Consider the following 103,604-nt stretch of genomic DNA (forward strand, 5'->3'; position numbering starts at 1 on the left):
AAACCCCCTCAAATAAACAGAGAAAGTGAGACCTAGTTAGGGTGAGACTGGTCCTCGCGTCTTAAGAGGTTTTCTAATTCCCAAAGCGGATTAACGGCCAAGGCTTTGAGTGCGCCCTCGCGACTCAAGTCTCTACGTGTCTCTAACCCTGAGTCTTACCCTCAGGGTCTTCTTTCGCTTTTGGTAGGCTCTGCTGTGATTTCAGGTTCCGAAGCTCCAGGTTGCAAGAAACCCTTCAAGCGCTAGAAGAGCGACTTGGTTACGTCACTGTCGGCTCCTCCCATTGGTCCGGGCGGGTGGGGCGCAACGCCGTTACGTCAGACGCCAAAAGGGGGCGGAGCGCCGAAGGGAAAGGAGGTGGGAAGTAGGCCTTCAACATGGCGGCTGTGGTACTGGCGGCAGCTACGGTGACAGTCCGGCCCGGGGCGGGTAGAGTTGGAAGAGGTGGTGTTCGCTCTCCCTAGGGGCATCGGGGAGCCCAGCGGAGACCGAGCCCGGGAGGCCGGGCGGCGCCAGCAGCTTTCAGCGTCCGGGACGACCGCGGCATTCAGGTGAGGGGGCCTGTCTCGGGGGGAGGGGGAGCGAGGGGCGGAGTTGGGGGAAGGGGCCGGGACGGGGCGACCGGGGAGGAGGGAAGCTGGGGACCGGGCGCCTGGGGTGGGTGGGGTGCGGTGGGGGAGGCCGCAGGGATGAAGGCCTGGAGTAATGGGGCGGGATGGAGACAGCCAGGCGGCGGCCAACGACCTGGGGCGGATTCTGGGCGAAGGGTCAGAGTGACGGGACCCGAGTTGAAGGGGCGGAGGGCGGACGGGCTGCGGGCGGATGAGCTCGGATTAAGGGGACTGAGTCTCCTGTGGCCGGCCGGCTGGGCCGCCGGTCGCTCCGGCTGAAGTGGGGGCTCGGAGGAGGAGAGGAACCCAGGCTTAGTACAGAAGGTAAGAGTGCTGCTGGGGAGTTGAGGGCGAGCTTGGCATGTTTGAGGGTTTAGTTATTTGGGAGATGGAGAGATGAAGGGGGTGAGGGCTTTTGGGGGATAGCTTTGGCGTTGTCTACTCTTCTCTGGCTATAGCTCCTCTAGGTTTTCCCTTTTATCTTTTTATTTTTGGTTTGTCTTCTGGGTGGAGATTACCTGGACTATGTAGCTAGGTCTCAGAAACAACCCCAAGTTTTTCTTTAGGAGCCGAGCGATTGGTTCTTTACCAGCGATCCCTGACCTTTGTGTAATTGCTTTCAGACTTGAGAGTTATAAATATGATTATTTAAACATTTTGTGTGTGTGTGTGTGTGTGTTGAACTGGAGTAAGACTTTTGATACTTTGTCGACATCATAGAGTGCTCAAAAAACCCTAATTGATCGTGTGTTGCATATTCCTGTTCTGGTTTTATTGTGTGTTTTCAGTTCTTCTAATTGTTAGTATTTGGGAATTTGAATAAATATGGTGGGCGTTTCTGTTTTTTTTTTTTCAGATTAGATGATAAAACAAGCCATTTCGTTTTCACTGATTAATAGCTATCCTGGGACTCGGTCTGCAGACCAGGCTGGCCTCAAACTCAGAGTTCTGCCTCCCTCCTTCCTCAGTGCTGGGATTAAAGGCGTGCCCCAGCTTCATAGCAGATAACTAACCTGCTTGCCTCACAGTGAAAAAAGTATTAATTTCCAGTATTAAAGTGCTAAAGATTGTGAATATAAAACTTCCTGAAGTTTTACTTTTTAAACTTTTTAATACTTAAAAAGAAATACTCTTACTTCACCATGGCAATTTGTGTGTGTGTGTCCTGAGAGACAGGGTTTCTCTTTGTGGCCTTGGCTGCCCTGAACTGAGCGCGATCCTCCTGCCTTTGCTTCCCGGTGTTGGGATCACAGCCCGCCTGCTACCTCGCCCAGCTCATTTTATGTGTCTTTGTTTCTTTCTTTCATTTTATTTATTTGTATGTGTGAGAGTGTCTTGCATGCATGTATGTCTGTGGATAGAAGAGGGTGTCTTAGAACTGGAGTTGCACAGTGTAAGCTACTGTGTGGGTGCTGGGACTTGAACTTGGGACCTTGGAAGAAGAGATAGGGCTATTAACCCCTGAGCTATCTGTCCAGCACCCTTCAACCTTTTTTTTTTTTGAGACAGCATCCCAGTGTGTGTAGTCCTCGCTGACCAGACTGGCTGCACACTTAGATCCTCTTGTCTCTGCCACAGCTGGCTGGTTTTACTTTTCATTTTGATTTTGAGAAGACATTAGCAGTGCCCTAATGAGATACATTACTTAGGTGTCATCAGTGACTATCAGTGCACACTTTTCTGACAGATGTCACTTCGTGTGTGTTTAACCTACTTTTAATTTTTAAACTGAGAGGGCTCGTGTGTGAAGGTCGAAACAGCCTGCTGGAGTTGGTTCTGCCCTCCACCATGTGGGCCCCAGGGTCAGAGGCGAGTTGTAGGCTGTGCTCCTCTTCCCACTGGTGTCTAAAGTCTGTCAGGAGTGGCATCACATTGCTGTAGTCTCAGCACCTCTGAGGCTGAAGCAGAAGTGTAAGCACAGGACCCATTTGGACTACATAGAGAGGCTTTATCTCCCCTACTGTCCAAGAGAGCTGAGGGTTCCTGAAATTTAATTGGTGATAAAAAGTTTTGAATATTTTCAACATTATTAATATATTATAACCAGGACAGCCAGAGCTGTTACAGAGAAACCCTGTCTCACCCCCCCCCCCAAATTATTGTTTCTGTGCACAGACACTGAAATTTTCCCCATTATATTATTGAATATATTAAGTTCCTCTCTGTAGGACTGGCTATCCTGGAACTCGATCTGTAGACCAGGTTGGCATGGAACAATGAGATGCCTTTGCCTCCTGAGAGCTGGGCTTAAAGGTGGGTGGGCACCATCACCGCTCAGTAGTGGGTTTTAAGTGCAGCCTGCCAGAAGGCTCAGGCTGTGAGATACTAACCTCTCAAGCATGAGAACCTGAACTTTGGATGCCCATGTTAAAAAGCCAGGCTTGCAGCTGGCACACACCTTTAATCTTGGTCTACAAAGACTCCAAAAAAAAAAAAAAAAAAAAAAGCTAGGTGTTGCGGTGGTGTGCCCTTAGAATCTCAGCACTAGGGAGTGCAGACAGGAGGGTATCTAGGGCTCAGATAATCCAGCCAAATCCTTGAGCCCTGGTTCAGTGAGAGACTGTTTTTTTTTTTTTTTTTTTTTTTTTTTTTAAGATTTATTTATTATTATGAATACAGTGCTCTGTCTGCATGTACACCTACAGACCAGAAGAGGGCATCAGATCCATTGTAGATGGTTGTGAGCCACCATGTAGTGGCTGGGAATTGAACTCAGGACCTCTGGAAGAGCAGTCAGTGCTCTTAACTGCTGAGCCATGTCTCCAGCCTGAGCCTGTAGCCTTAGCTGTCTTGGCCTTGATTTGTAGACTAGGCTGGCCCCAAACTCCCAGTGATCCTCCTGCCTCTGCCTCTTGAGAGGCCCTGTCTTAAATGCAGTTCCCTTTAAGACAAACTTTTTTCCTTCAGATTGTTTCAGAAGAAAACAATCATTTGTTTATCATTAATCAGGTGGATTTCTTTTTATTTTTTGAGACAAGGTTTCTCTGTGTAACAGCTGTGGTTGTCCTGGAACTTGCTCTGTAGACCAGGCTGACCTCGAACTCACAGAGATTCACCTGCCTCTGCCTCTCAAGTGCTGGGATTAAAGGTGCTCGCCACCACTGCCCAGCTTAGGTGGTTTTCTTTAGATAGCATTTCTTTAAATGTTTATTACATTTATTTATTTGCTTATTTAGTATGAACTGGGTGTGTGTGTGGAGATCAGCGGGCAGCTTGCAGGAGTTTGCTCTTTCCTTCAAGGTTTTGGGGGATTGTGCTTGGCTTGGCAGCAAGTGCCTATACCTGCTGAGCTGTTGGTAGCGCTCATGGTAGGCTTTTCTTTTTCTTTTTCTTTTCTCTTTTAAAATTATATGTAGGGGTGTGTGTGTGTGTGTGTGTGTGTGTGTGTGTGTGTTTTCGTCCGTTTGAGGGACATGCACACATGAAGCAGTGCCTTCAGAAGTCAGAAGTTGTGTGTGTGTGTGTGTGTGTGTGTGTGTGTGTGTGTGTTTTCGTCCGTCCGAGAGACATGCACACATGAAGCAGTGCCTTCAGAAGTCGGAAGGGTTGGATCTCTTGGGACTGGAGTTTGATAGTCTTTCTTTTCTTAAAGACTTATTTTGACCTTTTTTTGTATGTATTTATGGGTATTTTGCCTGTATGTAGTTCTGTGCATGCACCATGGGCTTGACTGGTGCCTGGAGAAGCTGGAAAAGGGCATCAGATCTTCTGGAACAGACAGTTGTTCCTTTCCACAGGGGTGCAGGGAATCGAGCCTGGGTCTCCTGGAAAGGCAGTCGGTATTTTGTATGGGAACTGCTGCTGTGCTGGTACTGACCATTACTTGTTTTTGTCTAAGGTTGAAACATTGTGCTCCATTGGTTGCCTTCACTTACTTGTTTTAAGTCTCATCATTTGGCCCTTGGTTTGCTTCTTCTTGGAGACTTTCCACAGTGCTGTTTGGTGTTTCTCCAGTGCTGGTCCTATATAAGCAGCTCTGTTACTCCCAATAAATGGCATTCTCTTAGCACGAATGACCCATTGTTGTGTCGACTTTTCAAACCGCAGACCCTCGCTGTAGCCTAGACTAGTAGCGTGGGCACTACAATGTTGTTTGCTTGCTTTGTTATTGAATATTTATTTATTTATTTTATTTTATGTGCTTTGGTGGATTACCTGAATGTATGTGAAGGTGCGAGACTCCCTGGCATTGGAGCTACAGATACACAGTGTGAGCTGCCATGTGGGTGCTGGGAATTGAACCCAGGTCCTTGGGAAGCGCCAGCAGCCAGTGCTCTTAAACTGCGGAGCCATCTCTCCAGCCCTAGAGCAGCTAGTGTTTCAATTGCCATTAGTCCAAGGCTGCCCTAGTAGTTTTAAGAAACGTATTTTTCTATTTCTCTACCAAATGCTTTCTTTCCTTTGTATCCTTTTGCTTTTCAAAACAGGGTTTCTCTGTGTAGCTCCTGGCTGTCCTGGAACTTGTGCTGTGTGTAGACCAGGCTGTCCTTGAACTCAGAGATCTGCTTACCACTGTCTGGCTCCAAATGCTTGTTTAAAACATATAATAGATTTTTAAAAAACATTTATTTATTTATTTATTTATTATGTATACAGTATTCTGCCTGCATGTCTACCTGCAGGCCAGAAGAGGGCACCAGATCACATTATAGATGGCTGTGAGCCACCATGTGGTTGCTGGGAATTGAACTCAGGACCTTTGGAAGAGCAGACCATGCTCTTAACCACTGAGCCATCTCTCCAGCCCACATATAATAGATTTTATTTTACTTATATTTTTAAATTAAATTAAATTAAATTATTTGTGAGACTAGGTATTCAAGACTGGCCTTGAACTTTTTTTTTTTTAACCCAAGATAGCATTTCTCTGTGTAGCCCTGGCTGTTTTGGAACTCGCTTTGTAGACCAGGCTGGCCTGGAACTCAGAGATCAGCCTGCCTCTGCCTCTCAAGTGCTGGGATTAAAGGTGTGTGATGTCACACTCGCTCAGATTACAGGTTTTTTTTGGGGGGGGGGTGGTTTCTTGAGGCAGGGTTTCTCTGTACAGTCCTGCCTGTCCTGGACTTGCTCTGTAGACCAGGCTGGCCTCGAACTCACAGCGATCTATCTACCTCTGCCTCCCAAGTGCTGGGATTAGGCGTGCACCACCACGCCCAGCTCAGATTACAGTTTTAAGTGGAGAACTTGAGTCTGAATTTGAATCTGTTCAGTGTGGTGCTATTTCTGTGTGTGAATCCATTTTGTCCCTCTTAGGTAGTCACAGGACTGTTTCACTTTCCATAAAGTTTAAGCACTAGTTTTAAAGTCATGTCATGTAAAACTATTTGTTCATATTGAAATAGAGTAATGAATGAAAATTGTTTTCTTAGAATTCTAGTCAAGTATGATGCCATCAGTATGCTAGGAGGAAACAAACACCTGATTTTTGTACCACACCTCAAACCAAAACAGGATACACGGGATAAGTTTTCTTGCTTGTCTTGTTTTGTTAAATTGTATCCAAGGGCCAGAATTGGTATTTGGGAATAATTTGCATGTATTCTTGGAACTATACTGGTTATTACCAGTTTCTGTGTAGCCCTTGGCTGTCCTGGGCTCCCTGTGTAGACCAGGCTCTGCTCAGACTTCCAGCTGTCCTGCCTCTGCTCTGGGTCACAGGGCTGTGTCATTGGGCTTTGCTCATTATCAGTCACTTCCAGTGTTTGAGTCACTGCACTGGCTCATGGTAAAATCTTGTGATGGCTGAGTCAAGAGGCTACCAGTGTGTGTTTTGGTTGCTTCATTTTCCTCTTCAGCACTTGATATTGTGAGATTTCTAGTTTCTACTTTGGAGAGTTTAAAATGCTATCTGTTGTATAATTTTTAAGTTGGCATTTCTTAGAGTTGAGCTTTGTTTTCATGTATTTGTTGGCAGCGTGTGCTTTTGGGAGGTTTTTTTTGTTTGTTTGTTTTTTCGAGACAGGGTCTCTCTGTGTTAGCCTTGGCTGTCCTGTACTCGCTTTGTAGACCAGGCTGGTCTCGAACTCACAGCGATCCGCTGTGCCTCTGCCTCCTGAGTGCTGGGATTAAAGGCGTGCGCCACCACGCCTGGCTTTTGGGAGGTTTTTGAGGAGCAGTAAGTGCTCTTAATCTCTGAGCCATCTCTCCAGCCTGAGGTTTGTATTTTTTATTTCTTGTTGTTGTTTTGGATTGTTTATCTTCCTTGTTGAGTAAGATTTCTTTATTCTGGTTATCTTTTGAGACTGGGTCTTGATGTAGCCCAGGCTGGCCTTTAACTCTTGATCTGTCTGCCTCCACTTCGCAGGCACTGGGATCACAGCTGTAAACCACTACATTCAGCTTAATTACTTTTTAACTTATGGCTTATGAACATCCTCCTGTGTTCTATGAGTTTATCATTTTTTCATCTGTTTATGCCTTCTGGTGAGACTATTATCTTTTTTTGTGTTGTTGATTTCTTAAAAATTACACAACAAACACACATTTGGAGGTCAGCGGGCAAGTCATGGGAGTCAGTTGTCTTCCATGAGGATCCTGGGATGACTTCTGGTCATCAGGCTTGGTGACAGCCGCTGAGCCATCAAGATGGGGTGTGACTACATAGCTTTGGCTGGCCTGGGCTTTAGTCATTGTACTTTTCTCTGCCTCCCAAGTGCTGGGACTACAGGTGTATGCCATCACATCTTGTAAAAACTCATTTTAATGAACTAGCTTTTCAGTCTTTTATAACCTTTTAAAAAGTTAAATTTAGTAAATTCTTTGTTGTCAGGCATGCTATTTTAAACTTTTTTTTTTTCCGAGACAAGGTTTCTCTGTGTAGCCTTGGTTGTCCTGGACTACCTTTGTAGACTAGTCTGGCCTCGAACTCACAGCTATCCACCTGCCTCTGCCTCCTAAGTGCTGGGATTCCAGGCGTGCGTCATCACACTCGGCCGTTTGTTTTTAATACAAGATCGTATGTATACCATGCTAGCTTGGGTACTCTGCATTGTAGAGAATGACCTTGACTCTCTGATCTTCTTGCATTCACCTGAGTCCTGCGATTGCAGGTGTGTGCTGCCTTGCCTGGTTTTATGAGGAGATGGGTTGGAGTTGAGGTCTTTGCACTTGGCTGTGTAAGCACCCTGCAGATTGAGCTGCACTCCTAACGAAAACCAGACAGTTTAAAAAACAGCTTAATTATGCCTTACACACATTATCCAAGACTGAGATACCAATAAAGTTATGAATGACATGTACATTTAAATGTTAATGTGAGTTGACAATCAGATTTTCTTTATGGGCAGTATTTGACAACATTGAAAGTGAATTGCACCGGGCGGTGGTGGCACACGCCTTTAACCCCAGCACTTGGGAGGCAGAGGCAGGTGGATCACTGTGAGTTCGAGGCCAGCCTGGTCTACAAAGCCAGTCCAGGGCAGTCAAGAATACACAAAGAGACCTTGTCTCGAAAAAAAGAGATTGAAAGTGAATTGTTCAGTGTAAACTGCTAGCCCGTCTACTTGAGACAGCTTGGATTCTCTGCAAATGGAATTACAGAAGTTTGTGAGCCACCATGTGGGTGCTGGGAACTGAACCCAGGTACTTTACAAGAGCAACAGGTGCTCTTATTGGCTGCTCATTTGGCAGGTACTTGCTGTGCAGTCCTGCGGACTTAGTTTAAATGCCCAGTGTCTTGGGAAAAGGTTGGCATGGTGGTTTGCACTGGGTGGTGCACACTCGTAATCGTGGAAGCCTGAGACCCCTATAACGGTGAGGACAGGCAGATACCAGCAGTTGCTGCTTCTTCCTTCTAATTGGTGAACCCAGAGGCCTAATTAGAGACTTTGGCTCAAAAAGCAAGGAGGATGTCACCTAAGGAGTGCTAGTGGAGGTTGGTCTCTGGTCTTCACAGGCACATGCATCCTCCCATGCACACATACAAGTGCTACCCCACCTCATCCCCAGTCTTTCTGTAATCCTGTGCTCAGTAGGCTGAGGCCTGAGCGTATGATCCTGGCTCAGAAACAATCCCTCTCCCCACAACATTCCCAAGAAATAACCAATCCGTTTTCCCCCCCAAAAGACTAGGGATTATTATTATTGTACTAGTTAGCGTCTCATCGCTGTGACAGTCACCTGGCATAAACAGCAGGAAGGATGTTCTTAGGGATTTTGTCTATCAGGTGTAGAACTTATGGTTGAACAGTTTACAGCTTGACAGGGAAAGCTGAGGGGGATTGATGCTTAATTAGGCTTTCTGCCCAACTTTAGGTTGGGTCTTTATAGACACACCCTGTGTGCTTCTCCCCGGGTGCTGTGAAGATTAACCATCCTAGTTACTTTGAAACTAGGACTTGTTCTTCTGTTGAGTTGAATGCTTGGTCTTGGCAGGATCCTTGTTTGTTACTGTTTTGGGGAAAGGCATGAACTAGAAATACCTCCACCCAAATCTGCGACCCACAGCTAAGTTAGTTGAACCAGTGAGGGCTTGTTGGTTTTTGCTGTTTGAGACGGGGTTTCTCTGTGTAGCCCTTGCCTCTCCTGGAACCCAGAGATTTGCCTGCCTCTGTCTGCATAGTGCTGGGTGGGATTAAAGGTGTGCTCCAGTACTGCTGCACCTAAGTTTTTTGTTTTTGTTTTGTTTTTAAAAAGTTGCTTACAGCTTAAAAGGCAGCTGTAGTCCTTCCCAGTTTGAGTGACAACTCAGAAAGCACCTCCCTGGTACTTTGCAGGGACCCAGAGTCTCTTCCGCCTAGTAGTTGTAACTGCTTATATAAGCTTGTGAGAGGCCTTGTGCCTTGTGAATCTTGTGACTTTCTGAATCTCTTTTGAAGTTTCATGAGCCTCTGACAGTGAGGGCCTCCAGAAGGGTAGTATACTGTTGGGACCTTTCAGCATCAATTTGAGCTGAATTTTACCTTCCTTTAAAAAAAAAAAAGTGTTTCGTTGTGTTGCTTATGTTGAACCCATGAGCTCAAATGCTTCTCTTAGCAATCCTAGGGGCTAGGACTGCAATGTTCATTTCCATGTCCAGCTTTTATGTATCACCCAGCCTCAGATTATAGCAGGAAAAAAGCCAACCAAGAAAATGGTTAAAGCTGGGTGTTCCAGTTATCTGTGCTGTGATAAAACTGACCAAAAGCAATTTGGGAGGAAAGAGTTTATTTCAATCTTACAACTCCCAAGTCACAGTGCATAATGGAGGGAAGCCAGGGCAGCAACTTGAGGCAGGAACCGAAACAGAGCACGGAGGAGGAATGTTGCTTACTGCCTTACTCACAATGTCTACTTCAGCCTGCTTTCTTATATAACCCAAGTGGTACTGTCCTTTAGGCCATACCACACCAATAGCCATCAAGAAAATTACCAATAGATGTGCCAGCAGGCCCATCTGTCTGATGGAGCTAACTCCTCCTGTGTGGGGCTCTCTTCCCAAGTGACTAAAAACTAACCAGCACACTGGGTGAGCTGACACAAGCCCGCAGCACATGGAGGGAGAGTCAGGAGAATTACTGCAAATTCTACACAGCAAGTTCCCTGCCAGTCAGTGTAGTGAGTCTGTCTCAAAAGAAAGTGAAAGCAGGGGCTGGAGAGATGGCACAGCAGTGGGCGAGCACTGCTCCTTCAGAGGCCCCAAGTTCAGTCCTCAGCACCCACACTGGGCTGTTCACAGCTGTCTATAACTTCAGCTCCACAGAATCCAACATGCACACATAAGCTCAAATACACAAAATTAAAACCAATAAAAAGTAAATTCTAAGGAAGGAAAGCAAGCAAGCAGAAGGGCTAGGTAAATAGCACAGAGCAGCTAAATGGCTGGTTATCTGAATGCTAATCTGAGTGTTCATCTATCCTTAACTCTTTGTTGCTACTTTGCTGGCCTGACCTCATCCTCTCCTTAACATCCTGCTGGGATACACTCGCCACCTACATGGCTTTGCCTGTCTTTGTGGGGCAACAGCATCTTAATTACCCTAACCTTAATTATTTTTGAGACCTGTTCTTGTTTATATGTATGTACCCTGGCTGGCTTGTTACTTGATATGTATGTAGTGTAGGCTGATTTCTTTTTTTTTTTTTTTTTTTTTTTTTTTGAGACAGGGTTTCTCTGTGTAGCTCTGGCTGCAGGCTGATCTTGAACAGCTCTCCTGCCTCAGTCTTTAAAGTGCTATGTAAATGTATATATATTTATATATCCCCCAGACAGGGTTTCTCTTTGTAGCCATGGCTGTCCTGCAACTCACTCTGTAGACCAGGCTGGCCTCAAACTCAGAGAAATCTGCCTTTCTTTGCCTCCTGCGTGCTGGGATTAAAGGTGTGGGCCACCGCCACCAGGCTGTCTGAATATTTTATACTTTATATGATATATATTGCTTATTGATTCTTCTCTTTGATGAAGTCTTCTGTTGAGGCTGCTTCTTTATTTCAGGTATTGTGTTCTTTACCTTCAGAATGTTTGTGGGTTTTTTTTGTTTTTTGTTTTGTTTTGTTTTGTTTTGTTATGAGATAGAGTTTCTCTGTGTAGCTCTGGCTGTCCTAGACTGTAGACCAGGCTGGCCTAGAACTCACAGAGATCTGCCTGCCTTTGTCTCCTAAGTTCTGGGACTAAAGGTGTGTGCTATCATGCTTGGCCCAGATTTTTTTTTTTAAGATTTACTTTATTTTTAAATTATTTTTGTACAAGTGTTTGGCTGCTTGTATGTCCATGTACCACGTGGGTGCAGTGCCCATGGAGGACAAAAGAGGGTTTTGGATGTCTTGGAGCTTGAGTTACAGATGGTTGTGAGACACCGTGTGGATGTTGGGAACCAAATCCAGGTCCTCTTGCGAGAACATAAAGAGCTGTTTAACTGCTGAGCCATTGTTTCAGCCCCTTTATCATAAATATATATTGTTGTTTGTTTTGCTTTGTTTTTCGAGACAGGGTTTCTTTGTGTAGCTCTGGCTGTCCTGGAACTCACTCTGTAGACCAGGCTGGCCTTGAACTCAGAGAGATTCCCCTGCCTCTGCCTCCTAAGTGCTGGGATTAAAGGTGTGCGCCACCATTGCTTGGCCATATACATATTTTTAAAGATTTATTATTTTATTTTATGTGCACGAGTATTTTGCCTGCATGTATCTATGTATGTGCCTAGTACCCATGGAGTGAGCCACCCTGCGAACCTCCTACTGGAGACAGGGTTTCACTGTGTAGACCAGACTGTCTTCTAAAATCATAGGTAGCCTGCTTTTCCTCCTGAGTACTGGTTTTAAAGGCATGTGGCACCATTACCTGGCTCTTATTTTTGTTTGTGAGTTTATAAAGATTTATACTGGGCATAGTGGTGCACGCCTTTAATCCCAGCCCTTGGGAGGCAGAGGCAGGTGGATCTCTGGGAGTTCCAGGACAGTCAGAGCTACATCATGAGCCTGGTTTTGGGGAGGGGCACTTGATGTTAAACCACCCACCTATTGTATTATTTAACTATTGTGTATGGGTGTGCTTGTGCCATGGTGTAGGCTTGGAAGTTAGAGAACAGCTTCTGAGGGGCGATTCCTTCGTTGACCATGGGTTCTGGGGATGGCACTGAAGTCTTCTAGAGGGGTTTCTACATGTATTTATTTTTTACAGCTTGCTGCCTGAGATTTGGTGGAAACGCTGTGTGTACTTTGAGACCAAGTAGCGCTTTTGGTGGTCCCTTGCCTGGGCTTCAAGGTTAGGAGATGCTACTGGCTGAGTTTTGTGATTCGGGAGGACTGTGAGCGGGCTCTGTAATGTTTGGGTAGACTGGGTGCAGGTTGAGTGTCATGGTTGAGCTGGCTGTAAACTGGGCTCTGCAATCATGTGAACTGGATGTTGTGCCCTGTGATTGGGTGGTGTCACTTGGCTGCAGTCCCTCTGGGTAGGGCTGTTGGCAGTGTTCCAAAGTTTGGTGGGGTTGCTGCCTCTCCTGGTCCAGTGTGTCTGAGCCTGGGCTTTGATTGGATGGGATTGCATAGCTATTTACCCATGTGCCATCTCCCTAACTCTGACCCTGGGCTTCAAGAGACTAGTTAAAATTTTAGGTATAGGTCCAGGTGGGGTGCTTGCCTAGCATGTGCAAGGCCTTGGATTAAATTCTAGGGATCCTCCTGACCCCTTCCTAAGAAAAAAAGGAAAGCAAAGGACACATTCCTGTAGAAGCACTTTTTATTCCTGAAGTCTTGACTCTGCTACTTCTTTAGTCTTGCTAAGTTTACAAGACTGCCTCTGAACTTGATCATGTTGCCTCCACCTCCTGATAAACTCAGACCACAGCTTTATGTACATGCTAACTTCTGTGATACTTCTGTTTGGGGGAAATTTATTTCCTTTTCTTTGTTCAGTAGAGTTTACTCAGGTTTTTAAATTTTTATTTTACTTATTTATTTTTTGAGACAGAGTTTCTCTGTGTAGCTTTGGCTGTCCTGGATTCACTTTGTAGACCAGGTTGGTTTTGAACTCACAGCAATCCACCTGCCTCTGCCAAACTGAGTGCTGGGATTACAGGTGTGCACCACCGGGCCCAGTTTACTTGAGTTTTGTAAAGTGTTGTTTGGGTATTTCACTAGGCACCTGGGGGCTAGAGAGATGCCTCTGTGGTTTAAGAGCATATGTTACGGGCTGGAGAGATGGCTCAGAGATTAAAAGCACTTGACTGCTCCTCCAGAGGTCCTGAGTTCAGGTGTACATGCAGACAGAGCACTATATACATAATAATAAATAAACAAATCTTAAAAAAACAACAAAAATAGGAGAGAGAGCATTTGTTGCTCTTCCAGAGGACCCAGGTCCAGTTCCCAGTATCCAAGCAGGTGGCTCTTGGATCTCCCAGGAACTCAAACTTCAGGGGATGCGACACACTCTTCAGGGCTCTGTGTGCATCTGTACACGTGTGGCACACACACACACACATACATATACACACACACACACACAGACATACAGATTTTAAAATAAAAATGGTATTCTGATAGGGCGTGGAGGTTTTCACCTCTTAACTAATTTCATCACTTTGGAATCAGAGCATTTGAGCTAGCATGGAGTACTAGCACAAACTAGCCAGAGAGACCTTACCTCAAAATCAAGCAAAAGCTGGAGACAGAGTTCAGTGGAATATGTTCCTAGTTCCTGTCTGTAGCAGTTCATGAGTGTGGGCAGCTCATAGGTGAGCTCTTCATGGGCTATGCCCTGTGGAGTTCATAAATACCTGTTACATCTCACCCCTGAGCCTGTGGGTGTTTTTACTGGACCAGAAGTCACTGGGTTCTTCTTCATTCGTTTTTCTTGCTCTGAAGTGAAAATATTTGGTTACTTAGATATCACTGTGTTTCTTTTTAGTTTTTATACATGGGTGAAATGATTGATACATGTAGAGATATACACTCAATACAGAAAACCTAGGAAACAATGGTACAAAACAAAGCCAAAAGCCTGAAGCATGGCCATAACCCAGCACCTGGTGTTAGAAGAATGCCTTGTCTTCTTTGTTTCCATAGCATATTGGTCTTTTCCAAAATGATGCTTAGGAAAGATCTGAACAGTCAGTATTCTGCATGAATTGAAAGAATAAAGTGATAAACAAAGAGCTTGTGCGGCCACTAAAATGCTCCCCAGCATGAATCAGCATACTGTGCTGACCTCGTTTGTTGGCTTTCTGTCTTCAGCCAGATATGCTGATGTGCACAGCCTTTAATAATGAGGCTTGGTTATTTATTTATTTTTATGTACACAGTGCTCTGCCTGCATGTACACCAGCAGGCCAGAAGAGGGCATCAGATCACATCATAGATGGTCGTGAGCAACCATGTGGTTTCTGGGAATTGAACTCAGGACCTCTGGAGGAGCAGTCAGTGCTCTTAACCTCTGAGCCATCTCTCCAGCCCCAAGACCTAGTTTTTTTGTTTTTTAAATACAGAGCATGTGGACAGTGATAGATTATGGAAGTAGTGTCTGGCTAATTATTACACTTAAACAGACTAAAATCAGACCTGATAAGCTTAGTCTTCAAAGACATGTTTTTAACTTACAAAATCAAGATTCTAATATTGTCACATTCAGCTAAAAATGTACAGTTTGTGGTAAAGGTAGACCAGTTTAGTGCTCAGCAGAGCGCTTAAAGATGTTTCTTTTTGCAAATTAACTTCAATCCAACTTTTTGTAAGATAAGATAATTGTTTAAGGTCTGGGAATGTGCCTTAGTTGGCTGCCTAGCAGACATGAAGCTCTGGCTTTGACCCCATCATCCCGGAAACTTGGCATGGTCACACATCTGTCACCCAGCACTGAAGTGGAGGCAGCAGGATCAGGGTTTCAGGGTCATCCTCAGCTGTGTATGTGTTTGAGGCCAGCCTGGTCTACAGAGTGACTACAAGCAGCCAAAGCTACATAGTTAGACTGCCTCAAAAATAAACAGTCTCATCTGAGCTGTGTGTGGTGTGTGTGACAGAGGGAAATAACTTTCTGTCTTCTGAGTTTCAGGGTTAGTGATATGAAAAAGTAAGCAAGTGAACAAAATTACATTAGTAGTGGTTGTCAGCTTCTTTATTAGTAAAGGTTCCTGTTTTCTTTCCTTTTACCTCCGTTTCTTCTTTCTTTCCCCCTCTTCTCTGTCTCCCTCCCTCTCTCCCTCTATCTGATCATGTCAGGTAGTTCAGGTTGGCTTCTAAATTGTCCTCCTGCCTTGGCCCCCAAGTGACAGGGTTCTGGGCATTCCTCATCACCACAGCTTAGGTGACGACATTTCTCTGTGTAACTTGATAGGCAGACAGTGTCACGTACGGTGATCATTTAATTTTAACTTGGAAATAACAATGTTTTTCCTTTATCCTCTCATTCACATGCTGTAAAAGGTCATAAGGTGTACATTCCTCATTCCAGAGATTTATATAAAGTCAAACGAATTTCTTACTCGGGGTTGAACATTTGCCGTTGCTGTCAGGGGAATCAGATTATTAATTGTTTTCTTTTGTGACAAGCATATTGATGGCTGGTGCTGACAGTGTGTCATTTTTCCAGTATTTCCTCAGAACCTGCAGATTCAGGGAACATTTAAATTTCCTTTTAGAATTTTTTGTTTTTGAGACAGAGACTCTTGTCTAAGTTAGCCTGAAACTCACTGTGTAGTCCAGGCTGGCCTCAAACTCTCTGTGGTTCTCTTGTCTCCCAAGTAAGTGCTAGTAATACATGTCTGAGCTGTCCTGCCTAGCTTGATGTTTCCTTTGCAAAACCTGTTTTTGGGCCAGCTAGATGGCTTGCCAGGTAGAGGCGCTTGCTGCTGAGCTTGACAGCCTGGGTTTGACCCCTAACACCCACATGATGCAAGAGATGTTGTGCTCTGACCTCCAGATAAGATTGTAGGTAACACATGGGTATTCAACACACATAGTAGTAAAATGTAACTTAAAAAATGACTTTCTCCTATATTGGGCCTTCATCATCATTATTATTATTATCATTATTATTATTATTATTATGCCTTCTTTTGGAGGACTTTGGGAGTGAGATGTGAAGAAACATTTAGTATTCTATTTGGTGTGGTTTTTTTTTTCCTTCTTCTCTCTATTGTTTATATTGTCTCAAGACATAGTGCCTAAGAAACTTTTCCTTCTTTTTTAGGTTCTAAATGGCTTCTAAGAAGTTGGGTACAGATTTTCATGGTAAGTGTTAAATATTATGGTTTAACCTATGATTTGATCAAAGACTTTAGTTTAGTATTTTTGTTGTTTCTTTATACCAAACAGCCTGAGTAAAACAAAGTGGTAGAAAACACAGCTTATGCATCTCAAGGACTTCAGTAATTTAAAAATATTTCTTCAAAGGGCTAAACTGTGGTCTTTAGAGTCTTTCTGGGTTTGTGCCGAATTGCCAGAGCCACACATGGGCTTGCCTCTTGCTCTTCAGCATTTTTCTTTTTTCGTGTTTGTGGTTGTAGCTTTCCCATCTGTGTGGATGGACATTCTAAGCCTTTAGTTAATGGTGTGTGTTTTGGTTCCGTAACACCCCTCCCCACCCCCCAAAAACAGATTTTTGTGAATCAGTCCAAGTATTACAGAGGTATCAGTAACAATTACAGTATCACTGATCTTCCCCCTCCCTCTCTTATCGTTCGTGTGTGTGTGTGTGTGTGTGTGTGTGTGTGTGTGTGTGTGTGTTTTCCTGGTATTTACCCAGGGTCTTTTTTTTTTTAATGATTTATTTCATGTACATTGGTGTTTTGTCTGCATGTATGTCTGTGTGAGGGTATTGAATTCCCTGGTAATTATTTATACTCCTTTAAAAGCAAATACAATTGCTGGGTGGAGATGGTGGCATACGCCTTTAATCCCAGCACTCGGGAGGCAGATTTCCAGGCCACCCTGGTGCAGGGCTATACACAGAAACACTGTCATTTTCTCAGACACACTAAAAATGCATACGTACGTAAATACGAACATCATACATATATTCACACACACACGTAATACATATATCATGTGTCATATGTACACACATACATAATGCATACATGCACATATCATTCATACATCATACATACATACATCATTCATACATGAAACACACACACACACACACACACACACACACACACACAATCAGAATGTCAAGATGGAAACTGTAACTCCAGCTACTCCGATGCTGAGGTCAGAGTATCTTAAGTTAGTAGCTAGTCTGAGCAACTTTGTGACTCTCAAATTTTTTTAAAAATTAAAAATAAACATAAAGCCGGGCAGTGGTGGTGCACACCTTTAATCCCAGCACTCGGGAGACAGAGGCAGGTGGATCTCTGTGAGTTCGAGGCCAGCCTGGTCTACAGAGTCCAGGACAGCCAAGGCTACACAGAGAAACCCTGTCTGTCATGTCCTGGGCCTTCTGTGCTGTGACGACAGGCAGAGCACCTTTGCCTTAAGCTGTCCATGGCCCATGTTGTCAGCTCTGACCAGATTTCCATGCTCTTGTCTGATTGGCCTTATCACTGTTAAATGCTGCTACAGGTCCTTTTTTTGGGGGGTGGGGGTGGGGTTTTCGAGACAGGGTTTCTCTGTGTAGCCCTGGCTGTCCTGGACTCCCTTTGTAGACCAGGCTGGCCTCGAACTCACAGCGATCCACCTGCCTCTGCCTCCCGAGTGCTGGGACTAAATGTGTGTGTCCGGCGAGTACTTTGGATTTTGCACTCAGCATGATTGAAAACAAACCCCGATAGTGAAGTGGACTGAGTAGGACTCTTCCTGAATGGCTGGGGTCGGGATCAGGTAAGCTGTTGGGAAGGGTAGCATAAACGAAGGATGTGTGTCCACTAAGCCCAAGATTGTAGCAAGTACACATTCAGGTTATTGGCTGATGTTTTCTACTGTTTTATTATAGGGACTTTCAGCTACCTTGATGACGTCCCATTTAAGATAGGAGACAAGTTCAAAACACCAGCTAAAGTGGGTCTACCAATCGGCTTCTCCTTGCCTGACTGCTTACAGGTTGTGAGAGAGGTGCAGGTAAGTGGTGAGCTCTAGTTCATGTTCAGTGCATTAAAGACTTGATAAAGTTCTTCCTACATCTGTGAGTTTTATCCTGTCCTTCCTGTTAACGCCAGCTTTAAAGTAGTACCCACACCTCCATCTGTGTGTTTTACACATGCATAGGTTTTGCTTAACCTGTTTGATTATGTATTTCTAGGTTTCTGAGCCTTGCACAAAACAAATCCCTATTTTCCATCTTTCTTACTCACTTCTTCCTTTGTTAATGTCTGCATTGTCGTCTCAGTCAGTGATAATTACATGATATTTTTCTTTTCCTATGCCTCACATTGTATGCATTTCATCCCTATCTTAGTTTTCACACAGGCTATTATAGTAGCTGGTGCTGCTTCTGCTGCTTCTGCTTCTTCTTCTTAAGATTATTATTATTAAGTAATTTATTTTCATTTTATTATTTTTTATTTTTTGGTTTTGTGAGACACGGTTTCTGTGTGTAGCCTTGGCTGTCCTGGACTCTCTTTGTAGTCCAGGCTGGCCTCGATATAGTAGTCTCTTTAATTGGCTCTGCTTGTAGTGTTTTCCACGCCATTTTTAGAATAATGAATTTTTTTTTGGAGAGGTGGTGGTGATTTGAGGCATGGTTTCCCTGTGTAACAGCGCTGGCTGTCCTGGACTCTTTGTAGACCAGCCTCAAACTCACAGAGATCTGCCCTCCTCCCCCCATGCTGGGATTAAAGGCCAGTTGAAGAGAGGAATGGGGAGAAGACAGGAATGGAATGTATTTTGGGCGCTTGGGGAAAATGCTGCCCCAGAGGCTGATAGCCGTCCTGATTGCAGGGTGCACTGCGCCCTGGTGCGGCTCAGCAGTATTTCAGCTCAGGCCTTGTGTTGAGAAGGAGGTTGCTGCTGGGCATATACAGCACGCCTCTCCTTCTGAGTGCCTCTTCTTCTCCTGACGCAGTATCTTTAGCAAAATATTCATCCCTGCTGAGAGATAGAAAGAAAAGTTGCTGCTGCCTGGAATAGCAGTTTCAACCTTTGGAACAAGATGCTTATATATTAGATTTCTTGTTCTGGGATCCAAGTGAGTGTAAGAGAGAATGCTTCTGAAAAGGACCAGTTCACATTTGCTTTGCTTTTAGTTACTTGTCATACCTACAGGCTCAAATGAAGAGTCAGTGCTTTTAATAAAACCAGCCTCTAAGTCCCTGTTATATTTCATTAGAATAGTGAGCAATTACTGTGGGCCAAATAGTATTTCTCTTGTGTATTCATCAAAGGTAGACATTTTGGTACCTTCTACTCTCTTGACTTTTAGACCAATGTTGCTGCGAAGATTCATGTGAAGGCTTTCCCCATGGTTTTCATTCTTTCAGGGGTATGTACAAAGGTAGAGTCACCGCGCCTTACATGACTGCATTTAGAGGAACACATGATATTCCAAAGTGATGCGCAGTGTAATTTGTGTTCCCACTAGCACTGCAGATTTACTCCAGTTTCTGTACATCCTGCCATCCTGTGGTATTAACTGTCCTTTTCATTATGTACTTCATTGTACATAGTGAGAAGTTATGTCTTGTGGCTTTGCTTTGCATATTCCTAATGATGCTAAGCATCTTAAGTAGTTTTGAATACTAGATTGATACTCTTTTTTTTTTTTAAAGTGGAGACTTTATTGGGCTAGAAGGTAGATTTTTACCTTATATACTTTCCTTGCTCCATTAAAAAAACAAAAGATTGAGCTGAGCGTGGTGGTGCACGCATTTAATCCCAGCTCTCAGGAAGCAGAGGCAGGTGGATTGCTCTGAGTTCGAGGCCAGCCTGGTCTACAAAGCGAGTCTACACAGAGCTACACAGAGAAACTCTGTCTCAAAAAACCAAAACAACAACAACAAAGATTTACTTATTATTTATACACAGTGTTGTGCCTACATGTACACCTGCACACCAGAAGGGGGCATCAGATCTCACAGATGGTTGTGAGCCACCATGTGGTTGCTGGGAATTGAACTCAGGACCTCTGGAAGAGCAGCCAGTGCTCTTAACCTCTGAGCCATCTCTCCAGCGCCCCCTACCTTTGTTGTTTGTTTTAATTTTTGTTTCTCGCTATGGTTGGCCTGGAATTCATTATGTAGAAGAGGCTGGCCTCAAACCTACAGAGATCTGCCTACCTCTTTCTCTCCCTTCTGACTGCTATTTTGGATTTTTTGAGACAGTATCTCATGCATCTGATTCTGTTCTCAAATTCAGTTTTGCTGAGGGCGATCAGGAGAGCTGCCTGCCACTGCTGCAATCACAGGTGCTGAGATGACAGTGCTGAGCCATTAAGTCCTGCTTTAAATGTTTTGCTTTCAAATTACTAACTAACCAGTAGGCCTTTAATCCCAGCACTCAGGAGGCAGAGGCAGGTGGATCTCTGTGAGTTTGAGACTAGTCTGGTTTAGATAGTGAGTTCCAAGACAGCCAGGGCTACATAATAGAGAGACAAAATTCCCTCAGTGAGAGTCAGTACACATACATAGCATCTAGGGTCCAGGAAGCTTTACTTGGATGTTGTGGCCATGGTCGTGTGGGGTAGTTTTTAGTATCTGTGGTTCTAACAGACTCTGTTCTGGTTCTTACACAGGCAGACATACAATAGCCATAGAGATGTTTAAGTTCCCAAGGCTCCAGTTCTGCAACTGTAAAATGGGGATAATTGGTTTTTGAGGTTGTTACAAAGATCAAATAAAGTACTTACTGCCTTAATTTGTGTCTCTTTATTTAACAAAACACACAAAGCTGTGTGCTTTACACAGAAAGGAGTTTCATTGTGCTCACAGTTTTGGAAGTTGAAGACCTTAGACTGGGTAGTGCCATGATCAGAACACGTCCTTGTGGAGAAGTGAGAAGGAACACGTGTGCCCGCAAGGAGAGAGCACATGCTCAAGCAGGGGACAGTGACTTTGGAATAGGTTCAGCTCCCCTCCCCACCCCCCCTCTTCTGAGACAGGGTTTCTCTGTGTAGCCTTGGCTGTCCTGAACTCGCTCTGTAGACCAGTCTGGCCTCGAACTCACAGAGATCCACCTGCCTCTGCCTCCTGAGTGCTGTGATTAAAGATGTGCACTACCACACACAGCCTGATTTTATTTCCTTAATCGTTTCTCTGGAAATTCTGAAAGATTGAGAAATGCTTCTTATAGGAGATGCGCTACTTATTCCCTTCCAGTAGGCTTACTTCTCAGCATCCTCCTACCTCAACACTGTCACATTGGGGATCAGTAATCCTAGGGACCTGACCACACCCAACCCATAGCACCCCACCCCCACCCCCAACTATCTGTGGGATGTGTTCTACAGCCTCTAGAGGATGCCTAAAACCCCAGGAAGCTATCAAGCTCCATATATAAGCATGGTGGTGCTGCAGCAGTTGAGCTAACTGCTGGGTGTCACACACAGTGTGGTTATGCTGAGTGTCTCTGGCAGGACTGAGTATGAATAGATGCCAGGCTTTTATCACACTATTCAGAATGGCATAGAATCTTAACGATGTTTTTTTTTTTCCATTTTAGATTATTTTTATACACACACACACACATGTGTATATATATTTGGTTGCATGTATATGTCACATATGTATGTATATATATATACACACACATCTACACACACATACACACATTATGTATGAGTGTGTATGTGTATATATATATATTTGCTTGCATGTATATGTCACATATATGCTTGTTACAGAGGTCAGAAGAGGGTGCCAGATCTCTTAGAACTAGAGTTAAGGATGGTTTCTGGGTTTGGTGGCGCACGCCTTTAATCTAAGCATCCAGGAGGCAGAGGCAGGCAATTCTCTGAGTTTGAGGCCAGCCTGGTCTACACAGTAAGTTCCAGGACAGCCAGGGATACACAGAAACCTATTCTTAAAGAACCAAAGAAAAAAGGATAGTTGTGAGCCACCATGTGGTGCTGAGAGCAGAGTTTGGGTCCTCTGCAAGAGCAACAAAAGCTGCCTTCTAGCCCCAAATTAAGATTTGTAGATGAAACTGTGAAGAAGAAGCTGTGGTTAAGGAGAAGCCTTTAGTGAGTTGGCCGTGCTTGCTGGCTGCTGCATGTTGTGCCTTGTGTCTGTTCTCTTTGCTTGAGACAGGGTCTCCACCCCAGACTGTCCTCCAGCTTCCTGTGTAGGAGAGGCTGACGTTGACTTTCTCTTCCTGCCTCCACCATCCAGCGCTGGGATTACAGGCATGTACCCCATGACTGGATTATGTAGTGCTGGGGGTCAGATCTAGTGCCTAGTTTGTGAGAGAGAACCTCCTACCCTGACCTGCAGCAGCAGCATTTCACTCTCAAAATACATGCTTACTTTAAAAAAACTTTTCTCTATTTTTCACATATTCTACATTACTTTGATAACAAAAAAACAACAAAACAATGCCGGGCATGGTGGCGCGCGCCTTTAATCCCAGCACTCGGGAGGCAGAGGCAGGCGGATCGCTGTAAGTTCGAGGCCAGCCTGGTCTACAAAGTGAGTCCAGGATGGCCAAGGCTACATAGAGAAACTCTGTCTCGAAAAACCAAACCAAACCAAAAACAAAAACAAAAACAAAAACCAAAACAAAACAACAAAACAAAACAAAACCAAAACCAAACAAACAACCCAGCATTTGGCTCAGTTGTAGAGTGTTTGCCTAGTGTTTGTGAAGCCTTGGGTTTGGCCATATGAACTGAGTGTGACGGCACACACCGTAATCTCAGAACTGGGGAGATGAAGGCAGGAGGATCTTGCTGATTTTTTGTGAGGTTGAGCCTAGCCCCCAAACCAAACCAAACCAACAAAACCCCTAGAATTTTAGTAAGTGTGTCCTGGGAAATGGAAGATATTTCTAATTCTTAGAGTGAAAATTTGAGAGGCTTGTGTTTGTAGGCAGAGGAAAGTTGGCTATTAGGGGTTGGTTTCCTCAGTGAGTGAGGTGCACACCTGTAGTCTCAGCACTGAGAAGGCAAGGCTGAGACCGAGCTACACAGTGAGTTCTCATAGGCCACTCAGTGGGCTTTATGTGTGACTTGTCATTAGTAATCGTCACAGGCCCTAGAATCACTGAAGAGACATGTCTGTGAGGGATTCTTAAGTTAACTAAAGGGGGAAGATCTGCCTGGGTGTGTGGTCCGTACCTCATGTGCTGGGTCCTGGATATATGGTCCGTACCCCATGTGCTGGGTCCTGGATGTGCGGTCCGTACCCCATGTGCTGGGTCCTGGATGTGCGGTCCGTACCCCATGTGCTGAGTCCTGGATGTGCGGTCCGTACCCCATGTGCTGGGTCCTGGATGTGCGGTCCGTACCCCATGTGCTGGGTCCTGGATGTGCGGTCCGTACCCCATGTGCTGGGTCCTGGATGTGCGGTCCCTACCCCATGTGCTGGGTCCTGGATGTGCGGTCCGTACCCCATGTGCTGGGTCCTGGATGTGCGGTCCGTACCCCATGTGCTGGGTCCTGGATGTGCGGTCCGTACCCCATGTGCTGGGTCCTGGATGTGCGGTCCGTACCCCATGTGCTGGGTCCTGGATGTGCGGTCCCTACCCCATGTGCTGGGTCCTGGGTGTGTGGTCAGTACCCCATGTGCTGGGTCCTGGGTGTGTGGTCAGTACCCCATGTGCTGGGTCCTGGATGTGTGGTCCGTACCCCATGTGCTGGGTCCTGGGTGTGTGGTCAGTACCCCATGTGCTGGGTCCTGGGTGTGTGGTCCTTACCCCATGTGCTGGGTCCTGGGTGTGTGGTCAGTACCCCATGTGCTGGGTCCTGGATGTGTGGTCCGTACCCCATGTGCTGGGTCCTGGATGTGTGGTCCATACCCCATGTGCTGAGTCCTGGTTGTGTGGTCCGTACCCCATGTGCTGGGTCCTGGATGTGTGGTCCGTACCCCATGTGCTGAGTCCTGGATGTGTGGTCCGTACCCCATGTGCTGGGTCCTGGACTGAATAGAAAAGGTACAGTTAGCAGAGTGCGGGTGTTGGTCTCTGTCTGATCACTGCAGGTGCAGTGAGACGAGCTGCCAGAAGCTCCTGTCATTGTGTCCTCAAGCTGTGAGCGCAAACTAACTTCTCTCCTTAAGTAGCCTCTGTTGGGTATTTGTACAGCAATGAGAAAAGAACGTTACACCATCAAAAAATTACAAGACAACAGTTGGGTTTCTGCAGTTAGAAGCTCTGTGGAGCCTTTGCCCATGGCTGTTTCCTCCTTTTTGTTCATGGTAAGCAGAGCACACAGTGCCTCCCCCAGCCCCCACTCCTACCTCTGCAGATGCATAGCCACTGGAGCAGGGAGACGAAGTCTTAGTGGCTGTGTGTTTTGGTTTTGTTTTCTCGCTTTCTATTCTAGAATGATCTCTCAGACTTCTCCCTGTCTTTACCTTGCCTCCGTCTTGAACACTTACGCATGCACTGTTACGCTCTGGTGCATTGTGGTGAATGCCAGTGACTTTGCCTTCTTCTTTGCTATGGGAGTTTTGCTAGATAATGCTTTACGTATGCCAGGGAGAGTTTTGTAAGTTGGGTGCATTTTCAGGTCTATTGGGGGCTATGAAGTTTATTTCAGGGAGGGTTTCATAGAGCTCATTGCCCTTGAACTCTTGACCCTCCTGCTTCCGTTTACTAAATGCTGGGCTACTGTTGATAAAGTCTTAGAGTGCAGAGAGCCACCTCCCCTGGGCCTTCATCTCCTGACCCTAACCCTCACCCGAGCCCATATCGAGATTTTCTTCGCTTAATGTCTGGTAGTCCAGTCTGGTCTAAACCGTGGTCTTCCTGCCTCTGCCGTCCACATGGGCCATCATGTTTGGCTTCTGCCTCCCCACCTCCCCCCAGCCCCTTTTCCGTTTTGGAAGCAGAGCAAGGAGACTTACTGAGTATACCTCGGAAAGAGGAACAGAAGCAGACAAAAAGGCTTATCTGGAAAGTACAAACTGCTTCCTAGGTTAGTGTGTCCTCCTTGTGCAGGGCTATGCTCACCTTATTCCAAGTTTAGCATGTGTACTGCTGAACTACGCACCAGGTTGATTAAGTCCCCTTGCACCTTGACTGCAGTATACTCATCAGAGTCTAATAGTGGATTAAGAGCATAGAATCTGGCCAGACTGCCTGGCTTCAGATCCAGGTCCAGTACTTCCTGGCCTTATGACTGGGCAATTTACTAAGGGGTTTTAGCTAATCTAGAGAGTTAACCTGAAAGGTGCTCAAGGCTCATGGTAGAGCACTTACTGTCCATGTGCAAGGCCCTGGGTTTGGGCCCCCAGTTCTGCTAACAAAGCAAACCAGTGAGTTCTTTCATGGTCCCTCCAAGCTCATACCTTAGTGTTAGATGCTGTCATTATTGAGCACAGGATCTCTGTAAGATACTGTGCTATATAATAGAGACCCAAAGATGGCCATTGGGGTTGCTGCGAATAGGAGGAAGTACACGCCCTTACATGTATGCATGCAACAGTAGATGACTGATAGAGGTGAGTGTCTACAGTTCTAGAAGATAGATGAGTGGGCCATCAGGACAGTTCCTGGCTTACTCTTCCCCTAACCAAGTGGAATTAGGGGAAGAGAAGCAAAGGTTGTGGCGAGTTCCCTTTGGTCTGGTGCGCAGGGTTGGTCTATAGCTGTCATCTGGGAGCACGGTGTGGACACTGGAAGCCTTGGTGCTCCTCAGTGAGGTGCAGCCATGTGCTCGAGTGCTGCCTGCTGTTCTTCACTGCACAGGACTGAGTTGGGTAGGGGAGAGCAGCCCCTGGGCTCACACCTCCTCTCTCTGCTGTATCTCTGCAGTATGACTTCTCCTTGGAAAAGAAAACCATTGAATGGGCTGAAGATATTAAGCTAATCCAAGAAGCTCAGCGAGAAGCAGAGCGGAAGGCTGAGGACGCGGAAGCTAAAGTGAATTCTAAGAGTGGTCCAGAGGGTGACAGCAAAATGAGCTTCTCCAAGTCTCACAGCACAGCCACAATGCCGCCTCCTATTAACCCCATCCTGGCCAGCTTACAGCACAACAGCATCCTCACTCCAACTCGGGTCAGCAGCAGTGCCACAAAGCAGAAAGTTCTCAGCCCACCCCACACAAAGGCAGATTTCAACCCTGCTGACTTTGAGTGTGAAGAAGACCCATTTGATAATCTGGAGTTAAAAACCATTGATGAGAAGGAAGAGCTGAGAAACATTCTGGTAGGAAGCACTGGACCCATAATGGCTCAGCTGCTGGACAGTAACTCACCCCGAGGAAGCTCAGGGTCTGTGTTACAGGATGAGGAGGTCTTGGCGTCCTTGGAGCAGGCAACCTTAGACTTCAAGCCTCTTCATAAACCTAATGGCTTTATAACCTTACCACAGTTGGGCAACTGTGAAAAGATGTCGCTGTCTTCCAAAGTGCCCCTTCCCCCCATCCCTACCGTAAGCAATATCAAATCACTGTCCTTCCCCAAACTTGACTCTGATGACAGCAATCAGAAGACAGTCAAACTTGCGAGCACTTTCCACAGCACATCCTGCCTCCGAAGTGGTGTTTCCCGGAATTTCCTCAAGCCTTCCACCCAAAGCAGTGCCAGTGAGCTCAATGGGGACCACGCTCTTGGGCTCTCAGCTTTGAACTTGAACAGTGGCACAGAGGAGCCACCCCTGACATCCTCTCAGAGGCCTTCCCTGTCTAGCTTGTCTGTGTGTACAGAAGAGTCATCACCTCCAAATACATGTCCCACAGTAAGTGTCCAGTCCTGACTTACATTCCAGAGGTGTCTCAGTGGTCCCTTTTAGCAGCAGCCCCTCCTCCCACAAGGCTTAGTGTTTGATGGGGCACTGGAGAGTGGTTTGGTTATCTGATGGATGACCTTTGCATTGTAGCCAAGCACTGTGCCCCTGCACTACATCCCCAGCCAAACTTTGGTTAATGTTTATCTATGTATATATAGGGATAACACAACCCTTGTGAATGGTATTTCTCTGTCAAATCTTGGTTCTTTTTAGTGCTATTATGTCAGAATAGGCTTTTTGTCTTGGTGGTGGTTTTAGTTGACAGTCTTGCTATGTGGCTTAGATCTCCTACCTCCACCTCTTGAGTGCTGGGGTTACAGATGTGCACCCCTGTGCTTGGCTGTTCTGCAGTCTCTCTAGCACCCATTTTCTTTCTAAGCTTGCAGATGCTCCTTTCCTTTCCTAGCTTCTCCATTCTTTTTTTTTTTTTTTAAAGACAGAGTTTCTCTGTGTAGCCTTGACTGTTCTGGACTCGCTTTGTAGACCAGGCTGGCCTCGAACTCATAGCAATCCGCCTGCCTCTGCCTCCCGAGTGCTGGGATTAAAGGTGGGTGCCACCATGCCTGACTCTCATTTTACCCTGCTTTGTTTGATCATAATACGGATATTTTGGATTTACATTTCTTCAGACCACATGGTTCCTAGTAAGTGGTAGAAAGCTGTTAAAGTTTAGATTGTAGTTGTGTGATTGTTTTTTAGTATGCATTGGCAGTCTTAAAAAGGTCAAGGGAAGGCTGTACTGAGAAGTCACAGTGTATTAGGATTGATTGATAAGATTACAGCTCTCTTTATCCTAAAGAAAATCAAGTGTTGCTACACAAAATGTTGGTAAAACATGGCAGCTTCTTTGTCACATAGTATAAACTTGGTTCCTGATAGGGTGTTGCAGCCCCAGAAAACATATTTTTGCATCCAGAGGTTCTTGCTACACTAGCTCATAGATGGGTTTAAATGACAGTGCATGAAGAGACTGTGAAGAGCCAGGAAGGAATGTAGTTGTATTGATAGAAGAGGACAGCAAGCGTTGTTAGCCAGCAGAAAGACAGCCCTGCCCGCCTTAATCGCGCACCATCGTGCCAGCAGCGCTGTGCTGAGTGACTTCACTGTCCCGAGCGCTCCTGGCCTGTAAACATGCAGGGCGCAGGTAACCTGACAGACTGCTGACCGTCATCTTCTCCTTGGAGTGGGCTGCATCTCAGTTCTGGTCAGATGCTGGGCTCTGGTCAGCACTGCCCTCCCTTTCCATCAGGTGCTTCAGGTAAATGAAAAGCACCCTGGAAAGATGGGGGTTGCTCGGCCAGGGCCTAGCCTCATTTAGATGGACTTCTAGACACCAAAACCAGAGGAATAAGTGGCTGAGCTCTTCCTCAACCAGACCATTGCTTATCCAGCCTGAGGATGGTGTCATCTCAGGGCCAGAAGAGGTCTGTGTGTTGGTGGACTCACTGCTCTCAGCTCACGGCTATGAACAGCTGGAGTTGTGGTGTCCTTTAAGGAAGTCATGATCCTCTTCCTTGGGAAGAAAGCCTGGTTCGCATCTAGGCCTTCATAGTACGAGGCTTGGGAGCCCTCAGTGAGAAAAGCACTTCTCTCCAGGGTCATAGTGCCCAAGGCGGGGAACAGTGGGGCTGTCAGCAGAACTATGCCTGCAGTCAGGCTCTTACTGTCTTTAGATGGCCTTTTTACATTTTATTTTTTGTTTCTTTATTTTTAGAAGATTATTTATTATGTATAGTGTTTTGCCTACAGGCCAGAAGACGGCACCAGATCTTATAGGTGGTTATGAGTCACCATGTGGTTGCTGGGAATTGAACTCAGGACCTTTGGAAGAACAGACAGTGCTCTTAACCTCTGAGCCATCTTTCCAGTCACCTTTTTTGTTTTATTTTGAGACAGGATTTCTCTGTCTCTGTCTCTCTCTCTCTCTTTTTATTTTTATTTTTTTAAAGACAGGGTGGTTTCTCTGTATAGCCTTGGCTGTCTTGGAACTCACTCTGTAGACCAGGCTGGGCTGGACCTCACCGAGATCTACTTCCCTCTGCCTCCTGATTGCACGACCACTGGGATAGGTGGCTGTTGAGTCTTATTATTCAGGCTTTGATGTCATGGTTTACTGCTTATATTAAATAACATTAGAAGTTGAGGATCTCATTGGCCCTTTTTTCTTAGGCTAGTGTAGAACTGCCTCTCAGTCCTTCAGGGCCTCTGCCTCCCTGAGTGCTGGGCTTAAAAGGTGTGCACCACCAGGCCTGGCTTTTCCTTCCTCCCCCCCCCCCCCTGCGTATCCCTGACTTTCCTGAAACTTGTTTTGTAGACCAGGCTAGCCTAGAACCCACAGAAATCTGCCTGCTTCTGCTTTCTGAGTGCTGGGATTAAAAGTGTGCCACCACTGCCTGGCTTCTTTTTTTCTTTTTAAAGACAGAGACTTATATGTAGTACTGGCTGGCTTAAAACTCACAATGTAGATCAGGCTGGCCTAGATTTCACTGAGACCCACCTTCTGCTGCCTTCCCAGTGCTAGGATTAAAAGTGTGTGCTACCGAACTGTGAGCCCATGAGTGTGAGATCAGTGTGGGCAAAATGTCAAGGGGCCGTTCTGTCTCTTAAAGAATTAAAACCACCCTACTAACCAAAGGTTTATGTTACAAAAAAGCGCTTTCCCTCTCCTTGTTCTCCAGCTTGGTTTCCATTAGTTGTGTGTTTTGAACTCTTTGAAGCTCTCTCTCTCCTCCTGTCATTCCTTCCCATGGGATGGAGGAGAAGCTGGTTTCACTATGCTAGCCGCGTTCCCCTTGGATTCCAGTTCTCTCCATGCCTTCACTTCCCCAGTCAATGGACTGTGGGTTTCTACACCATTTTGTCTGCTTCTTTAATAAACCACTGCTGCTGGCATTTCTCTCTATTCTCTATAGCTGGTGTGTGTGTGTGTGTGTTAGGGCTTCATTGTGTAGCTTAGTCTACTCACTATAGCTCAGGCTGTCTACCCTTTATCTTTGCATGTGTACATGAGCTTTCGTGGAGGACAGTTGGTGTTGGTTACCATCTTCAGTCACTGTGTACTGTATCTGAAGGTTGCTGAGGGGGATAGGCACTGGCCAGCAAGCCAAGAGACCCTCCTGTCCGTGCCTCCCCAGCCCTGGAACTGCAGCCATGCAGCACTGTGGATGTAAGGAAGCCCTTCAGCAGTTTTGCCGTCTCTGCAGCCCTGTCCTTGATCTGCCTCAGCTCTTAGTGCTGGGATTACAGAACTTCTGGGGATCCAGCCCAGGGTTGCTAATTTAGCTACAACCACAACCTTGTATAATTTCTTGTATTTTTTAAACATTAAAAAAGTCAATCGCATTTATTTTGTGTGTGTGGCTATAGCACACAGGTAGGGGTCAGAAGACAGCTTGTGGGAGCTGGTTCTGTCCTTCCACAGTATAGTTTCTGGGGTCAAAGGTGGTCAGGCTTTGTGGCCAATACCCAAGTCTGAGCTATCTCCAGACCCCCTTCTTTTTAAAAGATGCTTTCCTTTTCTTCTTTCTTTCTCTCTCTCTCTCTCTCTCTCTCTTTTTTTTTTTTTTTTTTTTTTTTTTGGTATTACAAGACAATACCCTGTGTAGCCCTGGCTGTCCTGGACTCACTTTGTAGATTAGTCAGCGTGGCACTCAGCAGCGATCTGCCTGCCTCTTCCTCCCAAGTGCTGGCATTAAAGGCATGTGACATTGTTCCTGGCTCAAGAGTGCTTTATTTTTATGAGTGTGTCTGTGTCTGTATGCCATGTGTTTGCCTGGTGCCTAAGGAAGTCAAGAGTATGTTGGATTCCAAGGAACCAGTTACAGATTGTTGTGAACTGCCATGTGCGTGCTGGGAAGCAAACTTGGATCCTCTGAGCTGCTGAGCTGTCCACAGCCTCTTAAGTCCCACTGACTAGCATCGCAGAGGCTCACCTGCAAGTCTACCTGTAGAAGCTTTTGCAGCCCTCCATTGGAGTTTACTAGTCATGCCTTATTGTTTTGGCCCCTGGAATCTCTACAAAGTAAGGGTTAACCCAGTTTTTAGTCATTGAATATAAGAATTCCATTTTATGATTGTAAATAACTACATTTTATCTTTTTGTTGAAAAAATTCCTAATGACATAGGACTGACAGAATGCAATAATTGTGTTGTATCTGGGTCAGGATGTAGCACGTGCATACGCACATGCGCACACACACACACACACACACAGAGCCATATTAATCATAATCATGGATTATAACCTCAATGAATGACTCTATTAGTTCTATTAGTAGTATTTTTTTTTTTTTGAGACAGGATTTCTCTGTGTAGCCTTGGCTATCCTGAACTCACTTTATAGACCAGGCTAGCCTCAAACTCCCAGTGATCTGCCTGCCTCTGCCTCCTGAGTGCTGGGATTTATTATTAGTAATTTTGACAAGGGATCCTTTTTCATTTTTTTGGAGATAGTCTTGCCATGTAGCCCAGGTTGTCCCTAACTTAAGGATCCTCCTCTTTCCTAAGCCCCAGTAATAAGACATGCTTTTAAACACTGTCCATTTGGGGCCTCCTTAATTAACGATGCCTGTTTAATACAGCATTATATGAAGGAGTCATTCATTTGTCTCTGCTTAAGCAAAGTACTCTTGTTAATAACATTTAAAAAGAAAAGGATAGTTTGCTCAGCTCTATTATTTAAAATCCTATGCATTGAGTTGGAGAGAGGTTCCAGTGGTTAAGAGAACTTGCTGCTCTTACAGAGGACCCAGGTTTGGTTCCTTGTCCCTACATAATGGCTAATAACCATATGTGACTCCAGTTCCTAAGCTCATGACCTCTTCTGGGTCCTGCAGTCACCAGGCATGCACGTGGTATACCTAGATAGATTCAGGCAAACATACACATAAAAATAAATCTAAATATCTTCTGGGCTGAGGTGGTATATGCCTTTAAACTAAGCATACTGGAAGCAGAGGTAGGCAAGTCTCCCTGAGTTTGAAACCAGATTGGTCTATGTAGAGAATTCTAGGCCTACATAGTGAGAACCCTCTCTTTAAAATAAAAACTACCTACTAGTCATAATAAGACTTTTATTATTATAATACCCTGTTGTTGCTAATGTTTATTATAAATGATGTTGAAATGAATATATGTTATATATATATACATGTGTGTGTATATACACAAGCCTTTTAATAGATGTATTTTATGTATATGAGTGGTTTGCCTATATATATATATTTGTATACCACATGCCTGCCTGAAATCTGTGGAGTTCTGAAGTTGTTAGACTGCCTGGGTCTGGAGTTACGGATAGTTGTGAACTATCATGTGGATGCTGGGAACTGAACTCAGGTCTTTTGCAAGAGCAACTAGTGCTCCTAACTGCTGAGCCTTCTCGCCAGCCTTTAGGTTTGCATTTTAGTCCCTAGATCAAAGAATTTTATCAGGCTTTCCATGCCATGGAGTCACACTTACCTGAAGGGCACAGAGAACATTCCCAATAGCCCAGCTGTTAGAGGACTGCACATCAGGGGCCTTCTTAAAGGGACAGGCACAAACAGTGGAAGAATAGACCTGGCTTCTTGGCTGGGCTCACCTGAGAGCTGCTGTTACTTTTTCAGAAGCTGCTGTGTCCACACAGAGCCTACTCCTGAGGAGTAGTATAATCCTGAGTCTACAAGTGGTGGAGATGGCTTTGTGAAGGGCTCTCCTGTGGCTGTGTAGCCTGCTGAAGCCCCTGGGGACGGACTGCTTAGAGTATGCTGTAGGTGATAGTTGAGTGTGGAAGCTGCCAGTGTACAGGCCTGTTGTCTTTTTTGCTTTTCTCAGCCAAGTTTGAGAACATCTAGTTTTAGCAGAACTTGTTATAAAGACACAGGACTGCCTGCTTACTGCCTTACTTTACCCAATAGAAAAAGAAAAAAGAAAACAAAGATACAAAATGCTTGCTTTGGTTCTTGGGAGCTCAGCCACTTTGAGCAGCTTGTGGTTTTGTTCTTGTGGTGACTGGGTCCTTTGTCCTGGGAATGCTTTTGTGTCTTAGGCTTCATTAACCAGTAAGATGAGAACTAGGGAGGTCCAGTGTCCGCGGAGCAAGTGACTTGTAGCCCGTGCAGTGGACTGGCCAGGAGTCCAGCTTAGTGTAGCTGACAATCCTTCTGTCTTGCCTGAAGAGAGCAGCAACTTTAGCAGGGAATGAAATAGGGTATGTGGTGTGGGCCAAAGATAAGCGCTCTCAAAGTCCTGAGGCCCTGAGCTAGCCATGCCTGGGAAGCCCAGAGCAGTGAGAGGCAGGAATGAAACTAGGACACAGTCAGTTCTAGAGTGGTAAAGTCCGAAGTGAACGAATCCAGGACTCTGAGTTAATGAGAGGGCAAATGGGATGCACAGCCAGCTGCAACATTAGTCCTGCAGGTGGAGTCACACTTGGAACTGATTTTTCCGTCATGGGGATCAGGGGATGGAGCAGTATGTGCTGTCTGAGAATGCAAGGACTGGGTGAGAGTCCAAGGGTGGCAGGTATTTCCCAGTTTCCCCTGGGTTGGTGCTTGGTACCGCTCTTCTCTTCTCCCCACATTGCATGGCCAGCAACCTGGACCTAGCTCATCTTGCTTTGGTTTTGTTTTTCTATTGCCAGGTAACCCCTCTAAATTTCTCAGTGTCACAAGTGCCCAACATGCCTAGCTGTCCCCAGGCCTATTTGGAACTGCAGGCACTGTCTCCGAGTGAGCGGCAATGTGTAGAGACAGTAGTCAACATGGGCTACTCATATGACTGTGTCCTGAGAGCCATGAAGAAGAAAGGAGAGAACATTGAGCAGGTGAGGTGCTAGTCTGTAAGGTGTGGGTAGAGGAGCATGGTGGCCTCAAGTCGGTTGTGTTCTGCCAGCCCTAGAGTGCTGCAACTGCAGCCTACTTCCCTGTGGGCTTGTGGGGACTTGGTGTATTACTGGGGAAGCTAGAAGTTCAGCTGTAGTAGTCTTTGAGGTGGGGGTGGGGTGATACTAGAGCTGTTCTGCCATCAGCCAACCCTTTGTACCTCCAGAGAGGACAAAACTGAGCACATGGTTAATATCTCAATCAGGGCTTCTTTGATAGGGTCTTGCATAGCTTAGGCTGCATGCAAGTGAGGTAGCTGAGACTGGCACCGGACTCATGATCCTTCTGAGCCCTAGCAGTACAGGTGTAATCTAGTACTCCTGGTTTACCTCCAGAAACGTTTGTCATGGCTCTTCAGGAAGTTCTGAATAGCATACTGTTGTCTTCTGCATCGGGGATGTTTTCTGACATGCGCTGTATTTTTATTTTTTTATTTTGATTTTTTAAGAGAGCTATCATCCTGCCCTGGCTGTTGTATTGATGTTCTAAGAGTTGAGTCAGCTATGACAGCACCTTCTTTGTAAAGTGGCTGTTTATTTCTAGAAGGGCGTGCCAGTCTGTTTACCAAGTAATTGCTCAGATTATGCTCTGCTAGACACATTCAAGGCAGAGTCTAGGCCTGTCCAGGATCTGATGACTGGGGAGGGCCAGTAGGAGCTGAAACCACGTTTCTTTTCTTAGATTCTCGACTATCTGTTTGCACATGGACAGTTTTGTGAGAAGGGCTTTGACCCTCTTTTAGTGGAAGAGGCTCTGGAAATGCACCAGTGTTCAGAAGAAAAGGTAGGAACCTTTATGCATTCACAGGAGCAGAATTGTCTGCCCTGGTGTTCTCCCCAGGCCCTGTACCTCCTCCTCCTCCCCTTAACCAATGACTGCAGGCAGAGGCAGTCAAAGACAGAGGCTCCCATGTCCAGATGAGCCCTGTATTTGTATAAATCAAGTCTGGAGCTGAATCTCATTGATAGGAAGGGGGAATTGAGTTGGGATAAAAGCCAGGTTTTTGGATGGTTGGGTCATCAAGTGAGTTGGGGCTGGGCTTCACAGCCCACCTCCACTTGCTAGGGAACCTTAGAGACCCATGAGACTCTGGTTGAAGGATACGATCCTCCCTGAAGTAGACATTCAGCTGGTCTGTGTGCGCGGACACTTGTTTTTTCATTTTTGTTCTCCTTTATCCCACAGATGTTGGAGTTTCTTCAGTTAATGAGCAAATTTAAGGAAATGGGCTTTGAACTGAAAGACATTAAGGAAGTTTTACTCTTACACAACAACGACCAGGACAGTGCTCTGGAAGACCTCATGGCCCGGGCTGGAGCCAGCTGAGACCAGGCCTCGCCATGGCCATGCCACGGCCCTGCCATCCCCTGGAGGCCCTGCACAGCTCACGTGTGGGGAAGAAAGGACCTGCTTCCAGGCTGTCTTTGGCGGCTAGATGGTCAGGTGTGGAGATGACACTTGTAGTCTCTGTGAGCCAGGCTCGAGCTGTGGGGAAGGGGGCAGATTTGGGCAGGCAAATGCCCTATTGGCTCCTTCAATATTAAACATACCTGTATTTTGACAAGTGCCCTTCCCACCTTGGCCATCCAGAAAGAATGCTGGATTTTTCTGGGGTCGCTTGTGACCTGGCTTCCAAGAGGAGTGGGAAGAAGAGGAGGGACTGACTGCTGCTGCTTTGGGGCTAGATGCTTTCCTCTCTGCTGCACCACCGGCAGCCTGGGTCTAACCCAAGTGGAATGCAAGTGAGGCTCTTCTGGGGCTGCTCCCCGCAGCCCTTAGTGTTACACTGGTTCTGGAGTGTCTCTGCGGTACAAAAGATGCACTTTTCCTTACAGGGCAAAGTCTGCCTCTTCTGCCAGGCAGATCCCGTTGCCCCTGTTCAGACTGTTTTGGCTTAGACCATAATCCTCTGCTGCCCAGGGCATCGGAGCCCCTGTGCTAGGAAGCTGTTGTCAGTTTGAGGAATCATTGCCCCTTCCCAGCACACTGGTGAGGAAACAGGCCACGACTTGTCACTCAGCACTAGCCCCCAGTTAGTGAACAGCCTTCTCCAGCCCTACTTTAGAATGACACAACGAGTAACACCTAGGATAGAAACTAGACTCTTCGGTTTGTTTGTATTATGTTCTACACCATTAAAGATCTAAATACAAAGGATATAATACAGTCCTGAATCTAAAGTAATTTGCTAACTATTTTGATTCCTCAGAGAACTACTAATAAAAACCTAAACGGCATGTCGTGCTGCTTTAAACCTCTTTATTTTAAAGGTGGCTAACGGTGGCTTGGCTCAGGGCAGGGGGAGGTAGCACAATCACTCCTGGCCTAGAAGAGAACCTAGTCTTCCCACTGGAGGCCGGTGGGACGTGGAAGTTGGCGGCGCTGTCTTCTGTTTCTTTAACCCTGATCTAGGGCAGGCTCTGGACCACGGGTCTGCATTCTCGCCAAAGTGGGGAGGCTTCAAGGTGTCCTCTAAAGATGAAAAGCCCCTATGCATGAGTGCCGCCATGGCTGCAGTCACAGGCAAGGCTAGAGCACTCCCTCAGCTCTCACTGCTGCTGCTATAGCAGACAACTCACCCTAAAGATTCTAGTCCTTTCCCCCAGCAGAATCCCACACACGTCCTTTTGATGCTCTTGGCTGGGTATGTTCTCTTGTTTTTAGTGGCCACGCGGGAGATGCTATGCAGCCTTAAGCTAGGAACAGGCTGCCCTCTGCTGGCTAGCTCAAGCACTGCCTGTAGAGCCTTTCAGTCCTTTTGAATTAGCCTCTGGCCTTTTAAGTAGAGCATCTTACTACAGCCCAGGTTAGCTCTGAATTCATCTTCCTCTGCATCCCTAATGTTGGGATTACATGCCACACCTGGCTTATGTTGGCCTTTTGGACATACGTCATAAAACCATAGAAAGTTCTTGAATTCATGTGGTAATGGCTTCAGGGCCCAGACTGTGACACAGGAATCTCAGGTTAGCGCAGGTAAACCTACAAACCAATGGACTCTTGGAGGCTCTTTTGTTTCCCTTGGGGGTCTTTCTGCTAAAAAGGTGAAACAGGAGACAGGAGGATGGTTCAGTCAGTGAAGTACTTTGTGGAAGACTGAGGTTGCATATCTAGCACCAGTGCAGAAAGCTAGAGCCGGCTGAACGAAGTTTGTGAGTAGGGGGAAGTAGAGATACTTATTTCAAAAATGTTTAAGGGTACCTTAAAACACCTGACCTCCACAGTCCTACAGCAAGAACTCATTTTAAGCGTTGTGTGTTTATTGCTGTTAGAAGGTTCAGACTGTTGACTATAGACTCAGTGAGTTGTCGCTGGCCAGTGTGCCCTGGAAGATTGAAGCCTAGGCAAAGGACTTGCCTGAGCTGTCGTCAGCCTGCCTGGTGATTCAGAGGCACTGGGAGTGAGGAGTCACAGACAGGCATAGGATCGGCCACAAGAACTGAGGGCACTGTCCATAGGCCTGCTGTTTTAGCAAAAAGTAAATAAAAATGTGCTGCCATCATCCCCACCAAGCTGGACTGCAGAGAAGGGAGCTGGAAGCATAAAGCCTACCTCACGCCCCAGTTACTCTTAAGATGTCAAGAGTATTTTCCAAAACTACATCTCCACTCTGCTGGGGAGGAGCTCACCTGAAGACAGAAAGGCACAGATGCCAGCTATAAGTCTGGTGGCTCAGCCTGTGGCCCCTCATCTCTGATCTCCAGCTTACCCCCATTTCACCCTCACACTTAGACACCAGATATGTTCCTACAGACACAATAAAAGAGGAGCTGACAGTCTTCAGCCCGGTCCCCACATGTGACCTGTCGGCCCTGAGATAAGGTGAGGTCTATCCCTGAGCAGTGGGACCATCCAAGGCCATAGACGGCTAGGGTGAGACTAGGGGCATGGCGGAGTGGTGGTGTGCAGGAAGGCCCTGGCAGAACCTCTTCAGCCCCAGAGAGCATGGCAGTGTCCACCCAGGTGAGCCCTTCCTCTAAGATACCACGGTTTTCTCCGGGGCTGCAGCTGGCCTCTGGTTGGTGAGGTAGAGCTGTAACTTGCTTCTTAGACTCTGGATGCACTTGGACTTCAAAGCCATGATTTCATCCAGCTGGGTCACAAAGTCTTCAAAATCCTGAGAAGAAACAAGACAACTGAAGTGGTTTTTTTGTTTTTTGTTTTTTTCTCTTGATGACCCTCTGCCAGATCTTCTTTTCTAGCCTTTTTGCTTTTTTTTTCAAGTATCTATTTTGTATACAGTGCTCTGCTTGCATGTAATGCCTGCAGGCCAGAAGAGAGCACTAGATCTCATTATAGACGGCCACGAGCCATCGTGTGGCTGCTGGGAATTGAACTCAGGACCTCTGGAAGAGCAGACTGTGCTCTTAACCTTTGAGCCATCTCTTCATCCCTTTTTGGCTTTTGTTTCATTTTAATGTATATGGATGTTTTGCCTATGTACCACTTGTGTGCCTGGTGCTACCCATGGAATTTGGAAGAGACTATCAGATCACCTGAGGTTCTAGATGGTTGACGCCATGTGGTGCTAGGAACCAAACCTGGGTCCTCTACAAGAGCAACAAGTGCTTTCAACTACTGAGCCTTCTCCAACCCCCTAGTCCACCCTGGGGGAACATCTCAGAATCCAAGTCCCTCTTCCCAGGGGAAACACTCAGACGTTTCTATGGCTTTGGGTAGGGCCCCTTTTTTTGCATTTGACACACTTCATATGGGGAGGCTGTATTCTGAAAAGGGGTGGTTTCAAGAAATGCTTTGGCAAGATGGTCACTGCTACAGTAATCATATGGAGGGGCCCAACAAACCTTTAGGAAGGTAGACTGCCTAAGGACAGGCTGGAAACCATCTAGTTTGGGAGTGAGCAGTGCAGTGCCATCTCTTAGCTCTACCCAGACCTTCTGAGGGCTCCAAGGCCTCAGAATTAGTGCACAACAGCAGAATGTTATGCTATACATACATACCATAGCCAACAGATGACCACCGAGCAACCACGATAATTGTTGCTAGCCCACATGTTAGTCCAGTGCTACTTACATTAGAATCCATCTGGGTCATTAAGGTCTCTTCCTTGAAATCCAGTTCAGCCATTTCATCCAGCTGTTCCTGGTGTGCACAGATGATCACCTGCCTGGGAACATGTGGAACAAAGTGACTCTTCTGGTTCCCACACGCAGGGACAGCATTTGCAATCTCTCCTACTAGGAGCTGCTGCTTCCCCATGTGTGAGGCCAGCTGGCTACTCTTTGCTCTCTCCTCTGTTGTGTTCTCAGAGCTAGTCCCTAGGGAGTATCCACAGGTCCCAGACAGGCAGACAGACTTCTCAGGCTGTCCCTGTGTCCCCAGCGGCTTCACAGGGGCTGTTTCCCACGGCTTCCTTGAGAAAGGGTGTAAAGCAGTGACAACTGGCATATTTGGTACAAGGTCTGCTCTTCTACTTGACCAAAGCAGGTCAGGGCTAAAAGCTAAGAGTTCGGGTCAGACTACTGATTGATTATTAGAGAACCTAACACGGAGCAGCCAAGTGCCCACTGGTGAGGCAAGCTCCTTTCTGTTATGTATTAAAATGGAAAGGGTGTGGGGTGCTGAAGGGGCTCGAGTCTTTGTTTTTGTTTTTGATTTTTCCGAGACAGGGTTTCTCGGTGTAACAGCTCTAGCTGTCCTGAACTTGCTCTGTAGACCAGGCTGGCCTCGAACTCACAGAGATCCGCCCGCCTCTGCCTCCCTAGTGCTGGGATTAAAGGTGTGCACCACCACCACCCGCCTGGGGGTCAAATATTAAGATCAAAGTTAAACTTACTGTGCCTGCTCTGGTGTAAGTGGACAGAGTGACCCCGAGGTCTTGAGAGAGCAGCTGGGGACTACAGGAGAGTCTGAGTCTAAGCACCTTGAGATTGGCCTACGTGTGAGCCATGAGATGTCCTCACTGTAACAGGGCTTGATGGGGTCTGTGGAGGAAACAAGGTCTGGCCAGCTAATTCCTGTAGGACGTTTTCTCTCTTGGGCCCAGGGATGGTCAACTCCATCACTACTTCCTGTACATGAGGTGAGCACAGGTGTAGCATGGGGACTCCCAGCATGTAGGATGGAGAAGGGCTTTCTTGGGAATGCCAAGGAGCCTCCCAGCTCAGTCTCTTCAGCATCGTCGTCATAGGGCTCATCGCCCACATGATTCTGGGGCAGAAGTGCAGGCCTTCTGCTCGGGCAGGCCTCCCTACTGGGTACTTTGTCAGGGGGATGCTGATGGATGGGTGATGGAGACAGAGGTGGAAGATCACCACTAGGCCGATGGTCAGGGGGAGATGAGGATAGCCATAGACATGCAGTTGTTGAGGACACGGGCAAGGCGGCCTCTTGATCAAAGGATGATACTGTGTGTCCCACTGCTGGCCCTCCTATGACCTCAGCCATGAGACCAGGACTAGCTGTATCCTGTGCAGTGTGCTCCACGTCAGAAGGGTCCTCATGACTGGGGGTCTCCAGGAGGGACATAGTGAGAGGAGCCATGAGTCCAGAAGCATTTGCAGAGCAGGTCAGTAACTGCTCACTAGCGTCTTCTTGGATGAGAGCACTGCTGTTTACTGTTCCTGGCGTCTGAGTCACTCTGTCTTCACTGACATCTCTCGATGGCATAGAAACTCTGTGTCTTTGGTCTGGAGAGCCAGAAACTGCCACGTGGGATAGTGGGAAAGACAGCCTGTTCTGTGGAGAGGGAAAGCTGCCCTCAGCCTGCACAGGAACCTCGCTTCTGAAGGCCTCCAGTCTGATGGCAAATGTTTGAGCTCCACTGGTTTCTAGGTGATGCACAAAATCTACCTGCGCAGAGGAGGGTTTCTGGGCCCACCTGTCCTTGGGAGAAGGCCCTGTGGAAGCACAGTCTGAGCACACCATACTTGGGCTATGGCTTTGACTGAGTGTTCCTCTTCTGTGGTTGATGATGGGGTCCCTGGAACACACGGAGCTGTCAGCTGGCCTCTTCTTATCACCACCCGTCTCAGAGCTGAAAAGCAGACGTTGCTGCCTTTCTGCCATCTGTTCCTCAGGGCTGCACTTCCTGTCTTGATGGAGGAAGAAGGAGCTTCGGCTCTCCACGTTGCTTCTCTGCTTTGTGGTTGACTGACTGGAGACATGTGAGAAAGAATCCTCACTGAAATCACTGTCATCGGGATCCTCAGCCTGGGCGCCATCATGGCTTTCAGGGTTAGAGTGGAGGGGAGAAACAGTTTCATTTTGGAGCCGACCCTCTGAGGGTCTCCGCTGGCATAAAAGCCTCTCCAGTGGTTGGTATTTTAGCTTTTGCTTGAGGAGGGGTGGCTGCTGGAACTGCTGGTGGTAAAATCGCAAATGTTCCTCCCTTTCCTTCTGCTGGGAAAGGGGGTCTGTCCAAGCCTCAGGGGCAGTAGTGCCCACCTTGCTGTCCTGACTGGCTTCTAAGTGGCAGCTGTTGCTAAGGAGCCAAGCGCGGGGCAGCAGCTGCTTCTGCACTGGCTGCACCTTCTTCCCTTTGGCAGGCAGCCTGGCGCGCAGCAGGCCTTCTCTTGGACCTGAGGCCCTGCCTTCCCACGCAACAGCAGTCTTGTTGTCAATCTGACTTTTCTCAGAGCACGGTGGTGTTGACTCTGCTCCCTTTTTGATCGAATGGCCAGATCTCATGGTTCCTTTGCAAGGGCTAGTCTGCCTGTCCTGGTCTAGGGCAAGACTTCCTTGGGAGCTACTCCTTTTCCCAGGGGTTTTAGGCCCAGAGGCAAAGGGGATGTTGGGAGCATGGCTGCTCAAAGGGTGGGCTTTAACTCTTGTGGGGCCTGGGGCCACAGCGAGTGACTGCTGAAGCCCCAGTTTAACTTTTTTGGGGGAACACTTGTCTCCTGGCAGAGTGACAGGGGAGCTCTGAATTCGTTTTGGAGAGGAGTTTCCAGATGTCTGATTCTGACTGGCAGCTGAAGCACAACACTTAATGCCTTTCTTTAGTTCCTTCACCCTGCAAAAACCATTTGGCGTTAAGTGTATATCCGTCTGTATCTGTGACTCCTTTCCTATAGCTTCCAGGGGATTAAACAACAACAAACAAAGAAAGTATGACAAGGATTTCGTTCTTACTCTGGTAGAGAACAAAAAGGAAAGAAAGTCATGTTCTCCTTTAACACAAGTACTACCGTTGAGCGTGAACTAAAAGAGCATCTCCTAAGATACACGCATGCACACAACAACATACGACTGAAGAGTCTGCAAATCACGACAGTCGCACTTAAGGGATAAGCTAGGAGTCAAACCTTGCTACGACCATGCCGAGCCTGCCTGGCTCCTGAAAATGGGCCAACTCAGGAATTCACCACTCTTCACCCACAGTCCACTACTGTCCTACTGTCCTGCACACAACACCTGGCCAGGCTTCTCTGGGAAGGTGAATTCCTCTACATCTTCTGGGCAGTTCAGAAAGCAAAACAAAAAAGGAACAGACTGTGCTGGTCCCACTGAGGGAAAGATGTGTTTCTACCACCCCCTGACTTAGCACTACTGACATTCTGTACTGGGTGAAATTCTTTATTATAGAGGCTCTGTGTATTGGAGATGTTTAGTAACATCTGTGGTTTTTACCCACTAGGTGCCAGTAGCACCTTTCCCCAGTCATGGCAATCAAAAATGCTTGTTCTTTTGGGGGCCGGAGAGATGGCTCAGAGGTTAAGAGCACTGGCTGCTTTTGCAGAAGACCCACCAGAACCCATATTGTGGCTCACAGCCCTCTGTAACTTGTTTCAGGGAATTTGATGCCTTCTGACTCTTGGCACCAGGCACACATGGGGAGCACACACATGTGCATACTGGCCAAACACATACATAAGATAATCTAAAACATTTTTTGAATGTCCTCACTTCTGTAAGAGACTAACTGTAAGTAGAAATGGGGGTGATGCTGACACATACCAAAGTCTCTTCAGAGAGTAGCTTGACCAAGCAATTAATGGACACTAGTTTTAAGACCAGCGAGATGGCTCAGCACTTGCTGGCCGAGTATGACGATCTGAGTTTGACACAAGATTCATATGGTGGAGGGTACTGACTACCAGAAGATGTCCTCTGACATCCACATATCCCTGCGATTTTTCTTAAAGAGATGCTATCTCTGCCACCAACTTTTAATACGCTGTTGGAAAGTTCCTACTCTTTGGGCCTTTACCTTTTTTTGACATGTCCAGATTGGTCCTTTCTGGACCTACATGCTCCTATAAACAATGCTGAAGTCAGCAGAAAGAGACGCTTTCTGAGCCTGACACACATTTCGTAGTAGACACAAAAAGCTACACTGATGGAGATCAGTTCTTGAATAGGGACACGTGGCGTCTGTCTTCTGGCACACATGCAAAAGGATGGTTCATTAGGCCATTCTTTTCAAAATGCTAGGACAGTATCTCCAAGAAGGGTGCAGAGTTCAATGTCAGATCACTAAGTATCTGAGAGGGATGTGCACAAACACATGTGACCTATACACACAACCTAACATCCTTATTTACTTATTTGTTTGTAGAACAGGCTGGCCTTGAACTCAGAGATCCGTCTGCCTCTGCCATCACTGCCTAAGCACAACCTGATGTCCTTGAGCCAACTTACCGGTCAGCATAGCGCAAGGTGTTCAATGTGTGCTCCGTGGCTATGTGGCTTGGTGAGATGTTGGCGATCATGCAAGTTTTGGCATTGCCAATGAAAGAGTCCTTCAGGACCTGTCCAAAGCAGGAGACAGGGCAACGAACAGTGAACTACTTATGTGTAAAGATGCTTGCCATCGCTTGCTCTATTCACAAAAGACATTTTAAAAAGAAGAAATACATTAGACTGAAAAGATGGCTCAGTGGTTAAGAGCACTGGCTGCTCTTCCATAGGTCCTGAGTTCAATTCCCACTTGTAACCATTCATAATGAGATCTAGTGCCCTCTTCTGGCCTGCAGGAGTTACATGTAGGCAGAGCACTGTATACATAATAAATAAACGAGAGGGGGAGGAGAGAGAGAGAGAGACAGAGAGAGACAGAGACAGAGAGACAGAGAGACAGAGAGACAGAGATGGAGTGACAGATCAGGATCCCTGAGGTCTTCTGGCCTCTGTGTGAACATGAGTGAATATACTCATGAGCACAACTCATGCTCATATACAATCCCTGCATACAAATAAATATTAAGTAAAAATAGACTTAAAAAGAGGGCATTTTTGTATGTAAGATTAAGAAGTCTAGTGAAGCTTTGCCCAGGTGAAGGTCCAGAAGTGGGAGCTTCTCTACACTACTGTGACTGTAACTTCCATTGTCAACTGATTAGGTGTGTGGGCACACTTTACCCTCCACTGCACTTTTTTCTAGGTGGAGATAAGGTTTCACTATGTCGCTCTGGCTTGCCTGAAACTCACTACTAGGCTGGCCTCAGACTCACAGAAGTCTGTTTGCCTCTGCCTCTCAAGTACTTGGATTAAAGGTGTGTGCTACCATGTCTGGCTCTACTTTATATGTAGAGTTGAAATTATTCTTTTTAAAAGTAGAAGCATATTTTCTGGAGATGAGAACTTATTTTAAAACAAAAATTCAGTGGCAGAGTCAGGAATAGTGCCCTGTGTCTCTGGCTGAAATCATGTTTGAGCAGGAACACTCAGGGGTTGGAAAGATGGCTCAGTTGATTAAGAGTGCTTCTGGCTCTTCCAAAGGATGCAAGTTCAGTTCATAGTAAGTGGGTCATAACTGTCTGTAACTCCAGTGACGAGGATCAGACACCCTCTTCTAGACTCTGCAGTACCTGCACTCACTCTAGTACATTCCCGTGTGTACATGTACACATACACGTAACTGAACAGAAGTCACATTTAGTCCAGAGATCACCGATTGTGACTAAGGTGGGGCTACAGGTTCCATCCACGTTATTCCTCCTGGCCTCCTGAGTCCCAGTCTACCTTCCACTGTGTACAGGCCCAGTACTGAAAGAAGCTCAAAACAATACAACTACCTTCACGTCTCTTTCTTCCTAGGCAAATCCCTCATAGAACTGATTTATAATCATTTTTCAGACAACAGAAAGCAAAAGGTTCCTATATTTCTATTACTCAGAATAAACACGACAGCCTGGTAGTACAGGCTTATAAGCCTAGATGCTCAAAAGACTGAGGCAGGAAGATACCAAGTTCAAGACTTGTCTGCATTACAAAGTGAATTCAAGGCCAAGTTGTACAACTTAAGGAGATGTGTATCTCAAAACAAAAATGTAAACTGGGGCTATGGCTCAGTGGTATGGCACGTGCCTAGAATGTGAGGGCTCAGTCCTTAGTCCCTGCCCCCAGAACAATCACAGCTAATACCTGTGCTATTTTTCTAGGTGGGGTTGCTGTTGTTGAGGTGGGTGGGGTCCTGATATATTGTCCAGGTTGAACTCAAACCCCTGGCTCAAGCAGTGCTCCTGTTTTACTCTCCTGAGTAGCCAGGCTGACAGACATACACAACCATGTCAACTTCCTCCCCACACTCTACATGGTATAGTTTTAAAACTATAAAAATAGTAAATGATTAACTCATATATACTCTCATAATATAGAAAGTTAATTCATTGTTGTATTCACAGTTATTCATAATTGTATATAATATTTACCTTTTTTTCCCCCCAAGATAGGGTCTCTCTGTGTAGCCTTGGCTGTCCTGGACTCACTTTGTAGACCAGGCTGGCCTTGAACTCACAGTGGATCTGCCTGCCTCTGCCTCCTGAGTGCTGGGATTAAAGGCGGGCACCACCACACCAAGCTAGCCTCAGGCTTGTTAGTAGTGGATGCCTGACTAAATTAACAAAGTAACGGAGGAAGAATGAATGAACCAAAACAAACTCAAGGCTTCTGTTTAACTTTACCTGAGTCAATTTGCTCTGCCTGAAAGGTGTGTGGGTATGTTCCTGGTCCAGTGCTCGGATACATTCTTTCAGCTGTAAAGTGGGAGAGTAAAAGGCCCATCAATAGGACACTAAAATGAGGTACAGTCAGATGTTACATCCATAACAAGTTTCTTTAAAGTTTCTTTTTCTTCGTTGTATGTAAGTGTTTTGCCTACATGTATGCTGGTGTGGGGCTAGTCCAGAGCGAGACGTGTCCAAACCCGTGAGACTGGCAAGCGTAGGGTAGCTTTTTTCCTCCTCTGGGCCTCTGTCCCAGTGCACATCCCCCACCTCAGCCACCCTTGAGGTAGCCAGGTTTCAGGTTAAACTTCCTCTCTCCTGATAAGGGTATGTCCAGCAAGCACTTGGAGTTCCTCTCCATCCAAATGAAGCATTCCCAGCAGCTCAGCCCCAGCCAGGGATGTACACTCACCCGAAAATCCTGCCCACTCCCCAAGGTTTATACAGCCCCTATTCACCTTCAATACAGAGAGCTGTTTCATGGAGAACCATCTCCAGAGAAGACTGGTTCTCCCTCACTCAAAGTCGACCGAGACCCTGTCTAACCTACCCACCCCAGCTAAGCTTCATTCCTTCCAGTTCAGCCTGGACACTGCGGGGGGAGAAACAGGCCTGGGGCAGCATGCTGGTGCATTGGATCCCCTGGGGCTGGAGGCATAGATGGCCACCATGGTATATATAAGCCACCATGTGGGTGCTGGGAATTGAATCCAGGTTCTCTGCAAGAGCAGCCAGTGCTCTTAACCTCTGAGCTATCTCTCCGGGCCTAGAAGCTTAGTTTTCTTAAATAAAGCAGAGTCAGCAGTTAGGAGTGGTGGCTGCTTTTCCAGAGGGCAGGGTTGGTTCCTAGCACTGACACCGGGCAGTTCACAACAACTTGTGAGCACCATCGAGCTCCAGGAGATCTAACGCCCAAGCATATGTGTCATACACACATCACACATACAGATAAATAAAAAAATAAAAACAAACCTCAAGACTCTGTAAAGGCAAACAGCCAAATCACACTCAGGCAAGAATGGATAAACACCATCCTGCACTATCTTGCTAAGGACCCCAAACTCCAAGGCTGCAATCCTAGACTAACTCTGACTCCACAGTGAGGCTGAGGAACCCAGGAAGCCACCTCCGGCCCTGAGGCCAAGCTTAGGCAGTGGTAATCCTGGCTTACCTGTTCTTTGTCTCTTCACAACTATGGCTGTGCTCAGGGAGAGAACACACCTAAGCTACTTCCCTCTCCCCCTCATCCATGTACACCTATAGGTATAAATTCAAGATTTGGATAGGAACTGACTGGGGAAGGAGAAATCGGAGCATCAGAGGAAGAAAGGTACTATCCTGTTAGGTTTTTGTCAACTTAACATAACCTAGACTCTAGCTCTAGCTGCTACAGCTACTTGGGAAGAGGAACCTCAACTGAGAAAATTATTCCAACAGATTGGCCTAGAGACAAGCTTTAGGGCACTTTCTTGATTAATGACTGCTGTGGGAGGGCCCAGAGCACAGTGGCTGGTGCCACTGCAGGCTGGCAGGCCTGGGCTGTGGAAGGAAGACTGAGAAAACTAGGGGGAGCAAGCCTCTGGTTATGGAGTCAGCAACAGAAACCTATGACACGTACTGAACAATTACTTCACACTACCATCTCCTTTCCCTTTTAATACTATTATTGTTAGTGTATGTGCACATACATACATGCTTGTACATATGGTATTTATGTGTGGTGCACATGTGAAGGCCAGAGAACAACTTTGTGCAGTCAGTTCTTTTCTTGCACATGCTGTCAAGGCTTTTGTGGCAAGTGTGGGCCATCTCAATAGCCCTTACCATCGCCTTTTAAAGAGGAGGGACTGTAGCGAGGGAGGTTATCTGACTCCGGTGGACTATGCTTGACCGTTATCTGAGTCACACACTTTTGGTTAGAGACTGTGGGCACTTGACCAGTTCATTCAACCCATCTGCACCTGCATCCTCATCCTCATCTGCAAGTCAGAGTACTTGCTAAAGTTGCCATGCGGAGTTGAGAAAGCCAAACTGACTGGCAATACAGGAACACTAAAAGTACACTCCATGGCTGGTGGAATAAATGATAATTACATCCTTATTTAACTATTTTCTTTAAAGTACTACTTTGCAATATAATAAATATATTACTGAGATATTTTATATGTTTTTTTGATAACAAAATTTCAAAATCCTGTATTTTACTTTAGAGACATCTTAAGACTAGCTACACTGGGGGCTGGAGAGATGGCTCAGCTGTTAAGAGCACTGGCGTGTGGTTATAGGTGTGCACAACCGTGCTAGGCTGTTAAGAGCGCTGGCGTGTGGTTAAAGGTGTGCACAACCATGCTAGGCTGTTAAGAGCACTGGTGTATGGTTATAGGTGTGCATAACCGTGCTAGGCTGTTAAGAGCGCTGGCGTGTGGTTATAGGTGTGCACAACCATGCTCAGCAAGATCCTTCGTCATGATACATCAGTCCCAGATGATATTCTGTGTGCTTTGTTTGGATAACAATGATCCAGGGTAGCTCACAACTATCTGTAGCTCCAGTCCTAGGGGACACAATGCCTTCCGGCCTCCGCCTGCACACACTGTACACACACATGGTACACATAGGCGAGACACCCGTATACAATCAGTCACACCTAGACATATGGAACAGCAAATCTTAACCACTTTGTAGGAAATCTAGATAATAGACTAACACATTAAACATCAAAATGGGATGTAGTTATCCATGTCTAAGATGTGGGAGGACTTACAGGTGTGTGATCCCTCCCCTTAAAAAGTATGTGCTGATACAGGAAAACAAAGCAGCTCAGGGGAAAGTGACAGAGGGTAGTGAAGTCTTCATCTTCAGTAAGTCAGTTGTGAAAAGACAGTTATGGGATAATGAGACTTAAAAATACTTATTAAGTAAGGGGTAACATTAAAAGTATGATATTTTATTATAGATACATTAAAAAAATAAAGAGTCCCTTTGAGATATATGGAGTACTTATAAAATGGCTTGATGAATAGGGTTTCCTTTAATCCAACCAGGAGTTGCCAGGATGGCTCATTGGGCACAAGCTCCTGCCAACACAAGCCTGACCACCTCCCAAAAGCTCTCCACTGACCTGCACACAGTACTCACACAGTGATCCAGCTATGGGAAGGGCAGGGCTGCTTACAGTCTTAGGTTTTTATGTTTGTTCTGGGTGTGCATGTGTGTGGTGGTGCACGATGTGGACTGAGAGGACACCTTTGTGTGAGTTGTTGTCTTTCTGGCATGTGGATCCTGGAGACTGGACCCAAGACGTCAGGCTGGGCAGCAAGGACCTGTACCTGCTAAGCCACCTTCCTGGCCCTGGCTAAGTTTTCCAATTGCTGATAACCACTGAAACTGAGTGACAGGTATCTAAGAGATATACTACTTTCCACATTTATACCCTTGAGGTACAGTTCAAATTTTAGGGAATAGGAAAAAGCTTTCTCAAGAGGCCACCTGGACATGTAGTCCAGCTCAGGGCATCCAATGTCAATGTCAAACGAGAGAGTGCGTGCTGCCCCTCTGATTCTACCCAGCATTACCAACTGGTTTCATGTTAGGGCAAAATCTCTTTAAAAAGGGATTTTTAGATTCCGAGCCACTCACAGCCAGAAGACTCTGGTTTATTTCTGCGCCTTCCATCTTTGTCTGCCGGTCTGAGTCTCTGGCATCTGCTGCTCTCTCACTCCCAGCCAAATCAATGAAAGAGATCCTAGAAAAAAGGCACAGCAGAAATGACTTCTTTAGGGCTTTGGTTTATTTCCATATTAGCTGACATTTTGTAACCTCAGGAAGATGGAGCACAGCTCATCCTCAGGAAAGAAAAGACACTATTGTTAGCTTTCCAACAACATCACAAGACCCTGATGTGTCAGCTGGAGCTGGCACTGTTTACTTAGACACTTCCATTGGCTTTACTCATTGGTGAGGAAGTATGACTGAAATTAATAAAGCATTTCCCCACAAGGCCTGGTAACCGACCATAATGCAGATCACTTAGGTGACTACTTAGATAATTAAATAGAAAGTTTTATTGGCTGTTTTCTAACAAGAAAGGATGAAAAAGAAGAGGACGACTCATTACTCAGAGGTGGGACAGGCTCATCCATCAGCACGGCAGAGTTTGCTAAGATAGCACCAGGAAGCAATGAATGCATCCAATTGTCTTATGTCTTCTTTCAAGAAGAATGGATTCTCCCACCCCCATTTATGGCCTGCAATCTCTCCAAGATGCATTCCTTGCTGTTTCTCTGCTGATACTGTGTTTCACGTTAGAAGCAATCAATGTCCCTTTTAATAACTTGGGGTTGGCCAACAATAGGCCATTACTTCATGATTAATCAACTGATGGCACTTTATACAATGATTTATTTCAGGGCTAACAACACTACTCTTTATTCCTGCAGTAAGAACCAAGGTGGCAGGGTGTCCCATGTTGAGCATGTATACCTCAAAGTCACAGATGGAAAAACAGACAATGTAATTCTCCACATAGTTCCAGCTCACCTGCCAAATGTCCTCTTGGCTGCATCTTTGATCTGAATTTGGATGACAGCATGGGAGCGGGAGGAGTCTGCATTGACACCAGTGGCCCCAGTGCTGCGTTCCTTGCTGCCCTTTGAGATCACCTGAAAATAAAATCCATAGAATGACCTCCCTGGGGGAAAGCAAAGTCCGCTGGCTCCAGAGAGTTGGCTAAGTAAGCAGCAGAGACCAGGCATGTAATTTTGTTAGCATACTGCAGTTTTTGATGTCCAGGTGGAAGGCTGCCCAGACACTAAATCATACAGAGTAAGTACCAACAGCAGCGAGAACAATGTAGAATACTAAGCTTGTGCGAGAGCATTCGATGGCTCAAGAGCTAATTTATTTCTTCATCTTATGCACTCTCTTTAATATCTTTGATGGATCTAGCCTAACTAAGATCCCCAGGGTAAAACTTGGCTCCAAAGCAAGGTCTCAGCATTCATCTATCTTAGTGACTGAAGCAAAGGACAGAAATGACAGTCCCAGAATGACGCATCACATCCACCTGCTCTACCAGGGTGCAGCATGAAGGAGCCAAGCCTGATATTCAGGGCAGGGAAGGGGGTTATTTCATATCCCTCTAACTTCTCTTGACTCCAGGACTCCTTTACCTCTGTCTGGGAGTCAAGACTAACTGGGATCTTTCGGCCACAAAGAAGTGGAGGAGGGGAGGAGAAGCCTCAGGCCCCAGCCTCCAAGCAATGAAAATATAGTCCTATATGAACATATCACCCCACAGTCTCCTAGAATTTTAATTTGTATATTGGACATAGTCAAGTTTTCCAAATTAAGAGTCCAAATACAGACATTAACTCAACGACAAACTGCAAAATACTCTGTCAAGTAGGGGCAGGTGCTTTAATTAAAAAACAAAAACAAAAACAAAAAACCAACTAATTAAAGATAAGTTCTGGCTAAGTGTGGTAGTGCACGCCTTTAGTTCCAGCACTAGGAAGGCAGAGGCAGGTGGATTGCTGTGAGGTCCAGGGCAGCCTGGTCTACAGAGAAAAGTCCAGGACAGCCAGGGCTACATGAAGAAACCTTGTCTCAAAACAAAACAAAACAAAACAAAACAAAAAACCAAAAAACAAAAAAACCAAAAGAACAAAACAAAACAAAGCAAAACAGTCTGGGCTGGGAATATAGTTCAATTGGTAGGGTTGGTGGAGTGCCTGCCCACATGTATAAAGTCCGCGTTTTAGTGGCGCACATCTGTAATTCCAGCACTTGGAGAGGCAGAGGCAGGCTGATCTCCGTGAGTTCCAGGATAGCCAAGACTATACAGAAAAACCCTGTCTCCTGAAAAAGAAAACAAACAACTCCCCTAAACAAAACAACAACAAACCCCAAACCACCGTGGTTTTGATCCCAACACTGCACACACCTGTCGTCCTATCCCATAGGAGGTGAAAGTAGGAGGATCAGGAGTTTAAGGCCACATGGCAAGCTCAATCGAAACCAGCCTGGTATACTTGACGCCCTGTCTCAGAAACAAAAACAGAAAGAATTTCTCACTCTTTGCACCGCCCCCTACCCCCACCCCCGACAGGGTTTCTCTGTATAAGAGCCCTGACTGTCCTGGAACTCTCTTTGTAGACCAGGCTGGCCTTGAACTCACAGCGATCCACCTGCCTCTGTCTCCCAAGTGTTGGGATTAAAGAGTACAGTGCTCTGCTTGATGTACACCTGCAGGCCAGAAGAGGGCATCAGATCACATTACAGATGGCTGTGAACCACCATGTGGTTGCTGGGAATTGAACTCAGGATCTCTGGAAGAGCAGTCAGTGCTTTTAAGCTCTGAGCCATCTCTCCAGCCTGAATTTCTCACTAATTAATACCAGCCAGCATTTGGAAGGCAAAGAAAGGCAGATCACTGTGAGTTCAAGGCCAGCCTGGTCTACATAGTGAGTGCCAGACTAGCCACGGCTACATAGTGAGACCCTGCCTTAAAAAAAAAAAAAGGAGATGAATGGGACAAAGTCCTAGAACGCTGTAGCAGAGAACTTACAGCACGATTCTGGGAGTTCAGAGGGACAGAAATCTGAAAGGAGTGCAGGCAGTAAAGACTGTTGCATGCATTTCAGATGAGGACAAAGACACTACTGGAATTAGGACTAGAACCAGAAGCCATTCATGTTACATTCTGGTAAGAATTTGTCTATATTTTGTTGATGCCCAGAAACCTGGCAAGAGGACAAACTTAAAGGTGACTTAAATTGACAGGGATGTTCAAGAAAGCACAGTTAGCCGGGCATGGCATCCAGGATAGCCAGGGCTGCACAGAGAAACTCTGTCTTGAAAAAAAGAAAAGAAAAAAAAGAAAGCACAGTATTCAGGCTGTAGCAGTTTTCAGCTAGATTTATAGTAACAACCAGGAACAAAAAGCAGAGAAGGAGTTTAAAAACATGTATTTTGGCTGGACTAGAGGAGTGAGCTGAAAGCTGTGAGTAAGGAGGGTGGGGTTATTAAACAAATTAGTGCCGTTAAAAAGAACCGAGGGCTGGGAAGATGACCCATTTGGTAAAGTATCTGTCATGCAAGCTTGAGTTTGAGTCATAAAGCCTGTATTAAAAAGCCAGGTGTTTGCTGAGGAAAGGTGCAGGAAAAGAGCAAAGCCAGCTTTTGGAAAAGGCCATGTGGAGCCTGTAATCCCAGCACTCAGGGAGGCTGAGGCAGGCGGATCATTGTGAGTTCGAGGCCAGCCTGGTTTGTACAGTGAGTCCAGGACAGCCAAGGCTACACAGAGAAACCCTGTCTCGGAAAACAAAAATGAAAAAAAAAAAAAAAAAAAAAAAAAAACCAAAAAACCAAAAAACCAAAAAAACTGGGGGATCTAGCAGTGCCTGCCTTTAATTCCAGCACAGAGAAACCCTGTGTTGAAAAAAAAGGCGGGGGGGGGGGGGGGAGGAGATTTGGGGATCTACTGGAGAGATAAAATAAAAACATCTGTATTATGAAACAGCCACAGCCTTTGGAGCAGAATGTTATGATTTGAATAGGAGATATCCCCGATATGCTCATGACCTGGACACTTAGTCCCCAGGTGGTAGAGTTATTTTGGGAACTTATGGAAACTTCAGGAGGTGGGGCCTGGCGAGAGGAAGCAGGTCACTGGGAGTGTGTCCTTTGAGTCTATTATTTCTGGCCACTTCCTGTCTCTACTTCTGGTTTCTCTCCTCAGTGGCATGAACCTGTTCTTTGCTGCACCTTCTGTTTTCCCCCCAAGTTTATGGGGGTAAGTAACCACAATCTGAACCCTATAAAACCTTGAGCTGAAAGATATTTTGTCACAGAAATGAGATAAATAACTAAGATAGTATTTAAATCACCCAGTTTATAAGATAGCTTGCTAAAATGTATTTTTCTATTTTTCTTTCTTTAAGGTTGTATGTGTGTGTTAGTGATAAGCATGTAGAAGTGTGCTTGCCCACGCAAGTGTGCATGGAAGTCAGATGCTGACATCAGGATGTCTTTCTTCATATACTTTCCTATTTACTTCTTAGTTATTTATTTGAGAAAGGTCTCACTGTGTAGTCCTAGCTGACCTGGAAATTGTTTTGTAAACCAGCCTGGCCTTGAACTCACAAAGATCTGCCTGCCTTTGCCTTATTGCTAGGATTAAAGGTGTGTGTTCCCATGACTGATTATCTGTTTTTGTTATCACTGTTTGTTTAAAGATCTTGCTATGGGAGGCTGGAGAGATGGCTTATTAAGAACTCTGTCTACTCTTCCAGAGGACCAAGGTTCAATTCCCAGCCACCCACATGGCAGCTCACAACTGTCTCTAACTCTACCCAGTTCCAGAGGATCCATGGACACTCTCACATGGACATATATACAGGCAAAACACCAATGAACATAAAATAAAAATTAAAAAGGGCAGGGGCTGGAGATATGGCTCAGCGGTTAAGAGCACTGTCTTTTCTTGCAGAGGTCCTGAGTTCAATTCCCAGCAATCATGTAGTGGCCCACAACCATCTATAATGAAATTTGGTGTTCTCTTCTGGTGTGCAGGCATACATGTGGGCAGAAAACTGTATAAATAAATAATAAATAAATAAATAAATAAATCTTAAAAAAAAAAAAGAGCTTGCTATGTAGCCCAGTGTCATCTAGAACCTGCCCAAGCCAACACCAAACTCATAAACTCATATTCCTTCTACCTCAGCACTACCACACTGCTACAGATTACATGAGAGTTGGACAGGGTGCTATTCATTGTAGCACACTTGCCCAGCATGCACACGATCCTAGGTTCAGTCTCCAGTATTGGGAGCAGGGGAGCACCATGCATGGTGCCAGATGCCTCTAACGCCAACACTGCAGAGGCATGTAGGAGGACTGCCAAAAGTAACAACCTGGTCAGCATGTTGAATTCCCAATCAGCCAAGGCTATATAGTAAGACATTGTTTAAAACCAAGTTATGAGAACTAAAAAGATGGATATGTAGAGCACACAGTATGACCAGAACATGGTAAGATCACAATAGCAATTTTCCAAAGACAGAAAGACCTGACATCTGTATGTAAATTTCTAAAACAAACTGTTGTCTTCATCAGAATATGGGAATATAGTTTTGTAAATCATCAGAGATGCCACAGGTTCCTCAGTACACATCTAAAAAGAAAAGAAGGAAACGGGGGAATGGGAAGGAGAGCCAGAACCTCCATCTTTATCTGGCCATGAGACATTAACCACTGAGGTTTCCTGAGCCAGAGCACTGCAAGCACTGTAATGGCCACGTTGTGAAACCCCCGAAGACCACCAGGAATCAGCCGGATGTAAATTACCCAGTCAGTTCAGAGCCTGAGCCGGCAGCACCCTGTGAGGACGGAAGATGGCTGCCCCTAGGGCTAGGGGAAGGGAGTTTTTAAAGGAAAAAGCTGCAGGGTTTGTGTGTGTGTGTGTGTGTGTGTGTGTGTGTGTGTGTGTGTGTGTGTGTGTGTGTGTGTCCCCGTGTCCAAGCCTTGCTGTTACATGATAGGTTAGAAGGGTACAAGAAAGCTTCCCTTTAAGCGGATTGGCTGGGGAACCAGGGCCAGACCGCAGGAGGGAATTTTTCATTTGTTTTGGTCACTGTGACCTGTAGCTCTGATTGGTTGGCTCCGGGTTCAAGCTCCTAGGAATGGTTACTAGCTGTATGTTTGCAGCTCTCCCTAGGGCAGAAGGGGTGGTCAGTGCTCAGGCCCTGAACACAAAATGGCGTTGGTTTGGTCTCTACAGCACTTGAGTGGCTAGTGCTGCGCATGCTGTCCTTGACCTGAGAAGCAGTGGCACTGTGTACAGACAGTCCCCAAGAGGACATGATGCTCTTGAAGAGAAGCAAGTGTGGTTCCCAGCCACTAAACCATGGGTGAGGTGGGGACTTACAACCCCCAGTAACTTCAGCTCCAGGGTACCTGACAATTTCTGGGCTCTGTGGGCACCTGCACTGAGATGGTATTCATGCACACAAACACACATAAAAATAAAATTTTAAAATCTGTTGGAATGATTTAAATTAAGAAATCTCTGACTGACCAACCAACCAACCAACCAACCAACCAACCAAAACAAAAATAAAAACTTGAGGGGGCTGGAGAGATGGCCCAGTACTTGTTCCTCTTATATAGGATCCAGTCTCAGTTCCCATCATATATATACATGGAGGCAAAACACTCACACATAAAATTTTTAAAAAATCTTGAATCCAAATCTGAGCAATATGTTGAGGCAGTTAGTTTTCCATAAAGGCAGGTAGTCAGACAGTCCTAGGAGGACAAATTTCTATAAGAAAGGGAAATCCTGTTTGAAAAAACTGAAGCTGGCGTGGTGGTGCACGCCTTTAATCCCAGCACTTGGGAGGCAGGGGCAGGTAGATCGCTGTGAGTTTGAGGCCAGCCTGGCCTATAAGGGGAGTCCAGGACAGCCAAAGCTATCACAGAGAAACCTTGTCTCGAAAAACAAAAAACAAAACTAACAAACAAAGAAAAAATAGAAAGAAAGAAAAAGAAAAACAAAGCTGGCAGTTGGGCAGGCAATATCAGGTGGCCATGCTGGAGTGAGCCTGAGGGTAACACTTGACGACGACACTTTAACAAGCACATAGGTGATACCTAGGTGGGCATGAACACCGACATCTGAGAAAGTGTAGGTGTGACATTTAAGTAAGCAAGTGCTGTTGTCTCAAGTCAATAAATGTGTATGAGAGTAACCACATCAGGTATCCATTGTTTATATTGACTTTCCTCCTTGATCTCTCCTGCCTTCCTGATTGTAGTTTGTAGACAATAACAAGCTAACAAATGAAAACCTTCACACTTTCTAAAGGAACAATACTTTAGCATAAGACAATGCCATATACTTTCCCAAGAGAGGTTCATATGACCCAGACTGCCCTTTAAGCAGTTGTGGGACTGGTGGTGTGGCTCAGTGGACAGTGCTTGCTTAGCATGTGGGAGGCCCTGGTTTTGGTCCCCAGCACCACAAGAAGGAAGCAGCACAGTTGTGGCTCCAAGGAAAAGGGATTTCCCCATAGTGTCTGTTCCTTTCTGATTTAAGAATCCCAAGGACTAGATCATCTCAAACTCCTAAACAAATGAAAGAAGGCCTGGAGGAGGCAGGGCCAGGAAGACTGCAGTGAATACATCTGTGGGAAACATTTTCTTTCTGACTGTAGCAGAGACTCTGGGCAGCTTGAGAATGCTCAGAGCCCCCACCCTCTGTGTTTTGTCTTTGCCTTTGTAATCACTAGAAAGGGACTCTTAGGTGATCTGCTACAAAGGCCACACAGTTGCTTACTTCAAATTTTAGATCCCAAGACACTTGGCACACAAATATGTAATCTCAGCCCTCACAGATAAGCCAAATCTACCTATCTATCTTGGGAAAAACAAACTCAGAAACTAAGATATTACTAGTTATTAGTCACCTTACCATTTCACACACTGTATTTTTAAGATTTATTTTTATTTTTAGTTATGTGTATCTGTGTGGGTGTGTGCACTTGAGAACAGGTGCCCAGGGAGGCCAGAGGTGTGGGATCCTCACAAACTGGAGCTACACATGGTTGTGGGCTGTCTAAATGGGTACTCTTAACTGTTGAACCATCTCTCCAGCTCCAATACAACCAAGTTTCCCCCTCAACTACCCTCTCCTTGTTTCACTCTATAGCACAGATGGCCTGGCTTATGATCCTCCTGTCTCAGCTTCCCAAATGCTATGTTTATAAGAATGAGCCACCATTACTGGCAATTCTATTTTTTTCCAAGACTTATTTAGTTATTATGTATACAGTGCTCTGCCTGCATGTGTGACTGCCCACCAGAAGAGAGCATCAGATCTCATCATTACAGACGGCTGTGAGCCACCAAGTGGTTGCTGGGAATTGAACTCAGGACCTCTGGAAGAGCAGACAAGTGCTCTTAACATCTGAGCCATCTCTCCAGCCCCCTACTGGCAATTCTTAATACTTGTTTTGAAAAAGCAGTAACAAAATTAACCAAATACCCTATTATGTGAGTAAACACAGCTCTGTAAGTAGTCAATTTTAAGCAAACAATCCAGAAGATATACCATAAACATATTAATCCAGTGAGTGTTGTTTTTACTTTCTTAAGAAAAACTGATCCCTAAAAATTTTGTACTTACTATAAATAGTACAGTACAGTGAAAAGGGTGTTGCTACAGAGTTGGTAACTCGGGGCTGGAAGCTGGCCCTTAGCTTTAGTTTGCTCATCTGGAAGATGAGCTTTATAATATGTATCTTACTTAAATCACAAGGTATTTGGAAAAAAAACTCCAGCCAAATGTTAGACAGCTAAATGTTCAGGAGACATTTGTAGTTAACATTAAAACATAACGAAAGCTGAGTGAGGCAGAACACACACTCAATGCCAACGTTTAGCAGACAGAGGGAGGCAGATAAGAGGTCAGCCTGATCTACACAGTGAGCTCCAGGACAGCCAGGGATAACATCAGAGACCCTGCTTCAAAAATAAATAAATAAATAAATAAATAAATAAATAAAAAAAAAACAAAAAAAAACAAAGAACTCTGTATGGTGGCTCCTTCATATATTCATTTCCCTTGAGGCGGAAGTGAGAAGTTCAAGGTCACCCTGAACAGTAGGTTAGAACATAAGTTGGAGGCCAGCCTGAACTATGCAAGACCTTATCTTGGAAAAAAAAAGTTAAGCTACTTTTTTAAGTGAAGAAAAGGGTCCATGACTGATCTAATATAAAGCCGGGGGTTGAGCTCAGCAGCAGAGTACTTGCTCAGTGTGTATAAGACAAGGGTCTGATCCCCAGCATCTTCCTCCCCAAGAAAGCCAGGCTAAGGGTCACTAGAAGAAGGCTCACTAGAAAGATGTTTGTACATAAATCAATAAATGACTTCTGAACAAGCAAAGAACAACTACCAATCACAGAGTCAGTGTTTGTGTATGCTGCGGATAGTAAAAGGGCTCTTATTTTTTGTTCATATACTTCTGTAGTGCTTAACAGTGAGCAAATACTGCTTTTGTTATAACAAATGGATAGCTTTTAAGAAAGAAGCAGACTTCAAAATTTCTTAGAAGCATACATAAAAACTAATAAAATTAGTTGCCTTGGGAAAGGGAATTTCCCATTTCTTTGGATTCTGAGAGCATGTGAGAGCACTGCTTAATAAGTTTTTATTTAACGTAAGAGCCCTTGCCTTTAGCAGCTTTCTCCTGAACCCACTGGCACAGAGAATATCATCAGAGTCTTCGAAGCTGGCCATGAGCATCTTTGTCATGCTTGCTTTTGTGCCACATGCCCTGCCTATCACTCTATGGCACTGTGGAGAAATAAGCTATCCTCATAAGGTGGCTCACACGTCACAAGTGTGAAGTGGTGTCTTCGCCCTCTACTTTGATCTGAACCATCACACCTGCTAGGAAGCAAAATGGACTGTTTCCCCTGGGCTGAGGCTGCTCTGTGGGTGAGGACGGGGAGGAATTACCTGTAAGAGGAGCTCCACGCTGTCCACTTGCAGTTCTCGAAGGCCGGCTATCTGCACCACATGCTTGCTGTCTTCTCTAGCAAAGAGCCTGCAGATACAAGACCGTAGTTGACATGATGCCGGTGTGTCTAGCTGGCACGACGCTGGGCGTGTCCACCGCTCTCCCATCACATAGGGGTTCTGTCATTTGGACAGTGTGGCTCTGCTTTCCCCTCCCCAGCTTCAGACTACTGAGGTGGTTCTGCCGTGTAAACAATTCAGTATCTTTGACTAAGACCAAAAGAACGAACGTAAAATGTGGGTATATCCCAACCCCTGGATGGCAGCATCCTGGCTAATAACTAGTGCAGTGGTGGATACGGGATCTTTGCTAAACTTAAGTTGTGGTCTCCTTGTTAGATGCTGTCTTGACGAGAAAGCATGAGGTCCAGGGAGCCACCGCCGCCATTTTGTACCTAAAAGGAACTAGCTTCAAGAAGAAGCTAACAAGTCACAGAGAGATGCAGAGTAGCCACATCGTTATCCCCGAGCGATGGAGCAGAATATCCATGAAGCCGTCCTAGCCTTCCAAGTTATCTGAGCCAATGGTTTCCCTAAACAAGGACAGTAGGAGTGGGGTTTTGTTTTTATAATTTGTAACAGGAGTGCTGATACATATTTTTGTTTTGTTTGAGACAGGGTCTCACTATGTAATTCAAGTTGGCCTCCAACTTGTGATCCTCCTGCCTCAGCCTCCTAAGTCTCACTCCGGTAATTCTTCTAAGAAGGTAAGGGAGGGGATGCTGCATCTGAACACTCAGATCTGAAACAGGGTGACAAATGACTACAGACTGCCACCAACATTAAATCAGGTATACCAAAAGTAGGTATTAAATCTGCTCAATATTTCAAAATTATTTTTACCCTTTAGTAAGATACTGACTAAGGCTATGAATGAAATTCTATTCTGTATTAGAGAGAAAGAGAGATATAGAAAAAGACTGAATTACTTTCTCAAAAAAAAAAGTGTGTGTGTGTGTGTGTGTATGTGTGTGTGTGTGTGTATTTCTGTGAATTCAAGGCCTGCTTGGTCTACATAGTGTATTCTAGGCCACCAAGAGATACATAGTGAGACACTGTCTGAAAAACAAGACAAACAAAAAATATTTTTTCTCAATCTAAGCTTCATTGCAAGTTTCCAAACTTTACAGAATAGTAAGAGGAAAACCATCTTGCCTGTGCCCATGCTCTCAGAAAACATACCAAAATGCTCACACTTCTAAAACAAAAGACAAAACCAACCCCCTCATATTGCTCCTCAACATGTCACCTGGATTCGGACTCTGAGCTGTTCACCCCAGGAAGGTTCATAACAGACAGCCAGCCTAGTATGCTCACACAGATACACATGCATCAAGATGGAGATGGCTCAGTGGTTAAGAGCACTTGCTGATCTTCCAGAGTTCCCGAGTTTGAATCTCAGGACCCATGTTGGGTGATTCACAACTACCTGTAACTTCAGTGCCAGAGGATCCAGCATCCTCTTCTACTCTCTGTGAGCTCCTTCACATATACGACACACACACACACACACATACACACACACACACACACACACACACACACACACACACTTTTAGGTGGCATATGCCTTTAATCCCAGCACTTGGGAGGCAGAAGCAGGTGGATCCTGTGAGTTCAGAGGCCAGCCTGGTTTACAAAGTGAGTTCAGGACAGCCAAGGCTACACAGAGAAACCCTGTCTTAGGGGAAAGGGGCAGGGGAAACCTATATATATGTATCTGTGTGTGTGTCCCTTTTAAGGTAAATCTATGAAAACAACATATTTTCTGAATTTAGCAGAATTTACTTAACAACCCTTAGACTTTATTTACTAGTTTAAGAAGCAAATTAAAGCTGGGCATAGTGGCACATGCCTTTAGTCCTAGCACTTGGGAGGCAGGGAGATCTCTAAGTTTGAGACTAACCTGGCCTACAAAATGAGTTCTAGGACAACCAGGACCACACAGAAAAACTGTCTGGAATCACCCTCCCCCCCAAATCAGCAGTAGCAAATTTAGCATATCAGGCTTAGAAGGCCCTGCTTCTATATCATGTGGGCTGCAGGGATCAAATCCAGACTGTCAGGCTTGGTAGCGGGCACCTTCACCAACTAAGCCATCTCACTCATCTTTTTAGTTTAGGGGTTTTTTGTTGTTGTTGTTTTTAAAAACAAAACAAAACAAAAACAAAAAAACACAAAGTCTTAGTCCAGCGCCCAGTCAAGCTTGGAACTCACTATACAGACCAAGATAGCCTCAAACATGCAGTGGCCCTCATGCCTCTGCCTTCCAAGTTCTGGGAAGAGAGATATGTGCTGCTGTACCTGGCTTACAAAATATCTTATTTAAAAACATCAAAATAGCTGGGTGCGGTGGCACAACCTTTAGTCCTAGCACTCAGGGAGGCAGAGGCAGGTGAGTCTCTGTGAGTTCGAGGCCAGCGTGGTCTACAAAGTGAGTCCAGGACAGTCAAGGCTAACACAGAGAAACCCCATCTTGAAAAACAAAATAAAACAAAACAACAACAACAACAACAACAAAAAGCTGAAGGTAGGTCAGTGGGATGGCGACCAAGCCTGATCATCTGAGTTCCATCCCTTAGACCAGTGGTCCTCAACCTGTGAGGCTGCAACCCTTTTGCAGGTGTGTGTGTGTGTGTGAGAAATCACCCTTTCACAGCAAAGGCCATGGGAAAACATATTTACATTATGATTCATAACAGTGACAAAATTACAGTTATGAAATAGCAACAAAAATAATTTTGTGATTGGAGTCACCACATCCTGAGGAACTGCATTAAAGGGTCGCAGCATCAGGAAGGTTGAGAACCACATGGTGGAAAAATGACTCCTACAAGTTGTCCTCTACACACACACACACACACACACACACACACACACACACACACACAGCTAACAACTGTCTGTAACTCCAGCTCCAGGGATTCTGATGGCTGCTTCTGGCCTCCATCGGTACCAGGCTTCACATACACGACATACATGCAGGCAAAACACCCACATACACACAATAAAAATAAATGAATATTTTTATAAAGTTGGATGTGAAGAAAAAAGGCTTTTTTGGGGGGCAATTTTAGAAAACTGTCATTAAGTTTAAACTAACATTATTTAAAAGGAAAATATTTAAGTAAATGTTGCTTTTTTTACTTTCTGAAATTATAATCTTTTTCAAAGAAAAAAAGGGAGGAGTCTTGAGTGATACTAAGATAGCGTTTTGTTGTTGTTTTATAGATTAGTGAGAACTGAAAATATGGACTTCCAGTGGCAGAATGACTGTAAAGCATGTATCAGGCTCTAGATTCAATCCCACACTGCAAAGATATTCATGGATGGCCAATTTACAATTTCCTCTAGCTGAATGAACCGTTTAAACAATATGCATTCAGGCTAAGCACAGTGGCAAGGTCTTTAATTCTATCACTTGGGAAGCTGAGTCAGGATGATGACAAGGTCAAGGCTCCCAGGCAAAGCAGCAAGTTCTGTACCAGACAGGACTGGACGGCCAGATGATCTCAAAACAGAAAAAGGAAGAGAAGGTTAGGGAACATGCAAGAGTCTGCCATTTCACAAAAGTGCCTCTCATTAAAGTTATGTGATCCAAATAACCCTGTGGCACCCTGGTCAGTGATGTGCAGTCCAACTGCTTCTCACTATTATTTGGTACCTTTTCCGTCTATTGAGGAGGTCATAAAGTTGTCCGCAGTAGATCTCATAGAAGCTGATCCACACAAAGAGGCTCCTCCTTGACTGGGGGACTTTCAGCTGCCTGAAGATATCTCTGGCAGCCAGAGCATACAATCCTGGGTTTTGATGAGTTCCTATCATGGTATAGGTTTTCCCAGCACCTGTTTGTCCATATGCAAAGCAAGTGGCATTGCCTCTGGGGGAAGAATACATAGAATTATTTATAAATTTTAAAGAAAGGATAATTTATACAGAGATATTTAATGACAAGTCAGGAAGAAAAGGAATCTTTGAAGAAATTAAGCATATAATTCTTTAAGGAGAGGAAGGCTTTACATTATGAACACACAAAAAGTAAAGACATCCTCAAACAAGATATGTTTTCTTAAAGGAATTATTTTATAGAACTGATAATACTACACACATCAACTGTTGAACACTAGGAAATAAGGACTCTGAAGACCACTTGAGCTAGAGATATAGCTCAGTTGGTAGAGTGTCTGCCTTGTACACAGGAGGCGATGAGTTCAATTCCCAGCACACACACACTGAGCAACAAGCACTTACCAAGTCTCTATCCCACATAAGATGCTTAGATGGATCTTAGAGACTTTGTCCCTCTGTCCTTTTCCACTCTGTGTTTTGCGTTTGTTGTTTTCTGACACCTCTCACTGTAATCCCGGCTGCTCCATGTAGACCAGGCTGACCTTGAACTTGTGTCTATTTTCTCACCTCAGTCTCCCAAGTGCTTTGATAGTCCAAAGGTCAAGTTAAATATAACCACTTACATCTTTTATTCTGAAGATACTGACAAAATTAAACTATTGAGAGCTTTTACTTTCCCAGGAAACAGAGAAACAGTATCTCCAGTGTACGAAGAAATTTTGTTGCAAATTTCTCAATGTTTGGTATATCCTATGAATCTAGAGAAGTCTAATTAAGTTTATTAGGTTACAACACAATTCATATTTAATTCAAAAGAACTAAGATAGCATCCATGTATTAATAAAGAAACACAGCTCATGGAGTATAGAAATTAAAGTAAGAGAAGCAACCAGTTTGTCTCACCCGTTGAAAATATGCTGAATGAGAGGGTGAGCAGTCTTCAGGTATACATCTTGATTGCTGCATGCCTCACCAAAGACTTCATCAAAATAAAAAACATGCTGAAAAATAAACTTGATTTTTATAGAAACACATTTGCATTTTCACCACCACTGTTCTATTAGCACATGGAAAAAAGCTAAACACATTTCTTTCTTTCTTTCTCTATTTTTATTTTGTGTGCATTGGTGTTTTGCCTGCATGTATGTGTGAGAGTGTCCGATCTTGGAGTCACAGACAGTTGTAAGCTGCCATGTGGGTGCTGGGAATTGAACCTGGGTCCTTTGGGAGGCAGAGGCAGGCAGATCTCTGTGAGTTTGAGGACAAACTGGTCTACAAAGCAAGTCCAGAACAGCCAAGGCTACACAGAGAAACTGTCATGAAAAACCAAAAAGAGAAAATAAAAAAAGATAGGGTATTTAATTATGTATACGAATTCTCTGTTTTACTCCCTGAGCAAGTTTTAAAATTAAACCTAAAGAACCAGGATCACTTTCCTTTAGCATCAAGTTCGATACAGGCTTTTTAAGGAGGGGCAAAGAGAAGGTAAGTCCTTCCACTATTTTTATATCATAGCGTTGTCAGGTAAGGACTCTGACCTATGAGAGCAGAGGTCCAAAGTTCAACAGAAAATGCCACAGAATCTATGGGTATTCAATAACTATTGATCAATGGCAATGACAAAGGAGTAAGGTTATTGTGTTTGGGGATAATGGAAAAACACAAAAGATAATATGGTGCCTCTGCAGGGAATTACTGTGACTAAAGCGTCATTAAGGAAGCCTTGGACAGATGGTGATTGGACAGAGCTATCACCAGGGCTATAGTACCCACGAAACTAACTAGCCTTACTACTAATTGGTCATTTAGACTATCTTCAAAGTAAGTATCTTCCACTGAAACCTAATAGATTGTGTATTGATCAACAATCGATGGAGCTGTTAAAATGACTGGGTTGGCTGTACAGTGCCCTAGTAATTTATTGCCCATAGGAGGACTATTGGATTACTCTAAATGCCACTGTGAAACTCAATTTTTGGAAGAACAATGTAAGTTTGACTTCAGTGTGAAAGGATTTACTGAGATAGAATAATATCGCAGCTGACTAAGGTGAACTGCTAGCACAGCCCATTAATCACCACATTTTTCTTGTTACTAGTCACTGGATTTTGTAAGAGAACAAGAGAAAGAATGAATGTCCAATATGAATATTTATGAAGGCAGATTCTTTTAAGGCACAATCAGAATAACAGAAACTCAGGGTTCCAAAATCCTTGCATGTATGTACACATGTATGTACCTATGTGTACACATGTGAAGGCAGATGCTGGGTATCTTTATCACTCTGAATCTCATTTTTTGAAACAGGATCTTTGACCTGAGGCTCAGCAATTGGCTAGACTGGCTAGAAAGCTTGTCTCTTATCTCTCTCGCCCAGTGCTGGGTCACAGCTATCTGCACAATGCGCAGCTTTTTATGTGGTGTTGGGGGCTGAACTTGGCTCCTCCTGCTTCTGCAACCATCTCCTCAGCCCCAAAGATTCCAAAAATCTCAACATACTATGGATTATATGACTTTCTCTCATTTGTGGAGTTTGTTGCTTCTTTATGAGAACTGGTGCATGGGTACCTGCTAGTCTGGAATAAGTTCAACACCAAATTTTTTCTTTCTTTTTTTTTCTTTTTTTTTTTTTCTTTTTTTTTTTTTCGAGACAGGGTTTCTCTGTGTAGCCTTGGCTGTCCAGGACTCACTTTGTAGACCAGGATGGTCTCGAACTCACAGCGATCCGCCTGCCTCCGCCTCTCGAGTGCTGGGATTTAAGGCATTCGCCACTATGCCCGGCTTCAAACTTTTTTCATAGACTGAAATTTTTTATGTGTCTGAGCAGTACTTTATTAAGTCCTTATATGTTAAATATAAAAACATATCCCTAATGACATAAAAATACATTATCCATAACTACATAAAAGACTCATAATCTGGTATATGCTTGTAACCGCACTTAGGATGCTCAATCAGAAAAGTCATGAGTTCAAGGCCAGCTTGGGGTATAGAAAAAGTTCCAAGCCATCTTGGGCTACAGAGTCATACCCTGCTGCAACAAAACTCACACCCAGAAGAATGAATGATAAGCTGTCATTGCCTGCTGTGCATGGAAAGCACATGCCAGTAATCCCAGTACTCAGGAGACAGAGGCAGAGGCAACTGTAAATTCAATCTAGCACGGCGTGCCTAGCAAATTCTAGGACAACCAGCTCCACACTGTGAGATTTTGTTTACAAAACAAACAAGAGCTTTGTTGGTACCCATCTTTAATTCCAGCGCTGGAGAGAGAGAGGCTGAAAGATCTTTGTGAGTTAAGGCCAGCTTGGGCTACACAGTGATAGTCTGCTTCAAAAAACAAACAACAAAAAGAAATAAAAAAGCACCAGGGCAGTGGTGGTGCATACCTTTAATCCCAGCATTCAGGACTCAGAGGTAGAGGCAGAGGCAGGCAAATCTCTGAGTTCAAGGCCAACCTGGTTTACAGAGTTCCAGGACAGCCAGAGCTACACAGAGAAACCCTATCTTGAAAACAACAACCACCACCAACAAAACCAAAAAGAAACCAAAAAGTTAAACAAATTAAAAAGGATTTTTGTTATCAAAACAAAGGGTTCACACCGCATGTTGCAGGGGATAAAAGGTGACCAAGCATGTGAGCATTGCTCTCACAATTGGCCAATAACTACTTATTTAAACTTTTAAAAAAATATTTATTTGTTTATTACATATACAGTGCTCTGCCTGCATGTTCATCTGCAAGCCAGAGGAGGGCATCAGATCACATTCTAGATGGTTGTGACCCACCATGCGGTTGCTGGGAATTGAACTCAGGACCTCTGGAAGAGCAGTCAGTGCTCTTTAAGCGCTGAGCCATCTCTCCAGCCCCTATTTAAACTTCTTACTCCCACGTGTGCACTCTTGATTTGCTGTGTATAGTTAAATTCACATAAACATGCTGATGAGTATATGGGAGAGTCACTGCATAATGCAGGAACTATGGATTCCCAACTGTGTACACCATACTAAAGATGCTACATCTTTAAAAAATGAAGCCCAAGCTGTCTATCAATAACTCAGAACAAACACCAAGAGCTGGGCACCGTGGCACATGCTGTGAGTCACAGCACTCAGGATGCAGAGGCAGCTGCATCTCTTTGAGTGCTAGCCATGGTGAGATCCTATCTCTAAACAAACAAACATACTAAAAAACCACCACCTGAACCACAGGCTAGATTTAAAACTCGTTAAACATAAAGCAGAAAACCAACACACTTGATAACATTAGATTGAAACACAGTAAGTGAAAGATCCCACCTGAAGAATATATTGTGTGAGGTCAACTGCTTCTTTTTTCTCATGTACAAGTAGAGTTTCTTTATCTTCTACAGTAACAATGTTAACTTCTCCACGACGCACTTCCCTTACACCTAAAGGCCGTTTTCGAACACAAACTCTGATTTTCTCCATTTCAGTCCAAGGATTCTCTGAGGTGATCTGTCTGATAAATGTTTGCAAATAGACTTTTAATTTTGTGTGTGTGTGTGTGTGTGTGTGTGTGTGTGTGTGTGTGTGTGTTTTGAGATAGGGTCTCTCTGTGTAACAGCTCTGGCTGTCCTGGAACTCTCTTTGTAGACCAGCCTGGCCTCGAACTCGGAGATCTGCCTGCCTCTGCCTCCCAAGTGCTGGGATTAAAGGTGCGCGCCACCACCGCCTGGCTCTAGACTTTAATTAAAAAAAAAAGATTTATTTATTTATTGTATATGAGTGTTTTATCTGCAGAAGAGGCATCAGATCATGTTATAGATGGTATGAGCTACCATGTGGTTGCTGGGAATTGAACTCGGGACCTCTGGAAGAGAAAGTAGTGCTCTTAACCACTGAGCCATCTCTCCAGCCCTAGACTTTAATTTTTAATAAAAGGATTCGATTACTTAAATGGTCAAAGTCAGTTCAATATTCATCAAAATTTGTCCATATTCTGCTACTAAAGACTCCAAGGCCATTCCAAAACCCAAATCCATACCTCTTGTTCCATTTCAACCCAATTTTTGCACTCTTGAACATTTTTCTTGAGCATTAATCTAAATTCTCCCCCCCCCCTCTCTCTCTCTCTCTGTGTGTGTGTGTGTGTGTGTTTTGAGACTGAGTCTCTTGTACACTAGGCTGGGGTCACAGCACACGCATATGCCAGCAGACCCAGTTTATCCGGTGCTGGGCAGTAGACCCAAGGTTTTGTGCACTCCACCAACTGAATTGCATCCCCAAACCCTACATCCCCCTCCCCACCCTTTTGCTAAGTGTCCTAAATTAGGTGGTGGGTTTCAACGTACCTTACCTCCTATTCCTCACAGTTATACTCAGCCCCTCCCTGAGTCTTGTTTGCTTTTCTTTCTGTTCTTGTGCATGGACATATGTGGAGGCCAGGAGAGACCACCTTGGGTGTGGCTTCTCGTTTTCTGAGATAGACTTTTTCACTGGGATTAGGCAAGCATCAGGGGCCCACCCGGCTCTACTTTCTCAGTGCTGAGATTACAAGCATGTACCACCACACTAGCTTCTTCATGTATGCTGGGGACTGAACTCATCCCTACGCTTTCAAGGCAAGCATTTTATCAACAGACCTACCTCTCCAGCCCCGCTTCCTTCTTTTTTGCCCTGCCCTAATATGAATTTATTCACTTGTTAGAAAATAACCATGTATTTCTCCTCAGAACAATTTTATAACTGGTTCTGTCCACTACTAACTCAATCTCCTATTCAATGCATTCTTTCTTTCACTGCATCTGAGGTTAGGGATACAAAATTCACAAGGTTTATTTGCTGAGTCTCATGTGATATGTGTATCTAAGAGTCAATCACTTATATAGAAACATCTCTAAAGCTAGGTTATAAAAAAATAAGATCCATTTTCCTTCTGAAAATAAGATTTTTGAAAGCAGGCTTTTTTTAAATAGGATTTTGTCTATGTAAAAAATTGTTTTGGAATATTAGCAATAAATTGTCCCCTTCTTACAACTTTAAAATTTATTTGACAGTCCCTTATAAAAACCTTAATAGATTTTATAAAAATCCAAAACAAAGTTATATAGTAATATAATTGTTTCAAATAAGCTTTCCAACTGGCTGGAAAAAAAATAATAATGATAAGCCAGGGTCTAAACAGTTTTAAAACAAACCAACAAAATTTTTACTATTCATAGTGCATGAGTATTGTCTTTGGGTTTTTTTGTTTGTTTTGCTTGTTTTTTGTTTTTTTGAGACATGGTTTCTCTGTGTAGCTCTGGCTGTCCTGGAACTCTCTTTGTAGACCAGGCTGGCCTCGAACTCAGAGAGATCCGCCTGCCTCTGCCTCCTGAGTGCTGGGATTACAGGTGTGCGCCACCAGATTTGAAGACATTTTAAAGGATGTTGTACTGTTTCAATTAAGTTATGAGGCTAATGCATCATTTGGGGCATGGGATTTGATGATGAGCACATGGGGATTTGCTGTTCTTTTGCATATGAACTTAACTTTTCACAAGAAAAAGAGAATACTTTAACCCATTATTTTGGAACCAAGTTTACCTTTTGGTTTTATATTATTATCTGTTCCTTTATAAAATTTATTTATTTATATTTTTGTTTTATGATTTACTCTAAACCACTATTTTAACAAGGGCTTGGCGTCAAAAATCTTTAAGTGTTTGGCATTAATACCCTAATCGTAGGAATCACCGAGGACAGAAAATGCTTAGTCCTTCTTATTTTTATTGGTTAGGCTTTGAGTCAAGGTTTTTCCACAGTGCAGGATTACACATGTGCTACGTCCAGCTAGTCATTGTTAGGGTTGTGCAGGGACTCCAGGATGAGTCACATAGACAAAAGGCCTGTGGCTTGGACTCTTAAATTCAAAAGGCAAAGAGGAAAGTGCTCTTTTCCTAGTGGGTACTTTCTGGTTTGTTTGTCTGTCTGAGATAGGGTCTCTCCTGTGGGCAAGGCTAGCTTGAGCTTATCAGCCTCTGGCCTGAGATCTAGGTTTGCTGTCCCATCACACCTGGCACAAATGGTTGTTTGTCCATCATCCCTTACCTTGCCCCTAACCTCTACGAGCCTCCATGTATCTTACTTATCTTCATATCTAGAATAAGACTTCACAGCAATTACTTAATATTTGTAAAATAAATGCAATGGCAATATTTAAGTTAAAATACACATCCTAAGTCATTGTCACCATGACTTAGATGGAGCAGTGAAAAGTAGTGTTTTTTTTTGTTTGTTTGTTGTCTTTCTGTTTTTTTGAGATAGGGTTTCTTTGTGTAGCCTTGGCTGTCCTGGACTTGCTTTGTAGACCTGGCTGGAAAATTAGTATTCTTATAAATATTTTTATGTGTTGTTCAATAAAAAACTAAAATAGTAAAAAAAAAAATTTGTTCCTTTACCTTCCATATTTACAATCTATGATTAAAAGAAGAAAAATAGTACTAAATCATCCGTGCTCTGCTAGAACAATACATTTCAAATTACTATAGGTACTTTCACCTATCCCAGAACTCAGGAGGCAGAGGCAGGCGGAACTCTGTGAGTTCAAGGCCAGCCTGGTCTACAAATTGAGTTTCAGGACAGTCAAGGCTACACAGAGAAACCCTGTCTCAAAAGAAAAAAAAAAGAATTTTATTTTCCCACAACTCAAATATATGATTTTCATAATAACAAGTAATACATTTTAAAAGAACACATTTTTTATTATATCATTATTAGCATTGGGAATTGCTGAGTATTTCACCTCTCAGGGATGTTATTTAAAATTCTATCTTGAAGCACTGGGTGAAACCAGCTTACTGTTATTCTAACTCATGACCTCTAATTGCTATCAAAAGTCCTTACAATTTGTAATCACCAAAGTTCATCTGTTTTTTTAGGGTTGGATTTTTTAAAAAATGCAGTCAAAATCAGGATCCTGTTTCAATGTGTACAGGTGGCCTAACTACTCAAAGAGCTACCCAGTTTAACTACTTGCTCTTTGGCCGTAGGCTGCAAGTCATCCGGCTAGTATGAATTTGAACGCCTTAAAAAATATCCTGTGAACTACGTGATTTCCCCCATTGTAGAAGGCAGGTTAACTTATTTGCGCCTGTGACTACAGCGGGTGTATCATGTTACTCTAGTAAGTAATATAACGGGTCTGCTAGAGGACTACAGCAGACCCTGGGAAGTAGCAGCTGTCTGTTTGATGTACAGGAACAATGTACATCAGCTGTTTGCCATCTGAAACATTCTAGTTTCTCATTAATCTGCTTCTATGTACTTATTGCGATTATTAATGTAAAACATGCTAACCGTCATTCATATGTTATAGTCATTTACTAAGAATTAAGAGTATTTACACTCCTTTGGTTATGAAGGAGAGATCTGTCTGCTTTACGCTGTCTTCCCCCACTGCTCCCAAAAAATGTAAAAATAAATTATTACCTGCCACAAGAATGAGGGATTCCATAGTTATACCCTGAAGCATGCGAGACTCTTTGAATAATGGGCATATCACAATTTCCTAGTTTTGGAGAAAAGTAACTAGATGGGGAGAGTGCAGTGTTAGTTTCTGTTGGCACGTAAGCATCAGCAGCTGAGGCACCCCAGGTTCTCACTCCTGTCTGGCACTGGGAGTCATCTGGTAGCATGTGTTCCAGCACTTTCAGGTGAGTGGACCTCTGCTCATCTGCAGAGAAGTCTGATGAGCTGCACACTGCGCTGCTGGCCATCCTGTCTTTGCTGTCAGCAGGAGAATCAAAATGCAGTTGTCTCCGGGGGCCTGATCTGACTTTCTGAGGCTTGGTGTATAGGCTGCTTGCCTGAAGAGGATGCTCTGGGCTACTGACAGCTTTATCTTCTTCCTGCATAATCTTAATGATTTTGATAAGTTGGAAAAGCCGTTTGCGGTCGTTCATGTCGTGGACTCCTAAACTGGAGTAGTCCTCCATTGTAACCTTGGCTAAGTCATCTATTTTCTGAAGGCCAAGAGCAGTAAAATGAGGATAATACTGTGCAAGCTCAGCTTCACAAAGACATTCATATAACCACGATGCCATTTTTTTGTGACTAGGTTTATATGAGCTCTGAAGAAAAAGAGAAATAGAAGTCATCCATATAGAATAAACAGATTATATGCCTTTACAAATTAAAACAGACAAATATGCAGAAAAGTATTTTCATCTCAATCATCTTCTGAAATGATTAACTAAACAGCATAGTTTTTTATATAGCATATGAACTAACAGTCGTAACAGTTGTTCATCTGTGAAATAAAAATGTTCCCTAAGTATATGTAAGTAAATATATGAACACAGACATAACATAAACCACTTACTTATTGCTTGGGAGTTCCTTCTAATGTTGCAGTATCTGCTTAGCACATGAAACACACTGCTGTAACTTTTTTCCAACCAATGACTGTAGCAGGACTAAATTTAGACCTCCAGCTTAATGGCCAGGCATGTTGCACACCTGCTTCCTATGATTAATGAACAAAGGCTAAGAACTCTTTCAAAATAGAAAGCAGAATAAAGTAGCAGTCACAAGAACTACAAACTAACCCAGCTCAAAGAAAATTGCTGTGTATTGGTAAATAAGACAGAAGTATAAACAACCAATTCAAAATCGACTCACTCAGTTTTTCAAATAATTCTAAAAGGATCATAGATGTCTACTTGAACAGAATATCAATCAAATAATTTACCTAGGAAATTAATGCTACAGTAACAAATTTTAAGGACTATATATTAAAACTTAAAAAAAAAAAAACCAGGAATTTAATTACACACTAGCGAGTGATGTGGTAAGAACAAAAAAATCTTTGTCTATTTTAAGTCAGAACTGGAAGTAGTTCTCCATTATTCCCGTTAATCAAGCTCAAGTTCCTAAGTATATTAAAAATAACTTTAAATTGCATTTTAAAATATTTCATCAGGCCAGGTGTGGTGACGCCTGCTTTTAATCCGAGTACATGGGAGGCAGAGGCAGGCAGATCTCTGTGAGTTTGAGGCCAGCCTGGTCTACAAAGTGAGTTCAGGACAGCCAAGGCTACACAGAGAACCCCTGTCTCAAAAAAACAACAAAACAAAGCAAACTAAAACATTTCATCAGTATTTTGAATGTGTGTCTGTGTGCATATGTGTACATGCCCACATAACTGCACTGTGCTCTGAGGCTAGAAAAGGGTGTTGGATCCCCTTGAGCTGGAGGGCTGAAACTTGAACATGAGTGCTCTGGAAAAATAGTATATACAGTTAACCACCGAGCTGTCTCCCCAGCCCTCTGCTTGTTTTTTGTATAGCCTAGGCTGGTCTGGAATTACCTCTGCAGCCTAGGTTGGCTTTGAACTTGTGGTAATCTTACTGCCTTGACTCCCAGTCACTACAAGCATGAACCACCATGCCTAGCTTAAAAAAATTTTTTTAAATTATTATTTATTTATTTTGTGTATGAGTTTCTGTCTGCATGTATGTCTGTACCCCACATGTGTGCCTGATGCCCACAGAGGCCAGAAGAAGGCAATGGATCCCTTCAGACTGAGGTTACAGGATGGCGTTGTGAGCTGCCATGTGCTGGGATTAAAGGCGTGCACCACCACGCCCGCTGCAACCAGCTGTCTTAACACTGGATCATCTCTCCAGCCCCCTGTATTTTCTTTTTCAAAATAGTTTGCTCCTTCAGAGTTTTCAAAACTCAATTTTTAAAAAAATGCTTTCAAAGTTTTGTCCTTTGTAAGAGGTGTGTGTATGTGTGTGTGTGTGTGTGTGTGTGTGTGTGTGAGAGAGGGGGGGGGGATAATGGGGATAACCAAGGAGCTTTGAATAACTAAGTTTGGAGGAAATATTTAGGCAAAACAAAAGACCACAGGGTCTGAATAACACATCCAAACTGACGCTGGCATCTATTAGTGGTAGGTTTCCCCTCTGCAAAAGAAGCCACACAGTTTCTGCAGGCCTCCCCATTGCATCTAGAATGGCCTTCAGACTTCCCTTGAGCAACAGAATATGGTGAAGTTGGCGGCCACGTCTGGGTCTAGAGAACTGTCATAGCTTCACTGCTGTTGGGATTTTCCTTCTGCCATGTGAAGAAATGTAGTCAGCAGCCAGAGGATCATGCACTGTCACTACACTTTGATATGCAAAAGAAGCCATTTTAGGGTGACAATCCAACGGGAGTTGTGCCACTAGAGCAGTGGTTCTCCACCTGCCTCCTGCTGCCACCCTTTGATACAGTTCTTCATGTTGTGGTGATGAATCATAAATTATGTTGCTACTTCATAACTGGAATTTTGCTACTGTTATGAGCTGTAATGTAAGTATCTGTGTTTTCCGATGGTCTTAGGTGACCCCTGTGAAAGGACCATTTACTCCCAAAGGGGTCACAGCCACAGGAATGACTACAGGTAAAATCCGGTAAAGAACTATTAACTAAGCTTGGCCCAAATCATTGACTTACAGGGCTTCAAGCAAGTAATAGGACAATTGTCCTATTTTTTGGTTTTGAGACACCAAATTTGGGGCTAGATTGTTATGTAACAGTAATTACAATTTCACTTCTGAAACTTTGCCCCCCCCCACCCCATGTAGCCTTGGCTGTCCTGGACTTGCTTTGTAGACCAGGCTGGCCTTGAACTCACAGCAACCTGCCTGCCTCTGCCTCCCAAGTGCTGGGAAAAAAGGCCTGCACCATCACGCCCGGCCAAAACTTTGCCTTTTTTGTTAAGATTTTATGCTGAAAATTTTGGAGCTATTGTAGGTTCACAGAAAAGCTGAGTAGAAGGCAGAGATTTTCCGAATAGCCTGTTTTACACATGTACTGTTTTCCCCACTGAAGAACGTACACTGATAAATGATCATTACAAAGTCTAATGCTTACATTTTTTTAAAAGATTTGTTTATTTATTATGAATACAGTGCTCTGCCTGCTTGCACCCCTGCAGGCCAGAAGAGGGCCTCAGATCACATTCTAGATGATTGTGAGCCACCATGTGGTTGCTGGAAATTGAACTCAGGACCTTCAGAAGAGTAGTCAGTGCTCTTAACCACTGAGCCATCTCTCTAGCCCACATTAGAGTTCTTTTCTAGGGCTCTAGAACTTGTGGGTTTGGATAAACACTTCATGTACTCTCTATTTGAGTTTGATTGCCCTAAAAGTCCTGTGCTCTGTCTACTTACCCTTCCTACCCATCTATCCAATCCTAACTAATGGTAGGATTGCATTGTATAGCACTGGCTGTCCGGGAAGCCACTATTTAAACCAGGCTGGCTTCCAACTCACAGAGCTCTGCCTACCACTGCCTCCCAAGTGCTGGGACTAGAGACATACACCAATGATCTTTTACTGCCTACATGGTGCTTTCTCCAGAATGTCATACAGTTGGAAGCATGCAGCACGTCAGTTTTTAGACTGGATCTTTCATTTCATAATTTAAATTTCCTTGTTAGCTTGTTTTTTTTTCTCTCACTATTGAAAGCCATTCCACATATGAATGTACCCCAGTTTATTTATTTTTCACCCAATAAAAGCCATCTTAAATGCTTACAGTTTGAGCTTTTATGAATAAAGCTTCTATAAACATCTATGTGGTTTTCATGTGGACATAGTTTTCAACTCCTTTATGTAAATATCAAGGTGTATAATTACTGGATTGTATAATAAGATATGTTTAGTTTTATAAAAAAAAAAAAAAACTTCCAAACTACCTCCTAAAGTGGCTGTACTATTTTCATTCCTACCAGCAATGAACGAGAATGCCAGCTGCTTCTCATCACTTGTCATTATGTGTGCTACTCCCATCCTTTCAAGACAGCTCAAGAACTTTTTCTATTATTTACTCCCAAACACCCTACACAGTAGCAAAACTAAAGCCACCACCCCTTTATGACTGTGTTTTCCCCTTACCTAGAATCCCTGTCTTTGCTAGAAGGACACTGTATTTTTTTTATCATGAAGGAGATGGGCCCTCCCAGGGAATGCATGGTACTCTGAGCTTCCAAAGCTGTAACAGCATCTAGTGTTCACTGAGCATTTAATACATACCAGACACTGTTCTGGGTATCATATTGGTTCATTGCCATACAATCCTATAAAGGAGGTAAACGGGTAACAAGTTACAATCGCTTAACGTTTCAGAAACTCACTTTTTCCAATTGTGAGTTAGGAATGCCACAGAAACTGGCCCTCTGAAATCCCAAGACAGAGGCAAGTTCAAGGCTATATGAGACCCTGTTTTTGTTTGTTTAAAAGGATATTGGAGACCTGGAGAGACAGCTCAGTCAGTAAAGTCCCTCTCTTGCAAGCATGGTAGTATGTGACTGTAATGTCAGTGCTGGAGAGGTGTAAACAGGAGGCTCTCTGGAACTCACTGGCCAGTCAGACTCAATGAAAGATTCTGTGCCAGATTCAATAACAGCTCTGTCTCAAAAAAAAAAAAAAATTAAAAAGTTGGAGAGCAACCGGGGGAGACACTCATTATTGACTTCATGTGCATGTGCACCTCCCCCCACCCCTCAAGATATGTGAGTTGGTTTGGAAGTGTAGATCTGTAATCCAAGCACTCAGGAGGATGAGAGAGGGCCGACTTGAGTTAGAGGTCAGCCCTGACAACAAGGCTATGCACAAAGATTGAGGTCAGTTTGGACTATATAATGACACATTGCCTCAAAACACTTGTAAAAGTTTGCTCCTAAGCACTACAAAACTCTAGGCATGTTAACATAGACCAATAATTCCAGCACTTGGGACGTAGAGGCAGGCAGATCAGAAGTCCAAGACATTGTTGGTTACAGAGCAAGCCTGAAGCCTGCCTGAGTGACAGACAGACAAACCCAGCAAAACAGCTCATTCAGTGTTCCATGTATAGTAAGTGCTGGCAGTAATTACCATTGCTATGGCTATTTCTGTATTTCTCCTATCCTCACCACCTACCATTTAAGAATAGAATAGAACTTATTCTCCCCTCAGTGTTTCGGCTTAAGCAAATCTAAGTGTCTGCATTCTCTTGATCAGCTAAGCCATGGGAACAGACTGTAAGTGCTATGCACAGGCTGCACAAGATTCTGTATTTTGCACACCGAATCCCTTGGTGCCATACCAAACATTTCTCCGCTCAACTCTGATAATCACAAGCCTTCACTGCATTCCTAATAAGTAAATGAAACTAAAATATTAATTTTGGAACACTTGTATAACCTATAATGTCATGGGAAGAGAAAAATGTAATAATAATGATTTTAAATGGCAGTAATTTGAACATTCAGATTAAAGTAGCCATGGACATTCTTCTAACACAGCTGCAGCCAATCCCACTTTTCTGGGCACACAATTAGCCTATGCTCCTTTGTTTTCAAATTCAACATGCTTCTCTGTAATCATATTCCATTTTACGAAGGTTCACCTGTTCCTTTAACTCCTGAAATAGCATCAGACTCACTGCTGCAACTTCAAACAAACAAACAAAAAACATCTGAACTCTACCACTGAGCCACAAAACAAAACAAAAAACAAACTTCTATTTGGGAGATATATGCATTGAAATTTCTACTCAGGTTGTAACTGTACCTCACTAATCTATCTCTGTCAGAAGACAATGCAAAGGCTGTGGAGGGACATCAGCAATGGAGCGCATGCTCAGCGTGAGCACGGCCCTGGGCTCTTGAGACGCTGCTCAGACATTAAGAGTGATTGCTGTTCAGGCAATGGAGTTCAGAAGCCTGGAGTTCAGATGCCAGCACCTAAGTAACACATGGGGCAACTTCTGAGGCACCTGATGTCTTCTTCTGGTCTCTGCTCACCACAGGTATATGCATACACACAAATATGTAGACATATCTTAAAATGTACACTATTACATAGCAATGTTGGTAGCTACTATCTTTCCCTATTGTGATTTGTACATATCATTCACACAGATGCATATATACATATAAAAATAAATTTTTATAAGTAAATTCACTACCCAGCAATTCTAGCTCTAGAAACATGCTATAGCTACTGTGCACAAATACAAAATGACAGAAGTACAAAGTCATTATATCACTATTGGTAATAGCAAAGGAACGGAGCCTAGTTAAATTACAGTTGTCTTTCAAGTGGAATAATACTATGAAGCAATTACAAAACTTAACTAAACTCTCCAATATTTATTGAAGAAAAAGAAAGCTTTCCAATATATTGTTAAGTGCATAAAGCAAGGTACTCATTTGTTACAGAGGAAGTTAATTGATCCAAAATAGAGCTGTATCTTTGCTTATTGGCCGTAAGGCATCCCTGGCAGGCTGCGTGAGTAATGACGGCAGTCTCCTGCAGGGAGGGGAGTAAGAGAAGTAGACTACTGCATAGTAGTACATGTTGACAGTCACTGTCTTTCCTACTGTGATCTGCATTTCACTGATGTCTCATCACCCAAGCGAGACCTAGAACAGTGTTGTGCTTGTGTTTAAATTTCGAACTATGTGACCACTAAAAAAATGTTCTGTGTATCACTATTTTGCTTGTATGTATATCTGTGCATCATATGTGTGTTTGATGTGCTCAGGTCAAAAAAGGTCACTGGATTCCCAGAATTGGAGTTACAAACAGCTGTGAGCCACTGTGTTGGTGCTGGGAACTGAACCTGGGACTTCCCAAAAGCAGCAAGTGCTCTTTAATCACAGAGCTACCTCTTCAGCTCCATGACCCCATTAACAACAACAACAACAACAACAACAACAACAACAACAACAACAAACCTCAAACATATTTCAAGGCTGGTTAGATGGCTCAGTGGGTAAAGCGCTTGCTGTTACAAGCATGAAGACCAAAGTTTGGATCTCCACCCATAGAAAGACAGAACACATCTAATCCCCAGGGAGGAAGCATGGGAAAATCCTTAATGATTGCTGGCTGGCCAGTCTCAAAAAATATGGTGGAGAGCCAGCAACATGCTTTAGTAGTGAGAGGAGAGAATCAATTCTAGTAAGCTGCCTTCTGACTTCCACATATACAATATGAAACACACGTCTTCACACAAAATAAATTAAAATGTAATAAAAATATATACTAAAAATGTAAATGCAGAGAGTAGTCTTATTTTAAAATGTCAAATAAAATAGATCATTTTAAATATCTGTCAGTAAACCAAAGAGTACTAACTAATACAGATTACTAAGTTAAGAGGCGAAAAACCAGCATCCGGTCCAGCTCTGCCAAGAACCCAAGACACAGGTTATTTAACAACTATGGATCTTAAGTTAGGTTTTGTTTTAGGGTTATTTGCAATGTTGGAGACCAAACCAGAACCTTATATGGCCTTACTAATGCTAGGCAGGCACTATCTTAATATTTTACACTTAAAACCAGACTAAAAACTTCAACATATCATGAAGCTAGGTATGCTAATATATTCTACAAACATACTCAAATGTATCTGTGATAGATTCTCTACAGTATCTACTAAGTGCTTGGTATAAAACAGGCACAGTGAGCACTACAACAGTTTAAAATCATTAAAAAAAAAAAAAAAAAAAACCCAGGAAGGCACTCTGTTTCCTTGAGAACCAGGAAGGATGCTGGTGTACAGGACACCAACTACATGAGTTCCAATGTGTTGCCGAAACCTCAGATGCATGGTCTTCTGGCCAAGCTTCTGTGGGTTCATATTGTTGGCGCTATTTTTTATTTTTTGAGACAGGGGTTCTCTGTGTAGCCCTGGCTGTCGTGGACCTGCTTTGAAGACCAGGCTGGCCTCAAACTCACAGAGTGCTACCTGCTTCTGCCTCCCAAGTGCTGGGATTAAAGGCGTCAATTTTTTTGAATATGTACTTTTAAATATCTTTAAAAATTTGTATTTACTATTTGTATGTATGTATGTGTATATGTGTGTGAATGTGGGGGCACATGCCATGGTATGCATGTGAAGGTCAGATGACAAAGTCAGATGACAAAAGTCAGTTCTCTCCAACCACTTTTTAAAAAAGATTTTATTAATTTTATGAGCGCTCTGTCTGCATGTACACGTGTATGCCAGAAGAGGGCATCAGATCCTAGTGTAGATGGTTGTGAGCTATCATGTGGTTGCTGGGAATTGAACTCAGGACCTCAAGAACAGGCAGTGCTCTTTTTTTTTTTTTAGTTACTGAAAAATATTTATTATAGCATTTCTAGTTATTTTGACATGTATGGTATTACTGGGCCAAGGGGTCCTGCTCAAACTATGGCACCAGCCAAGGACAATACATGCAGTAAACTTTGAACCCCTACCCAGATCTAGCCAATGGACAGGACATTCTCCACAGTTGAGTGGAGAGTGGGGTCTGACTTTCACACGAACTCTGGTGCCCCATATTTGACCACGCCCCTTGGATGGGGAGGCCTGGTGGCACTCAGAGGAAGGATAGCAGGCAGTGCTCTTAACTAGGGAGCCATTTCTCTATACTGCTCTCCACCCACTTTGAGCTCCAGGGTTGAAACCAGGTAGCCAGACTTTTGTGGCAAATGTTTTTACTCAGCAAGCTATCTTGCTGACTCTAAAGTACCTTTTTACAAAAGTAAATTTTGTTGAAACCAGAATCTAAATGAGTTCCACACAATTGATTATTATGCTTAAGCCTTTTTCCTTGTAAGATGGTCCCATGCCCCCTCCCCCAACACAAACTTTACCCCCTTTTTCTTTCTGTTCCTCTGACTACTTCTAAAAAGAAAAACTAGCTGAGCTGTGGTGGCGCATGCCTTTAACCCTGGAACTCAGGAGGCAGAGGCAGGCAGATCTCTCTGAGTTCGAGGCCAGCTTGATCTACAGAGAGTTCCAGGGCAGCCAGCGCTACACAGAGAAACCATATCTCAAAACAAACAAACCAACAAACAAACCAAACCAAAACAACCAAAAAAGTATGTTCGGAAGCATGTATCTCAATACTAAAGAAATCATTTGCTGGCTATTTGAAATGGCTGCTCTACACTAGGAGCAGCACATACACTTCTAGCAAGTGTTGCTGCTGTTATTGAGCACATGCTTCGTGCACACCACAGCAGAACACACACAAACGTCTTCGAGGACGGCAGCCTGATCCTCCTGCTGAGAGACCTTCTCTTCAAATTAATCCAGAGGTTTCATCATTGGTGATCAATACCTCCTCACTTATTTCTTTAGGAGCTGCAAACGTGATTTTCTGATCCTGTCTTTCTTTAAGGAATTCTCCTTAGAAAGCCTTTCTGGGGACTAGAGAGCTGGCTCAGCAATTCCACGCACTTTGCTATTGCAGAGAATCTGAGTTGAGTTCCTAGGCACCCACACTGTGGCTCACAGGTGACAACAGCTGCAGTCCCAGGGATCCAACACCCTCTCTGGCCTCCAACAATGCCAGGCACATACGTGGTGCACAGGCATACATGCAGGCGCTCAAACATACTCATAAAACATTTAAAAAGAAAAACTTCCTGTCAACAACTAGGGCTATTTGGTTACTCAAATAGAATTTTTACATGAAGGCAAGTATAAATGACTTATTTTTCCCTTTCAACTTTCAATTCATAAAGAATGCCCTACTTGTTTTAAATGATATCAGATGACTTATTTCAGGATTTTAATGAGTTTTTTTTTAAACCAGACTCTATTAATCACATAGCTCACATTTTTCATTCAATTGTTTTAAGTCTTTGATAGAGTTATCATGTCTATTTCGTGTCTAACCTGAAAATACACTTCTCTTCAATGAACACATGACTGCTTTAATTAGCAGCCCACAGCCCTAATTTCAGGTGAAGGTTATGCATTTCCAGTTAACTCATAAGCATAGAGGGTTTGGAGACTAGGGAAAGGAAAGAGTAAAACCGGACCCTGCTTGTTCTTTGGAGACTTGTACAGCTCCAAACACCTAGAGCCGCCACAACTAATGTCATATTCTTAGCCATCTCTTTATCCCGTCAATGTTACCTATAAAAATATAGCTGTGACTTTTAGAAATTTTACAAAGGAGTTTAAACTACTAAGAAAATACATAGTGAGGCTGGGTGGTGATAGCGCATGCCTTTAATCCCAGCACTCAGAAGAGACAGAGGCAGGTGGATCACTGTGAGTTCCAGGATGGCCAAGGCTGTTACACGGAGAAACCCTGTCTCAAAACCAAAACCAAAGCCAAACAACAACAAAAGAACTTATCATTACGGGGGCTGAAGAGATGGATCAATGGTTAAGAGCACTTACTGCTCTTGCAAAAGACCAGGGTTCAGTTCCCAGCCTCCACATGGTGGTCCATGACCAGAGGTACCTCTTATTCAGTACCTTCTCAGGCCTCCAAAGGCACCTGCATGAACATGGTGCACATAAACGCACTAAGGCACACACATATACCCATAAACAATAGAAATAAATCATGTTCATATGTAATTTGAAGCTGGGTCTTTCTTTATAGTCCTAGCTATCCTGAAACTTGCTATGTAGACAAAGTTGGCCTTGAACCTACAGAGATCCTCTTGCTTAGGCCTTCTCTGCTGGGGTGGCCTAATTATTTTTTTCAAGTAATTTATCATGAAGGATGTGGAAATGCAGCTCTCTTTCCCCATAAGCTTGATGAGCAGAGTTCAGATCCCCAGGACTCATTTCAAAGTTAGGCTGGTGTGTCCCCTGACTGCAATCCCTGTACCCTGATAGGCCTAGTCACTCTTAGCTGACCTCTAATACATGGGGTAGCTCACAGCTGTCACTGCCAGAAAATGAACCGCAACTTAGTGAAAGCCAGGGTGTGGGGGAGGATGAAGGGCAGGTTTTTTACATACTAGCTGTTCTGGTATTCAATACCACAAATATGTAGTGCTCTCCTTTGTGTCAACCCTGGAAACTGCTAGCTCCCAGCTGTTGAGGTAACAATCAGAAATAGTCTCAGTTTGCCAACAGCAAATTATCATAAAAAGAAATCAAGAAATCAAACAATTTCATTTACTATAGCTACAAAAAGAGGAGGAGGAGGGAGGAAGGAAGGAAGAAAGGAAGGGAGAAAGAAAGAAGAAGGAATTAAAAGGACAGAGGGAAAAATACCTATGGGAAATAAAATCAAAGATTTTGCTGGGCATGGTGGCACATGCCTTTGACTTCAACACTCTAGGGGCAGAGGCAGGAGGATTTGTGAGTTCCAGGCCAGTACTTGGTCTACATATCAAGTTCCAGAACAGCCAGGGCTATATAGAGTTCGTTCTTTCTTTCTTTCTTTCTTTCTTTCTTTCTTTCTTTCTGTTTTTTGAGACAGGGTTTCTCTGTGTAGCCTTGGCTGTCCTGGAACTCACTCTGTAGACCAGGCTGGCCTCGAACTCACAGATCCACCTGCCTCTGTCTCCTGAGTGCTGGGATTAACGGCATGCACCACCACACCCAATGTGGCACACGCCTTTAATCCCAGCACTCGGGAGGCAGAGGCAGTGGAGTTCCTGTGAGTTCGAGGCCAGCCTGGTCTACATAGGGAGTCCAGGACAGCCAAGGCTACACAGAGAGATCCTGTCTCAAAAAACAGAAAAAGAAAAACTTTTTAAAAAAAGGAAGGAAGGAAAGAAAAGCAAGAAAAAAGAAAAGCAAGAAAAAAAGAAAGGAAGAAAAAAGAAACAACAAAACAAACAAACAAACAAACAAACAAAAAGATAAAAACCTAGAGATAGAGTTCAGTTGGTACAGGGCTTACCTAGCAAACAGTAAGCCTCAGCTTTGGTCCCTAGCAATCCATAAACCCTGCATGCTGGTGCATGGCTCATGGCAGGGGGATGCAAGAGGATCAGAAGTTTAAGGTCATCCTTAGCTACACAGCAAGTTTGAGGGCCAACATGAGACCCTGATTTAAAAAAGAAAACTCAAGGCCAAGCATGGTATACAGAGAGAGAGTCCAGGACAGCCAAGGCTACACCAAGAAATCTTGTCTTGAAAGACCAAAAACCCAAAAGGGAGGGAAAGTGCAGCGGAGGAAAAGAAAGAAAAACCACTAATGACGGTTGGGCCCATAATCCCAGCCACTTGGGAGCTGAGGCAGGAAGATGGCAAGTTTCTGAGAAACTTAGACTGTTTCAAAATAAAGAGAAGAAAGGTGGCTGAGTAGCAAAGCACTTAGCATAAATGAGGTTCTAGGTTTGCTTTTCTGTTTGTTTGTTTGTTTTTATTTTTGAGACAGGGTTTCTCTGTGTAACAGCCCTGGCTGTCCTGGAATCACTTTGTAGGTCAGGCTGGCCTCGAACTCACAGAGATCTGCCTGTCTCTGCCTCCCAAGTGCTGGGATTAAAGGCATGAGCCACTACACCTGGCTCAAGACTGTCTTTTAAAAATAAACAAAATTAATATGAAGAAAGAACATAGCCAAAGCCTGTTCTTCCAAAGTCCTGAGTTCAATTCCCAGCAACCACATACGACGATCTACAATGAGATCTGATGCCCTCTTCTGGAGTGCAGGCTTACATGTGGGCAGAACACGGTATAAATAATAAATAATTCTTAAAAAAACAAAACAAAACAAACAACCATAGTCAAAGCTATCTTAAGCAAAAATAAGGCATATATTCACATACAGACAACGACACACACACACACACACACACACACACACACACACGCACATTAAATGAAAAATAATAAAAAATAAAGGCTTAGGTGCACATACAGGCAAACAAGCACACACATATAAATAAAAATAAATATGCGTATTGTGACTATCAGATTTTATTTTATACAAACTGCTAAAATAAAAAAAGAAGGAAAGAAAGAAACCCAATTCCAATGAGTGATGTAGGTCAGTGACTGCCTGGGGCCAGAATTGAGGACAGAATTGACTACTGAGGTATTGGGGGGGCGGGATGGAGATGCATTAAACAAACATATAAACAAACAAACAAACAAAACCCCAAACCACAAGTGATATGGCCCAGTGGGTAAAGGTGCCCTGATACCAAGCATGACAAACTATGTTTGATCCAGGGGATCCATATTGATAGAAGAAAGAACCATTTTCACAAACTGTCCTCTCAATTCCACATGCATGTACTGGTGTGTGCATGCACACACACACACACACACACACACACACACACACACACACACACACCCCATGAAAAATGTCATTATTGGTATTTTTTTTAATGTAAAGCAACATGATGGCCCAGTAGGTAAAAGTACTTGTCCCCTAGGCCTGTAGATCTGAATTTCATCTGCAGAACCAACATGAAGAGCCAAGTGTGGTGGGCCCGGCTGTAACCTAGCACTCCTACTACAAGACCTCAGGTGAAGACAGGAGAGTCACCTGGAAGTCAGAGGGTGCTTGCAGCTTATGAGAAACAAGAGACAATGCTTCTACAACTTGGGAAGTGAGAACCAAGTCCAGACACTCACACACATGTATATACAGAAAAGTGCAACCAAGACAGTCCTATAGAGCTCAGTCCTGGTGGGACTGGATGTGCTGAGGTGTATTTTGAGGAGCAGGGGAGGGAGGACAGGGGAAAGAAGGTGGGAGAGAGGGACCAGGAGGAGAGCGGGGAGGGGCTACAATCAGGATGTAAAGTGAATAAAAAAGAAAGGAAATGAAGGAAAAGGGAACGGGAAGGCCACTTGGGTCACTGAAACTCCAAACCTGCAGTAGGGCCTTTGTGTAAACAAGGCTCAGCTAGCTGTGAGGAAGATTTAAAACATTTGTATACATTTTAAGAGATAGGGGAGATCAAAAGATTTGAGTTTACTATCCAACAAAATTCTACAGTGTTTAACAGAAAGACTAATGTTTGTTATGCTCCCAAGTATATGGATGTGCCACCAGGTCTAGCCAGAGTCATTGTTTTACAATTATATAACATGGGAACTAAACATATCTTCTATTTTGTGGAAACTTTACCTTTTCTTTCTTAGGACTTTGGAGACAAGTTTAAATGATCATGCTGGTTTTCATGTTTTTATACTGAACTTAAATAACAGCTGCTAGTAAAAAAAGACATTTCTGAGCATTTGTATCAATAAAATGTATGAGAATCTTAAAAACAAAACAAAACAAACCCAAAAACAACCAAGTTTGTGAAATAAATCAACATATACTTAATGACTCAGAAAATGTCATCTGTTCAAAGCCATCCCAGGAGCAGACAGGATGGATTTTGGATTTTTGCTAAGAGTTTTAACTGCCTTAAGATGGGAATAAATCAGTATCATGAACTCTAAAAGTATCAAAATTTCTAGAGTGTAAATATCAGACTCTAATGTTGTCCTCTTGTAGTTATCAAGACTATTTGTTGTTTCTTATAGACCTTTTTAACCATTATAAAGAAATGAAAAACTAAATCTAAGATCAATATAATATTCTTTGCCAGTCAGAAAAATGGATGAAAATGGCCCAATTCTAAGGCATTCACATTTTCTTTAGTTTCTTTAATTCATGCAACATCCCAAATAATTCAGCTATCCAAAAGGAAATAAGGAAAAACAACCAACAAAGATCTCTAAGATATCATTAAAGCTTAACAATTTTTTTTTTTCTGTGACAGGGTTTTTCTGTGTACCCTTGGCTATCCTGGTCTAACTTTGTAGACCAGGCTGGCCTTGAACTCACAGCGATCCATCTGCCTCTGCCTCCTGAATGCTGGGACTATAGGCGTGCACCACCACATGCGGCTAACAATTTTATTGATATGGAATTCTCACACTATAAAACATCCACTTAGGGTGTGTAATTTACTAATTCTTACTATATTCAGAGGTATACAACCATCAATCACAACAATTCAATTTTACAACATTTTTAACACACACACACACACACCCTACTATTAAATTTTAAACGTATCTAAAAAGGAAGAGCTCTTATTTGGGGGGGGGCAGTGTTTCAAGATAGGGTTTCTCTGTGTAGCCTTGCCTGTCCTAGACTCACTTTGTAGACCAGGCTGGCCTCGAACTTACAGCAATCTGCCTGCGTCTGCTTCCCGAGTACTGGGGTTAAAGGCGTGCGCCACCATGCCTGGCTCAGAAGAACTCTTTTAAAACATTCAATTTTCTAAGTACTGAAAATAAAATTAGCCAGTCAGGTGTGGTGGCACACACCTTTAGTCTCAGCACTTGGGAAGCAGAGGCAGTTAGATCTTTGTAAGTTTGAGTCCAGCCTGGTCTACAAAGCGAGTCCAGGACAGCCAGGGCTATACTGAGAATCCCTGTCTCAAGAAAGAAAGAAAGAAAGAAAGAAAGAAAGAAAGAAACAAACAAACAAACAAACAAAAGAAAAGAAACAAAAGAAAAGGAAAGGAAAAAGAAAAAGAAAAAAATAGCCAGGACAGAAAATTTAAGAAAGCATGAAAACATTTAGCATTTTTTACAGAAGTTTGAGCTGTGGTTAGAATAGTCAAGAATGCATAGGCTAAGGGAGAGATGGCTCAGCAGTTATGAGCCCTGGATCCTTTTCCAGGGGACCCAGGTTATATTCCCAGCATCCATGTGTCAGCTTGCAACTGTCTGTGCTCCAGTCTCAGGGAATATAAAGCTATTTTAGAGACTCCACAAGTACCAGATACGCATGTGGTACACAGACACGTGCAAGCAAAAACACTAATGCATGAAAAGTAAATGAAAAATAATATATATTAGATTTATGATACGAAGCCTGATTTAAAATACATGTAGCTAGTGAGACCATGGGTTGTTTTTTTTTGTTTTTGTTTTTTTCTGTTAAGACAGGCTTTCTTTGTGGAGTTCTGGCTGCCCTAGAGCTACCTCTGTAGACCAGACTAACCTGAACTCACAGAGATCCATTGCCTCTGCCTCCTGGTGTTAAGATTAAAGGCTTGTGCCACCACTGCCCAGCTGAGGCCACAGATTTTAAAGAACTTAGTACCACCATTTCTAAAAAGTAGCATAACTGTTAGGTCTCAAAGTAGCCCAGGGCAAATGGCTGAGGTGCCTACTACATACCGAAGCGGACAATGGCTGCCAAGCTCTTCCAGTACCGGCTACAGAGTACTGGCTCCTCTGAGCACCTCTCATGCCGCCCTTCTCCCAAACCTCACCAACCAGGGCATGGGCTTCACTTCCCTCGATTTCTCTTTCCTTTATAAGGTCAGCCAGTGGCTATGTGCTCTCTCTGGGCTTGGCTTCTGGTTCTCTGGGTCTTCTCTCCGTCTCCCCAGCTCTCTGTGCTCACAGCCAGGTCTATTCTGCTGGCCTGACTCCCTCTAGCGCCTTCAGGTGCCTTTGGCTGTTCTCAGTGAAAACCTTCTCAACCAGACCTAGGGCCATGTCTTCATTTTCACTCATAACTACACTCTAAAGTACATCTTTATGCCCACCGATAAGTGTAGATCTCATCAAAGAAGCTTCTTTTTGTAGCAGCAGGAGACTACTACAGAAAGCCGCAACTTGAAGCCAGGTGTGATGGTGCACGCCTTTAATGCCAGCACTTGGGAGGCAGAGGCTGACAGATCTCTGTGAGTTCGAGGCCAGTCTGGTCTACAGAGTGAGTCTAGGACAGCCCACGCTAAAATGGAGAAACCTTGTCTTGAAAAACCAAAAAATAGGGGCTGGAGAGATGGCTCAGCAGTTAAGAGCACTGGCTGCTCATCCAAAGGCCCTGAGTTCAATTCCCAGCAACCACATGGTGGCTCACAACCATCTATAATGAGATCTGGTGCCCTCTTCTCTCTGATGTTCTCTTCTGTCGTGCAGGCATACATGTAATAGAGTGCTTATATACCTAAATAAATAAACCTTTAAAAATAAAAGAAAAACCAAAAAATAAAAGTAAAAATAAATAAAATAAAATAAAAAAAGTAAGCCCATGCCAGGCAATGGTGGCACACACCTTTAATCCCAGCACTTGTGAGGCAGAGGCAGGTAGATGTCTGTGAGTTAAGGCCAGCCTGGTCTACAGAGCAAGTTCTATGACAGCCAGAGTTGTGACAAAGAGAAGCCCTGTCTGGGGTGGGGCGGGGTGGGGGGGGTGGGGGGAGAAGGAAGGAAGGAAAGAAGTAAAAAGCAGTAAGCCAGGCATAGCGGTGCATTTCTTTAGTTCCAGCACTCAGGAGGAAGAGGCAGGCAAATGCCTGAGTTAGAGCCCAGCCTGGTTTACACTGAGAGCTCTAAGATAACCTCGTTTAAAACAAACAAACAAACAAACAAACAAACAAAAAAGACCAACCAAACAAAACTTAAGAGGGCTCAATAGATAAAGGCACTTCCTGCCAAGCCTGCTGACTGACCTGAGTAAGTTGCCAGGACCCACACTGTAGAAGAGAACCTGCTCCTCAAGAGCTGTCCTCTGTTCACTCACACGCACACAACAATACATAAATAAAACGAATTTTTAAAAAAGTTTTAGGGCTGGAGAGATGGCTCAGAGGTTAAGAGCACTGGTTGCTCTTCCAAAGGTTCTGAGTTCAATTCCCAGAAACCACATGGTGGCTCACAGCCATCTGTAATAAGATCTGGTGCCCTCTTCTGGTGTGCAGGCGAAACACTGTATACTTAATAAGTAAATAAATCTTTTTTAAAAAATGTTTTTAAGCATTTCTATGCCGAATGTGTTGCTTTATGTTATAACTCCAGCACCAGAGAAGCTGAGACAGGAGGATTATTGCATGTTCCAGACAGACAGCCTGGACTACAGTGTAAAGCGCTATCCCAAAAAACTAAAAAAATAAAAATAAAAAATAAATTAAAAATGGGGCTGGAAAGAAGGCTTAGCATTTAAGAGTAGCTGTTCTTTCAGAGGACCAGTGTTCTATTCCCAGCACCCCACGGTAGCTCACAGCTGTCTGGAACTCCAGTTCTAGGGGATTCAACAGCTTCTTTTGGCTTCCTTCGAACCAGACACACAAGGTGCACATACATACAGGCAAGCACTCATACACATAAAATGAGGGAAAAAAATAGCCAACTCAAATAAGGGCCAAGGAAATGTCTTGGTAGGTAAATGAATATAATCCATTAGCCTAATGACCTGAGTTCAATGCCCAGAACACATATAAAAGGTGACATGTGGTAGTGCACACCTGTAACCCCGGCACTCCTACGGAGAAACAGGGCTCGGGGGCTGCAGAGGAGGGAATCGCCAGGAGTGCACAGTGCAACAACAGAAACAGGCTGTCTCAACAAACTGGAAAATGAGAACCAACTCCTCAAAGCTGTCCTCTGACCTTCGCTTGAGCGCTGTGTCACACGCACGAACACAAAAAATGTTAAGTGAAGAAAAGTCAAACTCAAACAATCGATTACACTTCCCAAAGCACAGATAAAATGTGACAACAGTTGTAAGTCACTAAACAACGAGAGAAAAATCCTCTGGCTAAAACAACAGAACGGCTTGTTTTAAGCAAATACATTCAGGTGTTTGATAAAAAGCATTAGTAGACCAGACTACAATGTGTGGAGAGTTCTAGCAACCGATTCACAATTTTACCTTTCACAAAAGGTGGGAATACCAAGGCCGAATTTTCAGGCTCTTTTCTGCATGAGATTAAGGCGTCCTCTCTTCCTGCCCCCAAATGGTCTTTGGATAGAACGAGGCATGAATGACAAGCGAATCTGTCCGTAATGAGTTAAATTCAAGTGAAAAAATATTTCCCAAAAGCCTACTGTGTAAGGCATTGTGAGAAGGCTTGTCTTATCTCAGCGCTCAAAATTATATGAGGGGGGCTGGAGAGATGGCTCAGAGGTTAAGAGCACTGACTGCTCATCCTGAGGTCCTGAGTTTAATTCCCAGCAACCACATGGCGGCTCACAACCATCTATGATGTGATGCCCTCTTCTGGCCTGCAGGTATGCATGCAGACAGAGCACTGCATACATAATAATAAATAAATAAATCTTTAAAAAATTATATGAGGGGAAAAGGAGGAGGACGACGCTTCCGGAAGTACACGAAACTGTCCGAAGTCGAACAGAGGCGCTCTGAAGAGAGCGTTTCAAAGGCAAGAGGACTTTGGGGACTCAGGGATGGGGCCCCAAGAATGGTGGCGTCCGAGGTGGCTGCAGAAGAAGCTGTAGACAAGGAGATGAAACGTGAGCGAGCGGACGGGCCGCCGAAGTTGCTGGGCGGCAAACCCGGGTCTCCGCGCGCGCCCTCTCCGGCGCAGGCGCGGGGCTTCGGTTCGAGCCCAAAGCTGTCGTTTCTCACCTCCGCGCATTCCGGGCTCCTCTTCAGTCAATCTCCCCGGCGGACAGAAGACTTAATGCCGTCTGGAGTAAAGTCAGGCCGGGCCACCGGGACGTCCTGTCAACCGGCCTCGGGCGTCGGCCTGGCCACGTCCCCATGGCAACGCCGCCAAGCGCCGGTTCGAACGCGCGCGCCGACGCCTGCCCGCCCGCCCCCGCGCAGCGCCGACCAATGGCCGCCCAGGGATCCTGCCGCCGTTTGCCGCCGCCTCCTCCAGAGGACCAATCGAGGGAGCCAAAGGCGCCAGGGGGCGTGGCCTCCAGGACCGCCTTTCCACCAATGGCTGCGTTCCGGAAAGATCTCGCGACGTTCCCAGCCAGGGACTCGCGCCTCGGGGGCGGGTCGAAGCGCCCCGCTGTCCAATCCTGAGGCTCGTCGGAAGTCCAGCCGGGCTCTTCTGATTGGCTGATGCGCTGCGTCTCCGTGCAAGGCCCGCCTCCTGCCTCGGTGTCCGTGGGTGAGTGCGGTGGGGCTGGGGGCGTGGGTTAAGGGTGGCGTCCTCTGCCTTGTTGCTGCGCGACCGAAGTCCGCGGCGAGGCGAGGCGAGGCTCCGTGGTTCTGTTGTCCTCCTCTTCACCCTCTGAGTGGTGATGGCGTGGGTCGAAAGAATCCCAGAGCCAGAGAGGTTCGGGTTTGGGATTTAGCGGGCCAGCCAATCATTATCTTCTTCTGAGGTCTCAGTATTGGTTTGTTGTTATCGATTAAACCCAGCCTGCGTTCCAAGAGATCTTATGTATCTTTTAATTTTTATTTGAATTTATATGTATGCGTGCATGTGCCCTCTTGAGTTTATGTGCACCACGTGCGTGTAGGTGATCCCGGAGGTCAGGAGGCGTCGGATCCCAGGAGCTGGGGTTAAAGGCGGTTGTCACCTGGTACAGAGAGGTTCCTGGGCACCGAACCCCCAGTCCTTTGGAAGAGTGGCGGGTGCTCTTAACCACTAAGTCGTTTCTTCAGTCCTCAGAGATTGTATATTTCCTACTTCCACTATTCGTTGAATGAATGCGGAGACAGTTATAATAAAGTCACAAGACTCCCACCTTTTAAAAAAAAGGGGGGGCCCGAGGAAATGGCTTAAATCGAGAACAATCAAGTTGCCAAATACAAAATGTTTAGTATCCAGTGGAAATTAAGATCAGCCATGTTAGACGTTCAGAATGCCATCGTTTGAATAGCTACCAGCCCCAGGGATCCACCGCCCTCTTCCGGCCTCTCCAGGTACCCACGCACAGCTGGCAGACACGCTGGCATAAAAATAAATCGTTAAATAATCAGTTAACAAATAAAGATAACTCTTACTAGTAAAGACATAAATTCAATATTCAAAATAAGAGAAAATTACCAATACGGATATTAAAAGGAATTTATCTTGTTGGTCTTTATAAATTCCTAATACTTAATGTGAACAGTGTTAATCAGTTGTTTTACAGAAAACATAAAAATGACTTGAATTGCCAGGCACGGTGGAGCATGACTTTAGTTCCAGCACTTGGGAGGCTCTAGGATAAGCTGCGCTGTTACACAGGGAAACCCTGTAACCAATAACAACAGGCAAAAACATTTCTTGATTCAACGAGCAGTAAGGATTCATACGACCTATTATAATACAAGCTAGGCATGACTGACGTGTATTCAGCACATCTGATTGTCCCTGTATACACATAACTTTATTTTAAACTCTAAACAATGAAAAACAAGTGTTAGGATCTCTTTGCAAGTGATGAAATATCTTTCTTCAGGTAACAACTTGAGTTTAGTAGGTAAGTCTCTTTCACAGCAGGGTCTGGCATACTTTGCTGTGTTGTGCTGTACAATTTTGAACTGAAAGAGAGTGGAACTACTTGGAATGCCAGATCGGAAAGGTGGTTAGATAGGCAGACTTACCCAAATTCAAGGGAACTGCTTGTCTGAGTCAGGGTTTCTGTTGCTGTGGCGAAACACCATGGTCAAAGCCACTTGGGGAAGAAGAGCTTCACTCGGCTAACCCTTCCACACCGCTGTTCATCACCATAGGAAGTCAGGACAGGAAGGCTAACAGGGTTGGGATCTGGAGGCAGGAGCTGATGTGGCAGCCGTGAAACAGTGCTGCTTACTAGTTCGCCCTCTGTGGCCTGCTCAGCCTGCTTTCCTGAGGAGCGCAGGACCATCAGTGCAGAGGATGACCCCGCCCACAGTGGGCTGGGCATTTCCACAGCAGTAACTAAGTAAGAAAATGCCCTACAGGCTTGCATATACCTCAGTCTCATGGAAACATCTTCTCAACTGAGGCTCCGTCCTCTCCAGTGAGTATAGCTTGTGTCAGTTTAACATAAAACCAGTCAACACATGGGCTGTGGGATGAGAGATTACTAAACTTTAGACCCAGTTTCCACATACCTTATGGGTGCTCTATAGCACTTCAAATTCAACTTGATTTAAAAGGAAAGGAGTAGCTACTTCCTTTTCTATCCAGTTACCCAAATCAAACACCTTGTCCAGTTCCCTTGGACTTAGGAAATCTCTTATTTAGACATTGAAATATCAACTTTGTCAATGTTTGAGATATCTATCTCATATAAGGGCCCCCTCTCCTTTCTCAGGCTTTTCTTTTTTTTTTTTTTTTTTAAACATCATTTATTATTTGCAAATCACTCTGGTATTATTTTTTAATGATTTATTTAATTTTATTGTAGCGTGAGTGTGTCAGAGCCATTGGAACTAGGATTACAGACAGCTGTGAGCTGCCATGTGGTGGCTGGGAATTGAACCCAGGTCCTTTGTAAGAGCAGACAGTGCTCTTAACCACTGAGCCATCTCTCCAGCCTCCTCTCAGGCTTTTCTTCATCTACTTTCCTGTCACAAGTGGTAAAAATAGACCTGGGGCTGGAGAGATGGCTCAGTGGTTAGGAGCACTGGCTGCTCTTCCAGAGGACCCGGGTTCAATTCCCAGCACCCACCTGGCAGCTCACACCCATCTGTAACTCCTGTTCTAGGGGCTCTGCCGCTTTCCCACCAATGCATGCACACACATATATATATAGATATATAGATGAGACTAAGCTTGTGACCGGCTTCTTTTCTTTTTTTCTTTTTTTTTTCCGTCTTCTTTTCTACAGCCTTTTCTTCTAATTTGTTTTCTACCTTGCTTGCTGTCAAAATGCTTTTGTAAGATGTCAATCTGACCAAAACACACTCTACCTAAAACCAGTTGTCTTTATTGTCTACAGGATATATATTAAGCCAGACATGGTAGCACACCTTTAATCTCAGCATTCCAGAGTTTAAAGCCAGCTTGATTTACATAGTGCATTCTGAGTCAGCAAAGGCTACATAGTGAGACCCTGTCTAACGTAAAAATAAGATAAAACAATATAAACTAAACTGCTTACCAATGGACTGCCGTTCTGTATATGAGATCTTTGCGCACACTCCTTCCTTGGCCTAGAGTGCCTGGCCTCACTTTCATGCTACCATCGTCAAAATCTTTATAATGGAGCTCCGGGCCTAGCTCAGTTTAGATGTAAAATATATGAGTATGGGGATCTAAGTTTGACCCTAGCACCCAGGAGGAAAACACACATGTGCATACATACATGCACATCCTTACAGGCTAGCCCTTTGACCTAAAGATCTACTTTCTGTCTTACACAAATCCTTACGGCTATGAAACATAGCGGTTTGTAACATCTGTCTGAATGCCTTTTGCTTGCTTTCCCTAGGCTGTGAACCTTGTCAGAGAGATTTGTAGTGTTCAATTTCACATTTACCCTTCAGCTCTGCCATACAGGGCATGCTCAGCAGACAACAGATGAATAAGGGAAAGCCATTTCTTTGTAGGCTCCAGTATCTTACGTTTGCTTTCCATAGCTGAACAGCAGGTGGCACCATGAGGCCACATAATACAACTATCCTGAGAAATATTTTTGTCTCAACCTTGTCTGACTTTGGTCTGATCCTGAACGCCAGCCAGTATGTCATTACAGGTAAAAAAAAAAAAAATTCCCAGCTTCTCGCTCAGCCAAATAGCAAAGATTGCAGAGGGGCTCAGCAGCGTGTCTCCCAGAGAAGGGAGCCATGCCAGTTGCCCAGAGAAAGATGTACCTGAGGGAGCACTTTCTGCTTTTCCTCTCACTTCTTTTCTTTTATTACTGTTACCAAAAAACTGTATCCTAGACGGAGGCCTTATTCTTCCTCCAAGAGCAGAGAAGGGTGTCTGAGACGCCGTTGCCGTGTGGAAACTGGGAGAGAGTAGGTAGTCACCTGGAGTTGCTTATGAGCAAGCGGGGTTGGTCTTTCTTGTCACCGGCCTGTGCAAATTTTCTAGACACCAGGTTTAGACGAAACATGTGGTTTTAGGTTCCTGTGTCTCAGAAAGCAGCAGTAGAGTCTTGGACTCCATTGTCAAATAGGCACTTTTAGGAGGCTGCGGCTGTACTTTGTCCACCTGAGTTGGCTTTGGCTACAAGACCACTGTCTCCCCCGCTTAAAACCTGTTCCGTGGAAAAGTTTCCAGCCAGACATCCTAAACAGTGTCCAGATGAGTACAGATTGAAGACTAAGGAGCTTTAAAGCTGGTGATTTTATTAACCATGTGTGTTCTTAGAGCCACGTGTGCCTTCCCCTACTTAGTGGTGAAGCAGAGCTGTCAAAGGTTGGGAAAGGTTACTAGCTTTGGCGTTAGATCTCTTTGGATTCGAATCCACATTATCTGCCGTCAAGGCCACTGAGCAAGTCTTTTCATCTTTCTTTATGTTTACCTTGTTTTTAATGAGACAGGATTTATGTGACCCTGGAAAACTTCAGATTTATATATCATGAAAGCTGGCCTTGATATCCTAATCCTCCTGCCTCTCTGCCTTCCAAGTACGGAGAGGACAGGTGAAGGTGCGTGCGGCTAAGCCTGGCTTAACCCTTCCTAAGAGTTCAGCTTTGAGAAAGGCACATTAGTGAGGGCCGTTGTAGTCACTCGAAGGCAGAGGGAGGTGAATCTCTGAGTTCAAGACCAGCCTGGTCTACGTATCTCCTTCAGTGAGATCCTGTCTTAAAATCTCAGTTTCCTCAGAAACTAACACATCTTAAAGGATTGTCCTCTGAGCTTGTTTGCTTGTTTGTTTGAGAACGGTTCTTTAACACAAGTGTCTCCTGCTTCAGTCTTCTGAATGCTAGGGTGATAGGCATGTGCCGCCATGCCTGGCCTTAAAGGCTTGCCTTACAGCATTACAAACTTCAATTGTCAGAAACTTTGCACAGTGTAGGTGACAACAGTATTGATACTTGACAGCACGGTGGCTTGAAACACAATGCTCTAAGGGACTTAGACCATCAGGAACGGGAGGAGGATTTGGGGGATCTGTTATGTAAAAGCTGAAGGTGTGGCTCCACCTCAGGTGTGTGAAGTTCAGTGTCCGACCCCACAAAAATAAACAAGCAAATGAAAACATGTGTTTGAGAGAGCGGTTGGAGGCGCTGTGGCGTTCTTGATTGATTTGTTGAATATGTAGAACTGTGGCAGCACAGCCATTGATCCGTAAGTTCTTCACATTGGTCCTGAATCTCCTAGGCTGTGAGGAAATTCTGTCTGTGGAGAAAGCCAAGAGCATTTTCCCTTAGCTTCTGGAACCTTCTAATGACATTGAGGGCTTTTGGTTGGGGGGGGGGGCTTTTTTTTTTTCCTTTCCTAACCACCTCAGGCACACTGCCACTTTTCTGAAGTGTGAATTGCCTGCTGTCAGCCTGGAGTTCTCACCTCCGCAATCCTGGCTGCAGGCATATTTGCATATTGGATGCTGTGTTCTTTAACCCCCTGAGGTTTGAATCCACTTGGAGAATGTATGAGAGCTGAATACTTTCAAGCCCCTGGATAGTTTCAGCTCCCTCTTCTCCAAAGAAACAGAAAACCAACAATAGCTCCATTGACTTTTATGCAAATGGCACTCTTCAAGGCCACGCTGGGCTGTTTCCCAGGGCCCCCGAACATACTTAAACATTTGTTTGAGTGGGAGGAGGGGGGAGAGTTCTGTTGAGTCAATGAACATCTGTTAAGAGCTGCTGAGCTGGGTCCCAAGGAAACAGACTATGAATCTGGTTCTTTCCTACCAGAGGTACCAAAAGGAACTTACCTTACAAGGGATGCATACTTAAAGTGGCTTTGGACTGTGTCAGTTTAGTTTATACTGGAACTACATTTCCCAGAATTCCCTTTTTAAAAAGAATATTTTGTGTATTTGAATGTTTTGCTGAAATGTATGTCTGTGTAACACATGCAAGCCTGGTGCCCGAGGAACTGGGGAGCCTCCATGTGGATGTGGGGAATCCAACCTGGGTCCTTTCCAGGAACAAGAGCTCGTCAGCACTGAGCCAACTCAACAGCCCTGGAATTCCCTTCTTAATGGTCTTAGCTCAGTGCTGACCACTGTGAAGTTTTGCGTGAGACCTGGAAAGCTGGAGTCATAGAGCAGCCAGTATGTTTTGCAGCACGGAGCTGGCATGGCTGCAGTCCGTAGACTTTAATTCCAGTCTGTTGGCGCACCTTGCTCAGGAAGGACAGCGTCCAGGCCTGCAGACTCCTCCCCTTCTGCTCTTTCGCATCCCGGGACAGATGGCATTCATCTGTAGAGGGCTCTGGTTTTACCTGCTGGTCACCTGTGTCACCAAGTCTAGAAACAATGAAAGGAAGTCTACAGTTGTGGTTTATCTTCACGAATTCCAGTTGTCCTCGTGGGTCTCAATTTGCTCTCACGCTTTTTTAGTTTTGTCCTTGCTCCCTTGCGCCTCACATCCAACCCCACCCCCGGACTGCTAATATTAGACCCAACAACAGATGTGGGGGTGACTGACTTGCATGGGCTTCTCTACCAGTTCCCAAAGTACACGAAATATAACCCTGAGCTGGACATAGTTTGTGCTGAGGTGGGAGCATCTCAAAGTTGAGGCCAGCTTGAAGTACATAACGAGCTCAAGACCAGACATGACTTATATGTTAATATCCTGCCATGAAGAGCCAAGGACTAGGAGTGTAGCTTAGTGGTAGAGTGCTTGCCTGGTATGCGCAGATTCTAATGTTTCAGCCCCAGCAGCACACATATACTCCTTATGATGAATCCTTAAATTTCCGAGAGTTAAAGTTTTCTCAGATTGAGTCTTATACTAGAGGCCATGGAGTTATTATGAGCCAGAAGACTTCATAGAAAAGGTGATACCTGAGCTACTTCAAAAGTTAAAAGTAGCCGGCCGTGGTGGCGCACGCCTTTAATCCCAGCATTCCAGAGGCAGAGGCAGAGGCAGGTGAGTTGCTGTGAGTTCGAGTCCAGTCTGGTCTACAAAGTGAGTCCAGGACAGCCAGGGCTACACAGAGAAACCCTGTCTCAACAAACAAACAAACAAACAACAAAAGTAGGGCTGGAGAAATGGCTCAGCGGTTAAGAGCACCAGCTGCTCTTCCAGAGGTCTTGAGTTCAATTCCCAACATGATGGCTGACAACTATCTATAATGTGATCGGATAGCCACTTCTGGCATACCCAGCATACATGCAGGCATAACACTGTATACATAATAACTAAATAAATCTTTTTTTAAAAAAGTTAAAAGTAGGGGCCAGCAACATGCTTTAGCAGGTAAAGTGCTTGCTGTATGCTTGACAGTGAGTCCAATCACTGGAGCATGTAAAGGTGGAGAGAATTCCACACATGTGCCATGTCATAACTTTGTGTCACACAGTAATGATGATTGTAAATAAACAATCTGTGTTAGAGGGGTAAGTAGGGAGAGTTGTTTATATGAAGTTGGGGCCAGGCTTCTAGTTCACAGCTGACTTGAGCCACGCTACTGAAAGGGCGGTGGGGAGCTCTCCCTTCTAGAAGCCCTGTCTTCCCTGGGAGCCCAGCATCCATAGGGTGAGCACCTGCTCTTGCCTGTTCTGCACGGACTGTAGGCCAGACTGCTGCTTCGGTGCGGCTTCTTTACGCACTGCTGGAGTGTACCTTTTCCACTGGCCTAAGATTTTCTCCCCACTCCATTCCTCTCCAAAGGAAAATACTAACCTTTCTTCTTTTCTGTGGCCCTACATAGCCCCCAAGGCCTTCCGTTCTCATCCTTCACGGGGGCGGGCACCTTTCTTTTCTCACGCTCCATTTGTGGTGGTAGTGGTGAGGAGCAGTGTACTGGGGCTTGCGTCTGAGGAAGGCCAATGTCCTCTCTAGTCTTAGATTCCTAAGCTTACGTAGGGCTCCAACATTCATGTGTATGGGCTCTTTGAGGGGCAGGAGGAATGTGCCCTGTTTCCGTTACTTTCTAATCATCCCTGTGGAAAGGACATAGGGACAATGACCTGTTTCTACATGAACTAAACCAGTGACTAAAACCCTCATTCAGTAACTTGCAGTGACAAGGTGTTTCCTTGCAGCTTCCAGAATGGGGGATGTTCTCAGCACAGAGAAGGAGTCGGGAAAACAGAACATGGTGTTTTGGAAACGCCTATGAACTGTTACTTTCCATATGAATTTTTAACTCAAAAAAAGATCTCATTATACATATTCTGTACCATGCTTTCTTCAGTTAATATAGCCAAAAATATTTTCTTACAGCCAGAACATTTGGTTCTACCTTTTTTTTTTTTTCCCCAAGGCAGGGTTTCTCTGAGTAGTCTTGGCTATCCTGGAACTTGCTCTGTAGACCAGGTTGGTCTTGAACGCCCAGAGATCCACCTGGCCCTGTCTCCTCAGTGCTGGCATTAAAGGTATGTACCACCATGCCCCATTTTTAATGGTGTATGTGTGTGTGCCACAGAGATAGACATAAATAATGAAATGTAACTAATCATTCCCACACTGATGGGTATTTTTTATGCTTAAAAAAAAGTAGTTTTATAGAATCCCTCTCTCAAAAAAAAAAAAAAGATTTTTTTTTTTTATTATTTTCAATTGTGTGTATCAATGAAGTGCCCATGGAGGCCAGAGGAAGGAATTCCTCTGAAAATCTGGAGTTACAGGTGGTTGTGAACTGCCCAGTGTTGATGCTGGGAACCGAACCTGGGTCCTCTTAACTTCTGAGCCATCTGTTCATCCCTCTGTCTTTCTTTTTAATGTTACAAGGTGTTTTGTTGTTGGTGGTGGTTTTGTGTGTGTGTGTGTGTGTGTGTGTGTGTGTGTGTGTGTGTGTGTGTGTGTGTATTTTATAGCATCAATTAGCCCAAGCTGGCCCTTACGTCACTATGTAGCTGAGGATGACCTCATGACCCTCTTGCCCCCACCTCCCAAGTACTGAGATTACAGATGGGAGTCACCGAGCCTAAGTTTCATGTGGGCCGGGTCTCACTGGCCAGCCTTGAACTCACAGAGCTTCAGAGTGCTGAGATTAAATATGTGTAGCGCCACACCCGCATACACAGACTGTTTCCTAAAACACTGAGTTCATTTCTAGTCCTCAAGAACCTCCCACTCAGCAGTTTAGAATGATTTGGGTGTCTAAGTTTGTAACTTGGTGATAAAACACTTGTCTAATATGCATGAGTGCTGCCTTCATTTTGATCCCAACCATGAGAGAGAGAGAGAGAGAGAGAGAGAGAGAGAGAGAGAGAGAGGAGAGGAGAGGGAGGTGGGGGGGGAGAGAGAGGAGGGAGAAAGAGGAGAGAGAGAGAGAGAGAGAGAGAGGAGAGGAGAGGAGAGGAGAGGAGAGGAGAGGAGAGGGAGGTGGGGGGGAGAGAGAGGAGGGAGAAAGAGGAGAGAGAGAGAGAGAGAGAGAGAGAGAGAGAGAGAGAGAAGGGAGGGAAAGGTGTTTTATCCACGAGAAGCTGGGTGGGCCTGACTTTTATGCCTTTGACAGCTGAAAGTGCCTCTTTCTGTTGGTTCATTCTTTTGTTTGAGACGAAGGTTTGCTATGTAGCCCAGGCTGGCCTTAAATTCGTAGTAATCCTTCTGCTTCAGCCTCCCCGGTGCTGGGATTCCAGGTGCGGCCATCATGCCTGGCAGCCATCTTGGTTTAACACCCACAAGGAAGCACAGCACACAGCAGGTGGCTTTCTTTTGGTCCTCCATCGAACATTAGGACCTTTGCCCAGGGCGTTAGCCTCCACCCGAGCCACCTTCTCCCCTCCTTCCTTGTAGGTTGCCTCTGACTCTTGTTTCTCTGCTCCAACATCCCTCTTTCAGTAAGCCTGCTGTAATCCTTCAAACGAGGTCAGGTTGTGGCTATCACATGCTTTTCCTTTGGGACCTGTACCTTATTAGCAGGTGTGTGTGTGTATGTGTGTGTGTGTGTGTGTGTGTGTGTGTGTGTGTGTGTGTGTGTGTAGAGGTCAAAGAACAACTTTTCTGGTGTTGATTCTTTACCTGGGTTGTCAGGCTTGTGCAATAAGCACTTTACCTCTTGGGCCATCTCAGTGCTCCCTTCCCAACATTACTCACGTATACAGAAACCTACTGATTTTTTTTTTTTTTTTAGTGTGTGCCAGGCACTGTTCTAACACAGTACAGAATCAAATCACAGTTGGGCACACACTTTAAGAATTCTGAGCTGGGTGGTTCACACCTTTAATCCCAGCAATTGGGAGGCAGAGGCAAGTGGGTCACTGTGAGTTTGAGGCCAGCCTGGTCTACAAAGCCAGTCCAGGACAGCCAAGACTATACCAAAACAAACAAACAAACAAAGAAACAAACAAAAGAATTCTGGAGACAGAGGCAGGTGGAGCTCTGTAGATTGGAGGTCAGCCTGGGCTACGTTAGTGAGACCCCCCCACCCCATCCCACCCCCCAACTCAAGAAATAAAGAGGGGGAGAGAAAGAAAGGAAGAAGACAAATGCAGTCCTCATAGCTGCCTCCTCTGGAGAAACTGTTTTCGTCCACTAGTGTCAGAGCTCAACCCAAATCTAGGCCCCAGGGTCAAGCTGAGAATGCTTGCGCTAGTTTGCCTGTGCTTCTTCTCATTTGGACCACACGCACATATGACTTACAGACATCGGAGTCTAAAAATGAACCAGAGTGCCTCGATGTTCCAGACTACCTAAGCGACCCCACTAAGTCACGAGAAAACAGTGTTGCAGTCCCTGCTCTAAGGCCTCAGGCACGGCGCCAGGGGAGATGGGAGTGTGGGTTTGATTATAGCACTTGGGTTGCATTTCTCCCGTTCTAGGATCTCTTCTGTTTCAGTGGATTTGTGTCTGAGTCTTTGTGGTCTCATAACAAATACACACAAGCCCCGCGTGTCACAGGAAGCGTGGGGCAGAGGCCTCTTGACACAAAGGTTTGTTCCTGGTTCCTGGATTCCCCTCTATATTGGTTAGGTTTCTATGGTTGTGATAAAACACCGTGATCAAAAACAACTTGAGGAGGAAAGGATTTCAGCTCACAGTACACAGTTCCTGCTGCAGGGAGTAAAGGTACAAATTGAAGCGGAGACCACGGAAGAACGCCACCTGCTGACTTTCTCCTCTGGGGTGTGTGTGTGTGTGTGTGTGTGTGTGTGTGTGTGTGTGTGTGTGTGTGTGTGTGTGTGTGTACGCGTGCTTGTAGCTGTCCAGAAACTGGCTCTGTAGACCAGATTGTCCTCAAACTCAGAGAGTCCCAGCTGCCTCTGTGTCTCCTCCTCCTGAGTTTTTAAGGATTAAAGGCATGCACTGCCACGCCTGGCTGTTCAGCCTGCTTTCTTATAGAACCCGGTTTCTTCTGCCTAGGGGTGATACCACCTCTAGTGGGCTGGGCCTTCCCACATCAACTGTGAATCAAGAAAATGCTCCTCAGGCTTGCCTACGCGCCAGCCTCATGGAGGCATCTTCTCAACCGAGGCATCCTCTTCTCAGATGACTAGCTTGTGTTAAGTTAACAACAACTAACCTCCATTCCGTGGCGTGCTGTCTTTTTCTGTGGGTTGTGAGATCACTGTTGGCCAGTCCTTGCTATTCCCCAGCTACCCCCTGCACCATGAGTGACTTTCCCTCTTGTGTATAGCTTCCCAGGGGTTCACGTCATTTCTTTTTAACTTCATAGCTAAGTCATGGCCCTGAGGGCATGTGGCTTGATCGTCTTCCGAAGACACCTCGTTCCCAAGGTGGACAACACTACAATCGAGTTCCTGCTGCTGCAGGCGTCAGATGGCATTCATCACTGGACTCCTCCCAAAGGTGCGGTGACAGTGACAGGGGTTGGCTTGTGGGGAGATGCCAAGCTTGGCTCAGGACTCCACCCTGCCAGGATGTGCAGCCACTGTGCAGCAGGAGGGGGTGGGAGAGGCAGGGCACTTAGTCCTGTCTGTGTCTCAGGTCTCCACCCAGGCCAGGCCTAGCGCCTGTGTCTCTGGCTCACTCACCTGTGCTCCAGCTCATGAAGGGCTAGGACAGGAGAAGAGCCACTGGGCTGGGAACTGGGGGTGTTGACGCTGAGTAATGGCTGGGCTTTGAGTGTCTCGTCTGTCAGAGTAGAGGTTGACTTAAGAATCCCCAGCTTTCTTCCTGCCCCTTTTCTGATGTA

At 44.6% G+C, this 103,604-nt stretch overlaps 3 protein-coding genes across 6 annotated transcripts in view; 2 read left to right on the forward strand and 1 right to left on the reverse strand.

The window, feature by feature from the left end:
• The first annotated feature begins 320 nt into the window (after nucleotides 1–320).
• Nucleotides 321–35,944, forward strand: UBAP1 (ubiquitin associated protein 1). 3 transcript variants are annotated; one of them, XM_084775658.1, is made up of 7 exons: nucleotides 321–551; nucleotides 16,210–16,250; nucleotides 17,956–18,080; nucleotides 25,866–26,789; nucleotides 33,464–33,646; nucleotides 34,386–34,487; nucleotides 34,890–35,944. In XM_084775658.1, the coding sequence occupies exons 2-7, from the start codon at nucleotides 16,217–16,219 to the stop codon at nucleotides 35,028–35,030; spliced, it is 1,509 nt and encodes a 502-aa protein (XP_084631784.1). In that variant the 5' UTR covers nucleotides 321–551; nucleotides 16,210–16,216; the 3' UTR covers nucleotides 35,031–35,944. The 3 variants fall into 3 exon arrangements, with proteins under 3 accessions (XP_084631784.1, XP_084631786.1, XP_084631785.1); XM_084775659.1 differs by lacking the exon at nucleotides 321–551 and adding an exon at nucleotides 708–935; XM_084775660.1 differs by lacking the exon at nucleotides 25,866–26,789 and having other exon boundaries at nucleotides 322–551.
• KIF24 (kinesin family member 24) lies at nucleotides 35,944–72,516 on the reverse strand. 2 transcript variants are annotated; one of them, XM_084775499.1, is made up of 14 exons: nucleotides 72,373–72,516; nucleotides 71,481–72,121; nucleotides 67,347–67,530; nucleotides 63,951–64,048; nucleotides 62,863–63,078; nucleotides 59,139–59,226; nucleotides 50,153–50,274; nucleotides 49,253–49,358; nucleotides 45,572–45,643; nucleotides 43,308–43,417; nucleotides 39,502–41,679; nucleotides 38,739–38,832; nucleotides 37,690–37,821; nucleotides 35,944–36,176 (listed from the first exon to the last, which is right to left on the reverse strand). In XM_084775499.1, the coding sequence occupies exons 2-14, from the start codon at nucleotides 72,092–72,094 to the stop codon at nucleotides 36,165–36,167; spliced, it is 4,026 nt and encodes a 1,341-aa protein (XP_084631625.1). In that variant the 5' UTR covers nucleotides 72,095–72,121; nucleotides 72,373–72,516; the 3' UTR covers nucleotides 35,944–36,164. The 2 variants fall into 2 exon arrangements, with proteins under 2 accessions (XP_084631625.1, XP_084631626.1); XM_084775500.1 differs by having other exon boundaries at nucleotides 35,944–37,821.
• An 18,998-nt stretch (nucleotides 72,517–91,514) lies between these two features.
• The window catches only part of NUDT2 (nudix hydrolase 2), a 15,857-nt gene continuing 3,767 nt past the window's right edge, over nucleotides 91,515–103,604 (forward strand). Inside the window, exons 1-2 of the mRNA XM_084794753.1 lie at nucleotides 91,515–91,622; nucleotides 103,125–103,258. Of these exons, the coding sequence (XP_084650879.1) occupies nucleotides 103,132–103,258 (127 nt within the window). The 5' untranslated portion in view covers nucleotides 91,515–91,622; nucleotides 103,125–103,131. The remainder of the gene's footprint in view (nucleotides 91,623–103,124; nucleotides 103,259–103,604) is intronic.

This window comes from Acomys minous (genome assembly GCF_964271855.1).
Source record: "Acomys minous genome assembly, chromosome: 1".
Taxonomy (NCBI): domain Eukaryota; kingdom Metazoa; phylum Chordata; class Mammalia; order Rodentia; family Muridae; genus Acomys; species Acomys minous.

Coding starts and splice junctions, on each gene's coding strand:
- UBAP1 (XM_084775658.1), top strand. CDS start 16,217: ATGGCTTCTAAGAAGTTGGGTACAGATTTTCATG. Junction 16,251..17,955: donor GTTGGGTACAGATTTTCATG/GTAAGTGTTAAA, acceptor GTTTTATTATAG/GGACTTTCAGCTACCTTGAT. Junction 18,081..25,865: donor AGGTTGTGAGAGAGGTGCAG/GTAAGTGGTGAG, acceptor GTATCTCTGCAG/TATGACTTCTCCTTGGAAAA.
- KIF24 (XM_084775499.1), bottom strand. CDS start 72,094: ATGGCATCGTGGTTATATGAATGTCTTTGTGAAGCTGAGCTTGCACAG. Junction 63,079..63,950: donor ATTCAGCATATTTTCAACGG/GTGAGACAAACT, acceptor TTCTTCCCCCAG/AGGCAATGCCACTTGCTTTG. Junction 49,359..50,152: donor GCCAAGAGGACATTTGGCAG/GTGAGCTGGAAC, acceptor CCTTTTTTCTAG/GATCTCTTTCATTGATTTGG.